Source organism: Phyllobates terribilis, unplaced genomic scaffold (genome assembly GCF_046119375.1).
Source record: "Phyllobates terribilis strain yellow unplaced genomic scaffold, ASM4611937v1 Scaffold_2__4_contigs__length_985480577, whole genome shotgun sequence".
Classification (NCBI taxonomy): domain Eukaryota; kingdom Metazoa; phylum Chordata; class Amphibia; order Anura; family Dendrobatidae; genus Phyllobates; species Phyllobates terribilis.
Window position 1 is genome coordinate 118,460,811 of NW_027362762.1, and position 144,179 is coordinate 118,604,989.

Consider the following 144,179-nt stretch of genomic DNA (forward strand, 5'->3'; position numbering starts at 1 on the left):
TAGCACAATTCCGAGAACAATGGGTGAGTTAGAAAGTATTTTTAAACTTCAGCAGAATTCCGAGAACAATGTGAGAGTTTCAAATGATTTTTAAATTTCAGCGGAATTGCGAGAACAATGGGAACGCTCCAAAGCATTTCTAAACTTTAGCAGAATTCCGAGCACAATGGTAGAGTTCCAAAACATTTTTAAACTTCAGCAGAATTCCGAGAACAATGGGAGAGTTCCATAGCATTTTTAATCTTCAGCAGAATTCCGAGAACAATGGGAGAGTTCCAATCCATTTTTAAACTTCAGCAGAATTCCGAGAACAATGTGAGAGTTCCAAAGCATTTTTAAACTTCAGCACAATTCTGAGAACAACGGGAAAGTTCTACAGACTTACTTAAAAAAAATAACATTCTGAGAACAATGGGAGAGTTCCAAAGCATTTTTAAACTTAAGCAGAATTCCGAGAACAATGGGAGAATTCCAAAACATTTTTAAACTTCAGAAGAATTCGAGAACAATGGGAAAGTACTACATACTTATTTAAAAGAACAATAACATTTCAAGAACAATGGGAGAGTTCCAAAGCATTTTTAAACTTCAGTAGAAATCCGAGAACAATGGGTGTGTTCCAAAGCATTTTTAAACTTCATAAGTATTCCGAGAACAATGGGAGAGTTCCAAAGCATTTTTAAACTTCAGCAGAATTCCGAGAACGATGGGAAAGTTCTACAGATTTATTTAAAAAAAATTTTTTTCCAAGATCAGTGGGAGAGTTCCAAAGCATTCTTAAACTTCAGAAGAATTCCGAGAACAACAGGAGAGTTCCAAAGCATTTTTAAAGTTCAGCAGAATTGCGAGAACAATGGGAGAGTTCTAAAGCATTTCTAAACTTCAGTAGAACTCCGTGAACAATGGGAAAGTTCTGCAGAGTTATTTAAAATAACAATAACATTCCGAGAACAATGGAAGAGTTGTAAAGCATTTTTAAACTTCAGCAGAATTCCGACAACAATGGGAAAGTTCTACAGAATTTTTAAAAGACAATAACATTCTAAGAACAATGGGAGGGTTCCAAAACATTTGTAAACTTCAGCAGAGTTCCGTGAACAATGGGAGAGTTCCAAAGCATTTTTAAACTACAGCAGAATTCCGAGAACAATGGGAGATTTCCAAATCATTTTTAAACTTCAACACAATTTGAAGAACAATGGGAGGGTTCCAAAGTATTTTTAAACTTCAGCAGAATTCTGAGAACACTGGGAGAGTTCCAAAGCATTTTTAAACTTTAGCACAATTCCGAGAACAATGGGTGAGTTAGAAAGTATATTTAAACTTCAGCAGAATTCCGAGAACAATGGGAGAGTTCCAAATCATTTCTAAACTTCAGCAAAATACCAAGGACATTGGGAAAGTCAGATAGACTTATTTATAAAAACTATAACATTCCGAGAACAATGGGAGAGTTCCAAAGCATTTTTAAACTTCAGAAGAATTTCGAGAACAGTGGCAGAGTTCCAAAGCACTTTTTAACTACAGCAGAATTGCGAGAACAATGGGAGAGTTCCAAAGGATTTTTAAACTTCAGCGGAATTGCGAGAACAATGGGAACATTCCAAAGCATTTCTAAACTTTAGCAGAATTCCGAGAACAATGGGAGAGTTCCAAAGCATTTTTGAACTTCATAAGTATTCCGAGAACAATGGAAGAGTTCCAAAGCATTTTTAAACTTCAGCAGAATTCCGAGAACGATGGGAAAGTTCTACAGATTTATTTAAAAAAACAACAATTTTCCAAAATCAATGGGAGAGTTACAAAGCATTCTTAAACTTCAGAAGAAGTCCGAGAACAACAGGAGAGTTCCAAAGCATTTTTAAACTTCAGCAGAATTCCGAGAAAAATGGGAGAGTTCCAATGCATTTTTAAACTTCAGCAGAATTGCGAGAACAATGGGAGAGTTCCAAAGCATTTCTAAACTTCAGTAGAATTCCAAGAACAATGGGAGAGTTCCAAAGCACTTTTAAACGTCAGCAGAATTCTGAGATCAATGAGAGCATTCCAAAACATTTTTAAACATCAGTAGAATTGCGAGAACAATGGGAAAGTTCTGCAGACTTATTTAAAAATACAATAACAATCCGATAACAATGGGAGAGTTCCAAAGCATTTTTCAACTTTAGGAGAATTCTGAGAACAATGGGAAAGTTCTACAGACTTATTTAAAAAAACAATGACATTCCAAGAACAAAGGGAGAGTTTCAAAACATTTTTAAACTTCAGCAGAATTGCAAGAACAATGGGAGAGTTTCAAAGCATTTTTTAACTTCAGCAGAATTGCGAGAACAATGGGGAAGTTCCAAAGCATTTTTAAACTTCATCAGAATTCTGAGAAAAATGGGAGAATTCCAAAGCATTTTAAAACTTCAGCAGTATTCCAAGAACAGTGGCAGCATTCCAACACATTTTTAAACTTCAGCAGAATTCCGAGAACAATGGGAAAGTTCTACAGACTTACTTAAAAAACAATAATAATCCTAGAACAATGGGAGAGTTTCAAAGCATTCTTATACTTCAAAAGAATACCGAGAACAATGGGAGAGTTCCAAAGTATTTTCAAACTTCAGCAGAATTCCGAGAACAATATGAGAGTTCCAAAACATTTTTAAACTTCAGCAGTATTCCGAGAACCATGGGAAAGTTCTACAGACTTATTTAAAAAACAATAATATTCCAAGAACAAAGGTAGAGTTCCAAAGCATTCTTATACTTCACAAGAATTCCAAGAACAATGGGAGAGTTCCAAAGCATTTTTAAACTTCACCAGAATTCCGAGAACAATGGGAGAGTTAGAAAACATTTTTAAACTTCAGTAGAACTCCGTGAACAATGGGAAAGTTCTGCAGACTTTTTTAAAATAACAATAACATTCCGAGAACAATGGGAGAGTTCTAAAGCATTTTTAAACTTCAGCAGAATTCCTACAACAATGGGAAAGTTCTACAGAATTTTTAAAAAGACAATAACATTTCAAGAACAATGGGAGGGTTCCAAAACAATTGTAAACTTCAGCAGAATTCCGTGAACAATGGGAGAGTTCCAAAGCATTTTTAAACTACAGCAGAATTCCGAGAACAATGGGAGATTTCCAAATCATTTTTAAACTTCAACACAATTCCAAGAACAATGGGAGGGTTCCAAAGTATTTTTAAACTTCAGCAGAATTCTGAGAACACTGGGAGAGTTCCAAAGCATTTTTAAACTTTAGCACAATTCCGAGAACAATGGGTGAGTTAGAAAGTATTTTTAAACTTCAGCAGAATTCCGAGAACAATGGGAGAGTTTCAAATGATTTTTAAATTTCAGCGGAATTGCGAGAACAATGGGAACGCTCCAAAGCATTTCTAAACTTTAGCAGAATTTTGAGCACAATGGTAGAGTTCCAAAGCATTTTTAAACTTCAGCAGAATTCCGAGAACAATGGGAGAGTTCCATAGCATTTTTAATCTTCAGCAGAATTCCGAGAACAATGGGAGAGTTCCAATCCATTTTTAAACTTCAACAGAAATCCGAGAACAATGTGAGAGTTCCAAAGCATTTTTAAACTTCAGCACAATTCTGAGAACAACGGGAAAGTTCTACAGACTTACTTAAAAAAAATAACATTCTGAGAACAATGGGAGAGTTCCAAAGCATTTTTAAACTTAAGCAGAATTCCGAGAACAATGGGAGAATTCCAAAACATTTTTAAACTTCAGAAGAATTCGAGAACAATGTTAAAGTACTACATACTTATTTAAAAGAACAATAACATTTCAAGAACAATGGGAGAGTTCAAAAGCATTTTTAAACTTCAGTAGAAATCTGAGAACAATGGGTGTGTTCCAAAGCATTTTTAAACTTCATAAGTATTCCGAGAACAATGGGAGAGTTCCAAAGCATTTTTTAACTTCAGCAGAATTCCGAGAACAATGGGAAAGTTCTACAGATTTATTTAAAAAAAATTTTTTTCCAAGATCAGTGGTAGAGTTCCAAAGCATTCTTAAACTTCTGAGGAATTCCGAGAACAACAGGAGAGTTCCAAAGCATTTTTAAACTTCAGCAGAATTTCGAGAAAAATGAGAGAATTCCAAAGCATTTTTAAACTTCAGCAGAATTGCGAGAACAATGGGAGAGTTGTAAAGCATTTCTAAACTTCAGCAGAATTCCAAGAACAATGGGAGAGTTCCAAAACATTTTTAAACTTCAGTAGAACTCCGTGAACAATGGGAAAGTTCTGCAGAGTTATTTAAAATAACAATAACATTCCGAGAACAATGGAAGAGTTGTAAAGCATTTTTAAACTTCAGCAGAAATCCGACAACAATGGGAAAGTTCTACAGAATTTTTAAAAAGACAATAACTTTCCAAGAACAATGGGAGGGTTCCAAAACATTTGTAAACTTCAGCAGAGTTCCGTGAACAATGGGAGAGTTCCAAAGCATTTTTAAACTACAGCAGAATTCCGAGAACAATGGGAGATTTCCAAATCATTTTTAAACTTCAACACAATTTCAAGAACAATGGGAGGGTTCCAAAGTATTTTTAAACTTCAGCAGAATTCTGAGAACACTGGGAGAGTTCCAAAGCATTTTTAAACTTTAGCACAATTCCGAGAACAATGGGTGAGTTAGAAAGTATATTTAAACTTCAGCAGAATTCCGAGAACAATGGGAGAGTTCCAAATCATTTTTAAACTTCAGCAAAATACCAAGGACATTGGGAAAGTCAGATAGACTTATTTATAAAAACTATAACATTCCGAGAACAATGGGAGAGTTCCAAAGCATTTTTAAACTGCAGCAGAATTCCGAGAACAATGGGAGCGTACCAAAGCATTTTTAAACTACAGCAGAATTGCGAGAACAATGGGAGAGTTCCAAAGCATTTTTAAACTTCAGAAGAATTTTGAGAACAGTGGCAGAGTTCCAAAGCACTTTTTAACTACAGCAGAATTGCGAGAACAATGGGAGAGTTCCAAAGGATTTTTAAACTTCAGCGGAATTGCGAGAACAATGGGAACATTCCAAAGCATTTCTAAACTTTAGCAGAATTCCGAGAACAATGGGAAAGTTCCAAAGCATTTTTAAACTTCAGCAGAATTCCGAGAACAATGGGAGAGTTCCAATGCTTTTTTAAACTTCAGCAGAATTCCGAGAATAATGGGAAAGTTCTACAGACTTATTTAAAAATACAATAATATTCCGAGAACAATGGGAGAGTTCCAAAGCATTTTTAATCTTCAGTAGAATTCCGAGAACCATGGGAGAATTCCAAAATATTTTTAAACTTCAGTAGAATTCCGAGAACAATGGGAAAGTTCTGCAGACTTATTTAAAAAACAATGACATTCCAAGAACAATGGGAGGGTTCCAAAACATTTGTAAACTTCAGCAGAATTCCAAGAACAATGGGAGAGTTCCAAAGCATTTTTAATCTTCAGCAGAGTTCTGAGAACAATGGGAGAGTTCCAAAGCATTTTTAATCTTCAGCAGAATTCCGAGAACAATGGGAGAGTTCCAAAGCATTTCTAAACTTCATGAGAATTCCGAGAACAATGGGAGAGTTCCAAAGCATTTTTAAACTTCAACACAATTCCGAGAACAATGAGAGGTTTCCAAGTATTTTTAAACTTCAGCAGAATTCCGAGAACAATGGGAGAGTTGCAAAACATTTTTAAACTTCAGCACATTCCGAGAACAAAGGGTGAGTTAGAAAGTATTTTTAAACTTCAGCAGAATTCCGAGAACAATGAGAGAGTTCCAAAGCGTTTTTAAACTTCAGCAAAATTCTGAGGACAATGGGAAAGTTAGATAGACTTATTTATAAAAACAATAACATTCCAAGAACAATGGGAGAGTTGCAAAGCATTTTTAAACTTCAGCAGAATTCCGAGAACAATCGGAGAGTAGCAAAGAATTTTTAAACTTCAGCAGAATTTCGAGAACAATGGGAGAGTTCCAAAGCATTTTTAAACTTCAGAAGAATTCCGAGAACAATGTCAGAGTTTCAAAGCATTTTTAAACTACAGCAGAATTGCGAGAACAATGGGAGAGTTCCAAAGGATTTTTAAATTTCAGCGGAATTTCGAGAACAATGGAAACGCTCCAAAACATTTGTAAACTTCAGCAGAATTCCGAGAACAATGTGAGAGTTCCAAAGCATTTTTAAACTTCAGCACAATTCTGAGAACAACGGGAAAGTTCTACAGACTTACTTAAAAAAAATAACATTCTGAGAACAATGGGAGAGTTCCAAAGCATTTTTAAACTTAAGCAGAATTCCGAGAACAATGGGAGAATTCCAAAACATTTTTAAACTTCAGAAGAATTCGAGAACAATGGGAAAGTACTACATACTTATTTAAAAGAACAATAACATTTCAAGAACAATGGGAGAGTTCAAAAGCATTTTTAAACTTCAGTAGAAATCCGAGAACAATGGGTGTGTTCCAAAGCATTTTTAAACTTCATAAGTATTCCGAGAACAATGGGAGAGTTCCAAAGCATTTTTAAACTTCAGCAGAATTCTGAGAACGATGGGAAAGTTCTACAGATTTATTTAAAAAAATTTTTTTTCCAAGATCAGTGGGAGAGTTCCAAAGCATTCTTAAACTTCAGAAGAATTCCGAGAACAACAGGAGAGTTCCAAAGCATTTTTAAACTTCAGCAGAATTTCAAGAAAAATGAGAGAATTCCAAAGCATTTTTAAAGTTCAGCAGAATTGCGAGAACAATGGGAGAGTTCTAAAGCATTTCTAAACTTCAGTAGAACTCCGTGAACAATGGGAAAGTTCTGCAGATTTATTTAAAATAACAATAACATTCCGAGAACAATGGAAGAGTTATAAAGCATTTTTAAACTTCAGCAGAATTCCGACAACAATGGGAAAGTTCTACAGAATTTTTAAAAGACAATAACATTCTAAGAACAATGGGAGGGTTCCAAAACATTTGTAAACTTCAGCAGAGTTCCGTGAACAATGGGAGAGTTCCAAAGCATTTTTAAACTACAGCAGAATTCCGAGAACAATGGGAGATTTCCAAATCATTTTTAAACTTCAACACAATTTGAAGAACAATGGGAGGGTTCCAAATTATTTTTAAACTTCAGCAGAATTCTGAGAACACTGGGAGAGTTCCAAAGCATTTTTAAACTTTAGCACAATTCCGAGAACAATGGGTGAGTTAGAAAGTATATTTAAACTTCAGCAGAATTCCGAGAACAATGGGAGAGTTCCAAATCATTTTTAAACTTCAGCAAAATACCAAGGACATTGGGAAAGTCAGATAGACTTATTTATAAAAACTATAACATTCCGAGAACAATGGGAGAGTTCCAAAGCATTTTTAAACTTCAGAAGAATTTCGAGAACAGTGGCAGAGTTCCAAAGCACTTTTTAACTACAGCAGAATTGCGAGAACAATGGGAGAGTTCCAAAGGATTTTTAAACTTCAGCGGAATTGCGAGAACAATGGGAACATTCCAAAGCATTTCTAAACTTTAGCAGAATTCCGAGAAAAATGGGAGAGTTCCAAAGCATTTTTGAACTTCATAAGTATTCCGAGAACAATGGAAGAGTTCCAAAGCATTTTTAAACTTCAGCAGAATTCCGAGAACGATGGGAAAGTTCTACAGATTTATTTAAAAAAACAACAATTTTCCAAAATCAATGGGAGAGTTACAAAGCATTCTTAAACTTCAGAAGAAGTCCGAGAACAACAGGAGAGTTCCAAAGCATTTTTAAACTTCAGCAGAATTCCGAGAAAAATGGGAGAGTTCCAATGCATTTTTAAACTTCAGCAGAATTGCGAGAACAATGGGAGAGTTCCAAAGCATTTCTAAACTTCAGTAGAATTCCAAGAACAATGGGAGAGTTCCAAAGCACTTTTAAACGTCAGCAGAATTTTGAGATCAATGAGAGCATTCCAAAACATTTTTAAACATCAGTAGAATTGCGAGAACAATGGGAAAGTTCTGCAGACTTATTTAAAAATACAATAACAATCCGATAACAATGGGAGAGTTCCAAAGCATTTTTCAACTTTAGGAGAATTCCGAGAACAATGGGAAAGTTCTACAGACTTATTTAAAAAAACAATGACATTCCAAGAACAAAGGGAGAGTTCCAAAGCATTTTTAAACTTCAGCAGAATTGCGAGAACAATGGGAGAGTTCCAAAGCATTTCTAAACTTCAGTAGAATTCCAAGAACAATGGGAGAGTTCCAAAGCACTTTTAAACGTCAGCAGAATTCTGAGATCAATGAGAGCATTCCAAAACATTTTTAAACATCAGTAGAATTGCGAGAACAATGGGAAAGTTCTGCAGACTTATTTAAAAATACAATAACAATCCAATAACAATGGGAGAGTTCCAAAGCATTTTTCAACTTTAGGAGAATTCCGAGAACAATGGGAAAGTTCTACAGACTTATTTAAAAAAACAATGACATTCCAAGAACAAAGGGAGAGTTCCAAAACATTTTTAAACTTCAGCAGAATTGCAAGAACAATGGGAGAGTTCCAAAGCATTTTTTAACTTCAGCAGAATTGCGAGAACAATGGGGAAGTTCCAAAGCATTTTTAAACTTCATCAGAATTCCGAGAAAAATGGGAGAGTTCCAAAGCATTTTAAAACTTCAGCAGTATTCCAAGAACAGTGGCAGCATTCCAACACATTTTTAAACTTCAGCAGAATTCCGAGAACAATGGGAAAGTTCTACAGACTTACTTAAAAAACAATAATAATCCTAGAACAATGGGAGAGTTTCAAAGCATTCTTATACTTCAAAAGAATACCGAGAACAATGGGAGAGTTCCAAAGTATTTTCAAACTTCAGCAGAATTCCGAGAACAATGTGAGAGTTCCAAAACATTTTTAAACTTCAGCAGTATTCCGAGAACCATGGGAAAGTTCTACAGACTTATTTAAAAAACAATAATATTCCAAGAACAAAGGGAGAGTTCCAAAGCATTCTTATACTTCACAAGAATTCCGAGAACAATGGGAGAGTTCCAAAGCATTTTTAAACTTCACCAGAATTCCGAGAACAATGGGAGAGTTACAAAACATTTTTAAACTTCAGTAGAACTCCGTGAACAATGGGAAAGTTCTGCAGACTTATTTAAAATAACAATAACATTCCGAGAACAATGGGAGAGTTCTAAAGCATTTTTAAACTTCAGCAGAATTCCTACAACAATGGGAAAGTTCTACAGAATTTTTAAAAAGACAATAACATTTCAAGAACAATGGGAGGGTTCCAAAACAATTGTAAACTTCAGCAGAATTCCGTGAACAATGGGAGAGTTCCAAAGCATTTTTAAACTACAGCAGAATTCCGAGAACAATGGGAGATTTCCAAATCATTTTTAAACTTCAACACAATTCCAAGAACAATGGGAGGGTTCCAAAGTATTTTTAAACTTCAGCAGAATTCTGAGAACACTGGGAGAGTTCCAAAGCATTTTTAAACTTTAGCACAATTCCGAGAACAATGGGTGAGTTAGAAAGTATTTTTAAACTTCAGCAGAATTCCGAGAACAATGGGAGAGTTTCAAATGATTTTTAAATTTCAGCGGAATTGCGAGAACAATGGGAACGCTCCAAAGCATTTCTAAACTGTAGCAGAATTTCGAGCACAATGGTAGCGTTCCAAAGCATTTTTAAACTTCAGCAGAATTCCGAGAACAATGGGAGAGTTCCATAGCATTTTTAATCTTCAGCAGAATTCCGAGAACAATGGGAGAGTTCCAATCCATTTTTAAACTTCAGCAGAAATCCGAGAACAATGTGAGAGTTCCAAAGCATTTTTAAACTTCAGCACAATTCTGAGAACAACGGGAAAGTTCTACAGACTTACTTAAAAAAAATAACATTCTGAGAACAATGGGAGAGTTCCAAAGCATTTTTAAACTTAAGCAGAATTCCGAGAACAATGGGAGAATTCCAAAACATTTTTAAACTTCAGAAGAATTCGAGAACAATGGGAAAGTACTACATAATTATTTAAAAGAACAATAACATTTCAAGAACAATGGGAGAGTTCAAAAGCATTTTTAAACTTCAGTAGAAATCCGAGAACAATGGGTGTGTTCCAAAGCATTTTTAAACTTCATAAGTATTCCGAGAACAATGGGAGAGTTCCAAAGCATTTTTAAACTTCAGCAGAATTCTGAGAACGATGGGAAAGTTCTACAGATTTATTTAAAAAAATTTTTTTTCCAAGATCAGTGGGAGAGTTCCAAAGCATTCTTAAACTTCAGAAGAATTCCGAGAACAACAGGAGAGTTCCAAAGCATTTTTAAACTTCAGCAGAATTTCAAGAAAAATGAGAGAATTCCAAAGCATTTTTAAAGTTCAGCAGAATTGCGAGAACAATGGGAGAGTTCTAAAGCATTTCTAAACTTCAGTAGAACTCCGTGAACAATGGGAAAGTTCTGCAGATTTATTTAAAATAACAATAACATTCCGAGAACAATGGAAGAGTTGTAAAGCATTTTTAAACTTCAGCAGAATTCCGACAACAATGGGAAAGTTCTACAGAATTTTTAAAAGACAATAACATTCTAAGAACAATGGGAGGGTTCCAAAACATTTGTAAACTTCAGCAGAGTTCCGTGAACAATGGGAGAGTTCCAAAGCATTTTTAAACTACAGCAGAATTCCGAGAACAATGGGAGATTTCCAAATCATTTTTAAACTTCAACACAATTTGAAGAACAATGGGAGGGTTCCAAATTATTTTTAAACTTCAGCAGAATTCTGAGAACACTGGGAGAGTTCCAAAGCATTTTTAAACTTTAGCACAATTCCGAGAACAATGGGTGAGTTAGAAAGTATATTTAAACTTCAGCAGAATTCCGAGAACAATGGGAGAGTTCCAAATCATTTTTAAACTTCAGCAAAATACCAAGGACATTGGGAAAGTCAGATAGACTTATTTATAAAAACTATAACATTCCGAGAACAATGGGAGAGTTCCAAAGCATTTTTAAACTTCAGAAGAATTTCGAGAACAGTGGCAGAGTTCCAAAGCACTTTTTAACTACAGCAGAATTGCGAGAACAATGGGAGAGTTCCAAAGGATTTTTAAACTTCAGCGGAATTGCGAGAACAATGGGAACATTCCAAAGCATTTCTAAACTTTAGCAGAATTCCGAGAACAATGGGAGAGTTCCAAAGCATTTTTGAACTTCATAAGTATTCCGAGAACAATGGAAGAGTTCCAAAGCATTTTTAAACTTCAGCAGAATTCCGAGAACGATGGGAAAGTTCTACAGATTTATTTAAAAAAACAACAATTTTCCAAAATCAATGGGAGAGTTACAAAGCATTCTTAAACTTCAGAAGAAGTCCGAGAACAACAGGAGAGTTCCAAAGCATTTTTAAACTTCAGCAGAATTCCGAGAAAAATGGGAGAGTTCCAATGCATTTTTAAACTTCAGCAGAATTGCGAGAACAATGGGAGAGTTCCAAAGCATTTCTAAACTTCAGTAGAATTCCAAGAACAATGGGAGAGTTCCAAAGCACTTTTAAACGTCAGCAGAATTTTGAGATCAATGAGAGCATTCCAAAACATTTTTAAACATCAGTAGAATTGCGAGAACAATGGGAAAGTTCTGCAGACTTATTTAAAAATACAATAACAATCCGATAACAATGGGAGAGTTCCAAAGCATTTTTCAACTTTAGGAGAATTCCGAGAACAATGGGAAAGTTCTACAGACTTATTTAAAAAAACAATGACATTCCAAGAACAAAGGGAGAGTTCCAAAGCATTTTTAAACTTCAGCAGAATTGCGAGAACAATGGGAGAGTTCCAAAGCATTTCTAAACTTCAGTAGAATTCCAAGAACAATGGGAGAGTTCCAAAGCACTTTTAAACGTCAGCAGAATTCTGAGATCAATGAGAGCATTCCAAAACATTTTTAAACATCAGTAGAATTGCGAGAACAATGGGAAAGTTCTGCAGACTTATTTAAAAATACAATAACAATCCAATAACAATGGGAGAGTTCCAAAGCATTTTTCAACTTTAGGAGAATTCCGAGAACAATGGGAAAGTTCTACAGACTTATTTAAAAAAACAATGACATTCCAAGAACAAAGGGAGAGTTCCAAAACATTTTTAAACTTCAGCAGAATTGCAAGAACAATGGGAGAGTTCCAAAGCATTTTTTAACTTCAGCAGAATTGCGAGAACAATGGGGAAGTTCCAAAGCATTTTTAAACTTCATCAGAATTCCGAGAAAAATGGGAGAGTTCCAAAGCATTTTAAAACTTCAGCAGTATTCCAAGAACAGTGGCAGCATTCCAACACATTTTTAAACTTCAGCAGAATTCCGAGAACAATGGGAAAGTTCTACAGACTTACTTAAAAAACAATAATAATCCTAGAACAATGGGAGAGTTTCAAAGCATTCTTATACTTCAAAAGAATACCGAGAACAATGGGAGAGTTCCAAAGTATTTTCAAACTTCAGCAGAATTCCGAGAACAATGTGAGAGTTCCAAAACATTTTTAAACTTCAGCAGTATTCCGAGAACCATGGGAAAGTTCTACAGACTTATTTAAAAAACAATAATATTCCAAGAACAAAGGGAGAGTTCCAAAGCATTCTTATACTTCACAAGAATTCCGAGAACAATGGGAGAGTTCCAAAGCATTTTTAAACTTCACCAGAATTCCGAGAACAATGGGAGAGTTACAAAACATTTTTAAACTTCAGTAGAACTCCGTGAACAATGGGAAAGTTCTGCAGACTTATTTAAAATAACAATAACATTCCGAGAACAATGGGAGAGTTCTAAAGCATTTTTAAACTTCAGCAGAATTCCTACAACAATGGGAAAGTTCTACAGAATTTTTAAAAAGACAATAACATTTCAAGAACAATGGGAGGGTTCCAAAACAATTGTAAACTTCAGCAGAATTCCGTGAACAATGGGAGAGTTCCAAAGCATTTTTAAACTACAGCAGAATTCCGAGAACAATGGGAGATTTCCAAATCATTTTTAAACTTCAACACAATTCCAAGAACAATGGGAGGGTTCCAAAGTATTTTTAAACTTCAGCAGAATTCTGAGAACACTGGGAGAGTTCCAAAGCATTTTTAAACTTTAGCACAATTCCGAGAACAATGGGTGAGTTAGAAAGTATTTTTAAACTTCAGCAGAATTCCGAGAACAATGGGAGAGTTTCAAATGGTTTTTAAATTTCAGCGGAATTGCGAGAACAATGGGAACGCTCCAAAGCATTTCTAAACTGTAGCAGAATTTCGAGCACAATGGTAGCGTTCCAAAGCATTTTTAAACTTCAGCAGAATTCCGAGAACAATGGGAGAGTTCCATAGCATTTTTAATCTTCAGCAGAATTCCGAGAACAATGGGAGAGTTCCAATCCATTTTTAAACTTCAGCAGAAATCCGAGAACAATGTGAGAGTTCCAAAGCATTTTTAAACTTCAGCACAATTCTGAGAACAACGGGAAAGTTCTACAGACTTACTTAAAAAAAATAACATTCTGAGAACAATGGGAGAGTTCCAAAGCATTTTTAAACTTAAGCAGAATTCCGAGAACAATGGGAGAATTCCAAAACATTTTTAAACTTCAGAAGAATTCGAGAACAATGGGAAAGTACTACATAATTATTTAAAAGAACAATAACATTTCAAGAACAATGGGAGAGTTCAAAAGCATTTTTAAACTTCAGTAGAAATCCGAGAACAATGGGTGTGTTCCAAAGCATTTTTAAACTTCATAAGTATTCCGAGAACAATGGGAGAGTTCCAAAGCATTTTTTAACTTCAGCAGAATTCCGAGAACAATGGGAAAGTTCTACAGATTTATTTAAAAAAAATTTTTTTCCAAGATCAGTGGGAGAGTTCCAAAGCATTCTTAAACTTCTGAGGAATTCCGAGAACAACAGGAGAGTTCCAAAGCATTTTTAAACTTCAGCAGAATTTCGAGAAAAATGAGAGAATTCCAAAGCATTTCTAAACTTCAGCAGAATTGCGAGAACAATGGGAGAGTTGTAAAGCATTTCTAAACTTCAGCAGAATTCCAAGAACAATGGGAGAGTTCCAAAACATTTTTAAACTTCAGTAGAACTCCGTGAACAATGGGAAAGTTCTGCAGAGTTATTTAAAATAACAATAACATTCCGAGAACAATGGAAGAGTTGTAAAGCATTTTTAAACTTCAGCAGATTTCCGACAACAATGGGAAAGTTCTACAGAATTTTTAAAAAGACAATAACTTTCCAAGAACAATGGGAGGGTTCCAAAACATTTGTAAACTTCAGCAGAGTTCCGTGAACAATGGGAGAGTTCCAAAGCATTTTTAAACTACAGCAGAATTCCGAGAACAATGGGAGATTTCCAAATCATTTTTAAACTTCAACACAATTTCAAGAACAATGGGAGGGTTCCAAAGTATTTTTAAACTTCAGCAGAATTCTGAGAACACTGGGAGAGTTCCAAAGCATTTTTAAACTTTAGCACAATTCCGAGAACAATGGGTGAGTTAGAAAGTATATTTAAACTTCAGCAGAATTCCGAGAACAATGGGAGAGTTCCAAATCATTTTTAAACTTCAGCAAAATACCAAGGACATTGGGAAAGTCAGATAGACTTATTTATAAAAACTATAACATTCCGAGAACAATGGGAGAGTTCCAAAGCATTTTAAACTGCAGCAGAATTCCGAGAACAATGGGAGAGTACCAAAGCATTTTTAAACTACAGCAGAATTGCGAGAACAATGGGAGAGTTCCAAAGCATTTTTAAACTTCAGAAGAATTTTGAGAACAGTGGCAGAGTTCCAAAGCACTTTTTAACTACAGCAGAATTGCGAGAACAATGGGAGAGTTCCAAAGGATTTTTAAACTTCAGCGGAATTGCGAGAACAATGGGAACATTCCAAAGCATTTCTAAACTTTAGCAGAATTCCGAGAACAATGGGAAAGTTCCAAAGCATTTTTAAACTTCAGCAGAATTCCGAGAACAATGGGAGAGTTCCAATGCTTTTTTAAACTTCAGCAGAATTCCGAGAATAATGGGAAAGTTCTACAGACTTATTTAAAAATACAATAATATTCCGAGAACAATGGGAGAGTTCCAAAGCATTTTTAATCTTCAGTAGAATTCCGAGAACCATGGGAGAATTCCAAAATATTTTTAAACTTCAGTAGAATTCCGAGAACAATGGGAAAGTTCTGCAGACTTATTTAAAAAACAATAACATTCCAAGAACAATGGGAGGGTTCCAAAACATTTGTAAACTTCAGCAGAATTCCAAGAACAATGGGAGAGTTCCAAAGCATTTTTAATCTTCAGCAGAGTTCTGAGAACAATGGGAGAGTTCCAAAGCATTTTTAATCTTCAGCAGAATTCCGAGAACAATGGGAGAGTTCCAAAGCATTTCTAAACTTCATGAGAATTCCGAGAACAAAGGGTGAGTTAGAAAGTATTTTTAAACTTCAGCAGAATTCCGAGAACAATGAGAGAGTTCCAAAGCGTTTTTAAACTTCAGCAAAATTCTGAGGACAATGGGAAAGTTAGATAGACTTATTTATAAAAACAATAACATTCCAAGAACAATGGGAGAGTTGCAAAGCATTTTTAAACTTCAGCAGAATTCCGAGAACAATCGGAGAGTAGCAAAGAATTTTTAAACTTCAGCAGAATTTCGAGAACAATGGGAGAGTTCCAAAGCATTTTTAAACTTCAGAAGAATTCCGAGAACAATGTCAGAGTTTCAAAGCATTTTTAAACTACAGCAGAATTGCGAGAACAATGGGAGAGTTCCAAAGGATTTTTAAATTTCAGCGGAATTTCGAGAACAATGGAAACGCTCCAAAACATTTGTAAACTTCAGCAGAATTCCGAGCACAATGGGAGAGTTCCAAAGCATTTTTAAACTTCAGCAGAATTCCGAGAACAATGGGAGAGTTCCAAAGCATTTTTAATCTTCAGCAGAATTCCGAGGACAATGGGAGAGTTCCAAAGCATTTTTAAACTTCAGAAGTATTCCGAGACCAATGGTAGAGTTCCAAAGCATTTTTAAACTTCAACAGAATTCCGGGAACGATGGGAAAGTTCTACAGACATATTTAAAAAAACAATAGTATTCCAAGAACAATGGGAAAGTTCCAAAGCATTCTTAACCTTCAGAAGAATTCTGAGTACAAAGCGAGAGTTCCAAAGCATTTTTAAACTTCAGCAGAATTCCGAGAAAAATGGGAGAGTTTCAAAGCATTTTTAAACATCAGCAGAATTGCGAGAACAATGGAAGTGTTCCAAAGCATTTTTAAACTTCAGCAGAATTCCAAGAACAATGGGAGAGTTCCAAAGCACTTTTAAACTACAGCAGAATTCCGAGATCAATGGGAGAGCACCAAAACATTTTTAAACTTCATTAGAATTACGAGAACAATGGGAAAGTTCTGCAGACTTATTTAAAAATACAATAAAAATCCGATAACAATGGGAGAGTTCTAAAGCATTTTTAAACTTCAGCAGAATTCCGAGAACAAAGGGAGAGTTCCAAAGCATTTTTAATCTTCAGTAGAATTCTGAGAACAATGCGAGAATTCCAAAACATTTTTAAACTTCAGTAGAATTCCCAGAACAATGGGAAAGTTCTGCAGACTTATTTAAAACAATAATATTCCGAAAACAATGGGAGAGTTCCAAAGCATTTCTAAACTTCATGAGAATTCCGAGAACAATGGGAGAGTTGCAAAACATTTTTAAACTTCAGCACAATTCCGAGAACAAAGGGTGAGTTAGAAAGTATTTTTAAACTTCAGCAGAATTCCGAGAACAATGAGAGAGTTCCAAAGCGTTTTTAAACGTCAGCAAAATTCTGAGGACAATGGGAAAGTTAGATAGACTTATTTATAAAAACAATAACATTCCAAGAACAATGGGAGAGTTCCAAAGCATTTTTAAACTTCAGCAGAATTCCGTGAACAATGGGAGAGTAGCAAAGAATTTTTAAACTTCAGCAGAATTGCGAGAACAATGGGAGAGTTCCAAAGCATTTTTAAACTTCAGAAGAATTCCGAGAACAATGTCAGAGTTCCAAAGCATTTTTAAACTACAGCAGAATTGCGAGAACAATGGGAGAGTTCCAAAGGATTTTTAAATTTCAGCGGAATTTCGAGAACAATGGAAACGCTCCAAAGCATTTGTAAACTTCAGCAGAATTCCAAGAACAATGGGAGAGTTGCAAAGCATTTTTAAACTTTAGCAGAATTCTGAGAACAATGGGAGAGTTCCAAAGCATTTTTAATCTTCAGCTGAATTCCGCGAACAATGGGAGAGTTTCAAAGCATTTTTAAACTTCAGCAGAATTCCGAGAACAATGGGAGAGTTCCAAAGCATTTTTAAACTTCAGCAGAATTCCGAGAACAATGGGAAAGTTCTACTCTCTTGCTTAAAAAAACAATAACATTCCGAGAAAGATGGGAGATTTCCAAAGCATGTTTAAACTTCAGCAGAATTCCTAGAACAATGGGACAGTTCCATAGCATTTTAAATCTTCAGTAGAATTCCGAGAACAATGGGAGAATTCCAAAACATTTTTAAACTTCAGACGATTTCCGAGAACAATGGGAAAGTTCTACAGACTTATTTAAAAAAACAATAACTTTCCAAGAACAATTGAAGAGATCAAAAGCATTTTTAAACTTCAACAGAATTCCGAGGAAAATTGGAGAGTTCCAAAGCATTTTTAAACTTCAGAAGTATTCCGAGACGAATGGTAGAGTTCCAAAGCATTTTTAAGCTTCAGCAGAATTCCGAGAACGATGGGAAAGTTCTACAGACATATTTAAAAAAACAATAGTATTCCAAGAACAATGGGAAAGATCCAAAGCATTCTTAACCTTCAGAAGAATTTTGAGTACAACGCGAGAGTTCCAAAGCATTTTTAAACTTCAGCAGAATTCCGAGAACAATGGGAGAGTTTCAAAGCATTTTTAAACATCAGCAGAATTGCGAGAACAATGGAAGAGTTCCAAATCATTTTTAACCTTCAGCAGAATTCCAAGAACAATGGGAGAGTTCCAAAGCACTTTTAAACTACAGCAGAATTCCGAGATCAATGGGAGAGCTCCAAAACATTTTTAAACTTCAGTAGAATTACAAGAACAATGGGAAAGTTCTGCAGAATTATTTAAAAATACAATAAAAATCCGATAACAATGGGAGAGTTCTAAAGCATTTTTAAACTTCAGCAGAATTCCGAGAACAAAGGGAGAGTTCCAAAGCATTTTTAATATTCAGTAGAATTCCGAGAAAAATGGGAGAATTCCAAAACATTTTTAAACTTCAGTAGAATTCCGAGAACAATGGGAAAGTTCTGCAGACTTATTTAAAACAATAATATTCCGAAAACAATGGGAGAGTTCCAAAGCATTTTTAAACTTTAGCAGAATTCCGAGAACAATGGGAAAGTTCTACTGACTTATTTAAAAAACAATAACATTCCAAGAACAATGGGAGGGTTCCAAAACATTTGTAAACTTCAGCAGAATTCCAAGAACAATGGGAGAGTTCCAAAGCATTTTTAAACTTCAGCAGAGTTCCGAGAACAATGGGAGAGCTCCAAAGCATTTTTAATCTTCAGCAGAATTCCGAGAACAATGGGAGAGTTCCAAAGCATTTCTAAACTTCATGAGAATTCCGAGAACAATGGGAGAGTTCCAAAGGATTTTTAAATTTCAGTGGAATTGCGAGAACAATGGGAACGCTCCAAAGCATTTCTAAACTTTAGCAGAATTACGAGCACAATGGGAGAGTTCCAAAGCATTTTTAAACTTCAGCAGAATTCCGAGAACAATTGGGAGAGTTTCAAAGGATTTTAAATCTTCAGTAGAATTCCGAGAACAATGGGAGAATTCCAAAACATTTTTAAACTTCAGACGATTTCAGAGAACAATGGGAAAGTTCTACAGACTTATTTAAAAAAACTATAACTTTCCAAGAACAATTGAAGAGATCAAAAGCATTTTTAAACTTCAGCAGAATTCCGAGGACAATGGGAGAGTTCCAAAGCATTTTTAAACTTCAGAAGTATTCCGAGACCAATGGTAGAGTTCCAAAGCATTTTTAAACTTCAGCAGAATTCCGAGAATGATGGGAAAGTTCTACAGACTTATTTAAAAAAACAATAGTATTCCAAGAACAATGGGAAAGTTCCAAAGCATTCTTAACCTTCAGAAGAATTCTGAGTACAACGCGAGAGTTCCAAAGCATTTTTAAACTTCAGCAGAATTCCGAGAAAAATGGGAGAGTTTCAAAGCATTTTTAAACATCAGCAGAATTGCAAGAACAATGGAAGAGTTCCAAAGCATTTTTAAACTGTATCAGAATTCCGAGAACAATGGGAGAGTTCCAAAGCAATTTTAAACTTCAGCAGTATTCCAAGAACAGTGGGAGCATTCCAAAACATTTTTAAACTTCAGCAGAACTCCGAGAACAATGGGAAAGTTCTGCAGACTTATTTAAAATTACAATAACATTCCGAGAACAATGGGAGAGTTCTAAAGCATTTTTAAACTTTAGCAGAATTCTGAGAACAATGGGAAAGTTCTACAGACTTACTTAAAAAACAAAAACAATCCTAGAACAATGGCAGAGTTTCAAAGCATTCTTGTACTTCACAAGAATTCTGAGAACAATGGGAGAGTTCCAAAGCATTTTTAAACTTCACCAGAATTCCGAGAACAATGGGAGAGTTCTAAAGCATTTTTAAACTTCAGCAGAATTCCGAGAACAATGGGAAAGTTCTACAGACTTACTTAAAAAACAAAAACAATCCTAGAACAATGGGAGAGTTTCAAAGCATTCTTATACTTCACAAGAATTCTGAGAACAATGGAGAGTTCCAAAGCATTTTTAAACTTCACCAGAATTCCGAGAACAATGGAGAGTTCCAAAACATTTTTAAACTTCAGTAGAACTCTGAGAACAATGGGAAAGTTCTGCAGACTTATTTAAAATTACAATAACATTCCGAGAACAATGGGAGAGTTCTAAAGCATTTTTAAACTTTAGCAGAATTCTGAGAACAATGGGAAAGTTCTACAGACTTTTTTAAAAAGAGAATAACATTCCAAGAACAATGGGAGTGTTCCAAAACATTTGTAAACTTCAGCAGAATTCCGAGAACAATGGGAGAGTTCCAAAGCATTTTTAAACTTCAGCAGAATTCCAAGAACAATGGGAGAGTTCCAAAGCACTTTTAAACTTCAGCAGAATTCCGAGATAAATGGGAGAGGACCAAAACATTTTTAAACTTCAGTAGAAATACGAGAACAATGGGAAAGTTCTGCAGACTTATTTAAAAATACAAGAACAATCCGATGACAATGGGAGAGTTCTAAAGCATTTTTAAACTTTAGCAGAATTCCGAGAACAATGGGAAAGTTGTATAGACTTATTTAAATAAACAGTAACATTTCAAGAACAAAGGGAGGGTTCCCAAACATTTTATACTTAAGCAGAATTCCGGGAACAATGGGAGAGTTGCAAAGCATTTTTAACTTCAGCAGAATTGCGAGAACAATGGGAGAGTTCCAAAGCATTTTTAAACTTCAGCAGAATTGCGAGAACAATGGGAGAGTTCCAAAGCAATTTTAAACTTCAGCAGAATTGTGAGAACAATGGGAGAGTTCCAAAGCATTTATAAACTACAGGAGAATTTCAAGAACAATGGGAGAGTTCCAAAGCCTTTTTAAACTTCAGCAGAATTCCGAGAACAATGGGAGAGTTCCAAATTATTTTTAATCTTTAGCAGAATTCCTAGAACAATGGGGGAGTTCCAAAGCATTTTTAAACTTCATCAGAATTCCGAGAACAATGGGAGAGTTCCAAAGAAATTTTAAACTTCAGCAGTATTCCAAGAACAGTGGGAGCATTCCAAAACATTTTTAAACTTCAGCAGAATTCCGAGTACAATGGGAAAGTTCTACAGACTTACTTAAAAAACAATAACAATCCTAGAACAATGGGAGAGTTTCAATGCATTCTTATACTTCACAACTATTCCGAGAACAATGGGAAGGTACTACATGCTTATTTAAAAGAACAATAACATTCCAAGAACAATGGTAGAGTTCAAAAGCATTTTTAAACTTCAGCAGAATTCCGTGAAAAATGGGAAAGTTCTACAGACTTACTTAAAAAAACAGTAAAATTCCGAGAACAATGGGAGAGTTCCAAAGCATTCTTAAACTTCAGAAGAATTCCGAGAACAATGGGAGAGTGCCAAAACATTTTTAAACTTCAGCAGAATTCCGAAAACGATGGGAAAGTTCTACAGACTTATATAAAAAAACAATAACATTCTAAGAACAATGGGAGGGTTCCAAAACATTTTTAAACTTCAGCAGAATTCCAGGAACATTGGGAGAGTTGCAAACCATTTTTAAACTTCAGCAGAATTGCGAGAACAATGGGAGAGTTCCAAAGCATTTTTAAACTTCAGCAGAATTGCGAGAACAATGGGAGAGTTCCATAACATTTTTAAACTTCAGCAGAATTGTGAGAACAATGGGAGAGTTCCAAATCATTTTTAAACTTCAGCAGAATTCCAAGAGCAATGGGGGAGTTCCAAAGCATTTTTAAACTTCAGCAGAATTCCAAGAACAATGGGAGAGTTCCAAAGCATTTTTAAACTTCAGCAGAATTCTGAGTACAATGGGAAAGTTCTACAGACTTACTTAAAAAACAGTAACATTACAAGAACAATGGGAGAGTTCCAAAGCATTGTTAAACTTCAGCAGAATTCCGAGAACAATGGGAGAGTTCCAAAGCATTTTTAAACTTCAGCAGAATTCCGAGAACAATGGGAGAGTTCCAAAGCATTTTTAATCTTCAGCAGAATTCCTAGAACAATGGGGGAGTTCCAAAGCATTTTTAAACTTCATCAGAATTCCGAGAACAATGGGAGAGTTCCAAAGAAATTTTAAACTTCAGCAGTATACCAAGAACAGTGGGAGCATTTCAAAACATTTTTAAACTTCAGCAGAATTCCGAGAACAATGGGAAAGTTCTACAGACTTACTTAAAAAACAATAAAAATCCTAGAACAATCGGAAAGTTTCAAAGAATTCTTATACTTCACAAGAATTCCGAGAACAATGGGAGAGGTACAAAGCATTTTTAAACTTCAGCAGAATTCCAAGAACAATGGGAGAGTTCCAAAGCACTTTTAAACTTCAACAGAATTCCGAGATAAATGGGAGAGCACCAAAACATTTTTAAACTTCAGTAGAATTATGAGAACAATGGGAAAGTTCTGCAGACTTATTTAAAAATACAATAACAATCCGATAACAATGGGAGAGTTCTAAAGCATTTTTAAACTTTAGCAGAATACCGAGAACAATGGGAAAGTTCTACAGACTTATTTAAAAAAACGATAACATTCCAAGAACAAAGGGAGGGTTCCCAAACGTTTTTAAACCTCAGCAGAATTCCGGGAACAATGGGAGAGTTCCAAAGCAATTTTAAACTTCAGCAGAATTGTGAGAACAATGGGAGAGTTCCAAAGCATTTTTAAACTACAGGAGAATTTCAAGAACAATGGGAGAGTTCCAAAGCCTTTTTAAACTTCAGCAGAATTCCGAGAACAATGGGAGAGTTCCAAAGCATTTTTAATCTTTAGCAGAATTCCTAGAACAATGGGGGAGTTCCAAAGCATTTTTAAACTTCATCAGAATTCCGAGAACAATGGGAGAGTTCCAAAGAAATTTTAAACTTCAGCAGTATTCCAAGAACAGTGGGAGCATTCCAAAACATTTTTAAACTTCAGCAGAATTCCGAGAACAATGGGAAATTTCTACAGACTTACTTAAAAAACAATAACAATCCTAGAACAGTGGGAGAGTTTCAAAGCATTCTTATACTTCACAAGTATTCCGAGAACAATGGGAAAGTACTACATGCTTATTTAAAAGAACAATAACATTCCAAGAACAATGGGAGAGTTCAAAAGCATTTTTAAACTTCAGCAGAATTCCGTGAAAAATGGGAAATTTCTACAGACTTACTTAAAAAACAGTAAAATTCCGAGAACAATGGGAGAGTTCCAAAGCATTCTTAAACTTCAGAAGAATTCCGAGAACAATGGGAGAGTGCCAAAACATTTTTAAACTTCATCAGAATTCCGAAAAAGATGGGAAAGTTCTACAGACTTATATAAAAAAACAATAACATTCTAAGAACAATGGGAGGGTTCCAAAACATTTTTAAACTTCAGCAGAATTCTGAAAACGATGGGAAAGTTCTACAGACTTATATAAAAAAACAATAACATTCTAAGAACAATGGGAGGGTTCCAAAACATTTTTAAACTTCAGCAGAATTCCAGGAACATTGGGAGAGTTGCAAACCATTTTTAAACTTCAGCAGAATTGCGAGAACAATGGGAGAGTTCCAAAGCATTTTTAAACTTCAGCAGAATTGCGAGAACAATGGGAGAGTTCCATAACATTTTTAAACTTCAGCAGAATTGTGAGAACAATGGGAGAGTTCCAAATCATTTTTAAACTTCAGCAGAATTCCAAGAACAATGGGAGAGTTCCAAAGCATTTTTAAACTTCAGCAGAATTCCAAGAACAATGGGAGAGTTCCAAAGCATTTTTAATCTTCAGCAGATTTCTGAGAACAATTGGGGAGTTCCAAAGCATTTTAAAACTTCAGCAGAATTCAGAGAACAATGGGAGAGTTCCAAAGCATTTTTAAACTTCAGCTGAATTCGAAGAACAGTGGGAGCGTTCCAACACATTTTTAATCTTCATCAAAATTCCGAGAACAATGGGAAAGTTCTACAGACTTACTTATAAAACAATAACATTCCTAGAACAATGGGAGAATTTCAAAGCATTCTTATAGTTCACAAGAATTCCGAGAACAATGGGAGAGTTCCAAAGCATTTTTAAACTTCAGCAGAATTCTGAGAACAATGGGAGAGTTCCAAAACATTTTTACACTTCAGCAGAATTCCGAGAACAATTGGAAAGTTCTACAGACTAATTTAAAAAAACAATAACATTCCGAGAACAATGGGAGAGTTCCAAAGCATTTTTAAACTTCAGCAGAAATCCGAGAACAATGGGAGAGTTCCAAAGCATTTTTTAACTTCAGCAGAATTCCGAGAACAATGGGAGAGTTCCAAAGCATTTTTAAACTTCAGCACAATTCCGAGAACAATGGAAGAGTTCCAAAGTATTTTTAAACTTCAGCAGAATTCCGAGAACAATGGGAGAGTTCCAAAGCATTTTTAAACTTCAGCACAATTCCGAGAACAATGGGAGAGTTCCAAAGTATTTTTAAACTTCAGCAGAATTCCGAGAACAATGGGAGAGATCCAAAGCATTGCTAAAATTCAGCAGAATTCCGAGGACAATGGGAAAATTTGATAGACTTATTTAAAAAACAATAACATTCCGAGAACAATGGGAGAGTTCCAAAGCATTTTTAAACTACAGCAGAATTACGAAAACAATGGGAGAGTTCCAAAGGATTTTTAAACTTCAGCAGAATTGCGAGAACAATGGGAACGTTCCAAAGCATTTCTAAACTGTAGCAGAATTCCAAGAGCAATGGGAGAGTTCCAAAGCATTTTTAAACTTCAGCAAAATTCCTAGAACAATGGGAGTGTTCCAAAGCATTTTTAATCTTCAGCAGAATTCCGAGAATAATGGGAGAGCTCCAAAGCATTTTTAATCTTCAGATGAATTCCGAGAACAACGGGAGAGTGCCAAAATATTTTTAAACTTCAGCAGAATTCCGAGAACGATGGTAAAGTTGTACAGACTTATTTAAGAAAACAATAAAATCCAAGAACAATGGGAGAGTTAAAAAAGCATTCTTATACTTCACAAGATTTCCAAGAACAATGGCAGAGTTCCAAAGCATTTTTAAACTTCAGCAGAATTCCGAGAACAATGGGAGAGTTCCAAAACATTTTTAAACTTCAGTAGAATTCTGAGAACAATGGGAAAGTTCTGCAGACTTATTTAAAAATACAATAACATTCCAAGAACAATGGTAGGGTTCCAAAACATTTGTAAACTTCAGCAGAATTCCGAGAACAATGGGAGTGTTCCAAAGCATTTTTAAACTTCAGCAGAGTTCCAAAAACAATAGTAGAGTTCCAAAGCATTTTTAAACTTCAGCAGAATTCCGAGAACAATGGGAGAGTTCCAAAGCAATTTTAAACATCAACACAATTCCATGAACAAAGGAAGTGTTCCAAAGTATTTTTAATCTTCAGCAGAATTCCGAGAACAATGGGAAAGTTCTACAGACTTATTTAAAAAGAAAAACATTTGTAGAACAATGGGAGGGTTTCAAAGCATTTTTAAACTTCAGCAGAATTCCGAGAACAATGGGAACGTTCTCCAGACTTATTTAAAATAACAATAATATTCCAAGAACAATGGGAAAGTTCCAAAGCATATTTAAACTTCAGTAGAAATCTGAGAACAATGGGAGGGTTCCAGCGCACTTTTAAACTTCATAAGTATTCCGAGAACAATGGGAGAGTTCCAAAGCATTTTTAAACTTCAGCAGAATTACGAGAACAATGGGAGAGTTCCAAAGCAATTTTAAACATCAACACAATTCCATGAACAAAGGAAGTGTTCCAAAGTATTTTTTATCTTCAGCAGAATTCCGAGAACAATGGGAGAGTTTCAAAGCATTTTTAAACTTCAGCAGATTTCCGAGAACAATGGGAGAGTTCCAAAGCATTTTTAAACTTCAGCAGAATTCCGAGAACAATGGGAGAGTTCCAAAGCGTTTTTAATCTTCAGCAGAATTCCTAGAACAATGGGGGAGTTCCAAAGCATTTTTAAACTTCATCAGAATTCCGAGAACAATGGGAGAGTTCCAAAGAAATTTTAAACTTCAGCAGTATACCAAGAACAGTGGGAGCATTTCAAAACATTTTTAAACTTCAGCAGAATTCCGAGAACAATGGGAAAGTTCTACAGACTTACTTAAAAAACAATAACAATCCTAGAACAGTGGGAGAGTTTCAAAGCATTCTTATACTTCACAAGTATTCCGAGAACAATGGGAAAGTACTACATGCTTATTTAAAAGAACAATAACATTCCAAGAACAATGGGAGAGTTCAAAAGCATTTTTAAACTTCAGCAGAATTCCGTGAAAAATGGGAAAGTTCTACAGACTTACTTAAAAAACAATAAAAATCCTAGAACAATCGGAGAGTTTCAAAGCATTCTTATACTTCACAAGAATTCCGAGAACAATGGGAGAGGTACAAAGCATTTTTAAACTTCAGCAGAATTCCAAGAACAATGGGAGAGTTCCAAAGCACTTTTAAACTTCAACAGAATTCTGAGATAAATGGGAGAGCACCAAAACATTTTTAAACTTCAGTAGAATTATGAGAACAATGGGAAAGTTCTGCAGACTTATTTAAAAATACAATAACAATCCGATAACAATGGGAGAGTTCTAAAGCATTTTTAAACTTTAGCAGAATACCGAGAACAATGGGAAAGTTCTACAGACTTATTTAAAAGAACGATAACATTCCAAGAACAAAGGGAGGGTTCCCAAACGTTTTTAAACCTCAGCAGAATTCCGGGAACAATGGGAGAGTTCCAAAGCAATTTTAAACTTCAGCAGAATTGTGAGAACAATGGGAGAGTTCCAAAGCATTTTTAAACTACAGGAGAATTTCAAGAACAATGGGAGAGTTCCAAAGCCTTTTTAAACTTCAGCAGAATTCCGAGAACAATGGGAGAGTTCCAAAGCATTTTTAATCTTTAGCAGCATTCCTAGAACAATGGGGGAGTTCCAAAGCATTTTTAAACTTCATCATAATTCCGAGAACAATGGGAGAGTTCCAAAGAAATTTTAAACTTCAGCAGTATTCCAAGAACAGTGGGAGCATTCCAAAACATTTTTAAACTTCAGCAGAATTCCGAGAACAATGGGAAAGTTCTACAGACTTACTTAAAAAACAATAACAATCCTAGAACAATGGGAGAGTTTCAAAGCATTCTTATACTTCACAAGTATTCCGAGGACAATGGGAAAGTACTACATGCTTATTTAAAAGAACAATAACATTCCAAGAACAATGGGAGAGTTCAAAAGCATTTTTAAACTTCAGCAGAATTCCGTGAAAAATGGGAAATTTCTACAGACTTACTTAAAAAAACAGTAAAATTCCGAGAACAATGGGAGAGTTCCAAAGCATTCTTAAACTTCAGAAGAATTCCGAGAACAATGGGAGAGTGCCAAAACATTTTTAAACTTCATCAGAATTCCGAAAACGATGGGAAAGTTCTACAGACTTATATAAAAAAACAATAACATTCTAAGAACAATGGGAGGGTTCCAAAACATTTTTAAACTTCAGCAGAATTCTGAAAACGATGGGAAAGTTCTACAGACCTTTATAAAAAAACTATAACATTCTAAGAACAATGGGAGGGTTCCAAAACATTTTTAAACTTCAGCAGAATTCCAGGAACATTGGGAGAGTTGCAAACCATTTTTAAACTTCAGCAGAATTGCGAGAACAATGGGAGAGTTCCATAACATTTTTAAACTTCAGCAGAATTGTGAGAACAATGGGAGAGTTCCAAATCATTTTTAAACTTCAGCAGAATTCCAAGAACAATGGGAGAGTTCCAAAGCATTTTTAAACTTCAGCAGAATTCCAAGAACAATGGGAGAGTTCCAAAGCATTTTTAATCTTCAGCAGATTTCTGAGAACAATTGGGGAGTTCCAAAGCATTTTAAAACTTCAGCAGAATTCAGAGAACAATGGGAGAGTTCCAAAGCATTTTTAAACTTCAGCTGAATTCGAAGAACAGTGGGAGCGTTCCAACACATTTTTAATCTTCATCAAAATTCCGAGAACAATGGGAGAGTTCTACAGACTTACTTATAAAACAATAACATTCCTAGAACAATGGGAGAATTTCAAAGCATTCTTATAGTTCACAAGAATTCCGAGAACAATGGGAGAGTTCCAAAGCATTTTTAATCTTCAGCAGAATTCTGAGAACAATGGGAGAGTTCCAAAACATTTTTACACTTCAGCAGAATTCCGAGAACAATTGGAAAGTTCTACAGACTAATTTAAAAAAACAATAATATTCCGAGAACAATGGGAGAGTTCCAAAGCATTTTTAAACTTCAGCAGAAATCCGAGAACAATGGGAGAGTTCCAAAGCATTTTTTAACTTCAGCAGAATTCCGAGAACAATGGGAGAGTTCCAAAGCATTTTTAAACTTCAGCACAATTCCGAGAACAATGGAAGAGTTCCAAAGTATTTTTAAACTTCAGCAGAATTCCGAGAACAATGGGAGAGTTCCAAAGCATTTTTAAACTTCAGCACAATTCCGAGAACAATGGGAGAGTTCCAAAGTATTTTTAAACTTCAGCAGAATTCCGAGAACAATGGGAGAGATCCAAAGCATTGCTAAACTTCAGCAGAATTCCGAGGACAATGGGAAAATTAGATAGACTTATTTAAAAAACAATAACATTCCGAGAACAATGGGAGAGTTCCAAAGCATTTTTAAACTACAGCAGAATTACGAGAACAATGGGAGAGTTCCAAAGGATTTTTAAACTTCAGCAGAATTGCGAGAACAATGGGAACGTTCCAAAGCATTTCTAAACTGTAGCAGAATTCCGAGAACAATGGGAGAGTTCCAAAGCATTTTTCAACTTCAGCAGAATTCCGAGAACAATGGGGGATTTCCAAAGCATTTTTAATCTTCAGCAGAATTCCGAGAACAATGGGAGAGTTCTAATCCATTTTTAAACTTCAGCAGAATTCTGAGAACAATGGGAGAGTTCCAAAGTATTTTTAAACTTCAGCAGAATTCCGAGAACAACGGGAAAGTTCTACAGACTTACTTAAAAAAACAATAACATTCTGAGAACAATGGGAGAGTTCCAAAGCATTTTTAAAATTCAGCAGAATCCGAGAACAATGGGAGAGTTCCAAAGCATTTTTAATCTTCAGTAGAATTCCGAGAAAAATGGGAGAATTCCAAAACATTTTTAAACTTCAGCAAAATTCCGAGAACAATGGGAACATTCTCCAAACTTATTTAAAATAACAATAATATTCCGAGAACAATGGGAAAGTTCCAAAGCATATTTAAACTTCAGTAGAAATCCGAGAACAATGGGAGTGTTCCAACGCATTTTTAAACTTCATAAGTATTCCGAGAACAATGGGAGAGTTCTAAAGCATTTTTAAACTTCAGCAGAATTCCGAGAACAATTTTAAAGTTCTGCAGACTTACTTAAAAAAACAGTAACATTCCGAGAACAATGGGAGAGTTCCAAAGCATATTTAAACTTCAGCAGAAATCCGAGAACAATGTGAGGGTTCCAAAGCATTTTTAAACTTCAGCAGAATTCCGAGAACAATGGGAGAGTTCCAAAGCATTTTTAAACTTCAGCACAATTCCGAGAACAATGCAAGAGTTCCAAAGTATTTTTAAACTTCAGCAGAATTCCGAGAACAATGGGAGAGTTCCAAAGCATTTTTAAACTTCAGCACAATTCCGAGAACAATGGGAGAGTTCCAAAGTATTTTTAAACTTCAGCAGAATTCCGAGAACAATGGGAGAGATCCAAAGCATTGCTAAACTTCAGCAGAATTCCGAGGACAATGGGAAAATTAGATAGACTTATTTAAAAAACAATAACATTCCGAGAACAATGGGAGAGTTCCAAAGCATTTTTAAACTACAGCAGAATGACGAGAACAATGGGAGAGTTCCAAAGGATTTTTAAACTTCAGCAGAATTGCGAGAACAATGGGAACGTTCCAAAGCATTTCTAAACTGTAGCAGAATTCCAAGAGCAATGGGAGAGTTCCAAAGCATTTTTAAACTTCAGCAAAATTCCGAGAACAATGGGAGTGTTCCAAAGCATTTTTAATCTTCAGCAGAATTCCGAGAACAATGGGAGAGCTCCAAAGCATTTTTAATCTTCAGATGAATTCCGAGAACAACGGGAGAGTGCCAAAATATTTTTAAACTTCAGCAGAATTCCGAGAACGATGGTAAAGTTCTACAGACTTATTTAAGAAAACAATAAAATCCAAGAACAATGGGAGAGTTAAAAAAGCATTCTTATACTTCACAAGATTTCCGAGAACAATGGCAGAGTTCCAATGCATTTTTAAACTTCAGCAGAATTCCGAGAACAATGGGAGAGTTCCAAAACATTTTTAAACTTCAGTAGAATTCTGAGAACAATGGGAAAGTTCTGCAGACTTATTTAAAAATACAATAACATTCCAAGAACAATGGTAGGGTTCAAAAACATTTGTAAACTTCAGCAGAATTCCGAGAACAATGGGAGAGTTCCAAAGCATTTTTAAACTTAAGCAGAGTTCCAAAAACAATAGTAGAGTTCCAAAGCATTTTTAATCTTCAGCAGAATTCCGAAAACAATGGGAGAGTTCCAAAGCATTTTTAAACTTCAGCAGAATTCCGAGAACAATGGGAGAGTTCCAAAGCAATTTTAAAAATCAACACAATTCCATGAACAAAGGAAGTGTTCCAAAGTATTTTTAATCTTCAGCAGAATTCCGAGAACAATGGGAAAGTTCTACAGACTTATTTAAAAAGAAAAACATTTGTAGAACAATGGAAGGGTTTCAAAGCATTTTTAAACTTCAGCAGAATTCCGAGAACAATGGGAACGTTCTCCAGACTTATTTAAAATAACAATAATATTCCAAGAACAATGGGAAAGTTCCAAAGCATATTTAAACTTCTGTAGAAATCCGAGAACAATGGGAGTGTTCCAGCGCATTTTTAAACTTTATAAGTATTCCGAGAACAATGGGAGAGTTCCAAAGCATTTTTAAACTTCAGCAGAATTACGAGAACAATGGGAGAGTTCCAAAGCAATTTTAAACATCAACACAATTCCATGAACAAAGGAAGTGTTCCAAAGTATTTTTTATCTTCAGCAGAATTCTGAGAACAATGGGAGAGCTCCAAAGTATTTTTAAACTTCAGCAGAATTCCGAGAACAATGAGAGAGTTCCAAATCATTTTTAAACTTCAGCACAATTCCGAGAACAATGGGAGAGTTCCAAAGTATTTTTAAAATTCAGCAGAATTCTGAGAACAATGGGAGATTTCCAAAGCATTGCTAAACTTCAGCAGAATTTCGAGGACAATTGGAAAGCTAGATAGACTTATTTAAAAAACAATAACATTCCACGAACAATGGGACAGTTCCAAAGCATTTTTAATCTACAGCAGAAATGCGAGAACAATGGGAGAGTTCCAAAGGATTTTTAAACTTTAGCAGAATTTCGAGAACAATGGGAACGTTCCAAAGCATTTCTAAACTGTAGCAGAATTCCGAGAAGAATGGGAGAGTTCCAAAGCATTTTTAAACTTCAGCAGAATTCCGAGAACAATGGGAGAGTTCCAAAGCATTTTTAATCTTCAGCAGAATTCCGAGAACAATGGGAGAGTTCTAATCCATTTTTAAACTTCAGCAGAATTCTGAGAACAATGGGAGAGTTCCAAAGCCTTTTTAAACTTCAGCAGAATTCCGAGAACAACGGGAAAGTTCTACAGACTTACTTAAAAAAACAATAACATTCTGAGAACAATGGGAGAGTTCCAAAGCATTTTTAAACTTCAGCAGAATCCGAGAACAATGGGAGAGTTCCAAAGCATTTTTAATCTTCAGTAGAATTCCGAGAAAAATGGGAGAATTCCAAAACATTTTTAAACTTCAGCAAAATTCCGAGAACAATGGGAACATTCTCCAGACTTATTTAAAATAACAATAATATTCCGAGAACAATGGGAAAGTTCCAAAGCATATTTAAACTTCAGTAGAAATCTGAGAACAATGGGAGTGTTCCAACGCATTTTTAAACTTCATAAGTATTCCGAGAACAATGGAAGAGTTCTAAAGCATTTTTAAACTTCAGCAGATTTCCGAGAACAATGGTAAAGTTCTGCAGACTTACTTAAAAAAACAGTAACATTCCGAGAACAATGGGAGAGTTCCAAAGCATTTTTAAACTTCAGCAGATTTCCATGAACAATGTTAAAATACTACAGACTTATTTAAAATAACAATAACATTCCGAGAACAATGGGAGAGTTTGAAAGCACATTTATACTTCAGCAGAATTCCGAGAACAATGGGAATGTTCTAAAGCATTTTTAAACTTCAGCAGAATTCTGAGAACAATGGGAGAGTTCCAAAGCATTTTTAATCTTCAGCAGAATTCCGAGAACAATTGGGAAGTTCCAAAGCATTTTCAAACTTCAGCACAATTCCGAGAACAAAGGGAGAGTTCCAAAGCATTTTTAAACATCAGCAGAATTCCGAGAACAATGGGAGAGTTCCAAAGCAATTTTAAACATCAACGAAATTCCGAGAACAATGGAAGTGTTCCAAAGTATTTTTAAACTTCAGCAGAATTCCGAGAACAATGAGAGAGTTCCAAAGCATTTTTAAACTTCAGCACAATTCCGATAACAATGAGAGAGTTCCAAAGTATTTTTAAACTTCAGCAGAATTCCGAGAACAATGGGAGAGTTCCAAAGCATTGCTAAACTTCAGCAGAATTCCGAGGACAATGGGAAAGTAAGATAGACTTATTTAAAAAACAATAACATTCCGAGAACAATGGGAGAGTTCCAAAGGATTTTTAAGCTTCAGCAGAATTGTGAGAACAATGGGAACGTTCCAAAGCATTTCTAAACTGTAGCAGAATTCCGAAAACAATGGGAGAGTTCCAAAGCATTTTTAAACTTCAACAGAATTCCGAGAACAATGGGAGAGTTCCAAAGCCTTTTTAAACTTCAGCAGTATTCCGAGAACAACGGAAAGTTCTACAGACTTACTTAGAAAAACAATAACATCCTGAGAACAATGGGAGAGTTCCAAAGCATTTTTAAACTTCAGCAGAATTCCGAGAACAATGGGAGAGTTCCAAAGCATTTTTAAACTTCAACAGATTTCCGAGAACAATGGGAGAGTGCCAAAACATTTTTAAACTTCAGCAGAATTCTGAGAACGATGGTAAAGTTCTACAGACTTATTTAATAAAACAATAAAATTCCAAGAACAATGGGAGAGTTCCAAAGCATTCTTATACTTCACAAGAATTCCGAGAACAATGGCAGAGTTCCAAAGCATTTTTAAACTTCAGCAGAATTCCGAAAACAATGGGAGCATTCCAAAACATTTTTAAACTTCAGTAGAATTCTGACAACAATGGGAAAGTTCTGCAGACTTATTTAAAAATACAATAACATTCCAAGAACAATGGTAGGGTTCCAAAACATTTGTAAACTTCAGCAGAATTCCGAGAACAATGGGAGAGTTCCAAAGCATTTTTAAACTTCAGCAGAGTTCCAAAAACAATAGTAGAGTTCCAAAGCATTTTTAATCTTCAGCAGAATTCCAAAGACAATGGGAGAGTTCCAAAGCATTTTTAAACTTCAGCAGAATTCCGAGAACAAAGGGAGAGTTCCAAATCAATTTTAAACATCAACACAATTCCGAGAACAATGGAGGTGTTCTAAAGTATTTTTAAACTTCAGCAGAATTCCGAGAACAATGAGAGAGTTCCAAAGCATTTTTAAACTTCAGCACAATTCCGAGAACAATGGGAGAGTTCCAAAGTATTTTTAAACTTCAGCAGAATTCCGAGAACAATGAGAGAGTTCCAAAGCATTGCTAAACTTTAGCATAATTCTGAGGACAATGGGAAAGTTAGATAGCCTTATTTAAAAAACAGTAACATTCCGAGAACAATGGGAGAGTTCCAAAGCATTTTTAAACTACAGCAGAATTGCGAGAACAATGGGAGAGTTCCAAAGGATTTTTAACTTCAGCAGAATTGCGAGAACAATGGGAGAGTTCCAAAGCATTTTTAAACTTCAGCAGAATTCCGAGAACAATGGGAGAGTTCCAAAGCATTTTTAATCTTCAGCAGAATTCCGAGAACAATGGGAGAGTTCTAATCCATTTTTAAACTTCAGCAGAATTCTGAGAACAATGGGAGAGTTCCACAGATTTTTTAAACTTCAGCAGAATTCCGAGAACAACGGGAAAGTTCTACAGAATTACTTAAAAAACAATAACATTCTGAGAAAAATGGGAGAGTTCCAAAGCATTTTTAAACTTCAGCAGAATTCCGAGAACAATGGGAGAGTTCCAAAGCATTTTTAATCTTCAGTAGAATTCCGAGAAAAATGGGAGAATTCCAAAACATTTTTAAACTTCAGAAAATTCCGACAACAATGGGAAAGTACTACATACTTATTTAAAAGAACAATAACATTCCAAGAACAATGTGAGAGTTCAAAAGGATTTTTAAACTTCAGCAGAATTCCAAGAACAATGGGAGAGTTCCAAAGCATTTCTAAACTTTAGCAGAATACCGAGAACAATGGGAGAGTTCCAATGCATTTTTAAACTTCAGCGGAATTCAGAGAAGAATGGGAAAGTTCCAAAGTATTTTTAAACTTCAGCAGAGTTCCAAAAAAATAGTAGAGTTCCAAAGCATTTTTAATCTTCAGCAGAATTCCGAAAACAATGGGAGAGTTCCAAAGCATTTTTAAATTTCAGGAGAATTCCGAGAACAATGGGAGAGTTCCAAAGCAATTTTAAACATCAACACAATTCCATGAACAAAGGAAGTGTTCCAAAGTATTTTTAATCTTCAGCAGAATTCCGAGAACAATGGGAAAGTTCTACAGACTTATTTAAAAAGAAAAACATTTGTAGAACAATGGGAGGGTTTCAAAGCATTTTTAAACTTCAGCAGAATTCCGAGAACAATGGGAACGTTCTCCAGACTTATTTAAAATAACAATAATATTCCAAGAACAATGGGAAAGTTCCAAAGCATATTTAAACTTCAGTAGAAATCTGAGAACAATGGGAGTGTTCCAGCGCACTTTTAAACTTCATAAGTATTCCGAGAACAATGGGAGAGTTCCAAAGCATTTTTAAACTTCAGCAGAATTACGAGAACAATGGGAGAGTTCCAAAGCAATTTTAAACATCAACACAATTCCATGAACAAAGGAAGTGTTCCAAAGTATTTTTTATCTTCAGCAGAATTCCGAGAACAATGGGAGAGCTCCAAAGTATTTTTAAACTTCAGCAGAATTCCGAGAACAATGAGAGAGTTCCAAATAATTTTTAAACTTCAGCACAATTCCGAGAACAATGGGAGAGTTCCAAAGTATTTTTAAAATTCAGCAGAATTCTGAGAAGAATGGGAGATTTCCAAAGCATTGCTAAACTTCAGCAGAATTTTGAGGACAATTGGAAAGCTAGATAGACTTATTTAAAAACCAATAACATTCCACGAACAATGGGAGAGTTCCAAAGCATTTTTAATCTTCAGCAGAATTCCGAGAACAATGGGAGAGTTCTAATCCATTTTTAAACTTCAGCAGAATTCTGAGAACAATGGGAGAGTTCCAAAGCCTTTTTAAACTTCAGCAGAATTCCGAGAACAACGGGAAAGTTCTACAGACTTACTTAAAAAAACAATAACATTCTGAGAACAATGGGAGAGTTCCAAAGCATTTTTAAACTTCAGCAGAATCCGAGAACAATGGGAGAGTTCCAAAGCATTTTTAATCTTCAGTAGAATTCCGAGAAAAATGGGAAAATTCCAAAACATTTTTAAACTTCAGCAAAATTCCGAGAACAATGGGAATATTCTCCAGACTTATTTAAAATAACAATAATATTCTGAGAACAATGGGAAAGTTCCAAAGCATATTTAAACTTCAGTAGAAATCCGAGAACAATGGGAGTGTTCCAACGCATTTTTAAACTTCATAAGTATTCCGAGAACAATGGGAGAGTTCTTAAGCATTTTTAAATTTCAGCAGAATTCCGAGAACAATGGTAAAGTTCTGCAGACTTACTTAAAAAAACAGTAACATTCCGAGAACAATGGGAGAGTTCCAAAGCATTTTTAAACTTCAGCAGAATTCCGAGAACAATGGGAGAGTTCCAAAGCATTTTTAAACTTCAGCACAATTCCGAGAACAATGCAAGAGTTCCAAAGTATTTTTAAACTTCAGCAGAAATCCGAGAACAATGTGAGGGTTCCAAAGCATTTTTAAACTTCAGCAGAATTCCGAGAACAATGGGAGAGTTCCAAAGCATTTTTAAACTTCAGCACAATTCCGAGAACAATGCAAGAGTTCCAAAGTATTTTTAAACTTCAGCAGAATTCCGAGAACAATGGGAGAGTTCCAAAGCATTTTTAAACTTCAGCACAATTCCGAGAACAATGGGAAAGTTCCAAAGTATTTTTAAACTTCAGCAGAATTCCGAGAACAATGGGAGAGATCCAAAGCATTGCTAAACTTCAGCAGAATTCCGAGGACAATGGGAAAATTAGATAGACTTATTTAAAAAACAATAACATTCCGAGAACAATGGGAGAGTTCCAAAGCATTTTTAAACTACAGCAGAATTACGAGAACAATGGGAGAGTTCCAAAGGATTTTTAAACTTCAGCAGAATTGCGAGAACAATGGGAACGTTCCAAAGCATTTCTAAACTGTAGCAGAATTCCAAGAGCAAAGGGAGAGTTCCAAAGCATTTTTAAACTTCAGCAAAATTCCAAGAACAATGGGAGTGTTCCAAAGCATTTTTAATCTTCAGCAGAATTCCGAGAACAATGGGAGAGCTCCAAAGCATTTTTAATCTTCAGATGAATTCCGAGAACAACGGGAGAGTGCCAAAATATTTTTAAACTTCAGCAGAATTCCGAGAATGATGGTAAAGTTCTACAGACTTATTTAAGAAAACAATAAAATCCAAGAACAATGGGAGAGTTAAAAAAGCATTCTTATACTTCACAAGATTTCCGAGAACAATGGCAGAGTTCCAATGCATTTTTAAACTTCAGCAGAATTCCGAGAACAATGGGAGAGTTCCAAAACATTTTTAAACTTCAGTAGAATTCTGAGAACAATGGGAAAGTTCTGCAGACTTATTTAAAAATACAATAACATTCCAAGAACAATGGTAGGGTTCAAAAACATTTGTAAACTTCAGCAGAATTCCGAGAACAATGGGAGAGTTCCAAAGCATTTTTAAACTTAAGCAGAGTTCCAAAAACAATAGTAGAGTTCCAAAGCATTTTTAATCTTCAGCAGAATTCCGAAAACATTTGGAGAGTTCCAAAGCATTTTTAAACTTCAGCAGAATTCCGAGAACAATGGGAGAGTTCCAAAGCAATTTTAAACATCAACACAATTCCATGAACAAAGGAAGTGTTCCAAAGTATTTTTAATCTTCAGCAGAATTCCGAGAACAATGGGAAAGTTCTACAGACTTATTTAAAAAGAAAAACATTTGTAGAACAATGGAAGGGTTTCAAAGCATTTTTAAACTTCAGCAGAATTCTGAGAACAATGGGAACGTTCTCCAGACTTATTTAAAATAACAATAATATTCCAAGAACAATGGGAAAGTTCCAAAGCATATTTAAACTTCTGTAGAAATCCGAGAACAATGGGAGTGTTCCAGCGCATTTTTAAACTTCATAAGTATTCCGAGAACAATGGGAGAGTTCCAAAGCATTTTTAAACTTCAGCAGAAATACGAGAACAATGGGAGAGTTCCAAAGCAATTTTAAACATCAACACAATTCCATGAACAAAGGAAGTGTTCCAAAGTATTTTTTATCTTCAGCAGAATTCTGAGAACAATGGGAGAGCTCCAAAGTATTTTAAACTTCAGCAGAATTCCGAGAACAATGAGAGAGTTCCAAATCATTTTTAAACTTCAGCACAATTCCGAGAACAATGGGAGAGTTCCAAAGTATTTTTAAAATTCAGCAGAATTCTGAGAACAATGGGAGATTTCCAAAGCATTGCTAAACTTCAGCAGAATTTCGAGGACAATTGGAAAGCTAGATAGACTTATTTAAAAAAAAATAACATTCCACGAACAATGGGAGAGTTCCAAAGCATTTTTAATCTACAGCAGAATTGCGAGAACAATGGGAGAGTTCCAAAGATTTTTAAACTTTAGCAGAATTTCGAGAACAATGGGAACGTTCCAAAGCATTTCTAAACTGTAGCAGAATTCCGAGAACAATGGGAGAGTTCCAAAGCATTTTTCAACTTCAGCAGAATTCCGAGAACAATGGGGGATTTCCAAAGCATTTTTAATCTTCAGCAGAATTCCGAGAACAATGGGAGAGTTCTAATCCATTTTTAAACTTCAGCAGAATTCTGAGAACAATGGGAGAGTTCCAAAGCATTTTTAAACTTCAGCAGAATTCCGAGAACAACGGGAAAGTTCTACAGACTTACTTAAAAAAACAATAACATTCTGAGAACAATGGGAGAGTTCCAAAGCATTTTTAAACTTCAGCAGAATCCGAGAACAATGGGAGAGTTCCAAAGCATTTTTAATCTTCAGTACAATTCCGAGAAAAATGGGAGAATTCCAAAACATTTTTAAACTTCAGCAAAATTCCGAGAACAATGGTAACATTCTCCAAACTTATTTAAAATAACAATAATATTCCGAGAACAATGGGAAAGTTCCAAAGCATATTTAAACTTCAGTAGAAATCCGAGAACAATGGGAGTGTTCCAACGCATTTTTAAACTTCATAAGTATTCCGAGAACAATGGGAGAGTTCTAAAGCATTTTTAAACTTCAGCAGAATTCCGAGAACAATTTTAAAGTTCTGCAGACTTACTTAAAAAAACAGTAACATTCCGAGAACAATGGGAGAGTTCCAAACCATATTTAAACTTCAGCAGAAATCCGAGAACAATGTGAGGGTTCCAAAGCATTTTTAAACTTCAGCAGAATTCCGAGAACAATGGGAGAGTTCCAAAGCATTTTTAAACTTCAGCACAATTCCGAGAACAATGCAAGAGTTCCAAAGTATTTTTAAACTTCAGCAGAATTCCGAGAACAATGGGAGAGTTCCAAAGCATTTTTAAACTTCAGCACAATTCCGAGAACAATGGGAGAGTTCCAAAGTATTTTTAAACTTCAGCAGAATTCCGAGAACAATGGGAGAGATCCAATGCATTGCTAAACTTCAGCAGAATTCCGAGGACAATGGGAAAATTAGATAGACTTATTTAAAAAACAATAACATTCCGAGAACAATGGGAGAGTTCCAAAGCATTTTTAAACTACAGCAGAATGACGAGAACAATGGGAGAGTTCCAAAGGATTTTTAAACTTCAGCAGAATTGCGAGAACAATGGGAACGTTCCAAAGCATTTCTAAACTGTAGCAGAATTCCAAGAGCAATGGGAGAGTTCCAAAGCATTTTTAAACTTCAGCAAAATTCCGAGAACAATGGGAGTGTTCCAAAGCATTTTTAATCTTCAGCAGAATTCCGAGAACAATGGGAGAGCTCCAAAGCATTTTTAATCTTCAGATGAATTCCGAGAACAACGGGAGAGTGCCAAAATATTTTTAAACTTCAGCAGAATTCCGAGAACGATGGTAAAGTTCTACAGACTTATTTAAGAAAACAATAAAATCCAAGAACAATGGGAGAGTTAAAAAAGCATTCTTATACTTCACAAGATTTCCGAGAACAATGGCAGAGTTCCAATGCATTTTTAAACTTCAGCAGAATTCCGAGAACAATGGGAGAGTTCCAAAACATTTTTAAACTTCAGTAGAATTCTGAGAACAATGGGAAAGTTCTGCAGACTTATTTAAAAATACAATAACATTCCAAGAACAATGGTAGGGTTCAAAAACATTTGTAAACTTCAGCAGAATTCCGAGAACAATGGGAGAGTTCCAAAGCATTTTTAAACTTAAGCAGAGTTCCAAAAACAATTGTAGAGTTCCAAAGCATTTTTAATCTTCAGCAGAATTCCGAAAACAATGGGAGAGTTCCAAAGCATTTTTAAACTTCAGCAGAATTCCGAGAACAATGGGAGAGTTCCAAAGCAATTTTAAAAATCAACACAATTCCATGAACAAAGGAAGTGTTCCAAAGTATTTTTAATCTTCAGCAGAATTCCGAGAACAATGGGAAAGTTCTACAGACTTATTTAAAAAGAAAAACATTTGTAGAACAATGGAAGGGTTTCAAAGCATTTTTAAACTTCAGCAGAATTCCGAGAACAATGGGAACGTTCTCCAGACTTATTTAAAATAACAATAATATTCCAAGAACAATGGGAAAGTTCCAAAGCATATTTAAACTTCTGTAGAAATCCGAGAACAATGGGAGTGTTCCAGCGCATTTTTAAACTTCATAAGTATTCCGAGAACAATGGGAGAGTTCCAAAGCATTTTTAAACTTCAGCAGAATTACGAGAACAATGGGAGAGTTCCAAAGCAATTTTAAACATCAACACAATTCCATGAACAAAGGAAGTGTTCCAAAGTATTTTTTATCTTCAGCAGAATTCTGAGAACAATGGGAGAGCTCCAAAGTATTTTTAAACTTCAGCAGAATTCCGAGAACAATGAGAGAGTTCCAAATCATTTTTAAACTTCAGCACAATTCCGAGAACAATGGGAGAGTTCCAAAGTATTTTTAAAATTCAGCAGAATTCTGAGAACAATGGGAGATTTCCAAAGCATTGCTAAACTTCAGCAGAATTTCGAGGACAATTGGAAAGCTAGATAGACTTATTTAAAAAACAATAACATTCCACGAACAATGGGACAGTTCCAAAGCATTTTTAATCTACAGCAGAAATGCGAGAACAATGGGAGAGTTCCAAAGGATTTTTAAACTTTAGCAGAATTTCGAGAACAATGGGAACGTTCCAAAGCATTTCTAAACTGTAGCAGAATTCCGAGAAGAATGGGAGAGTTCCAAAGCATTTTTAAACTTCAGCAGAATTCCGAGAACAATGGGAGAGTTCCAAAGCATTTTTAATCTTCAGCAGAATTCCGAGAACAATGGGAGAGTTCTAATCCATTTTTAAACTTCAGCAGAATTCTGAGAACAATGGGAGAGTTCCAAAGCATTTTTAAACTTCAGCAGAATTCCGAGAACAACGGGAAAGTTCTACAGACTTACTTAAAAAAACAATAACATTCTGAGAACAATGGGAGAGTTCCAAAGCATTTTTAAACTTCAGCAGAATCCGAGAACAATGGGAGAGTTCCAAAGCATTTTTAATCTTCAGTAGAATTCCGAGAAAAATGGGAGAATTCCAAAACATTTTTAAACTTCAGCAAAATTCCGAGAACAATGGGAACATTCTCCAGACTTATTTAAAATAACAATAATATTCCGAGAACAATGGGAAAGTTCCAAAGCATATTTAAACTTCAGTAGAAATCTGAGAACAATGGGAGTGTTCCAACGCATTTTTAAACTTCATAAGTATTCCGAGAACAATGGAAGAGTTCTAAAGCATTTTTAAACTTCAGCAGATTTCCGAGAACAATGGTAAAGTTCTGCAGACTTACTTAAAAAAACAGTAACATTCCGAGAACAATGGGAGAGTTCCAAAGCATATTTAAACTTCAGCAGAAATCCGAGAACAATGTGAGGGTTCCAAAGCATTTTTAAACTTCAGCAGAATTCCGAGAACAATGGGAGAGTTCCAAAGCATTTTTAAACTTCAGCAGATTTCCATGAACAATGTTAAAATACTACAGACTTATTTAAAATAACAATAACATTCCGAGAACAATGGGAGAGTTTGAAAGCACATTTATACTTCAGCAGAATTCCGAGAACAATGGGAATGTTCTAAAGCATTTTTAAACTTCAGCAGAATTTTGAGAACAATGGGAGAGTTCCAAAGGATTTTTAATCTTCAGCAGAATTCCGAGAACAATTGGGAAGTTCCAAAGCATTTTCAAACTTCAGCACAATTCCGAGAACAAAGGGAGAGTTCCAAAGCATTTTTAAACATCAGCAGAATTCCGAGAACAATGGGAGAGTTCCAAAGCAATTTTAAACATCAACGAAATTCCGAGAACAATGGAAGTGTTCCAAAGTATTTTTAAACTTCAGCAGAATTCCGAGAACAATGAGAGATTTCCAAAGCATTTTTAAACTTCAGCACAATTCCGATAACAATGAGAGAGTTCCAAAGTATTTTTAAACTTCAGCAGAATTCCGAGAACAATGGGAGAGTTCCAAAGCATTGCTAAACTTCAGCAGAATTCCGAGGACAATGGGAAAGTAAGATAGACTTATTTAAAAAACAATAACATTCCGAGAACAATGGGAGAGTTCCAAAGGATTTTTAAGCTTCAGCAGAATTGTGAGAACAATGGGAACGTTCCAAAGCATTTCTAAACTGTAGCAGAATTCCGAAAACAATGGGAGAGTTCCAAAGCATTTTTAAACTTCAACAGAATTCCGAGAACAATGGGAGAGTTCCAAAGCCTTTTTAAACTTCAGCAGTATTCCGAGAACAACGGAAAGTTCTACAGACTTACTTAGAAAAACAATAACATCCTGAGAACAATGGGAGAGTTCCAAAGCATTTTTAAACTTCAGGAGAATTCCGAGAACAATGGGAGAGTTCCAAAGCATTTTTAAACTTCAACAGATTTCCGAGAACAATGGGAGAGTGCCAAAACATTTTTAAACTTCAGCAGAATTCTGAGAACGATGGTAAAGTTCTACAGACTTATTTAATAAAACAATAAAATTCCAAGAACAATGGGAGAGTTCCAAAGCATTCTTATACTTCACAAGAATTCCGAGAACAATGGCAGAGTTCCAAAGCATTTTTAAACTTCAGCAGAATTCCGAAAACAATGGGAGCATTCCAAAACATTTTTAAACTTCAGTAGAATTCTGACAACAATGGGAAAGTTCTGCAGACTTATTTAAAAATACAATAACATTCCAAGAACAATGGTAGGGTTTCAAAACATTTGTAAACTTCAGCAGAATTCCGAGAACAATGGGAGAGTTCCAAAGCATTTTTAAACTTCAGCAGAGTTCCAAAAACAATAGTAGAGTTCCAAAGCATTTTTAATCTTCAGCAGAATTCCAAAGACAATGGGAGAGTTCCAAAGCATTTTTAAACTTCAGCAGAATTCCGAGAACAAAGGGAGAGTTCCAAATCAATTTTAAACATCAACACAATTCCGAGAACAATGGAGGTGTTCTAAAGTATTTTTAAACTTCAGCAGAATTCCGAGAACAATGAGAGAGTTCCAAAGCATTTTTAAACTTCAGCACAATTCCGAGAACAATGGGAGAGTTCCAAAGTATTTTTAAACTTCAGCAGAATTCCGAGAAAATGAGAGAGTTCCAAAGCATTGCTAAACTTTAGCATAATTCTGAGGACAATGGGAAAGTTAGATAGCCTTATTTAAAAAACAGTAACATTCCGAGAACAATGGGAGAGTTCCAAAGCATTTTTAAACTACAGCAGAATTGCGAGAACAATGGGAGAGTTCCAAAGGATTTTTAACTTCAGCAGAATTGCGAGAACAATGGGAGAGTTCCAAAGCATTTTTAAACTTCAGCAGAATTCCGAGAACAATGGGAGAGTTCCAAAGCATTTTTAATCTTCAGCAGAATTCCGAGAACAATGGGAGAGTTCTAATCCATTTTTAAACTTCAGCAGAATTCTGAGAACAATGGGAGAGTTCCACAGATTTTTTAAACTTCAGCAGAATTCCGAGAACAACGGGAAAGTTCTACAGAATTACTTAAAAAACAATAACATTCTGAGAAAAATGGGAGAGTTCCAAAGCATTTTTAAACTTCAGCAGAATTCCGAGAACAATGGGAGAGTTCCAAAGCATTTTTAATCTTCAGTAGAATTCCGAGAAAAATGGGAGAATTCCAAAACATTTTTAAACTTCAGAAAATTCCGACAACAATGGGAAAGTACTACATACTTATTTAAAAGAACAATAACATTCCAAGAACAATGTGAGAGTTCAAAAGGATTTTTAAACTTCAGCAGAATTCCAAGAACAATGGGAGAGTTCCAAAGCATTTCTAAACTTTAGCAGAATACCGAGAACAATGGGAGAGTTCCAATGCATTTTTAAACTTCAGCGGAATTCAGAGAAGAATGGGAAAGTTCCAAAGTATTTTTAATCTTCAGCAGAATTCCAAGAATATTGGGAGAATTCCAAAGCATTTTTAAACTTCAGCAGAATTCCGAGAACATTGGGAGAGTTCCAAAGCATTTTTAAACTTTAGCAGAATTCCGAGAACAACAGGAAGGTTCTACAGACTTACTTAAAAAAACAATAACATTCTGAGAACAATGGGAGAGTTCCAAAGAATTATAAATCTTCAGTAGAATTTTGAGAACAATGGGAGAATTCCAAAACATTTTTAAACTTCAGAAGAATTCCAAGAACAATGGGAAAGTTCTACATACTTATTTAAAAGAACAATAACATTCCAAGAACAATGGGAGAGTTAAAAAGCATTTTTAAACTTCAGCAGAATTCCAAGAACAATGGTAGAGTTACAAAGCATTTTTAAACTTCAGAAGAATTCTGAGAACAATGGGAGAGTTCCAAAGCATTTTTAAACTTCAGCAGAATTCCAAGAACAATGGGAGCATTCCAACACATTTTTAAACTTCAGCAGAATTCCGAGAACAATGGGAAAGTTCTACAGACTTACTTAAAAAATAATAACATTACTAGGAAAACGGGAGAGTTTCAAAGCATTTTTAAACTTCAGCAGAATTCTGAGAACAATGGGAGAGCTCCAAAGCATTTTTAATCTTCAGATGAATTCCGAGAACAATGGGAGAGTGCCAAAACATTTTTAAACTTCAGCAGAATTCCGAGAACGATGGTAAAGTTCTACAGACTTATTTAAAAAAACAATAAAATTCCAAGAACAATGGAAGAGTTCCAAAGCATTCTTATACTTCACAAGAATTCCGAGAACAATGGCAGAGTTCCAAACATTTTTAAACTTCAGCAGAATTCCGAAAACAATGGGAGCATTCCAAAACATTTTTAAACTTCAGTAGAATTCTGAGAACAAAGGAAAAGTTCTGCAGACTTATTTAAAAATACAATAACATTCCAAGAACAATGGTAGGGTTCCAAAACATTTGTAAACTTCAGCAGAATTCCGAGAACAATGGGAGAGTTCCAAAGCATTTTTAAACTTCAGCAGAGTTCCAAAAACAATAGTAGAGTTCCAAAGCATTTTTAATCTTCAGCAGAATTCCAAAGACAATGGGAGAGTTCCAAAGCATTTTTAAACTTCAGCAGAATTCCGAGAACAAAGGGAGAGTTCCAAAGCAATTTTAAACATCAACACAATTCCGAGAACAATGGAGGTGTTCTAAAGTATTTTTAAACTTCAGCAGAATTCCGAGAACAGTGAGAGAGTTCCAAAGCATTTTTAAACTTCAGCACAATTCCGAGAACAATGGGAGAGTTCCAAAGTATTTTTAAACTTCAGCAGAATTCCGAGAACAATGAGAGAGTTCCAAAGCATTGCTAAACTTCAGCAGAATTCTGAGGACAATGGGAAAGTTAGATAGCCTTATTTAAAAAACAATAACATTCCGAGAACAATGGGAGAGTTCCAAAGGATTTTTAAACTTCAGCAGAATTGCGAGAACAATGGGAGAGTTCCAAAGCATTTTTAAACTTCAGCAGAATTCCGAGAACAATGGGAGAGTTCCAAAGCATTTTTAATCTTCAGCAGAATTCCGAGAACAATGGGAGAGTTCTAATCCATTTTTAAACTTCAGCAGAATTCTGAGAACAATGAGAGAGTTCCACAGATTTTTTAAACTTCAGCAGAATTTCGAGAACAACGGGAAAGTTCTACAGAATTACTTAAAAAACAATAACATTCTGAGAAAAATGGGAGAGTTCCAAAGCATTTTTAAACTTCAGCAGAATTCCGAGAACAATGGGAGAGTTCCGAAGCATTTTTAATCTTCAGTAGAATTCCGAGAAAAATGGGAGAATTCCAAAACATTTTTAAACTTCAGAAAATTCCGACAACAATGGGAAAGTACTACATACATATTTAAAAGAACAATAACATTCCAAGAACAATGTGAGAGTTCAAAAGGATTTTTAAACTTCAGCAGAATTCCAAGAACAATGGGAGAGTTCTAAAGCATTTTTAAACTTTAGCAGAATTCCGAGAACAACAGGAAAGTTCTACAGACTTACTTAAAAAAACAATAACATTCTGAGAACAATGGGAGAGTTCCAAAGCATTTTAAATCTTCAGTAGAATTTCGAGAACAATGGGAGAATTCCAAAACATTTTTAAACTTCAGAAGAATTCCAAGAACAATGGGAAAGTTCTACATACTTATTTAAAAGAACAATAACATTCCAAGAACAATGGGAGAGTTCAAAAGCATTTTTATACTTCAGCAGAATTCCAAGAACAATGGGAGAGTTCCAAAGCATTTTTAAACTTCAGAAGAATTCTGAGAACAATGGGAGAGTTCCAAAGCATTTTTAAACTTCAGTAGAATTCCGAGAATGATGGGAAAGTTCTACAGACTTATTTAAAAAAACAATAATATTCCAAGAAAAATGGGAGCGTTCCAAAGCATTCTTAAACTTCAGAAGAATTCCGAGAACAATGGCAGAGTTCCAAAGCATTTTTAAACTTCAGCAGAATTCTTAGAAAAATGGGAGAGTTCCAAAGCATTTTTAGACTTCAGCAGTATTGCGAGAACAATGGGAGAGTTCCAAACACTTTTAAATTTCAGCAGAATTCCGAGATCAATGGGAGAGTTGCAAGACATTTTTAAACTTCAGTAGAATTCTGAGAACAATGGGAAAGTTCTGCAGACTTATTTAAAAATACAATAATAATACGATGACAATGGGAGAGTTACAAAGCATTTTTAAACTTTAGGAGAATACTGAGAACAATCTGAAAGTTCTACAGACTTATTTAAAAAAACAATTACATTCCAAGAAAAATGGGAGGGTTCCAAAACATTTTTAAACTTCATCAGAATTCCAGGAACAATGGGAGAGTTCCAAAGCTTTTTTAAACTTCAGCAGAATTGCGAGAACAATGGGAGAGTTAAAAAGCATTTTTAAACTTCAGCAGTATTGCGAAAACAATGGGAGAGTTCCAAAGCAATTTTAAACTTCAGCAGAATTCTGAGAACAATGGGAGATATCCAAAGCATTTTTAGTCTTCAGCAGAATTCCTAGAACAATGGGGGAGATCGAAAGCATTTTTAAACTTCATCAGAATTCCGAGAACAATGGGAGAGTTCCAAATAATTTTTAAACTTCAGCAGTATTCCAAGAAGAGTGGGAGCATTCCAACACATTTTTAAACTTCAGCAGAATTCCGAGAACAATGGGAAAGTTCTACAGACTTGCTTAAAAACAATAAGAATCCTAAAGCAATGGGAGAGTTTCAAAGCATTCTTATACTTCACAAGAATTCAGAGAACAATGGGAGAGTTTCAAAGCATTTTTAAACTTCAGTAGAATTCCGAGAACAATGGGAGAGTTCCAAAACTTTTTTAAACTTCAGCAGAATTCCGAGAACGATGGGACAGTTCTACAGACTTACTTAAAAAAACTATAACATTCCAAGAACAATGGGAGAGTTCAAAAGCATTTTTAAACTTCAGAAGAATTCTGAGGACAATGGGAGATGTCCAAAGCATTTTTAATCTTCAGCAGAATTCAGAGAACAAAGGGAGAGTTCCAAAGCATTTTTAATCTTCAGTTTATACCGAGAACAATGGGAGAAATCCAAAACATTTTTAAACTACAGTAGAACTCCTAGAACAATGGGAAAGTTCTGCAGACTTATTTAAAAATACAATAACATTCCAAGAACAATGGGAGGGTTCCAAAACATTTTTAAACTTTAGCAGAATTCCGAGAACAATGGGAGAGTTCCAAAGCATTTTTAAACTTCAGCAGAGTTCCGAGAACAATGGGAGATTTCCCAAGCATTTTTAATCTTCAGCAGAATTCCGAGAACAATGGGAGAGTTCCAAAGCATTTTTAAACTTCATGAGAATTCCGAGAACAATGGGCGAGTTCCAAAGCATTTTTAAACTTCAACACAATTCCGAGAACAACGGGAGGTTTCCAAAGTATTTTTAAACTTCAGCAGAATTCCGAGGACAATGGGAGAGTTGCAAAGCATTTTTAAAGTACAGTACAATTCTAAGAACAATGGTGAGTTAGAAAGTATTTTTAAGCTTCAACAGAATTCCGAGAACAATGGGAGAGTCCCAAAGCACTTTTAAACTTCACCAAAATACCGAGGACAATGGGAAAGTTAGATAGACTTATTTATAAAAACAATAACATTCTGAGAACCATGGGAGAGTTCCAAAGCATTTTTAAACTTCAGCAGAATTCCACGAACAATCGGAGAGTACCAAAGCATTTTTAATCTTCAGCAGAATTCCGAGAACAATGGGGGAGTTCCAAAGCATTTTTAAACTTCAGAAGAATTCCAAGAACAATGGGAGAGTTCCAAAGCATTTTTAAACTACAGCAGAATTGCGAGAACAATGGGAGAGTTCCAAAGGATTTTTAAATTTCAGCGGAATTGCGAGAACATTGGGAACGTTCCAAAGCATTTCTAAACTTTAGCCGAATTCCGAGAACAATGGGAGAGTTCCAAAGCATTTTTAAACTTCAGCAGAATTCCGAGAACAATGGGAAAGTTCCAAAGCAATTTTAAACTTCAGCAGAATTCCGAGAGCAATGGGAGAGTTCCAAAGCATTTTTAAACTTCAACAGAATTCCGAGAACAATGGGAAAGTTCTACAGACTTACTTAAAAAAACAATAGCATTCCGAGAGCAATGTGACATTTCCAAAGCATTTTTAAACTTCAGCAGAATTCCGAGAACAATGAGAGAGTTCTAAAGCGTTTCTAATCTTCAGTAGAATTCCGATAACAATGGGAGAATTCCAAAACATTTTTAAACCTCAGAGGAATTCTGAGAACAGTGGGAAAGCTCTACAGACATATTTAAAAAAAACTATAACATTCCAAGATCAATGGGAGAGTTCAAAAGCATTTTTAAACTTCCGCAGAATTCCAAGGACAATGGGAGAGTTCCAAAGCATTTTTAATCTTCAGCAGAATTCCGAGAATAATGAGAGAGTGCCAAAACATTTTTAAACTTCAGCAGAATTCCGAGAACAATGGGAAAGTTCTACAGACTTATTTAAAATAACAATAACATTCCGAGAACAATGGGAGAGTACCAAAGAATATATAAACTTCAGCAGAATTCCGAGAACAATGGGAGTGTTCCAAAGCATTTTTATACTTCAGCAGAATTCCGAGAACAATGAGAGAGTTCCAAAGCATTTTTAAACTTCAGCAGAATTCCGAGAACAATGGGAGGGATTGAAAGCATTTTTAATCTTCAGAAGAATTCTGAGAACAATGGGAGAGTGCCAAGGCATTTTTAAGCTTCAGTAGAATTCCGAGAACGATGGGAAAGTTCTACAGACTCATTTAAAAAAATAAAAGTATTCCAATAACAATGGGAGAGTTCCAAAGCATTGGTAAACTTCAGAAGAAATCCGAGAACAATGGGAGAACAATTGCGAGAACAATGGGAGAGTTCCAAAGCATTTTTAAACTTCATGAGAATTCCGAGAACAATGGGAGAGTTCCAAAGCATTTTTATACTTCAACACAATTCCGAGAACAATGTGAGGTTTCCAAAGAATTTTTAAACTTCAGCAGAATTCCGAGGAAAATGGGAGAGTTGCAAAGCATTTTTAAACTACAGTTCAATTCAGAGAACAATGGGTGAGTTAGAAAGTATTTTTAAACTTCAGCAGAATTCCGAGAACAATGGGAGAGTTGCAAAGCACTTTTAAACTTCAGCAAAATACCGAGGACAATGGGAAAGTTAGATAGACTTATTTATAAAAACAATAACATTCTGAGAACCATGGGAGAGTTCCAAAGCATTTTTAAACTTCAGCAGAATTCCAAGAACAATCGGAGAGTACCAAAGCATTTTTAATCTTCAGCAGAATTCCAAGAACAATGGGGGAGTTCCAAAGCATTTTTAAACTTCAGAATAATTCCAAGAACAATGGGAGAGTTCCAAAGCATTTCTAAACTACAGCAGAATTGCGAGAACAATGGGAGAGTTCCAAAGGATTTTTAAATGTCAGCGGAATTGCGAGAACATTGTGAACGTTCCAAAGCATTTCTAAACTTTATCCGAATTCCCAGAGCAATGGGAGAGTTCCAAAGCATTTTTAAACTTCAGCAGAATTCCGAGAACAATGGGAGAGTTCCAAAGCATTTTTAAACTTCAGCAGAATTCCGAGAACAATGGGAGAGTAACAAAGTATTTTTAAACTACAGCAGAATTGCGAGAACAATGGGAGAGTTCCAAAGCATTTTTAAACTACAGCAGAATTGCGAGAACAATGGGAGAGTTCCAAAGCATTTTTAAACTACAGCAGAATTGCGAGAACCATGGGAGAGTTCCAAAGCATTTTTAAACTTCAGCAGAATTGCGAGAACAATGGGAACAGTCTAAAGCAATTCTTAACTTTAGCAGAATACCGAGAACAATGGGAGAGTTCCAAAGCATTTTCAAAATCCAGCAGATTACTGAGAACAATGGGAGAGGTCCAAAGCATTTTTAATCTTCATCAGAATTCCGAGAACAATTGGAGAGTTCCAAAGCATTTTTAAACTTCAGCAGAATTCCGAGAACAATGGGAGAGTTCCAAAGCATTTTTAAACTTCAGCAGAATTCCAAGAACAATGGGAAAGATCTACAGACTAATTTAAAAAAACAATAACATTCCGAGAACAATGGGAGATATCCAGAGCATTTTTAATCTTCAGCAGAATTACGAGAACAATGAGAGAGTGCCAAAACATTTTTAAACTTCAGCAGAATTCCGAGAACAATTGAAAGTTCTACAGACTTATTTAAAATAACAATAACATTCTGAGAACAAAGGGATTGCTCCAAAGCATATTTAAACTTCAGCAGAATTCTGAGAACAAAGGTAGTGTTCCAAAGCATTTTTAAACTTTAGTAGAATTCCAAGAACAATGGGACAGTTCCAAAGCATTTTTAAGCTTCAGCAGAATTCCAAGAACAATGGGAGGATTCTAAACATTTTTATATTTCAGCAGAATTCCGAGAACAATGGGAAAGTTCTACAGACTTATTTAAAAAGAAAAACATTTCTAGAACAATGGGATTGTTCCAAAGCATATTTAAACTTCAGCAGAATTCTGAGAACAATGGTAGAGCTCCAAAGCATTTTTAATCTTCAGAAGAATTCCGAGAACAATGGGAGAGTGCCAAAACATTTTTAAACTTCAGCACAATTCCGAGAACGATGGGAAAATTCTACAGACTTATTTAAAAAAATAATAATATTCCAATAACAATTGTAGAGTTCCAAAGCATTCTTAAACTTCAGCAGAATTCCGAAAACAATGGGAGAGTTCGAAAGCATTTTTAATCTTCAGCAGAATTCCGAGAACAATGGGAGAGATCCAATGCATTTTTAAACTTCAGAAGAATTCCGAGAACAATGGGAGGTTTCCAAAGTATTTTTAAACTTCAGCTGAATTCTGATAACAATGAGAGAGTTGCAAAGCATTTTTAAACTACAGCACAATTCCGAGAACAATGGGTGAGTTAGAAATTATTTTTGAACTTCAGTAGAATTCCGAGAACAATGGGAAAGTTCTACAGACTTATTTAAAAAGAAAAACATTTCTAGAACAATGGAAGGGTTTCAAAGCATTTTTAAACTTCAGCAGAATTCCAAGAACAATGGGAGGATTCCAAACATTTTTATATTTCAGCAGAATTCCGAGAACAATGGGAAAGTTCTACAGACTTATTTAAAAAGAAAAACATTTGTAGAACAATGGGAGCGTTTCAAAGCATTTTTAAACTTCAGCAGAATTCCGAGAACATTAGTAGAACTCCAAAGCATTTTTAATCATCAGAAGAATTCCGAGTACAATGGGAGAGTGCCAAAACATTTTTAAACTTCAGCAGAATTCCGAGAATGATGGAAAAATTCTACAGACTTATTTAAAAAAATAATAATATTCCAATAACAATGGGAGAGTTCAAAAGCATTCTTAAACTTCAGCAGAATTCCGAAATCAATGGGAGCGTTCGAAAGCATTTTTAATCTTCAGCAGAATTCCGAGTACAATGGGAGAGATCCAAAGCATTTTTAAACTTCATGAGAATTCCGAGAACAATGGGAGAGTTCCAAAGCATTTTTAAACTTCAGCAGAATTCCGAGAACAATGGGAGAGTTCCAAAGCATTTTTAAACTTCAGCAGAATTCCAAGAACAATGGGAAAGATCTACAGACTAATTTAAAAAAACAATAACATTCCGAGAACAATGGGAGATATCCAGAGCATTTTTAATCTTCAGCAGAATTACGAGAACAATGAGAGAGTGCCAAAACATTTTTAAACTTCAGCAGAATTCCGAGAACAATTGGAAAGTTCTACAGACTTATTTAAAATAACAATAACATTCCGAGAACAATGGGATTGCTCCAAAGCATATTTAAACTTCAGCAGAATTCTGAGAACAATGGTAGTGTTCCAAAGCATTTTTAAACTTTAGTAGAATTCCAAGAACAATGGGAATGTTTCAAAGCATTTTTAAACTTCAGCAGAATTCCAAGAACAATGGGAGGATTCCAAACATTTTTATATTTCAGCAGAATTCCGAGAACAATGGGAAAGTTCTACAGACTTATTTAAAAAGAAAAACATTTGTAGAACAATGGGAGCGTTTCAAAGCATTTTTAAACTTCAGCAGAATTCCGAGAACATTGGTAGAGCTCCAAAGCACTTTTAATCTTCAGAAGAATTCCGAGAACAATGGGAGAGTGCCAAAACATTTTTAAACTTCAGCAGAATTCTGAGAACGATGGAAAAATTCTACAGACTTATTTAAAAAAATAATAATATTCCAATAACAATGGGAGAGTTCCAAAGCATTCTTAAACTTCAGCAGAATTCCGAAAACAATGGGAGAGTTCGAAAGCATTTTTAAACTTCATGAGAATTACGAGAACAATGGGAGAGTTTCAAAGCATTTTTAAACTTCAACACAATTCCGAGAACAATGGGAGGTTTCCAAAGTATTTTTAAACTTCAGCTGAATTCTGATAACAATGAGAGAGGTGCAAAGCATTTTTAAACTACAGCACAATTCCGAGAACAATGGGTGAGTTAGAAATTATTTTTGAACTTCAGTAGAATTCTGAGAACAATGGGAGAGTTCCAAAGCATTTTTAAATTTCAGCAAAATACCGAGGACAATGGGAAAGTTAGATAGACTTATTTATAAAAACAATAACTTTCCGAGAACAATGGGAGAGTTACAAAGCATTTTTAAACTTCAGCAGAATTCTGAGAACAATGGGAGAGTAACAAAGCATTTTTATACTTCAACACAATTCCGAGAACAATGTGAGGTTTCCAAAGAATTTTTAAACTTCAGCAGAATTCCGAGGAAAATGGGAGAGTTGCAAAGCATTTTTAAACTACAGTTCAATTCAGAGAACAATGGGTGAGTTAGAAAGTATTTTTAAACTTCAGCAGAATTCCGAGAACAATGGGAGAGTTGCAAAGCACTTTTAAACTTCAGCAAAATACCGAGGACAATGGGAAAGTTAGATAGACTTATTTATAAAAACAATAACATTCTGAGAACCATGGGAGAGTTCCAAAGCATTTTTAAACTTCAGCAGAATTCCAAGAACAATCGGAGAGTACCAAAGCATTTTTAATCTTCAGCAGAATTCCAAGAACAATGGGGGAGTTCCAAAGCATTTTTAAACTTCAGAATAATTCCAAGAACAATGGGAGAGTTCCAAAGCATTTCTAAACTACAGCAGAATTGCGAGAACAATGGGAGAGTTCCAAAGGATTTTTAAATGTCAGCGGAATTGCGAGAACATTGTGAACGTTCCAAAGCATTTCTAAACTTTATCCGAATTCCCAGAGCAATGGGAGAGTTCCAAAGCATTTTTAAACTTCAGCAGAATTCCGAGAACAATGGGAGAGTTCCAAAGCATTTTTAAACTTCAGCAGAATTCCGAGAACAATGGGAGAGTAACAAAGTATTTTTAAACTACAGCAGAATTGCGAGAACAATGGGAGAGTTCCAAAGCATTTTTAAACTACAGCAGAATTGCGAGAACAATGGGAGAGTTCCAAAGCATTTTTAAACTACAGCAGAATTGCGAGAACCATGGGAGAGTTCCAAAGCATTTTTAAACTTCAGCAGAATTGCGAGAACAATGGGAACAGTCTAAAGCAATTCTTAACTTTAGCAGAATACCGAGAACAATGGGAGAGTTCCAAAGCATTTTCAAAATCCAGCAGATTACTGAGAACAATGGGAGAGGTCCAAAGCATTTTTAATCTTCATCAGAATTCCGAGAACAATTGGAGAGTTCCAAAGCATTTTTAAACTTCAGCAGAATTCCGAGAACAATGGGAGAGTTCCAAAGCATTTTTAAACTTCAGCAGAATTCCAAGAACAATGGGAAAGATCTACAGACTAATTTAAAAAAACAATAACATTCCGAGAACAATGGGAGATATCCAGAGCATTTTTAATCTTCAGCAGAATTACGAGAACAATGAGAGAGTGCCAAAACATTTTTAAACTTCAGCAGAATTCCGAGAACAATTGAAAGTTCTACAGACTTATTTAAAATAACAATAACATTCTGAGAACAAAGGGATTGCTCCAAAGCATATTTAAACTTCAGCAGAATTCTGAGAACAAAGGTAGTGTTCCAAAGCATTTTTAAACTTTAGTAGAATTCCAAGAACAATGGGACAGTTCCAAAGCATTTTTAAGCTTCAGCAGAATTCCAAGAACAATGGGAGGATTCTAAACATTTTTATATTTCAGCAGAATTCCGAGAACAATGGGAAAGTTCTACAGACTTATTTAAAAAGAAAAACATTTCTAGAACAATGGGATTGTTCCAAAGCATATTTAAACTTCAGCAGAATTCTGAGAACAATGGTAGAGCTCCAAAGCATTTTTAATCTTCAGAAGAATTCCGAGAACAATGGGAGAGTGCCAAAACATTTTTAAACTTCAGCACAATTCCGAGAACGATGGGAAAATTCTACAGACTTATTTAAAAAAATAATAATATTCCAATAACAATGGTAGAGTTCCAAAGCATTCTTAAACTTCAGCAGAATTCCGAAAACAATGGGAGAGTTCGAAAGCATTTTTAATCTTCAGCAGAATTCCGAGAACAATGGGAGAGATCCAATGCATTTTTAAACTTCAGAAGAATTCCGAGAACAATGGGAGAGTTCCAAAGCATTTTTAAACTTCAACACAATTCCGAGAACAATGGGAGGTTTCCAAAGTATTTTTAAACTTCAGCTGAATTCTGATAACAATGAGAGAGTTGCAAAGCATTTTTAAACTACAGCACAATTCCGAGAACAATGGGTGAGTTAGAAATTATTTTTGAACTTCAGTAGAATTCCGAGAACAATGGGAAAGTTCTACAGACTTATTTAAAAAGAAAAACATTTCTAGAACAATGGAAGGGTTTCAAAGCATTTTTAAACTTCAGCAGAATTCCAAGAACAATGGGAGGATTCCAAACATTTTTATATTTCAGCAGAATTCCGAGAACAATGGGAAAGTTCTACAGACTTATTTAAAAAGAAAAACATTTGTAGAACAATGGGAGCGTTTCAAAGCATTTTTAAACTTCAGCAGAATTCCGAGAACATTAGTAGAACTCCAAAGCATTTTTAATCATCAGAAGAATTCCGAGTACAATGGGAGAGTGCCAAAACATTTTTAAACTTCAGCAGAATTCCGAGAATGATGGAAAAATTCTACAGACTTATTTAAAAAAATAATAATATTCCAATAACAATGGGAGAGTTCAAAAGCATTCTTAAACTTCAGCAGAATTCCGAAATCAATGGGAGCGTTCGAAAGCATTTTTAATCTTCAGCAGAATTCCGAGTACAATGGGAGAGATCCAAAGCATTTTTAAACTTCATGAGAATTCCGAGAACAATGGGAGAGTTCCAAAGCATTTTTAAACTTCAGCAGAATTCCGAGAACAATGGGAGAGTTCCAAAGCATTTTTAAACTTCAGCAGAATTCCAAGAACAATGGGAAAGATCTACAGACTAATTTAAAAAAACAATAACATTCCGAGAACAATGGGAGATATCCAGAGCATTTTTAATCTTCAGCAGAATTACGAGAACAATGAGAGAGTGCCAAAACATTTTTAAACTTCAGCAGAATTCCGAGAACAATTGGAAAGTTCTACAGACTTATTTAAAATAACAATAACATTCCGAGAACAATGGGATTGCTCCAAAGCATATTTAAACTTCAGCAGAATTCTGAGAACAATGGTAGTGTTCCAAAGCATTTTTAAACTTTAGTAGAATTCCAAGAACAATGGGAATGTTTCAAAGCATTTTTAAACTTCAGCAGAATTCCAAGAACAATGGGAGGATTCCAAACATTTTTATATTTCAGCAGAATTCCGAGAACAATGGGAAAGTTCTACAGACTTATTTAAAAAGAAAAACATTTGTAGAACAATGGGAGCGTTTCAAAGCATTTTTAAACTTCAGCAGAATTCCGAGAACATTGGTAGAGCTCCAAAGCACTTTTAATCTTCAGAAGAATTCCGAGAACAATGGGAGAGTGCCAAAACATTTTTAAACTTCAGCAGAATTCTGAGAACGATGGAAAAATTCTACAGACTTATTTAAAAAAATAATAATATTCCAATAACAATGGGAGAGTTCCAAAGCATTCTTAAACTTCAGCAGAATTCCGAAAACAATGGGAGAGTTCGAAAGCATTTTTAAACTTCATGAGAATTACGAGAACAATGGGAGAGTTTCAAAGCATTTTTAAACTTCAACACAATTCCGAGAACAATGGGAGGTTTCCAAAGTATTTTTAAACTTCAGCTGAATTCTGATAACAATGAGAGAGGTGCAAAGCATTTTTAAACTACAGCACAATTCCGAGAACAATGGGTGAGTTAGAAATTATTTTTGAACTTCAGTAGAATTCTGAGAACAATGGGAGAGTTCCAAAGCATTTTTAAATTTCAGCAAAATACCGAGGACAATGGGAAAGTTAGATAGACTTATTTATAAAAACAATAACTTTCCGAGAACAATGGGAGAGTTCCAAAGCATTTTTAAACTTCAGCAGAATTCTGAGAACAATGGGAGAGTAACAAAGCATTTTTAAACTTCAGCAGAATTCCGAAAACAATGGGAGAGTTCCAAAGCATTTTTAAACTTCAGAAGAATTCTGAGAACAATGGGAGAGTTCCAAAACATTTTTAAACTACAGCAGAATTGGGAGAACAATGGGAGTGCCCCAAAGGATTTTTAAATTTCAGCGGAATTGCGAGAACATTGGGAACGTTCCAAAGCAATTCTAAGCTTTAGCAGAATTCCGAGAACAATGGGAGAGTTCCAAAGCATTTTAAACTTCAGCAGAATTCCGAGAACAATGGGAGAGTTCCAAAGCATTTTTAAACTTCAGCAGAATTGCTAGAGCAATGCGAGCGTTCCAAAGCATTTTTAAACTTCAGCAGAATTCCGAGAACAATGGGACAGTTCCAAAGCATTTTTAAACTTCCGCAGAATTCCGATAACAATGGGAGAGTTCCATAGCATTTTTACACTTCAGTAGAATTCCGAGAACAATGGGAGAGATCCAAAGGATTTTTAAACTTCAGCAGAATTCCAAGAACAATGGGAGCATTCCAAAGCATTTTTAAACTTCAGTAGAGTTCCGAAAACAATGGGAAAGTTCTACAGACTTATTTAAAAAACAAAAACATTTCTAGAACAATGGGAGGGTTTCAAAGCATTTTTTGACTTCAGCAGAATTCCCAGGACAATGGTAGAGCTCCAAAGCATTTTTAATCTTCGGAAGAATTCCGAGAACAATGGGAGAGTGCCAAAACATTTTTAAACTTCACCAGAATTCCGAGAACGATACGAAAGTTCTACAGACTTATTTAAAAAACAATGATATTCCAATAATAATTGGAGAGTTCCAAAGCATTTTTAAACTTCAGAAGAATTCCGAGAACAATGGTAGAGTTCCAAAGCATTTTTAAACTTTAGCAGAATTCCGAGAAAAATGGGAGAGTTCCAAAGCATTTTTAAACTTCAGCAGAATTGCGAGAACAATGGGAGAGTTCCAAAGCATTTTTAAACTTCAGCAGAATTCCAAAAACTAAAGGAGAGTTCCAAAGCATTTTTAAACTTCAGCAGAATTCCGAGAACAATGGGAGAGTTCCAAAACATTTTTCAACTTTAGCAGAATTCCGAGAAAAATGGAAAAGTTCTACAGACTTATTTAAAAATAACATAAACATTCCAAGAAGAATGGGAGGGTTCCAAAACATATTTAAACTTCAACAGAATTCCGGGAACAATGGGAGAGTTCCAAAGCATTTTTAAACTTCAGCAGAATTGCGAGAACAATGGGAGAGTTCCAAAGCATTTTTTAACCTCAGCAGGATTGTGAGAACAATGGGAGAGTTCCAAAGCATTTTTAAACTTCAGGAGAATTCCAAGAACAATGGGAGAGTTCCAAAGCAATTTTAAACTTCAGCAGAATTCCGAGAAAAATTGGAGAGTTCCAACACATTTTTAAACTTGATTAGAATTCCGAGAACAATGGTAAAGTTCTGCAGACTTATTTAAAAATACAATAAGATTCTGAGAACAATGGGAGAGTTCCAAAGCATTTTTAAACTTCAGCAGAATTGCGAGAACAATGGGAAGGTTCCAAAGCATTTTTAAACTTCAGTAGAATTCCGAGAACAAAGGGAGAGTTCCAAAGGATTTTAAAAACTTCAGTAGAGTTCCAAGAACAATGGGAGAGTTCCAAAGCATTTTTAAACTTTAGCAGAATTCAGAGAACAATGTGAGAGTTTCAAAGCATTTTTAAACTTCAGCAGAATTTCGAAAGCAATGAGAAAGTTCCAAAGTACTTTTAAACTACAGCAGAATTCCTAGAACAATGGGAGAGTTCCAAAGCATTTTTAAACTTCAGCAGAATTCCAAGAACAATGGTAGAGTTCCAAAGCATTTTTAAACTACAGCAGAATTGCAAGAACAATGGGAGAGTTCCAAAGCATTTTTAAACTTCAGCAGAATTCTGAGAACAATGGGAGAGTTCCAAAGCATTTTTAATCTTCAGCAGAATTCCGAGAACAATGGGAGAGTACCAAAGCATTTTTAAACTTCAGCAGAATTCCGAGAACAATGGAAGAGTTCCAAAGCATTTTTAAACTTCAGCAGAATTCCGAGAACAATGGGAAAGTTCCAAAGCATTTTTAAACTTCAGTAGAATTCCGAGAGTAATGGTAGAGTTCCAAAGTATTTTTACAATTCAAAAGAATTCCGAGAACAATGGGAAAGATCTACAGACTAATTTAAAAAAACAATAACATTTCGAGAACAATGGGAGAGATCCAAAGCATTTTTAGTCTACAGCAGAATTCCGAGAACAATGGGAAATTTCTACAGACTTATTTAAAATAACAATAACATTCAAAGAACAATGGGATTGTTCCAAAGCATATTTAAACTTCATCAGAATTCCGAGAACAATGGGACTGCTCCAAAGCATTTTTAAACGTCTGCAGAATTCCGAGAACAATGGGAGAGTTCCAAAGCATTTTTAAACTTCAGTAGAATTCCGAGAACAATGGGAGAGTTTCAAAGTATTTTTAAACTTCAGCAGAATTCCAAGAACAATGGGAGCATTCCAATGCATTTTTCAATGTCAGCAGAATTCCGAGAACAATGGGAAAGTTCTACAGACTTATTTAAAAAACAAAAACAATTCTAGAACAATGGGAAGGTTTCAAAATATTTTTAAACTTTAGCAGAATTCCGAGAACAATGGAAAAGTTCTACAGACTTATTTAAAAACAACATAAACATTCCAAGAAGAATGGGAGGGTTCCAAAACACATTTAAACTTCAGCAGAATTCCGGGAACAATGGGAGAGTTCCAAAGCATTTTTAAACTTCAGCAGAATTGCGAGAACAATGGGAGAGATCCAAAGCATTTTTTAACCTCAGCAGGATTGTGAGAACAATGGGAGAGTTCCAAAGCATTTTTAAACTTCAGCAGAATTCCAAGAACAATGGGAGAGTTCCAAAGCAATTTTAAACTTCAGCAGAATTCCGAGAACAATTGGAGAGTTCCAAAACATTTTTAAACTTGATTAGAATTCCGAGAACAATGGTAAAGTTCTGCAGACTTTTTTAAAAATACAATAAGATTCCGAGAACAATGGGAGAGTTCCAAAGCATTTTTAAACTTCAGCAGAATTGCGAGAACATTGGGAAAGTTCCAAAGCATTTTTAAACTTCAGCAGAATTCCGTGAACAAAGGGAGAGTTCCAAAGGATGTTTAATACTTCAGTAGAGTACCCCGAACAATGGGAGAGTTCCAAAGCATTTTTAATCTTCAGCAGAATTCCGAGAACAATGGGAGAGTTCCAAAGCATTTTTAAACTTCAGCAGAATTCCGAGAACAATGGGACAGTTCCAAATCATTTTTAAACTTCAACACAATTCCGACAACAATGGGAGAGTTCCAAAGTATTTTTAAACTTTATCAGAATTCAGAGAACAATGGGAGAGTTCCAAAGCATTTTTATACTTCAGCAGAATTCCGAGAACAATGGGAGAGTTCCAAGGCATTTTTAAACTTCAGCTGAATTCCTAGAGCAATGGGAGCGTTCCAAAGCATTTTTAAACTTCAGCAGAATTCCGAGAATAATGGGACAGTTCCAAAGCATTTTTAAACTTCCGCAGAATTCCGATAACAATGGGAGAGTTCCATAGCATTTTTACACTTCAGTAGAATTCCGAGAACAATGGGAGAGTTTCAAAGTATTTTTAAACTTCAGCAGAAATCCAAGAACAATGGAAGCATTCCAAAGCATTTTTCAATGTCAGCAGAATTCCAAGAACAATGGGAAAGTTCTACAGACTTATTTAAAAAACAAAAACATTTCTAGAACAATGGGAAGGTTTCAAAGCATTTTTAAATTTCAGCAAAATTCCGAGAACAATGGTAGAGCTCCAAAGCATTTTTAATCTTCAGAAGAATTCCGAGAATAATGGGAGCGTTCCAAAGCATTTTTAAACTTCAGCAGAATTCCGAGAACAATGGGAAAGTTCCAAAGCATTTTTAAACTTCAGTAGAATTCCGAGAGTAATGGTAGAGTTCCAAAGTATTTTTACAATTCAAAAGAATTCCGAGAACAATGGGAAAGATCTACAGACTAATTTAAAAAAACAATAACATTTCGAGAACAATGGGAGAGATCCAAAGCATTTTTAGTCTTCAGCAGAATTACGAGAACATTGAGAGAGTGCCAAAACTTTTTTAAACTTCAGCAGAATTCCGAGAACAATGGGAAAGTTCTACAGACTTATTTAAAATAACAATAACATTCCAAGAACAATGGGATAGTTCCAAAGCATATTTAAACTTCATCAGAATTCCGAGAACAATGGGACTGATCCAAAGCGTTTTTAAACGTCTGCAGAATTCCGAGAAAAATGGGAGAGTTCCAAAGCATTTTTAAACTTCAGTAGAATTCCGAGAACAATGGGAGAGTTTCAAAGTATTTTTAAACTTCAGCAGAAATCCAAGAACAATGGGAGCATTCCAAAGCATTTTTCAATGTCAGCAGAATTCCAAGAACAATGGGAAAGTTCTACAGAATTATTTAAAAAACAAAAACATTTCTAGAACAATGGGAAGGTTTCAAAGCATTTTTAAATTTCAGCAAAATTCCGAGAACAATGGTAGAGCTCCAAAGCATTTTTAATCTTCAGAAGAATTCCGAGAATAATGGGAGAGTGCCAAAACATTTTTAAACTTCAGCAGAATTCTGAGAACGATGGAAAAATTCTACAGACTTATTTAAAAAAATAATAATATTCCAATAACAATGGGAGAGTTCCAAAGCATTCTTAAACTTCAGCAGAATTCCGAAAACAATGGGAGAGTTCGAAAGCATTTTTAAACTTCATGAGAATTACGAGAACAATGGGAGAGTTTCAAAGCATTTTTAAACTTCAACACAATTCCGAGAACAATGGGAGGTTTCCAAAGTATTTTTAAACTTCAGCTGAATTCTGATAACAATGAGAGAGGTGCAAAGCATTTTTAAACTACAGCACAATTCCGAGAACAATGGGTGAGTTAGAAATTATTTTTGAACTTCAGTAGAATTCTGAGAACAATGGGAGAGTTCCAAAGCATTTTTAAATTTCAGCAAAATACCGAGGACAATGGGAAAGTTAGATAGACTTATTTATAAAAACAATAACTTTCCGAGAACAATGGGAGAGTTACAAAGCATTTTTAAACTTCAGCAGAATTCTGAGAACAATGGGAGAGTAACAAAGCATTTTTATACTTCAACACAATTCCGAGAACAATGTGAGGTTTCCAAAGAATTTTTAAACTTCAGCAGAATTCCGAGGAAAATGGGAGAGTTGCAAAGCATTTTTAAACTACAGTTCAATTCAGAGAACAATGGGTGAGTTAGAAAGTATTTTTAAACTTCAGCAGAATTCCGAGAACAATGGGAGAGTTGCAAAGCACTTTTAAACTTCAGCAAAATACCGAGGACAATGGGAAAGTTAGATAGACTTATTTATAAAAACAATAACATTCTGAGAACCATGGGAGAGTTCCAAAGCATTTTTAAACTTCAGCAGAATTCCAAGAACAATCGGAGAGTACCAAAGCATTTTTAATCTTCAGCAGAATTCCAAGAACAATGGGGGAGTTCCAAAGCATTTTTAAACTTCAGAATAATTCCAAGAACAATGGGAGAGTTCCAAAGCATTTCTAAACTACAGCAGAATTGCGAGAACAATGGGAGAGTTCCAAAGGATTTTTAAATGTCAGCGGAATTGCGAGAACATTGTGAACGTTCCAAAGCATTTCTAAACTTTATCCGAATTCCCAGAGCAATGGGAGAGTTCCAAAGCATTTTTAAACTTCAGCAGAATTCCGAGAACAATGGGAGAGTTCCAAAGCATTTTTAAACTTCAGCAGAATTCCGAGAACAATGCGAGAGTAACAAAGTATTTTTAAACTACAGCAGAATTGCGAGAACAATGGGAGAGTTCCAAAGCATTTTTAAACTACAGCAGAATTGCGAGAACAATGGGAGAGTTCCAAAGCATTTTTAAACTACAGCAGAATTGCGAGAACCATGGGAGAGTTCCAAAGCATTTTTAAACTTCAGCAGAATTGCGAGAACAATGGGAACAGTCTAAAGCAATTCTTAACTTTAGCAGAATACCGAGAACAATGGGAGAGTTCCAAAGCATTTTCAAAATCCAGCAGATTACTGAGAACAATGGGAGAGGTCCAAAGCATTTTTAATCTTCATCAGAATTCCGAGAACAATTGGAGAGTTCCAAAGCATTTTTAAACTTCAGCAGAATTCCGAGAACAATGGGAGAGTTCCAAAGCATTTTTAAACTTCAGCAGAATTCCAAGAACAATGGGAAAGATCTACAGACTAATTTAAAAAAACAATAACATTCCGAGAACAATGGGAGATATCCAGAGCATTTTTAATCTTCAGCAGAATTACGAGAACAATGAGAGAGTGCCAAAACATTTTTAAACTTCAGCAGAATTCCGAGAACAATTGAAAGTTCTACAGACTTATTTAAAATAACAATAACATTCTGAGAACAAAGGGATTGCTCCAAAGCATATTTAAACTTCAGCAGAATTCTGAGAACAAAGGTAGTGTTCCAAAGCATTTTTAAACTTTAGTAGAATTCCAAGAACAATGGGACAGTTCCAAAGCATTTTTAAGCTTCAGCAGAATTCCAAGAACAATGGGAGGATTCTAAACATTTTTATATTTCAGCAGAATTCCGAGAACAATGGGAAAGTTCTACAGACTTATTTAAAAAGAAAAACATTTCTAGAACAATGGGATTGTTCCAAAGCATATTTAAACTTCAGCAGAATTCTGAGAACAATGGTAGAGCTCCAAAGCATTTTTAATCTTCAGAAGAATTCCGAGAACAATGGGAGAGTGCCAAAACATTTTTAAACTTCAGCACAATTCCGAGAACGATGGGAAAATTCTACAGACTTATTTAAAAAAATAATAATATTCCAATAACAATGGTAGAGTTCCAAAGCATTCTTAAACTTCAGCAGAATTCCGAAAACAATGGGAGAGTTCGAAAGCATTTTTAATCTTCAGCAGAATTCCGAGAACAATGGGAGAGATCCAATGCATTTTTAAACTTCAGAAGAATTCCGAGAACAATGGGAGAGTTCCAAAGCATTTTTAAACTTCAACACAATTCCGAGAACAATGGGAGGTTTCCAAAGTATTTTTAAACTTCAGCTGAATTCTGATAACAATGAGAGAGTTGCAAAGCATTTTTAAACTACAGCACAATTCCGAGAACAATGGGTGAGTTAGAAATTATTTTTGAACTTCAGTAGAATTCCGAGAACAATGGGAAAGTTCTACAGACTTATTTAAAAAGAAAAACATTTCTAGAACAATGGAAGGGTTTCAAAGCATTTTTAAACTTCAGCAGAATTCCAAGAACAATGGGAGGATTCCAAACATTTTTATATTTCAGCAGAATTCCGAGAACAATGGGAAAGTTCTACAGACTTATTTAAAAAGAAAAACATTTGTAGAACAATGGGAGCGTTTCAAAGCATTTTTAAACTTCAGCAGAATTCCGAGAACATTAGTAGAACTCCAAAGCATTTTTAATCATCAGAAGAATTCCGAGTACAATGGGAGAGTGCCAAAACATTTTTAAACTTCAGCAGAATTCCGAGAATGATGGAAAAATTCTACAGACTTATTTAAAAAAATAATAATATTCCAATAACAATGGGAGAGTTCAAAAGCATTCTTAAACTTCAGCAGAATTCCGAAATCAATGGGAGCGTTCGAAAGCATTTTTAATCTTCAGCAGAATTCCGAGTACAATGGGAGAGATCCAAAGCATTTTTAAACTTCATGAGAATTCCGAGAACAATGGGAGAGTTCCAAAGCATTTTTAAACTTCAGCAGAATTCCGAGAACAATGGGAGAGTTCCAAAGCATTTTTAAACTTCAGCAGAATTCCAAGAACAATGGGAAAGATCTACAGACTAATTTAAAAAAACAATAACATTCCGAGAACAATGGGAGATATCCAGAGCATTTTTAATCTTCAGCAGAATTACGAGAACAATGAGAGAGTGCCAAAACATTTTTAAACTTCAGCAGAATTCCGAGAACAATTGGAAAGTTCTACAGACTTATTTAAAATAACAATAACATTCCGAGAACAATGGGATTGCTCCAAAGCATATTTAAACTTCAGCAGAATTCTGAGAACAATGGTAGTGTTCCAAAGCATTTTTAAACTTTAGTAGAATTCCAAGAACAATGGGAATGTTTCAAAGCATTTTTAAACTTCAGCAGAATTCCAAGAACAATGGGAGGATTCCAAACATTTTTATATTTCAGCAGAATTCCGAGAACAATGGGAAAGTTCTACAGACTTATTTAAAAAGAAAAACATTTGTAGAACAATGGGAGCGTTTCAAAGCATTTTTAAACTTCAGCAGAATTCCGAGAACATTGGTAGAGCTCCAAAGCACTTTTAATCTTCAGAAGAATTCCGAGAACAATGGGAGAGTGCCAAAACATTTTTAAACTTCAGCAGAATTCTGAGAACGATGGAAAAATTCTACAGACTTATTTAAAAAAATAATAATATTCCAATAACAATGGGAGAGTTCCAAAGCATTCTTAAACTTCAGCAGAATTCCGAAAACAATGGGAGAGTTCGAAAGCATTTTTAAACTTCATGAGAATTACGAGAACAATGGGAGAGTTTCAAAGCATTTTTAAACTTCAACACAATTCCGAGAACAATGGGAGGTTTCCAAAGTATTTTTAAACTTCAGCTGAATTCTGATAACAATGAGAGAGGTGCAAAGCATTTTTAAACTACAGCACAATTCCGAGAACAATGGGTGAGTTAGAAATTATTTTTGAACTTCAGTAGAATTCTGAGAACAATGGGAGAGTTCCAAAGCATTTTTAAATTTCAGCAAAATACCGAGGACAATGGGAAAGTTAGATAGACTTATTTATAAAAACAATAACTTTCCGAGAACAATGGGAGAGTTCCAAAGCATTTTTAAACTTCAGCAGAATTCTGAGAACAATGGGAGAGTAACAAAGCATTTTTAAACTTCAGCAGAATTCCGAAAACAATGGGAGAGTTCCAAAGCATTTTTAAACTTCAGAAGAATTCTGAGAACAATGGGAGAGTTCCAAAACATTTTTAAACTAAAGCAGAATTGGGAGAACAATGGGAGTGCCCCAAAGGATTTTTAAATTTCAGCGGAATTGCGAGAACATTGGGAACGTTCCAAAGCAATTCTAAGCTTTAGCAGAATTCCGAGAACAATGGGAGAGTTCCAAAGCATTTTAAACTTCAGCAGAATTCCGAGAACAATGGGAGAGTTCCAAAGCATTTTTAAACTTCAGCAGAATTGCTAGAGCAATGCGAGCGTTCCAAAGCATTTTTAAACTTCAGCAGAATTCCGAGAACAATGGGACAGTTCCAAAGCATTTTTAAACTTCCGCAGAATTCCGATAACAATGGGAGAGTTCCATAGCATTTTTACACTTCAGTAGAATTCCGAGAACAATGGGAGAGATCCAAAGGATTTTTAAACTTCAGCAGAATTCCAAGAACAATGGGAGCATTCCAAAGCATTTTTAAACTTCAGTAGAGTTCCGAAAACAATGGGAAAGTTCTACAGACTTATTTAAAAAACAAAAACATTTCTAGAACAATGGGAGGGTTTCAAAGCATTTTTTGACTTCAGCAGAATTCCCAGGACAATGGTAGAGCTCCAAAGCATTTTTAATCTTCGGAAGAATTCCGAGAACAATGGGAGAGTGCCAAAACATTTTTAAACTTCACCAGAATTCCGAGAACGATACGAAAGTTCTACAGACTTATTTAAAAAACAATGATATTCCAATAATAATTGGAGAGTTCCAAAGCATTTTTAAACTTCAGAAGAATTCCGAGAACAATGGTAGAGTTCCAAAGCATTTTTAAACTTTAGCAGAATTCCGAGAAAAATGGGAGAGTTCCAAAGCATTTTTAAACTTCAGCAGAATTGCGAGAACAATGGGAGAGTTCCAAAGCATTTTTAAACTTCAGCAGAATTCCAAAAACTAAAGGAGAGTTCCAAAGCATTTTTAAACTTCAGCAGAATTCCGAGAACAATGGGAGAGTTCCAAAACATTTTTCAACTTTAGCAGAATTCCGAGAAAAATGGAAAAGTTCTACAGACTTATTTAAAAATAACATAAACATTCCAAGAAGAATGGGAGGGTTCCAAAACATATTTAAACTTCAACAGAATTCCGGGAACAATGGGAGAGTTCCAAAGCATTTTTAAACTTCAGCAGAATTGCGAGAACAATGGGAGAGTTCCAAAGCATTTTTTAACCTCAGCAGGATTGTGAGAACAATGGGAGAGTTCCAAAGCATTTTTAAACTTCAGGAGAATTCCAAGAACAATGGGAGAGTTCCAAAGCAATTTTAAACTTCAGCAGAATTCCGAGAAAAATTGGAGAGTTCCAACACATTTTTAAACTTGATTAGAATTCCGAGAACAATGGTAAAGTTCTGCAGACTTATTTAAAAATACAATAAGATTCTGAGAACAATGGGAGAGTTCCAAAGCATTTTTAAACTTCAGCAGAATTGCGAGAACAATGGGAAGGTTCCAAAGCATTTTTAAACTTCAGTAGAATTCCGAGAACAAAGGGAGAGTTCCAAAGGATTTTAAAAACTTCAGTAGAGTTCCAAGAACAATGGGAGAGTTCCAAAGCATTTTTAAACTTTAGCAGAATTCAGAGAACAATGTGAGAGTTTCAAAGCATTTTTAAACTTCAGCAGAATTTCGAAAGCAATGAGAAAGTTCCAAAGTACTTTTAAACTACAGCAGAATTCCTAGAACAATGGGAGAGTTCCAAAGCATTTTTAAACTTCAGCAGAATTCCAAGAACAATGGTAGAGTTCCAAAGCATTTTTAAACTACAGAAGAATTGCAAGAACAATGGGAGAGTTCCAAAGCATTTTTAAACTTCAGCAGAATTCTGAGAACAATGGGAGAGTTCCAAAGCATTTTTAATCTTCAGCAGAATTCCGAGAACAATGGGAGAGTACCAAAGCATTTTTAAACTTCAGCAGAATTCCGAGAACAATGGAAGAGTTCCAAAGCATTTTTAAACTTCAGCAGAATTCCGAGAACAATGGGAAAGTTCCAAAGCATTTTTAAACTTCAGTAGAATTCCGAGAGTAATGGTAGAGTTCCAAAGTATTTTTACAATTCAAAAGAATTCCGAGAACAATGGGAAAGATCTACAGACTAATTTAAAAAAACAATAACATTTCGAGAACAATGGGAGAGATCCAAAGCATTTTTAGTCTACAGCAGAATTCCGAGAACAATGGGAAATTTCTACAGACTTATTTAAAATAACAATAACATTCAAAGAACAATGGGATTGTTCCAAAGCATATTTAAACTTCATCAGAATTCCGAGAACAATGGGACTGCTCCAAAGCATTTTTAAACGTCTGCAGAATTCCGAGAACAATGGGAGAGTTCCAAAGCATTTTTAAACTTCAGTAGAATTCCGAGAACAATGGGAGAGTTTCAAAGTATTTTTAAACTTCAGCAGAATTCCAAGAACAATGGGAGCATTCCAATGCATTTTTCAATGTCAGCAGAATTCCGAGAACAATGGGAAAGTTCTACAGACTTATTTAAAAAACAAAAACAATTCTAGAACAATGGGAAGGTTTCAAAATATTTTTAAACTTTAGCAGAATTCCGAGAACAATGGAAAAGTTCTACAGACTTATTTAAAAACAACATAAACATTCCAAGAAGAATGGGAGGGTTCCAAAACACATTTAAACTTCAGCAGAATTCCGGGAACAATGGGAGAGTTCCAAAGCATTTTTAAACTTCAGCAGAATTGCGAGAACAATGGGAGAGATCCAAAGCATTTTTTAACCTCAGCAGGATTGTGAGAACAATGGGAGAGTTCCAAAGCATTTTTAAACTTCAGCAGAATTCCAAGAACAATGGGAGAGTTCCAAAGCAATTTTAAACTTCAGCAGAATTCCGAGAACAATTGGAGAGTTCCAAAACATTTTTAAACTTGATTAGAATTCCGAGAACAATGGTAAAGTTCTGCAGACTTTTTTAAAAATACAATAAGATTCCGAGAACAATGGGAGAGTTCCAAAGCATTTTTAAACTTCAGCAGAATTGCGAGAACATTGGGAAAGTTCCAAAGCATTTTTAAACTTCAGCAGAATTCCGTGAACAAAGGGAGAGTTCCAAAGGATGTTTAATACTTCAGTAGAGTACCCCGAACAATGGGAGAGTTCCAAAGCATTTTTAATCTTCAGCAGAATTCCGAGAACAATGGGAGAGTTCCAAAGCATTTTTAAACTTCAGCAGAATTCCGAGAACAATGGGACAGTTCCAAATCATTTTTAAACTTCAACACAATTCCGACAACAATGGGAGAGTTCCAAAGTATTTTTAAACTTTATCAGAATTCAGAGAACAATGGGAGAGTTCCAAAGCATTTTTATACTTCAGCAGAATTCCGAGAACAATGGGAGAGTTCCAAGGCATTTTTAAACTTCAGCTGAATTCCTAGAGCAATGGGAGCGTTCCAAAGCATTTTTAAACTTCAGCAGAATTCCGAGAATAATGGGACAGTTCCAAAGCATTTTTAAACTTCCGCAGAATTCCGATAACAATGGGAGAGTTCCATAGCATTTTTACACTTCAGTAGAATTCCGAGAACAATGGGAGAGTTTCAAAGTATTTTTAAACTTCAGCAGAAATCCAAGAACAATGGAAGCATTCCAAAGCATTTTTCAATGTCAGCAGAATTCCAAGAACAATGGGAAAGTTCTACAGACTTATTTAAAAAACAAAAACATTTCTAGAACAATGGGAAGGTTTCAAAGCATTTTTAAATTTCAGCAAAATTCCGAGAACAATGGTAGAGCTCAAAAGCATTTTTAATCTTCAGAAGAATTCCGAGAATAATGGGAGAGTGCCAAAACATTTTTAAACTTCAGCAGAATTCCGAGAACAATGGGAGCGTTCCAAAGCATTTTTAATCTTCAGCAGAATTCCGAGAACAATGGGAGAGTACCAAAGCATTTTTAAACTTCAGCAGAATTCCGAGAACAATGGAAGAGTTCCAAAGCATTTTTAAACTTCAGCAGAATTCCGAGAACAATGGGAAAGTTCCAAAGCATTTTTAAACTTCAGTAGAATTCCGAGAGTAATGGTAGAGTTCCAAAGTATTTTTACAATTCAAAAGAATTCCGAGAACAATGGGAAAGATCTACAGACTAATTTAAAAAAACAATAACATTTCGAGAATAATGGGAGAGATCCAAAGCATTTTTAGTCTTCAGCAGAATTACGAGAACATTGAGAGAGTGCCAAAACTTTTTTAAACTTCAGCAGAATTCCGAGAACAATGGGAAAGTTCTACAGACTTATTTAAAATAACAATAACATTCCAAGAACAATGGGATAGTTCCAAAGCATATTTAAACTTCATCAGAATTCCGAGAACAATGGGACTGATCCAAAGCGTTTTTAAACGTCTGCAGAATTCCGAGAAAAATGGGAGAGTTCCAAAGCATTTTTAAACTTCAGTAGAATTCCGAGAACAATGGGAGAGTTTCAAAGTATTTTTAAACTTCAGCAGAAATCCAAGAATAATGGGAGCATTCCAAAGCATTTTTCAATGTCAGCAGAATTCCAAGAACAATGGGAAAGTTCTACAGAATTATTTAAAAAACAAAAACATTTCTAGAACAATGGGAAGGTTTCAAAGCATTTTTAAATTTCAGCAAAATTCCGAGAACAATGGTAGAGCTCCAAAGCATTTTTAATCTTCAGAAGAATTCCGAGAATAATGGGAGAGTGCCAAAACATTTTTAAACTTCAGCAGAATTCCGAGAACAATGGGAGAGTTGCAAAACATTTTTAAACTTTAGCAGAATTCCGAGAACAATGGAAAAGTTCTACAGACTTATTTAAAAATAACATAAACATTCCAAGAAGAATGGGAGGGTTCCAAAACATATTTAACCTTCAGCAGAATTCCGGGAACAATGGGAGAGTTCCAAAGCATTTTTAAACTTCAGCAGAATTGCGAGAACAATGGGAGAGATCCAAAGCATTTTTTAACCTCAGCAGGATTGTGAGAACAATGGGAGAGTTCCAAAGCATTTTTAAACTTCAGCAGAATTCCAAGAACAATGGGAGAGTTCCAAAGCAATTTTAAACTTCAGCAGAATTCCGAGAACAATTGGAGAGTTCCAAAACATTTTTAAACTTGATTAGAATTCCGAGAACAATGGTAAAGTTCTGCAGACTTATTTAAAAATACAATAAGATTCCGAGAACAATGGGAGAGTTCCAAAGCATTTTTAAACTTCAGCAGAATTGCGAGAACAATGGGAAAGTTACAAAGCATTTTTAAACTTCAGCAGAATTCCGAGAACAAAGGGAGAGTTCCAAAGGATGTTTAAAACTTCAGTAGAGTACCACGAACAATGGGAGAGTTCCAAAGCATTTTTAATCTTCAGCAGAATTCCGAGAACAATGGGAGAGTTCCAAAGCATTTTTAAACTTCAACACAATTCCGAGAACAATGGGAGAGTTCCAAAGCATTTTTAAACCTTATCAGAATTCAGAGAACAATGGGAGAGTTCCAAAGCATTTTTAAACTTCAGCAGAATTCCGAGAACAATGGGATAGTTCCAAGGCATTTTTAAACTTCAGCAGAATTCCTAGAGCAATGGGAGTGTTCCAAAGCATTTTTAAACTTCAGCAGAATTCCGAGAATAATGGGACAGTTCCAAAGCATTTTTAAACTTCCGCAGAATTCCGATAACAATAGGAGAGTTCCATAGCATTTTTACACTTCAGTAGAATTCCGAGAACAATGGGAGAGATCCAAAGCATTTTTAAACTTCAGCAGAATTCCAAGAACAATGGGAGCATTCCAAAGCATTTTTACACTTCAGCAGAATTCCGAGAACAATTGGAAAGTTCTACAGACTTATTTAAAATAACAATAACATTCCGAGAACAATGGGATTGCTCCAAAGCATATTTAAACTTCAGCAGAATTCTGAGAACAATGGTAGTGTTCCAAAGCATTTTTAAACTTTATTAGAATTCCAAGAACAATGGGAGAGTTCCAAAGCATTTTTAAACTTCAGCAGAATTCCAAGAACAATGGGAGGATTCCAAACATTTTTATATTTCAGCAGAATTCCGAGAACAATGGGAAAGTTCTACAGACTTATTTAAAAAGAAAAACATTTCTAGAACAATGGGAGGGTTTCAAAGCATTTTTAAACTTCAGCAGAATTCCAAGAACAATGGGAGGATTCCAAACATTTTTATATTTCAGCAGAATTCCGGGAACAATTGGAAAGTTCTACAGACTTATTTAAAATAACAAAAACATTCCGAGAACAACTGGATTGTTCCAAAGCATATTTAAACTTCAGCAGAATTCTGAGAACAATGGTAGAGCTCCAAAGCATTTTTAATCTTCAGAAGAATTCCGAGAACAATGGGAGAGTGCCAAAACATTTTTAAACTTCAGCAGAATTCCGAGAACGATGGGAAAATTCTACAGACTTATTTAAAAAAATAATAATATTCCAATAACAATGGTAGAGTTCCAAAGCATTCTTAAACTTCAGCAGAATTCCGAAAACAATGGGAGAGTTCGAAAGCATTTTTAATCTTCAGCAGAATTCCGAGAACAATGGGAGATATCCAATGCATTTTTAAACTTCAGAAGAATTCCGAGAACAATGGGAGAGTTCCAAAGCATTTTTAAACTTCAACACAATTCCGAGAACAATGGGAAGTTTCCAAAGTATTTTTAAACTTCAGCTGAATTCTGATAACAATGAGAGAGTTGCAAAGCATTTTTAAACTACAGCACAATTCCAAGAACAATGGGTGAGTTAGAAATTATTTTTGAACTTCAGTAGAATTCCGAGAACAATGGGAGAGTTCCAAAGCATTTTTAAAATTCAGCAAAATACCGAGGACAATGGGAAAGTTAGATAGACTTATTTATAAAAACAACAACATTCCGAGAACAATGGGAGAGTTCCAAAGCATTTTTAAACTGCAGCAGAATTCTGAGAACAATGGGAGAGTACCAAAGCATTTTTAAACTTCAGCAGAATTCCGAAAACAATGGGAGAGTTCCAAAGCATTTTTAAACTTCAGAAGAAATCTGAGAACAATGGGAGAGTTCCAAACATTTTTAAACTACAGCAGAATTGGGAGAACAATGGGAGAGTTCCAAAGGATTTTTAAATTTTAGCGGAATTGCGAGGACATTGGGAATGTTCCAAAGGATTTCTAAACTTTAGCAGAATTCCGAGAACAATGGGAGAGTTCCAAAGCATTTTTAATCTTCAGCAGAATTCCGAGAACAATGGGAGAGTTCCAAAGCATTTTTAAGCTTCAGCAGAATTGCAAGAACAATGGGAAAGTTCCCAAGCATTTTTAATCTTCAGCAGAATTCCGAGAACAAAGGTAGAGTTCCAAAGCATTTTTAAACTTCAGCAGAATTCCGAGAACAATGAGAGAGTTCTAAAGCATTTTTAAACTTCAACACAATTCCGAGAACAAAGGGAGTGTTCCAAATTATTTTTAAACTTCAGCAGAATTAAAAGAACAATGCGAAAGTTCAAAAGCATTTTTAGACTTCAGCAGAATTGGGAGAACAATGGGAGAGTTCCAAAGTATTTTTAAACTACAGCAGAATTCCTAGAACAATGTGAGAGTTCCAAAGCATTTTTAAACTTCAGCAGAATGCCGAGAACAATGAGAGAGTTCCAAAGCATTTTTAAACTTCAGCAGAATTGCGAGAACAATGGGATAGTTCCAAAACATTTTTAAACTTCAAAAGAATTCAGAGAACAATGGGAGAGTTCCAAAGCATTTTTAAACTACAGCAGAATTGCGAGAACAATGGGAGAGTTCCAAAGCATTTTTAAACTTCAGCAGAATTGCGAGAACAATGGGAACGGTCTAAAGCAATTCTTAACTTTAGCAGAATTCCGAGAACAATGGGAGAGTTCCAAAGCATTTTTAAAATTCAGCAGATTTCTGAGAACAATGGGAGAGGTCCAAAGCATTTTTAATCTTCAGCAGAATTCCGAGTACAATTGGAGAATTCCAAAGCATTTTTAAACTTCAGAAGAATTCCGAGAACAACGGGAGAGTTCCAAAGCATTTTTAAACTTCAGCAGAATTCCAAGAACAATGGGAAAGATCTACAGACTAATTTAAAAAAACAATAACATTCCGAGAACAATGGGAGATATCCAGAGCATTTTTAATCTTTATCAGAATTACGAGAACAATGAGAGAGTGGCAAAACGTTTTTAAACTTCAGCAGAATTCCGAGAACAATTGGAAAGTTCTACAGGCTTATTTAAAATAACAATAACATTCCGAGAACAATGGGATTGTTCCAAAGCATATTTAAACTTCAGCAGAATTCTGAGAACATTGGTAGTGTTCTACAGCATTTTTAAACTTTAGTAGAATTGCAAGAACAATGGGAGAGTTCCAAAGCAATTTTAAACTTCAGCAGAATTCCAAGAACAATGGGAGGATTCCAAACATTTTTATATTTCAGCAGAATTCCGAGAACAATGGGAAAGTTCTACAGACTTATTTAAAAAGAAAAACGTTTGTAGAACAATGGGAGGGTTTCAAAGCATTTTTAAACTTCAGCAGAATTCCGAGAACATTGGTAGAGCTCCAATGCATTTTTAATCTTCAGAAGAATTCCGAGAACAATGGGAGAGTGCCAAAACATTTTTAAACTTCAGCAGAATTCCGAGAACGATGGAAAAATTCTACAGACTTATTTAAAAAATAATAATATTCCAATAACAATGGGAGAGTTCCAAAGCATTCTTAAACTTCAGCAGAATTCCGAAAACAATGGGAGAGTTCGAAAGCATTTTTAATCTTCAGCAGAATTCCGAGTACAATGGGAGAGATCCAAAGCATTTTTAAACTTCATGAGAATTCCGAGAACAATGGGAGAGTTCCAAAGCATTTTTAAACTTCAACACAATTCTGAGAACAATGGGAGGTTTCCAAAGTATTTTTAAACTTCAGCTGAATTCTGATAACAATGAGAGAGTTGCAAAGTATTTTTAAACTACAGCACAATTCCAAGAACAATGGGTGAGTTAGAAGTTATTTTTGAACTTCAGTAGAATTCCGAGAACAATGGGAGAGTTCCAAAGCATTTTTAAACTTCAGCAAAATACCGACGACAATGGGAAAGTTAGATAGACTTATTTATAAAAACAATAACATTCCGAGAACAATGGGAGAGTTCCAAAGCATTTTTAAACTTCAGCAGAATTCCGAGAACAATGGGAGAGTTCCAAAGCATTTTTAAGCTTCAGCAGAATTCCGAGTACAATGGGAGAGATCCAAAGCATTTTTAAACTTCATGAGAATTCCGAGAACAATGGGAGAGTTCCAAAGCATTTTTAAACTTCAACACAATTCCGAGAACAATGGGAGGTTTCCAAAGTATTTTTAAACTTCAGCTGAATTCTGATAACAATGAGAGAGTTGCAAAGGATTTTTAAACTATAGCACAATTCCGAGAACAATGGGTGAGTTAGAAACTATTTTTGAACTTCAGTAGAATTCCGAGAACAATGGGAGAGTTCCAAAGCGTTTTTAAAGTTCAGCAAAATACCGAGGACAATGGGAAAGTTAGATAAACTTATTTATAAAAACAATAACATTCCGAGAACAATGGGAGAGTTTCAAAGCATTTTTAAACTTCAGCAGATTTCTGAGTACAATGGGAGAGTACCAAAGCATTTTTAAACTTCAGCAGAATTCCGAAAACAATGGGAGAGTTCCAAAGCATTATTAAACTTCAGAAGAATTCTGAGAACAATGGGAGAGTTCCAAAACATTTTTAAACTACAGCAGAATTGGGAGAACAATGGGAGTGCCCTAAAGTATTTTTAAATTTCAGCGGAATTGCGAGAACATTGGGAACGTTCCAAAGCAATTCTAAACTTTAGCAGAATTCCGAGAACAATGGGAGAGTTCCAAAGCATTTTTAAACTTCAGCAGAATTCTGAGAACAATGGGAGAGTTCCAAAGCATTTTTAAACTTCAGCAGAATTGCTAGAGCAATGGGAATGTTCCAAAGCATTTTTAAACTTCAGCAGAATTCCGAGAACAATGGGACAGTTCCAAAGCATTTTTAAACTTCCGCAGAATTTCGATAACAATGGGAGAGTTCCGTAGCATTTTTACACTTCAGTAGAATTCCGAGAACAATGGGAGAGATCCAAAGCATTTTTAAACTTCAGCAGAATTCCAAGAACAAAGGGAGCATTCCAAAGCATTTTTAAACTTCAGTAGATATCCGAAAACAATGGGAAAGTTCTACAGACTTATTTAAAAAACAAAAACATTTCTAGAACAATGGGAGAGTTTCAAAGCATTTTTTGACTTCAGCAGAATTCCCAGGACAATGGTAGATCTCGAAAGCATTTTTAATCTTTGGAAGAATACCGAGAACAATGGGAGAGTGCCATAACATTTTTAAACTTCACCAGAATTCCGAGAACGATGGGAAAGTTCTACAGACTTATTTAAAAAACAATGATATTCCAATAACAATTGGAGAGTTCCAAAGCATTTTTAAACTTCAGAAGAATTCCGAGAACAATGGGAGAGTTCCAAAGCATTTTTAAACTTCAGCAGAATTGCGAGAACAATGGGAGAGTTCCAAAGCATTTTTAAACTTCAGCAGAATTCCAAGAACTAAAGGAGAGTTCCAAAGCATTTTAAAACTTCAGCAGAATTCCGAGAACAATGGGAGAGTTCCAAAACATTTTTAAACTTTAGCAGAATTCCGAGAAAAATGGAAAAGTTCTACAGACTTATTTAAAAATAACATAAACATTCCAAGAAGAATGGGAGGGTTCCAAAACATATCTAAACTTCAGCAGAATTCCGGGAACAATGGGAGAGTTCCAAAGCATTTTTAAACTTCAGCAGAATTGCGAGAACAATGGGAGAGTTCCAAAGCAATTTTAAACTTCACCAGAATTCCGAGAACGATGGGAAAGTTCTACAGACTTATTTAAAAAACAATGATAATCCAATAACAATTGGAGAGTTCCAAAGCATTTTTAAACGTCAGAAGAATTCCGAGAACAATGGTAGAGTTCCAAAGCATTTTTAAACTTTAGCAGAATTCCAAGAAAAATGGGAGAGTTCCAAAGCATTTTTAAACTTCAGCAGAATTGCGAGAACAATGGGAGAGTTCCAAAGCATTTTTAAACTTCAGCAGAATTCCAAGAATAATAGGAGAGTTCCAAAGCATTTTTAAACGTCAGCAGAATTCCGAGAACAATGAGAGAGTTCCAAAACATTTTTAAACTTTAGCAGAATTCCGAGAACAATGGAAAAGTTCTACAGACTTATTTAAAAATAACATAAACATTCCAGGAAGAATGGGAGGGTTCCAAAACATATTTAAACTTCAGCAGAATTCCGGGAACAATGGGAGAGTTCCAAAGCATTTTTAAACTTCAGCAGAATTGCGAGAACAATGGGAGAGTTCCAAAGCATTTTTTAACCTCAGCAGGATTGTGAGAACAATGGGAGAGTTCCAAAGCATTTTTAAACTTCAGCAGAATTCCAAGAACAATGGGAGAGTTCCAAAGCAATTTTAAACTTCAGCAGAATTCCGAGAACAATTGGAGAGTTCCAAAACATTTTAAACTTGATTAGAATTCCGAGAACAATGGTAAAGTTCTGCAGACTTATTTAAAAATACAATAAGATTCCGAGAACAATGGGAGATATCCAGAGCATTTTTAATCTTTATCAGAATTACGAGAACAATGAGAGAGTGGCAAAACGTTTTTAAACTTCAGCAGAATTCCGAGAACAATTGGAAAGTTCTACAGGCTTATTTAAAATAACAATAACATTCCGAGAACAATGGGATTGTTCCAAAGCATATTTAAACTTCAGCAGAATTCTGAGAACATTGGTAGTGTTCTAAAGCATTTTTAAACTTTAGTAGAATTGCAAGAACAATGGGAGAGTTCCAAAGCAATTTTAAACTTCAGCAGAATTCCAAGAACAATGGGAGGATTCCAAACATTTTTATATTTCAGCAGAATTCCGAGAACAATGGGAAAGTTCTACAGACTTATTTAAAAAGAAAAACATTTGTAGAACAATGGGAGGGTTTCAAAGCATTTTTAAACTTCAGCAGAATTCCGAGAACATTGGTAGAGCTCCAAAGCATTTTTAATCTTCAGAAGAATTCCGAGAGCAATGGGAGAGTGCCAAAACATTTTTAAACTTCAGCAGAATTCCGAGAACGATGGAAAAATTCTACAGACTTATTTAAAAAAATAATAATATTCCAATAACAATGGGAGAGTTCCAAAGCATTCTTAAACTTCAGCAGAATTCCGAAAACAATGGGAGAGTTCGAAAGCATTTTTAATCTTCAGCAGAATTCCGAGTGCAATGGGAGAGATCCAAAGCATTTTTAAACTTCATGAGAATTCCGAGAACAATGGGAGAGTTCCAAAGCATTTTTAAACTTCAACACAATTCCGAGAACAATGGGAGGTTTCCAAAGTATTTTTAAACTTCAGCTGAATTCTGATAACAATGAGAGAGTTGCAAAGGATTTTTAAACTATAGCACAATTCCGAGAACAATGGGTGAGTTAGAAACTATTTTTGAACTTCAGTAGAATTCCGAGAACAATGGGAGAGTTCCAAAGCGTTTTTAAAGTTCAGCAAAATACCGAGGACAATGGGAAAGTTAGATAAACTTATTTATAAAAACAATAACATTCCGAGAACAATGGGAGAGTTTCAAAGCATTTTTAAACTTCAGCAGATTTCTGAGTACAATGGGAGAGTACCAAAGCATTTTTAAACTTCAGCAGAATTCCGAAAACAATGGGAGAGTTCCAAAGCATTATTAAACTTCAGAAGAATTCTGAGAACAATGGGAGAGTTCCAAAACATTTTTAAACTACAGCAGAATTGGGAGAACAATGGGAGTGCCCCAAAGTATTTTTAAATTTCAGCGGAATTGCGAGAACATTGGGAACGTTCCAAAGCAATTCTAAACTTTAGCAGAATTCCGAGAACAATGGGAGAGTTCCAAAGCATTTTTAAACTTCAGCAGAATTCTGAGAACAATGGGAGAGTTCCAAAGCATTTTTAAACTTCAGCAGAATTGCTAGAGCAATGGGAATGTTCCAAAGCATTTTTAAACTTCAGCAGAATTCCGAGAACAATGGGACAGTTCCAAAGCATTTTTAAACTTCCGCAGAATTCCAATAACAATGGGAGAGTTCCATAGCATTTTTACACTTCAGTAGAATTCCGAGAACAATGGGAGAGATCCAAAGCATTTTTAAACTTCAGCAGAATTCCAAGAACAAAGGGAGCATTCCAAAGCATTTTTAAACTTCAGTAGAAATCCGAAAACAATGGAAAAGTTCTACAGACTTATTTAAAAAACAAAAACATTTCTAGAACAATGGGAGAGTTTCAAAGCATTTTTTGACTTCAGCAGAATTCCCAGGACAATGGTAGATCTCGAAAGCATTTTTAATCTTTGGAAGAATACCGAGAACAATGGGAGAGTGCCATAACATTTTTAAACTTCACCAGAATTCCGAGAACGATGGGAAAGTTCTACAGACTTATTTAAAAAACAATGATATTCCAATAACAATTGGAGAGTTCCAAAGCATTTTTAAACTTCAGAAGAATTCCGAGAACAATGGGAGAGTTCCAAAGCATTTTTAAACTTCAGCAGAATTGCGAGAACAATGGGAGAGTTCCAAAGCATTTTTAAACTTCAGCAGAATTCCAAGAACTAAAGGAGAGTTCCAAAGCATTTTAAACCTTCAGCAGAATTCCGAGAACAATGGGAGAGTTCCAAAACATTTTTAAACTTTAGCAGAATTCCGAGAAAAATGGAAAAGTTCTACAGACTTATTTAAAAATAACATAAACATTCCAAGAAGAATGGGAGGGTTCCAAAACATATCTAAACTTCAGCAGAATTCCGGGAACAATGGGAGAGTTCCAAAGCATTTTTAAACTTCAGCAGAATTGCGAGAACAATGGGAGAGTTCCAAAGCATTTTTAAACTTCAGCAGAATTCCAAGAACTAAAGGAGAGTTCCAAAGCATTTTAAAACTTCAGCAGAATTCCGAGAACAATGGGAGAGTTCCAAAACATTTTTAAACTTTAGCAGAATTCCGAGAAAAATGGAAAAGTTCTACAGACTTATTTAAAAATAACATAAACATTCCAAGAAGAATGGGAGGGTTCCAAAACATATCTAAACTTCAGCAGAATTCCGGGAACAATGGGAGAGTTCCAAAGCATTTTTAAACTTCAGCAGAATTGCGAGAACAATGGGAGAGTTCCAAAGCAATTTTAAACTTCACCAGAATTCCGAGAACGATGGGAAAGTTCTACAGACTTATTTAAAAAACAATGATAATCCAATAACAATTGGAGAGTTCCAAAGCATTTTTAAACTTCAGAAGAATTCCGAGAACAATGGTAGAGTTCCAAAGCATTTTTAAACTTTAGCAGAATTCCAAGAAAAATGGGAGAGTTCCAAAGCATTTTTAAACTTCAGCAGAATTGCGAGAACAATGGGAGAGTTCCAAAGCATTTTTAAACTTCAGCAGAATTCCAAGAATAATAGGAGAGTTCCAAAGCATTTTTAAACTTCAGCAGAATTCCGAGAACAATGAGAGAGTTCCAAAACATTTTTAAACTTTAGCAGAATTCCGAGAACAATGGAAAAGTTCTACAGACTTATTTAAAAATAACATAAACATTCCAGGAAGAATGGGAGGGTTCCAAAACATATTTAAACTTCAGCAGAATTCCGGGAACAATGGGAGAGTTCCAAAGCATTTTTAAACTTCAGCAGAATTGCGAGAACAATGGGAGAGTTCCAAAGCATTTTTAAACTTCAGCAGAATTCCAAGAACAATGGGAGAGTTCCAAAGCAATTTTAAACTTCAGCAGAATTCCGAGAACAATTGGAGAGTTCCAAAACATTTTAAACTTGATTAGAATTCCGAGAACAATGGTAAAGTTCTGCAGACTTATTTAAAAATACAATAAGATTCCGAGAACAATGGGAGAGTTCCAAAGCATTTTTAAACTTCAGCAGAATTGCGAGAACAATGGGAAAGTTCCAAAGCATTTTTAAACTTCAGCAGAATTCCGAGAACAAAGGGAGAGTTCCAAAGGATTTTTAAAACTTCAGTAGAGTTCCACGGACAATGGGAGAGTTCCAAAGCATTTTCAATCTTCAGCAAAATTCCGAGAACAATGGGACAGTTCCAAATCATTTTTAAACTTCAACACAATTCCGAGAACAATGGGAGAGTTCCAAAGTATTTTTAAACTTTAGCAGAATTCAGAGAACAATGGGAGAGTTCCAAAGCATTTTTAAACTTCAGCAGACTTCCGAGAACAATGGGAAAGTTCCAAAGTACTTTTAAACTACAGCAGAATTCCTAGAACAATGGGAGAGTTCCAAAGCATTTTTAAACTACAGCAGAATTGCGAGAACAATGGGAGAGTTCCAAAGCATTTTTAAACTTCAGCAGAATTGCAAGAACAATGGGAACGGACTAAAGCATTTCTTAACTTTAGCAGAATTTCTAGAACAATGGCAGAGTTCCAAAGCATTTTTATACTTCAGCAGAATTCTGAGAACAATGGGAGAGTTCCAAAGCATTTTTAATCTTCAGCAGAATTCCAAGAACAATGGGAGAGTTCTAAAGCATTTTTAAACTTCAGCAGAACACCGAGAACAATAGGAGAGTTCCAAAGCATTTTTAAACTTCAGCAGAATTCCGAGAACAATGGGAAAGTTCCAAAGCATTTTTAAACTTCAGTAGAATTCCGAGAGTAATGGTAGAGTTCCAAAGTATTTTTAAAATTCAAAAGAATTCCGAGAACAATGGGAAAGATCTACAGACTAATTTAAAAAAACAAAAACATTTCGAGAACAATGGGAGAGATCCAAAGCATTTTTAGTCTTCAGCAGAATTACAAGAACATTGAGAGAGTGCCAAAACTTTTTTAAACTTCAGCAGAATTCTGAGAACAATGGGAAAGTTCTACAGACGTATTTAAAATAACAATAACATTCCAAGAACAATGGGATAGTTCCAAAGCATATTTAAACTTCAGCAGAATTCCAAGAACAATGGGACTGCTCCAAAGCGTTTTTAAACGTCTTCAGAATTCCGAGAACAATGGGAGAGTTCCAAAGCATTTTTAAACTTCAGCAGAATTCCGAGAACAACGGGACAGTTCCAAATCATTTTTAAACTTCAACACAATTCCGAGAACAATGGGAGAGTTCCAAAGTATTTTTAAACTTTATCAGAATTCAGAGAACAATGGGAGAGTTCCAAAGCATTTTTAAACTTCAGCAGAATTCCGAGAATAATGGGACAGTTCCAAAGCATTTTTAAACTTCCGCAGAATTCCGAGAACAATGGGAGAGTTCCATAGCATTTTTACACTTCAGTAGAATTCCGAGAACAATGGGAGAGATCCAAAGCATTTTTAAACTTCAGCAGAATTCCAAGAACAATGGGAGCATTCCAAAGCATTTTTACACTTCAGCAGAATTCCGAGAACAATTGGAAAGTTCTACAGACTTATTTAAAATAACAATAACATTCCGAGAACAATGGGATTGCTCCAAAGCATATTTAAACTTCAGCAGAATTCTGAGAACAATGGTAGTGTTCCAAAGCATTTTTAAACTTTAGTAGAATTCCAAGAACAATGGGAGAGTTCCAAAGCATTTTTAAACATCAGCAGAATTCCAAGAACAATGGGAGGATTCCAAACATTTTTATATTTCAGCAGAATTCCGAGAACAATGGGAAAGTTCTACAGACTTATTTAAAAAGAAAAACATTTCTAGAATAATGGGAGGGTTTCAAAGCATTTTTAAACTTCAGCAGAATACCAAAAACAATGGGAGGATTCCAAACATTTTTATATTTCAGCAGAATTCCGAGAACAATTGGAAAGTTCTACAGACTTATTTAAAATAACAATAACATTCCGAGAACAATGGGATTATTCCAAAGCATATTTAAACTTCAGCAGAATTCTGAGAACAATGGTAGAGCTCCAAAGCATTTTTAATCTTCAGAAGAATTCCGAGAACAATGGGAGAGTGCCAAAACATTTTTAAACTTCAGCACAATTTCGAGAACGATGGGAAAATTCTACAGACTTATTTAAAAAAATAATAATATTCCAATAACAATGGTAGAGTTCCAAAGCATTCTTAAACTTCAGCAGAATTCCGAGAACAATTGGAGAGATCCAATGCATTTTTAAACTTCAGAAGAATTCCGAGAACAATGGGAGAGTTCCAAAGCATTTTTAAACTTCAACACAATTCCGAGAACAATGGGAGGTTTCCAAAGTATTTTTAAACTTCAGCTGAATTCTGATAACAATGAGAGAGTTGCAAAGCATTTTTAAACTACAGCACAATTCCGAGAACAATGGGTGAGTTAGAAATTATTTTTGAACTTCAGTAGAATTCCGAGAACAATGGGAGAGTTCCAAAGCGTTTTTAAACTTCAGCAAAATACCGAGGACAATGGGAAAGTTAGATAGACTTATTTATAAAAACAATAACATTCCGAGAACAATGGGAGAGTTCCAAAGCATTTTTAAACTTCAGCAGAATTCTGAGAACAATGGGAAAGTACCAAAGCATTTTAAAACTTCAGCAGAATTCCGAAAACAATGGGAGAGTTCCAAAGCATTTTTAAGCTTCAGCAGAATTGCAAGAACAATGGGAAAGTTCCCAAGCATTTTTAATCTTCAGCAGAATTCCGAGAACAAAGGTAGAGTTCCAAAGCATTTTTAAACTTCAGCAGAATTCCGAGAACAATGAGAGAGTTCTAAAGCATTTTTAAACTACAACACAATTCCGAGAACAATGGGAGTGTTCCAAAGTATTTTTAAACTTCAGCAGAATTCAAAGAACAATGCGAAAGTTCCAAAGCATTTTTAGACTTCAGCAGAATTACGAGAACAATGGGAGAGTTCCAAAGTATTTTTAAACTACAGCAGAATTCCTAGAACGATGTGAGAGTTCCAAAGCATTTTTAAACTTCAGCAGAATGCCGAGAACAATGAGAGAGTTCCAAAGCAGTTTTAAACTTCAGCAGAATTCCGAGAACAATGGGATAGTTCCAAAACATTTTTAAACTTCAGAAGAATTCAGAGAACAATGGGAGAGTTTCAAAGCATTTTTAAACTACAGCAGAATTGCGAGAACAATGGGAGAGTTCCAAAGCATTTTTAAACTTCAGCAGAATTGCGAGAACAATGGGAACGGTCTAAAGCAATTCTTAACTTTAGCAGAATTCCGAGAACAATGGGAGAGTTCCAAAGCATTTTTAAAATTCAGCAGATTTCTGAGAACAATGGGAGAGGTCCAAAGCATTTTTAATCTTCAGCAGAATTCCGAGTACAATTGGAGAATTCCAAAGCATTTTTAAACTTCAGCAGAATTCCGAGAACAATGGGAGAGTTCCAAAGCATTTTTAAACTTCAGCAGAATTCCAAGAACAATGGGAAAGATCTACAGACTAATTTAAAAAAACAATAACATTCCGAGAACAATGGGAGATATCCAGAGCATTTTTAATCTTCATCAGAATTACGAGAACAATGAGAGAATGCCAAAACGTTTTTAAACTTCAGCAGAATTCCGAGAACAATTGGAAAGTTCTACAGGCTTATTTAAAATAACAATAACATTCCGAGAACAATGGGATTGTTCCAAAGCATATTTAAACTTCAGCAGAATTCTGAGAACATTGGTAGTGTTCCAAAGCATTTTTAAACTTTAGTAGAATTGCAAGAACAATGGGAGAGTTCCAAAGCAATTTTAAACTTCAGCAGAATTCCAAGAACAATGGGAGGATTCCAAACATTTTTATATTTCAGCAGAATTCCGAGAACAATGGGAAAGTTCTACAGACTTATTTAAAAAGAAAAACATTTGTAGAACAATGGGAGGGTTTCAAAGCATTTTTAATCTTCAGAAGAATTCCGAGAACAATGGGAGAGTGCCAAAACATTTTTAAACTTCAGCAGAATTCCGAGAACGATGGAAAAATTCTACAGACTTATTTAAAAAAATAATAATATTCCAATAACAATGGGAGAGTTCCAAAGCATTCTTAAACTTCAGCAGAATTCCAAAAACAATGGGAGAGTTCGAAAGCATTTTTAATCTTCAGCAAAATTCCGAGTACAATGGGAGAGATCCAAAGCATTTTTAAACTTCATGAGAATTCTGAGAACAATGGGAGAGTTCCAAAGCATTTTTAAACTTCAGCTGAATTCTGATAACAATGAGAGAGTTGCAAAGCATTTTTAAACTACAGAACAATTCCAAGAACAATGGGTGAGTTAGAAATTATTTTTGAACTTCAGTAGAATTCCGAGAACAATGGAAGAGTTCCAAAGCGTTTTTAAATTTCAGCAAAATACGGAGGACAATGGGAAAGTTAGATAGACTTATTTATAAAAACAATAACATTCCGAGAACAATGGGAGAGTTCCAAAGCATTTTTAAACTTCAGCAGAATTCTGAGAACAATGGGAGACTACCAAAGCATTTTTAAACTTCAGCAGAATTCCAAGAACAATAGGAGAGTTCCAAAGCATTTTTAAATTTCAGCAGAATTCCGAGAACAATGAGAGTTCCAAAACATTTTTAAACTTTAGCAGAATTCCGAGAACAATGGAAAAGTTCTACAGACTTATTTAAAAATAACATAAACATTCCAAGAAGAATGGGAGGGTTCCAAAACATATTTAAACTTCAGCAGAATTCCGGGAACAATGGGAGAGTTCCAAAGCATTTTTAAACTTCAGCAGAATTGCGAGAACAATGGGAGAGTTCCAAAGCATTTTTTAACCTCAGCAGGATTGTGAGAACAATGGGAGAGATCCAAAGCATTTTTAAACTTCAGCAGAAATCAAAGAACAATGGGAGAGTTCCAAAGCAATTTTAAACTTCAGCAGAATTCCGAGAACAATTGGAGAGTTCCAAAACATTTTTAAACTTGATTAGAATTCCGAGAACAATGGTAAAGTTCTGCAGACTTATTTAAAAATACAATAAGATTCCGAGAACAATGGGAGAGTTCCAAAGCATTTTTAAACTTCAGCAGAATTGCGAGAACAATGGGAAAGTTCCAAAGCATTTTTAAACTTCAGCAGAATTCCGAGAACAAAGGGAGAGCTCCAAAGGATTTTTAAAACTTCAGTAGATTTCCACGAACAATGGGAGAGTTCCAAAGCATTTTTAATCTTCATCAGAATTCCGAGAACAATGGGACAGTTCCAAATCATTTTTAAACTTCAACACAATTCCGAGAACAATGGGAGAGTTCCAAAGTATTTTTAAACTTTAGCAGAATTCAGAGAACAATGGGAGAGTTCCAAAGCATTTTTAAACTTCAGCAGAATTCCGAGAACAATGGGAAAGTTCCAAAGTACCTTTAAACTACAGCAGAATTCCTAGAACAATGGGAGAGTTCCAAAGCATTTTTAAACTACAGCAGAATTGCGAGAACAATGGGAGACATCCAAAGCTTTTTTAAACTTCAGCAGAATTGCGAGAACAATGGCTACGGACTAAAGCATTTCTTAACTTTAGCAGAATTTCTAGAACAATGGGAGAGTTCCAAAGCATTTTTATACTTCAGCAGAATTCTGAGAACAATGGGAGAGTTCCAAAGCATTTTTAATATTCAGCAGAATTCCGAGAACAATGGTAGAGTTAAAAAGCATTTTTAAACTTTAGCAGAATTCCAAGAAAAATGGGAGAGTTCCAAAGGATTTTTAAACTTCAGCAGAATTCCGAGAACAATGGGAGAGTTTCAAAGCATTTTTAAACTTCAGCAGAATTCCAAGAACAATGGGAGAGTTCCAAAGCAATTTTAAACTTCAGCAGAATTCCAAGAACAATTGGAGAGTTCCAAAACATTTTTAAACTTGATTAGAATTCCGAGAACAATGGTAAAGTTCTGCAGACTTATTTAAAAATACAATAAGATTCCGAGAACAATGGGAGAGTTCCAAAGCATTTTTAAACTTCAGCAGAATTGCGAGAACAATGGGAAAGTTCCAAAGCATTTTTAAACTACAGCAGAATTCCGAGAACAAAGGGAGAGTTCCAAAGGATTTTTAAAACTTCAGTAGAGTTCCATAAACAATGGGAGAGTTCCAAAGCATTTTTAATCTTCATCAGAATTCCGAGAACAATGGGACAGTTCCAAATCATTTTTAAACTTCAACACAATTCCGAGAACAATGGGAGAGTTCCAAAGTATTTTTAAACTTTAGCAGAATTCAGAGAACAATGCGAGAGTTCCAAAGCATTTTTAAGCTTCAGCAGAATTACGAGAACAATGGGAAAGTTCCAAAGTAGTTTTAAACTACAGCAGAATTCCTAGAACAATGGGAGAGTTCCAAAGCATTTTTAAACTACAGCAGAATTGCGAGAACAATGGGAGAGTTCCAAAGCATTTTTAAACTTCAGCAGAATTGTGAGAACAATGGGAACGGACTAAAGCATTTCTTAACTTTAGCAGAATTTCTAGAACAATGGGAGAGTTCCAAAGCATTTTTATACTTGAGCAGAATTCTGAGAACAATGGGAGAGTTCCAAAGCATTTTTAATCTTCAGCAGAATTCCGAGAACAATGGGAGAGTTCCAAAGCAATTTAAACTTCAGCAGAATTCCGAGAACAATGGGAGAGTTCCAAAGCATTTTTAAACTTCAGCAGAATTGCGAGAACAATGGGAAAGTTCCAAAGCATTTTTAAACTTCAGTACAATTCCGAGAGTAATGGGAGAGTTCCAAAGTATTTTTAAAATTCAAAAGAATTCCGAGAACAATGGGAAAGATCTACAGACTAATTTAAAAAAACAATAACATTTCGAGAACAATGGGAGAGATCCAAAGCATTTTTAGTCTTCAGCAGAATTACGAGAACATTGAGAGAGTGCCAAAACTTTTTTAAACTTCAGCAGAATTCTGAGAACAATGTGAAAGTTCTACAGACTTATTTAAAATAACAATAACATTCCAAGAACAATGGGATAGTTCCAAAGCATATTTAAACTTCAGCAGAATTCCGAGAACAATGGGACTGCTCCAAAGCGTTTTTAAACGTCTGCAGAATTCCGAGAACATTGGAAGAGATCCAAAGCATTTTTAAACTTCAGTATAATTCCGAGAACAATGGGAGAGTTTCAAAGTATTTTTAAACTTCAGCAGAATTCCAAGAACAATGGGAGAGTTCCAAAGCAATTTTCAATGTCAGCAGAATTCCGAGAACAATGGGAAAGTTCTACAGACTTATTTAAAAAGCAAAAACATTTCTAGAACAATGGGAAGGTTTCAAAGCATTTTTAAATTTCAGCAAAATTCCGAGAACAATGGTAGAGCTCCAAAGCATTTTTAATCTTCAGAAGAATTCCGAGAATAATGGGAGAGTGCCAAAACATTTTTAAACTTCAGCAGAATTCCGAGAACAATGGGAGAGTTCCAAAACATTTTTAAACTTTAGCAGAATTCCGAGAACAATGGAAAAGTTCTACAGACTTTTTTAAAAATAACATAAGCATTCCAAGAAGAATGGGAAGGTTCCAAAACATATTTAAACTTCAGCAGATTTCCGGGAACAATGAGAGAGTTCCAAAGCATTTTTAAACTTCAGCAGAATTGCGAGAACAATGGGAGAGATCCAGAGCATTTTTTAACCTCAGCAGGATTGTGAGAACAATAGGAGAGTTCCAAAGCATTTTTAAACTTCAGCAGAATTCCAAGAACAATGGGAAAGTTCCAAAGCAATTTTAAACTTCAGCAGAATTCCGAGAACAATTGGAGAGTTCCAAAACATTTTTAAACTTGATTAGAATTCCGAGAACAATGGTAAAGTTCTGCAGACTTATTTAAAAATACAATAAGATTCCGAGAACAATGGGAGAGTTCCAAAGCATTTTTAAACTTCAGCAGTGTTGCGAGAACAATGGGAAAGTTCCAAAGCATTTTTAAACTTCAGCAGAATTCCGAGAACAAATGGAGAGTTCCAAAGGATTTTTAAAACTTCAGTAGAGTTCCACGAACAATGGGAGAGTTCCAAAGCATTTTTAATCTTCAGCAGAATTCCGAGAACAATGGGAGAGTTCCAAAGCATTTTTAATCTTCAGCAGAATTCCGAGAACAATGGGACAGTTCCAAATCATTTTTAAACTTCAACACAATTCCGAGAACAATGGGAGAGTTCCAAAGTATTTTTAAGCTTTATCTGAATTCAGAGAACAATGGGAGAGTTCCAAAGCATTTTTATACTTCAGCAAAATTCCGAGAACAATGGAAAAGTTCCAAAGTACTTTTAAACTACAGCAGAATTCCTAGAACAATGGGAGAGTTCCAAAGCATTTTTAAACTTCAGCAGAATTCCAAGAACAATGGTAGAGTTCCAAATCATTTTTAAACTACAGCAGAATTGCGAGAACAATGGGAGAGTTCCAAAGCATTTTTAAACTTCAGCAGAATTGCGAGAACAATGGGAACGGACAAAAGCATTTCTTAACTTTAGCAGAATTTCTAGAACAATGGGAGAGTTCCAAAGCATTTTTAAACTTCAGCAGAATTCTGAGAACAATGGTAGAGCTCCAAAGCATTTTTAATCTTCAGAAGAATTCCGAGAATAATGGGAGAGTGCCAAAACATTTTTAAACTTCAGCAGAATTCCTAGAACGATGGGAGGGTTCCAAAACATTTTTAATCTTTAGCAGAATTCCGAGAACAATGGAAAAGTTCTACAGACTTATTTAAAAATAACATAAACATTCCAAGAAGAATGGGAGGGTTCCAAAACATATTTAAACTTCAGCAGAATTCCAAGAACAATGGGAAACTTCCAAAGCATTTTTAAACTTCAGTAGAATTCCGGGAACAATGGGAGAGTTCCAAAGCATTTTTAAACTTCAGCAGAATTGCGAGAACAATGGGAGAGATCCAAAACATTTTTAAACTTGATTAGAATTCCGAGAACAGTGGTAAAGTTCTGCAGACTTATTTAAAAATACAATAAGATTCGGAGAACAATGGGAGAGTTCCAAAGCATTTTTAAACTTCAGCAGAATTGCGAGAACAATGGGAATGTTCCAAAGCATTTTTAAACTTCAGCAGAATTCCGAGAACAAAGGGAGAGTTCCAAAGGATTTTTAAAACTTCACTAGAGTTCCACGAACAATGGGAGAGTTTCAAAGCATTTTTAATCTTCAGCAGAATTTCGAGAACAATGGGAGAGTTCCAAAGCATTTTTAAACTTCTGCAGAATTCCGAGAACAATGGGACAGTTCCAAAGCATTTTTAAACTTCAGTAGAATTCCGAGAACAATGGGAAATTTCTACAGACTTATTTAAAAATACAATAACAATCCGAGAACAATGGGAGAGTCCCAACGCATTTTTAAACTTTAGCAGAATTGTGAGATCAATGGGAAAGTTCTACAGACTTATTTAAAAAAACAATAACATTCCAAGAACAATGCGAGGGTTTCAAAACATTTTTAAACTTCAGCAGAATTCCGGGAACAATGGGAGAGTTCCAAAGCATTTTTAAACTTCAGCAGAATTCCGAGAACAATGGGAGAGTTCCAAAGAATTTTTTAACTTCAGAAGAATTGTGAGAACAATGGGAGAGTTCCAAAGCATTTTTAAACTTCAGCAGAATACCAAGAACAATGGGAGAGTTCCAAAGCATTTTAAAACTTCAGCAGAATTCCGAGAACAATGGGAGAGTTCCAAAACATTTTTAAACATCAATAGAATTCTGAGAACAATGGGAAAGTTGTGCAGACTTATTTAAATATACAATAACATTCCGAGAACAATGGGAGAGTTCCAAAGCATTTTTAAACTTTAGCAGAATTCCGAGAACAATGCGAAAATTCTACAGACTTGTTTAAAAAAACAATAACATTCCAAGAAAAATGGGAGGGTTCCAAAAATTTTTAATCTTCACCAGAATTCCGAGAACAATGGGAGAGTTCCAAAGCATTTTTAAATTTCAGCAGAATTGCGAGAACAATGGTAAAGTTCCAAAGCATTTTTAAACTTCAGCAGAATTCCGAGAATATTGGGAGAGTTCCAAAGGATTTTTAAACTTCTGCAGAGTTCCGAGAACAATGGGAGAGTTCCAAAGCATTTTGAAGCTTCAACACTATTCCGAGAACAATGGGAGAGTTCCAAAGTATTTTTAAACTTCAGCAGAATTCAAAGAACAATGGGTGAGTTCCAAAGCATTTTTAAACTTCAGCACAATTCCGAGAACAATGGGAAAGTTCTACAGACTTATCTAAAATAACAATAACATTCCGAGAACAATGGGATAGTTTCAAAGCATATTTAAACTTTAGCAGAATTCCGAGAACAATGGAACTGTTCCAAAGCGTTTTTAAACGTCTGCAGAATTCCGAGAACAATGGGAGAGTTCCAAAGCATTTTTAAACTTCAGTATAATTCCGAGAACAATGGGAGAGTTTCAAAGTATTTTTAAACTTCAGCAAAATTCCAAGAACAATGGGAGCATTCCAAAGCATTTTTCAATTTCAGCAGAATTCCGAGAACAATGGGAAAGTTCTACAGACTTATTTAAAAAACAAAAACATTTCTAGAACAATGGGAAGGTTTCGAAGCATTTTTAAATTTCAGCAAAATTCCAAGAACAATGGTAGAGCTCCAAAGCATTTTTAATTTTCAGAAGAATTCAGATAATAATGGGAGAGTGCCAAAACATTTTTAAACTTCAGAAGAATTCCGAGAACGATGAGAAAATTCTACAGACTTATTTAAAATAACAATAATATTCCAACAACAATGGGAGAGTTCCAAAGCATTCTTAAATTTCATCAGAATTCCGAGAACAATGGGAGAGTTCCAAAGCATTTTTAAACTTCAGTAGAATTCCGAGAACAATGGGAAATTTCTACAGACTTATTTAAAAATACAATAACAATCCGAGAACAATGGGAGAGTTCCAAAGCATTTTTAAAGTTCAGCAGAATTCCGAGAATATTGGGAGAGTTCCAAAGGATTTTTAAACTTCAGTAGAGTTCCGAGAACAATGGGAGAGTTCCAAAGCATTTTTAATCTTCAGCAGAATTCCGAGAACAATAGGAGAGATACAAAGCATTTATAAACTTCAGCAGAATTCCGAGAACAATGGAAGAGTTCCAAAGCATTTTGAAGCTTCAACACTATTCCGAGAACAATGGGAGAGTTCCAAAGTATTTTTAAACTTCAGCAGAATTCAGAGAACAATGGGTGAGTTCCAAAGCATTTTTAAACTTCAGCACAATTCCGAGAACAATGGGAAAGTTCTACAGACTTATCTAAAATAACAATAACATTCCGAGAACAATGGGATAGTTCCAAAGCATATTTAAACTTTAGCAGAATTCCGAGAACAATGGGACTGTTCCAAAACGTTTTTAAACGTCTGCAGGATTCCGAGAACAATGGGAGAGTTCCAAAGCATTTTTAAACTTCAGTAGAATTCCGAGAACAATGGGAGAGTTTCAAAGTATTTTTAAACTTCAGCAAAATTCCAAGAACAATGGGAGCATTCCAAAGCATTTTTCAATGTCAGCAGAATTCCGAGAACAATGGGAAAGTTCTACAGACTTATTTAAAAAACAAAAACATTTCTAGAACAATGGGAAGGTTTCAAAGCATTTTTCAATTTCAGCAGAATTCCGAGAACAATGGGAAAGTTCTACAGACTCATTTAAAAAACAAAAACATTTCTAGAACAATGGGAAGGTTTCGAAGCATTTTTAAATTTCAGCAAAATTCCAAGAACAATGGTAGAGCTCCAAAGCATTTTTAATTTTCAGAAGAATTCAGATAATAATGGGAGAGTGCCAAAACATTTTTAAACTTCAGAAGAATTCCGAGAACGATGAGAAAATTCTACAGACTTATTTAAAAAAACAATAATATTCCAACAACAATGGGAGAGTTCCAAAGCATTCTTAAATTTCATCAGAATTCCGAGAACAATGGGAGAGTTCCAAAGCATTTTTAAACTTCAGTAGAATTCCGAGAACAATGGGAAATTTCTACAGACTTATTTAAAAATACAATAACAATCCGAGAACAATGGGAGAGTTCCAAAGCATTTTTAAACTTTAGCAGAATTGTGAGATCAATGGGAAAGTTCTACAGACTTATTTAAAAAAACAATAACATTCCAAGAACAATGCGAGGGTTTGAAAACATTTTTAAACTTCAGCAGAATTCCGGGAACAATGGGAGAGTTCCAAAGCATTTTTAAACTTCAGCAGAATTCCGAGAACAATGGGAGAGTTCCAAAGAATTTTTTAACTTCAGAAGAATTGTGAGAACAATGGGAGAGTTCCAAAGCATTTTTAAACTTCAGCAGAATGCCAGGAACAATGGGAGAGTTCCAAAGCATTTTAAAACTTCAGCAGAATTCCGAGAACAATGGGAAAGTTCTGCAGACTTATTTAAATATACAATAACATTCCGAGAACAATGGGAGAGTTCCAAAGCATTTTTAAACTTTAGCAGAATTCCGAGAACAATGGGAAAATTCTACAGACTTGTTTAAAAAAACAATAACATTCCAAGAAAAATCGGAGGGTTCCAAAACATTTTTAAACTTCAGCAGAATTCCGAGAACAATGGGAGAGTTCCAAAGCATTTTTAAAATTCAGCAGAGTTCCGAGAACAATGGGAAAGTTCCAAAGCATTTTTAATCTTCAGCAGAATTCCGAGAACAATAGGAGAGATACAAAGCATTTATAAACTTCAGCAGAATTCCGAGAACAAAGGGAGAGTTCCAAAGCATTTTGAAGCTTCAACACAATTCCGAGAACAATGGGAGAGTTCCAAAGTATTTTTAAACTTCAGCAGAAGTCAGAGAACAATGGGTGAGTTATAAAGCATTTTTAAACTTCAGCACAATTCCGAGAACAATGGGAAAGTTCTACAGACTTATTTAAAATAACAATAACATTCCGAGAACAATGGGATAGTTCCAAAGCATATTTAAACTTTAGCAGAATTCCGAGAACAATGGGACTGTTCCAAAGCGTTTTTAAACGTCTGCAGAATTCCGAGAACAATGGGAGAGTTCCAAAGCATTTTTAAACTGCAGTAGAATACCGAGAACAATGGGAGAGTTTCAAAGTATTTTTAAACTTCAGCAAAATTCCAAGAACAATGGGAGGATTCCAAAGCATTTTTCAATTTCAGCAGAATTCCAAGAACAATGGGAAAGTTCCACAGACTTATTTAAAAAACAAAAACATTTCTAGAACAATGGGAAGGTTTCAAAGCATTTTTAAATTTCAGCAAAATTCCGAGAACAATGGTAGAGCTCCAAAGCATTTTTAATTTTCAGAAGAATTCAGAGAATGATGGGAGAGTGCCAAAACATTTTTAAACTTCAGAAGAATTCCGAGAACGATGGGAAAATTCTACAGACTTATTTAAAAAAACAATAATATTCCAACAACAATGGGAGAGTTCCAAAGCATTCTTAAATTTCATCAGAATTCCGAGAACAATGGGAGAGTTCCAAAGCATTTTTAAACTTTAGTAGAATTCCGAGAACAATGGGAAATTTCTACAGACTTATTTAAAAATACAATAACAATCCGAGAACAATGGGAGAGTTCGAAAGCATTTTTAAACTTTAGCAGAATTGCGAGATCAATGGGAAAGTTCTACAGACTTATTTAAAAAAACAATAACATTCCAAGAACAATGCGAGGGTTTCAAAACATTTTTAAACTTCAGCAGAATTCCGGGAACAATGGGAGAGTTCCAAAGCATTTTTAAACTTCAGCAGAATTCCGAGAACAATGGGAGAGTTCCAAAGAATTTTTTAACTTCAGAAGAATTGTGAGAACAATGGGAGAGTTCCAAAGCATTTTTAAACTTCAGCAGAATACCAAGAACAATGGGAGAGTTCCAAAGCATTTTAAAACTTCAGCAGAATTCCGAGAACAATGGGAGAGTTCCAAAACATTTTTAAACATCAATAGAGTTCTGAGAACAATGGGAAAGTTCTGCAGACTTATTTAAATATACAATAACATTCCGAGAACAATGGGAGAGTTCCAAAGCATTTTTGAACTTCAGCAGAATTCCGAGAAAAATGGGAGAGTTCCAAAATATTTTTAAACTTCAGAAGAATTCCAAGAACAATGGGAACGTTCCAAAGCATTTCTAAACTTTAGCAGAATTTCGAGAACAATGGGAGAGTTCCAAAGCATTTTTAAACTTTAGCAGAATTCAGAGAACAATGGGAGAGTTCGAAAGCACTTTTAAACTTCAGCAGAATTCCGAGAACAATGGGAAAGTTCCAAAGTACTTTTAAACTACAGCAGAATTCCTAGAAAAATGGGAGAGTTCCAAAGCATTTTTAAACTTCAGCAGAATTCCAAGAAGAATGGGAGAGTTCCAAAGCATTTTTTAACTTCAGCAGAATTCCGAGAACAATGGGATATTTCCAAAACATTTTTAAACTTCAAAAGGATTCCGGGAACAATGGGAGAGTTCCAAAGCATTTTTAAACTACAGCAGAATTGCGAGAACAATGGGAGAGTTCCAAAGCATTTTTAAACTTCAGCAGAATTCTGAGAACAATGGGAGAGTTCCAAAGCAATTTTAATCTTCAGCAGAATTCCGAGAACAATGGGAGAGTTACAAAGCATTTTTAAACTTCAGCAGAATTCCGAGAACAATAGGAGAGTTCCAAAGCATTTTTAAACTTCAGCAGAATTCCAAGAACAATGGGAAAGTTCCAAAGCATTTTTAAACTTCAGTAGAATTCCGAGAGCAATGGGAGAGTTCCAAAGTATTTTTAAACTTCAGCAGAATTCAGAGAACAATGGGTGAGTTCCAAAGCATTTTTAAACTTCAGCACAATTCCGAGAACAATGGGAGAGTTCCAAATTATTTTCAAACTAAAGCAGAATACCAAGAACAAGGGGAGAGTTCCAAACCATTTTTAAACTTCAGCAGAATTCCGAGAACAATGGGAGAGTTCCAAAGCAATTTTGAACTTCAGCAGATTTCCGAGAATAATGGGAGAGTTCCAAAACATTTTTAAACTTCAGAAGAATTCCGATAACAATGGGAGAGTTCCAAAGCATTTTTAAACTACAGCAGAATTGCGAGAACAATGGTAGAGTTCCAAACATTTTTAAACTTCGGCAAAATTGCGAGAACAATGGGAATGGTCTATATCTTTTCTTAACTTTATCAGAATTCCGAGAACAATGGGAGAGTTCCAAAGTATTTTTAAGCTACAGAAGAATTCCGAGAACAATGGGAGAGTTCCAAAGCATTTTTAATCTTCCTCAGAAATCCGAGAACAATGGGAGAATTCCAAAGCATTTTTAAACTTCAGCAGAATTCCAAGAACAATGGGAGAGTTCCAAAACATTTTTAAACTTCAGCAGAATTCCGAGAACAATGGGAAAGTTCCAAAGCATTTTTAAACTTCACAAGAAATCTGAAAGCAATGGGAGAGTTCCACAGCATTTTTAAAATTCAGAAGAATTCCAAGAACAACGGGAATGGTCTACAGACTCATTTATAAAAACAAAAATATTCCGATAAAAATGGGAGAGTTCCAAAGCATTTTTAAACTACAGCAGAATTCCGAGAATAATGGGAGAGTTCCAAAACATTTTTAAACTTCAGAAGAATTCCGAGAACAATGGGAGAGTTCCAAATCATTTTTAAATTACAGCAGAATTGCAAGAACAATGGGAGAGTTCCAAAGCATTTTAATACTTCAGCAGAATTCCAAGAACAATGGGAACGTTCCAAAGCATTTCTAAACTTTAGCAGAATTTTGAGAACAATGGGAGAGTTCCAAAGTATTTTTAAACTTCAGCAGAATTCCGAGAACAATGGGAGAGTTCCAAAGCATTTTTAAACTTCAGCAGAATTCCGAGAACAATGGGAAAATTCTACAGACTTGTTTAAAAAAACAATAACATTCCAAGAAAAATGGGAGGGTTCCAAAACATTTTTAAACTTCAGCAGAATTCCGAGAACAATAGGAGTGTTCCAAAGCATTTTTAAATTTCAGCAGAATTGCGAGAACAATGGGAAAGTTCCAAAGCATTTTTAAACTTCAGCAGAATTCCGAGAATATTGGGAGAGTTCCAAAGGATTTTTAAACTTCAGCAGAGTTCTGAGAACAATGGGAGAGTTCCAAAGCATTTTTAATCTTCAGCAGAATTCCGAGAACAATAGGAGAGATACAAAGCATTTATAAACTTCAGCAGAATTCCGAGAACAATGGGAGAGTTCCAAAGCATTTTGAAGCTTCAACACAATACTGAGAACATTGGGAAAGTTCCAAAGTATTTCTAAGCTTCAGCAGAATTCAGAGAACAATGGGTGAGTTCCAAAGCATTTTTAAACTTCAGCACAATTCCGAGAACAATGGGAGAGTTCCAAAGTATTTTCAAACTAAAGCAGAATACCAATAACAAGGGGAGAGTTGCAAACCATTTTTAAACTTCAGCAGAATTCCGAGAACAATGGGAGAGTTCCAAAGCATTTTTGAACTTCAGCAGAATTCCGAGAAAAATGGGAGAGTTCCAAAATATTTTTAAACTTCAGAAGAATTCCAAGAACAATGGGAACATTCCAAAGCATTTCTAAACTTTAGCAGAATTTCGAGAACAATGGGAGAGTTCCAAAGCATTTTTAAACTTCAGCAGAATTCCGAGAGCAATGACAGAAATCCAAATCATTTTTAAAATTCAGAAGAATTCCGAGAACAATGGGAAAGATCTACAGACTAATTTAAAAAAACAATAACATTCCGAGAACAATGGGAGAGTTCCAAAGCATTTTTAAACTTTAGCAGATATCTGAGAACAATGGGAGAGTTCCAAATCATTTTTAAACTTCAGCAGAATTCCAAGAACAATGGGAGAGTTCCAAAGCATTTTTAAGCTTCAGCTGAATTCTGAGAGCTTTGGGAGAGTTCCAAAGCATTTCTAAACTTCAGAAGAATTCCGAGAACAATGGGAAAGCTCTACAGACTTATTTAAAAAAACAATAACTTTCTGAGAACAATGAGAGATTTCCAAAGCATTTTTAAACTTCATCAGAGTTCCGAGAACAATGGGAGAGTACCAAAACATTTTTAAACTTTATTAAAACCCCAAGAACAATGGGGAAGTTCTGCAGCCTTATTTAAAAATATAATAACATTCTGAGAACAATGGGAGAGTTCCAAAGCCATTTTAAACTTTAGCAGGATTCCGAGAACAAAGGGAAAGTTCTACAGACTTATTTTAAAAAAAAATAGCTTTCCAAGAACAATGGGTGGGTTCCAAAACATTTGTAAACTTCAGCAGAATTCCTATAACAATGGGAGAGTTCCAAAGCATTTTTAATCTTCAGCAGATTTCCGAGAACAATAGCAGAGTTCCAAAGCATTTTTAAACTTCAACACAATTCCGAGAACAATGGGAGAGTTCCAAAGTACATTTAAACTTCACCAGAATTCCGAGGACAATGGGAAAGTTAGATAGACTTATTTTAAAAAAATAACATTCCGAGAATAATGGGAGAGTTCCAAAGCATTTTTAAACTTCAGCAGAATTCCGAGAACAATGGGAGAATTCTAAAGCATTTTTAAACTACAGCAGAATTCCGAGAACAACGGGAGAGTTCCAAAGTATTTTTAAACTTCAGAAGAATTCCGAGAACAATGGGAGTGTTCCAAAGCATTTTTAATCTACAGCAGAATAGCGAGAACAATGGGAGAGTTCCAATGGATTTTTAAACTACAGCAGAATTGCGAAAACAATGGGAACGTTCCAAAGCATTTCTAAACTTCAGCAGAATTCCGAGAACAATGGGAGAGTTCCAAAGCAATTTTAAACTTCAGCAGAATTCCGAGAACAATGGGAGAGTTCCAAAGCAATTTTAAACTTCAGCAGAATTCCGAGAACAATGGGAGAGTTCCAAAGCATTTTTAAACTTCAGCAGAATTCCGAGAACAATGGGAGATTTCCAAAGCATTTTTAAACTTCAGCAGAATTCCGAGAACAATGGGAAAGTTCTACAGACTTAATTAAAAAAACAATAACATTCCGAGAACAATGGGAGAGTTCCAAAGCATTTTTAAACTTCAGCAGTATACCAAGAACAATGTGAGTGTTCCAAAGCATTTTATATCTTCAGTAGAATTCCAAGAACAATGGGAGAATTCCAAAACATTTTTAAACTTCAGATGGATTCCGAGAACAATGGGAGAGTTCCAAAGCATTTTTAAACTACAGCAGAATTGCGAGAACAATGGGAGAGTTCCAAAGCATTTTTAAACTTCAGCAGAATTCCGAGAACAATGGGAGAGTTCCAAAGCATTTTTAATCTTCAGCAGAATTCCGAGAACATTGGGAGAGTTCCAAAGCATTTTTAAACTTCAGCAGAATTCCGAGAACAATGGGAAAGTTCCAAAGCATTTTTAAACTTTAGCAGAAATCCGACAGCAATGGGAGAGTTCCAAAGCATTTTTAAGTTTCAGAACAATTCCAAGAACAATGGGAAAGTTCTACAGACTAATTTATAAAAACAAAAACATTCCGAGAACAATGGGAGAGTTCCAAAGCATTTTTAAACTTCAGCAGAATTCCGAGAACAATGGGAGAGTTCCAAACCATTTTTAAACTTCAGCAGAATTCCGAGAACAATGGGAAAGTTCCAAAACATTTTTGAACTTCAGAAGAATTCCCAGAACAATGGGAGAGTTCCAAAACATTTTTAAACTACAGCAGAATTGCATGAACAATTGGAGAGTTCCAAAGCATTTTTAAACTTCAGCAGAATTGCGAGAACAATGGGAAAGGTATAAAGCTTTTCTTAACTTTAGCAGAATTCCGAGAACAATGGGAGAGTTTCAAAGCTTTTTTAAACTTCAGCAGAATTCCAATAACAATGGGAGAGTTCCAAAGCATTTTTAATCTTCAGCAGAATTCCGAGAACAATGGCAGATTTCCAAAGCATTTTTAAACTTCAGCGGAATTCTGAGAACAATGTGAAAGTTCCAAAGCATTTTTAAACTTCAGCAGAAATCCCAGAGCAATGGGAGAGTTCCAAAGCATTTTTAAAATTCAGAAGAATTCCAAGAACAATGGGAAAGATCTACAGACTAATTTATAAAAACAATAACATTCCAAGAACAATGGGAGAGTTCCAATGTTTTTTTAAACTTCAGCAGAATTCCGAGAATAATGGGAGAGTTCAAAAACATTTTTAAACTTCAGAATAATTTGGAGATCTATGGGAGAGTTCCAAAGCATTTTTAAACTTCAGCTGAATTCCGAGAGCATTGGGAGAGTTCAAATTCATTTTTAATATTCAGCGGAATTCCGAGAACAATAGGAGAGTTCCAAAGCATTTTTAAACTTCAGCAGAATTCCGAGAGCATTGGGAGAGTTCAAAAGCATTTTTAAACTTCAGCAGAATTCCGAGAACAATGTTAGAGTTCCAAAGCATTTTTAAACTACAGCTGAATTCCAAGAAGAGTGGGAGTGTTCCAACACATTTTTAAGCTTCAGCAGATTTCTGATAACAAAGGGAAAGTTATACAGACTTACTTAAAAATCAATAACATTCCACGAACAATGGGAGAGTTTCAAAGCATTCTTAAATTTCACAAGAATTCCTCGAACAATGGGAGAGTTCCAAAGCATTTTTAAACTTCAGCAGAATTCCGAGAACCATGGGAGAGTTCCAAAACATTTTTCAACTTCAGTAGTACTCCAAGAACAATGTGGAAGTTCTGCAGACTTATTTAAAAATGCAATAACATTCCGAGAACAATGGGAGAGTTCCAAAGCATTTTTAAACTTCAGCGGAATTCCGAGAACAATGGGAGAGTTCCAAAGCGTTTTTAAACTTCAGCAGAGTCCCGAGAACAATAGGAGAGTTCCAAAGCATTTTTAGTCTTCAGCAGAATTCCAAGAACAATGGGAGAGTTCCAAAGCATTTTTAAACTTCAGCAGATTTCCGCGAACAATGGGAAAGTTCTACACACTTATTTAAAAAAACAATAACATTCCAAGAACAAGGGGAAAGTTCCAAAGCATTTTTAAACTTCAGCAGAATTCCGAGAACAATGGGAGAGTTCCAAAACATTTTTAAACTTCATCAGAAATCCGAGAACAATGGAAAAGTTCTACAGACTTATTTAAAAAAACAATAACATTCCGAGAACAATGAGACAGTTCCAAAGCATTTTTAAACTTCAGCAGAATTTCTAGAACAATGGGAGAGCTACAAAGCATTTTTACACTTCAGCCGAATTACGAGAACAATAGGAGAGTTCCAAAGCATTTTTAATCTTCAGCAGAATTCCGAGAACAATGGGGAGTTCCAAAGCATTTTTAAACTTCAGCAGAATTCCAAGAGCAATGGGAGAGTTACAAAGCATTTTTAAACTTCAGTATAATTCCAAGAACAATGAGAGAGTTCCAAAGCATTTTTACTCTTCAGCCGAATTACGAGAACAATAGGAGACTTCCAAAGCATTTTTAAACTTCAGCAGAATTCCGAGAACAATAGGAGAGTTCCAAAGCATTTCTAAACTTCAGCGGAATTCCGAGAACAATAGGATGGTTCCAAAGCATTTTTAAACTTCAGCAGAATTCCTAGAACAATGGGACAGTTACAAAGCATTTTTAAACTTCAGGAGAATTCCAAGAAAAATGGAAGAGTTCCAAAGCAATTTTAAACTTCAGTAAAATTCCGAGAACAATGATAGAGTTCCAAAGCATTTTTAAACTTAGGCAGAATTCCGAGAACAATGGGATAGTTCTACAGACTTATTTAAAGAAGCAATAACATTCTGAGAAAAATGGGAGAGTTCCAAGTATTTTTATACTTCAACAGAATACTGAGGAAAATGGGAAAGTTCTACAGACTTTTTAAAAAAAACAATAACATTCCGAGAAATATGGGAGAGTTCCAAATCATCTTTAGACTTCAGCAGAATTCCGAGAGCAATGGGAGAGTTCCAAAACATTTTTAAACTTCATCAGAAATCCGAGAACAATGGAAAAGTTCTACAGACTTATTTATAAAAAAAATAACACTCAGAGAACAATGGGACAGTCCCAAAGAATTTTTAAACTTCAGCAGAATTTCTAGAACAATGGGAGAGCTACAAAGCATTTTTACACTTCAGCCGAACTATGAGAACAATAGGAGACTTCCAAAGCATTTTTAAACTTCAGCAGAATTCTGAGAACAATAGGAGAGTTCCAAAGCATTTCTAAACTTCAGCAGAATTCCGAGAACAATAGGATAGTTCCAAAGCATTTTTAAACTTCAGCAGAATTCCTAGAACAATGGGACAGGTCTACCCACTTATTTAAAAAAACAATAGCATTCCGAGAACAATGGGACAGTTCCAAAGCATTTTTAAACTTCAGCAGAATTCCTAGAACAATGGGAGAGCTACAAAGCATTTTTACATTTCAGCCGAATTACGAGAACAAGATGAGAGTTCCAAAGCATTTTTAATCTTCAGCAGAATTCCAAGAACAATGGGGGAGTTCCAAAGCATTTTTAAAATGTCAGCAGAATTCCGAGAACAATGGGAGAGTTTCAAAGCATTTTTAAACTTCAGCTGAATTCCAAGAACAATGGGAGAGTTACAAAGCATTTTTAAACTTCAGTAGAATTCCAAGAAAAATGGGAGAGTTCCAAAGCAATTAAAAACTTCAGTAGAATTCCGAGAGCAATGGGAGAGTTCCAAAGCATTTTTCAAGTTCAGCAGAATTCCGAGAACAATTTGAGAGCTACAAAGCATTTTTATACTTCAGCCGAATTACGAGAACAATAGGAGAGTTCCAAAGCATTTTTAAACTTCAGCAGAATTCCAAGAACAATGGGATAGCTCTACAGACTTATTTAGAAAAAAAAATAACATTGAAAGAACAATGGAAGAGTTACAAAGCTTTTTTATACTTAAGCAGATTCCGAGAGCAATGTGAAAGTTCTATAGACTTATTTAAAAAAACAATAACATTCCAAGAACCAGGGGAAAATTCCATACCATTTTTAAACTTCAGCTGAATTCCAAGAACAATGGGATAGTTCTACAGACTTATTTAAAAAAAACAATAACATTCCGAGAACAAGGGGAGAGTTCCAAAGCATTTTTAAACTTCAGCAAAATTCCGAGAACAATAAGAAAGTTCTACAGACTTATTTAAAAAAACAATAACATTCCAAGAACCAGGGGAAAATTCCATACCATTTTTAAACTTCAGCTGAATTCCAAGAACAATGGGATAGTTCTACAGACTTATTTAAAAAAAACAATAACATTCCGAGAACAATGGGAGAGTTCCAAAGAATTTTTAAACTTCAGCAGAATTCTGAGAAAAATGAGAATATTCTACAGGCTTTTTAGAAAAACAATAACATTCCAAGAAATATGGGAGAGTTCCAATGCACTTTTACACTTCATCAGAATTCCGAGAACAATGACAGAATTCCAAAGCATTTTTAAACTTCAGCAGTATTCCGAGTACAATGGGAAAGTTCCAAAGCATTTTTAAACTATAGCCGAATTCGGAGAACAATGGGAGAGTTCCAATGCACTTTTACACTTCATCAGAATTCCGAGAACAATGACAGAGTTCCAAAGCATTTTTAAACTTCAGCAGTATTCCGAGTACAATGGGAAAGTTCTAAAGCATTTTTAAACTATAGCCGAATTCCGAGAACAATAGGAGAGTTCCAAAGCATTTTTAAACTTCAGAAGAATTCTGAGAACAATAGGAGAGTTCCAAAGCATTTTTAAACTTCAGCAGCATTCTGAGAATAATGCGAGAGTTCCAAAGCATTTATAAACTTCAGTGAAATTCGGAAAAGAATGGGAGAGTTCCAAAGCATTTTTAATCTTCAGAAGAATTCCGAGAACAAGGAGAGAGTGCCAATAGATTTTTAAGCTTCAGCAGAATTCCGACAGCAATGGAAGAGTTCCAAAGCATTTTTAAACTTCAGCAGAATTCTGAGAACAATGGGAAAGTTCTACAGACTTAATTAAAAAAACTATAACATTCTGAGAACAATGGGAGAGTTGCAAAGCATTTTTAAACTTCAGCAGCAGTCCGAGAACAATGGTAGAGCTACAAAGCATTTTAACACTTCAGCCGAATTCAGAGAACAATAGGAGAGTTCCAAACCATTTTTAAACTTCAGCAGAATTCCAAGAACAATGGGAGAGTTCCAAAGCATTTTTAAAACTTCAGCAGAATTCCGAGAACAATGGGAGAGTTTCAAAGCATTTTTAAACTTCAGCAGAATTACAAGAACCATGGGAGAGTTACAAAGCATTTTTAAACTTCAGTAGAATTTTGAGAACAATGGGAGAGTTCCAAAGCAATTTTAAAACTTAAGCAGAATTCCGAGAACAATGGAAGAGTTCCGAAGCATTTTTAAACTTCAGCAGAATTCCAAGAACAATGGTAGTTCCAAAACATTTTTAAACTTCTGCAGAATTCCGAGAACAATGGAAGAGTTCCAAAGCATTTTTAAACTTCAGCAGCATTCCGAGAACAATGGAAGAGTTCCAAAGCATTTTTAAACTTCAGCAGTATTCCAAGAATAATGGGAGAGTTCCAAAGCATTTTTAAACTTCAGCAGAATTCCGAGAATAATGGGAGAGTACCAAAGCATTTTTAAACTTCATCAGAATTCCGAGAACAATGGGAAAGTTCTACAGACTTATTTAAAAAAAACTATAACATTCCGAGAACAATGGGAAAGTTCCAAAGCATTTTTAAACTTCAGCAGAATTCTGAGAACAATGGGAGAGTTCCAAAGCATTTTTAAACTTCAGCAGAATTCTGAGAACAATGGGAGAGTTCCAAAGCATTTTTAAACTTCAGCAGAATCCTGAGAACAATGGGAAAGTTCTACAGGCTTATTTAAAGAAAAACTATAACATTCCGAGAACAATGGGAAAGTTCCAAAGCATTTTTTAACTTTAGCAGAATTCCGAGAACAATGGGAGAGTTACAAAGCATTTTTAAACTTCAGCTGAATTCCAAGAACAATGGGAGAGTTACAAAGCATTTTTAAACTTCAGTAGAATTCCAAGAACAATGGGAAAGTTCCAAAGCAATTATAAACTTCAGTAGAATTCCGAGAACAATGGGAGAGTTCCAAAGCATTTTTAAACTTCAGCAGAATTCCGAGAGCAATGGGAGAGCTACAAAGCATTTTTATACTTCAGCCAAATTACGAGAACAATAGGAGAGTTCCAAAGCATTTTTAAACTTCACCAGAATTCCAAGAACAATGGGATAGTTCTACAGACTTATTTTAAAAAAACAATAACATTCAAAGAACAATGGAAGAGTTACCAAGCTTTTTTATACTTCAGCATATTCCGAGAGCAATGTGAAAGTTCTGTAGACTTATTTAAAAAAACAATAACATTCCAAGAACCAGGGGAAAATTCCATACCATTTTTAAACTTCAGCTGAATTCCTATAACAATGGGATAGTTCTACAGACTTATTTAAAAAAAACAATAACATTCCGAGAACAAGGGGAGAGTTCCAAAGCATTTTTAAACTTCAGCAAAATTCCGCGAACAATAAGAAAGTTCTACAGACTTATTTAAAAAAACAATCTCATTCCGAGAACAAGGGGAGAGTTCCAAATCATTTTAAAACTTCAGCAGAATTCTGAGAACAATGGTAAAGTTCTACAGACATTTGAAAAAAAAACAATAACATTCCGAGATCTATGGGAGAGTTCCAAAGCATTTTTACACTTCATCAGAATTCCAAGAACAATGGGAGAGTTCCAAAAGATTTTTAAACTTCAGCAGAATTCCGAGAACAATGGGAGACTTAAAAAAGCAATTTTCAAACTTCAGCAGAATTCCGAGAAGAATGGGAGAGTTCCAAAGCATTTTTAAACTTCAGCAGAATGCCGAGAAAAATGGGAATATTCTACAGACTTTTTAGAAAAACAATAACATTGCGAGAAATATGGGAGAGTTCCAATGCACTTTTACACTTCATCAGAATTCCAAGAACAATGGGAGAGTTCCAAAGCATTTTTAAACTTCAGCAGTATTCCAAGTACAATGGGAAAGTTCTAAAGCATTTTTAAACTATAGTCGAATTCCGAGAACAATAGGAGAGTTCCAAACCTTTTTTAAACTTCAGCAGAATTCCAAGAACAATGGGAGAGTTCCAAAGCAATTTTAAAACTTAAGCAGAATTCCGAGAACAATGGGAGAGTTCCAAAGCATTTTTAAACTTCAGCAGAATTCCGAGAACAATGGGAGAGTTCCAAAGCATTTTTAAACTTCAGGAGACTTCCGAGAGCAATGAGAGAGTTCCAAAGCATTTTTAAACTTCAGCAGAATTCCGAGAAGAATGGTAGAGTTCCAAAACATTTTTAAACTTCAGCAGAATTCCGAGTTAAATGGGAAAGTACTACAGGCTTATTTAAAAAAACAATAACATTCCGAGAACAATGGGAGAGTTCCAAAGCATTTTTAAACTTCAGCAGAATTCCGAGAACAAGGAAAGAGTTCCAAAGCATCTTTAAACTTCAGCAGTATTCCGAGAATAATGGGAGAGTTCCAAAGCATTTTTAAACTTCAGCAGAATTCTGAGAACAATGGGAGAGTACCAAAGCATTTTTAAAACTTCAGCAGAATTCCGAGAACAATGGGAGAGTTTCAAAGCATTTTTAAACTTCAGCAGAATTACAAGAACCATGGGAGAGTTACAAAGCATTTTTAAACTTCAGTAGAATTTCGAGAACAATGGGAGAGCTCCAAAGCAATTTTAAAACTTAAGCAGAATTCCGACAACAATGGAAGAGTTCCGAAGCATTTTTAAACTTCAGCAGAATTCTGAGAACAATGGTAGTTCCAAAACATTTTTAAACTTCAGCAGAATTCCGAGTTAAATGGGAAAGTACTACAGGCTTATTTAAAAAAACAATAACATTCCGAGAACAATGGGAGAGATGTAAAGCATTTTTAAACTTCAGCAGAATTCCGAGAACAATGGAAGAGTTCCAAAGCATTTTTAAACTTCAGCAGTATTCCGAGAATAATGGGAGAGTTCCAAAGAATTTTTAAACTTCAGCAGAATTCCGAGAACAATGGGAGAGTACCAAAGCATTTTTAAACTTCATCAGAATTCCGAGAACAATGGGAAAGTTCTACAGACTTATTTAAAAAAAACTATAACATTCCGAGAACAATGGGAGAGTTCCAAAGCATGTCTAAACTTCAGCAGAATTTCGAGAACAATGGGAAAGTTCTACAGATTATTTAAAAAACAATAACATTCCGAGAACAATGGGAAAGTTCGAAAGCATTTTTAAACTTCAGCAGAATTCTGAGAACAATGGGAGAGTTCCAAAGCATTTTTAAACTTCATCAGAATTATGAGAACAATGAGGGAGTTCCAAAGCATTTTTAAACTTCAGCAGAATCCTGAGAACAATGGGAAAGTTCTACAGGCTTATTTAAAGAAAAACTATAACATTCCGAGAACAATGGGAGAGTTACAAAGCATTTTTAAACTTCAGCTGAATTCCAAGAACAATGTGAGAGTTACAAAGCATTTTTAAACTTCAGTAGAATTCCAAGAACAATGGGAAAGTTCCAAAGCAATTATAAACTTCAGTAGAATTCCGAGAACAATGGGAGAGTTCCAAAGCATTTTTAAACTTCAGCAGAATTCCGAGAGCAATGGGAGAGCTACAAAGCATTTTTATACTTCAGCCGAATTACGAGAACAATAGGAGAGTTCCAAAGCATTTTTAAACTTCAGCAGAATTCCAAGAACAATGGGATAGTTCTACAGAGTTATTTTAAAAAAACAATAACATTCAAAGAACAATGGAAGAGTTACAAAGCTTTTTTATACTTCAGCATATTCCGAGAGCAATGTGAAAGTTCTATAGACTTATTTAAAAAAACAATAACATTCCAAGAACCAGGGGAAAATTCCATACCATTTTTAAACTTCAGCTGAATTCCGATAACAATGGGATAGTTCTACAGACTTATTTAAAAAAAACAATAAAATTCCGAGAACAAGGGGCGAGTTCCAAAGCATTTTTAAACTTCAGCAAAATTCCTCAAACAATAAGAAAGTTCTACAGACTTATTTAAAAATACAATCTCAATCCGAGAACAAGGGGAGAGTTCCAAAACATTTTTACACTTCATCAGAATTCCAAGAACAATGGGAGAGTTCCAAAAGATTTTTCAACTTCAGCAGAATTCTGAGAACAATGGGAGACTTAAAAAAGCAATCTTCAAACTTCAGCAGAATTCCGAGAACAATGGGAGAGTTCCAAAGCATTTTTAAACTTCAGCAGAATGCCGAGAAAAATGGGAATATTCTACAGACTTTTTAGAAAAACAATAACATTCCGAGAAATATGGGAGAGTTCCAATGCACTTTTACACTTCATCAGAATTCCAAGAACAATGGGAGAGTTCCAAAGCATTTTTAAACTTCAGCAGTATTCCAAGTACAATGGGAAAGTACGAAAGCATTTTTAAACTATAGTCGAATTCGGAGAACAATGGGAGAATTCCAAAGCATTTTTAAACTTCATCAGTATTCTGCGAACAATGGGAAAATTCTACAGATTTATTTAAAAAAAACAATAGCATTGCTAGAACAATGGGAGAGTTCCAAAGCATTTTTAAACTTCAGCAGAATTCCGAGAACAATGGGAGAGTTCCAAAGCATTTTTAAACTTCAGCAAAATTCTGAGAACAATGCGACAGTTCCAAAGAATTTATAAACTTCAGGAAAATTCAGAGAAGAATGGTAGAGTTCCAAAGCATTTTTAATCTTCAGAAGAATTCCGAGAACAATGAGAGAGTGCCAAAACATTTTTAAACTTCAGCAGAATTCAGACAGCAATGGAAGAGTTCCAAAGCATTTTTAAACTTCAGCAGAATTCCGAGAACAATGGGAGAGTTCCAAAGCATTTTTAAACTTCAGCAGAATTCCAAGAACAATGGGAAAGTTCTACAGACTTAAATAAAAAAACAATAACATTCCAAGAACAATGGGAGAGTTGCAAAGCATTTTTAAACTTCAGCAGAATTCCAAGAACAATGGGAGAGCTACAAAGGATTTTAACACTTCAGCCGAATTCCGAGAACAATAGGAGAGTTCCAAACCTTTTTTAAACTTCAGCAGAATTCCAAGAACAATGGGAGAGTTCCATAGCAATTTTAAAACTTAAGCAGAATTCCGAGAACAATGGGAGAGTTCCAAAGCATTTTTAAACTTCAGCAGAATTCCGAGAACAATGGGAGAGTTCCAAAGCATTTTTAAACTTCAGCAGAATTCTGAGAGCAATGCGAGAGTTCCAAAGCATTTTTAAACTTCAGCAGAATTCCGAGAACAATGGTAGAGTTCCAAAACATTTTTAAACTTCAGCAGAATTCCGAGTTAAATGGGAAAGTACTACAGGCTTATTTAAAAAAAAATAACATTCCGAGAACAATGGGAGAGTTCCAAAGCATTTTTAAACTTCAGCAGAATTCCGAGAACAATGAAAGAGTTCCAAAGTATTTTTAAACTTCATCAGAATTCCGAGAACAATGGGAAAGTTCTACACACTTATTTAAAAAAAACTATAACATTCTGAGAACATTGGGAGAGTTCCAAAGCATTTTTAAACTTCAACAGAATTCCGAGAACAATGGGAAAGTTTTACAGATTATTTAAAAAACAATAACATTCCGAGAACAATGGGAAAGTTCCAAAGCATTTTTAAACTTCAGCAGAATTCCGAGAGCAATGGGAGAGTTCCATAGCATTTTTAAACTTCAGTAGAATTCTGAGAACAATGGGAAAGGTTTACAGGCTTATTTGAAAAAAACAATAACATTCCGAGAACAATGGGAGAGTTCCAAGTATTTTTATACTTCAACAGAATACCGACAAAAATGGGAAAGTTCTACTGCCTTTTTTAAAAAAAAACAATAACATTCCAAGATATATGGGAGAATTCCAAAGCATTTATACATTTCATCAGAATTCTGAGAATACTGGGAGAGTTCCAAAGCATTTTTAAACTTAAGCAGAGATCCGAGAGCAATAGGAGTATAGCAAATCATTTTTAATCTTCAGAAGAATTCCGAGAACAATGAGAGAGTGCCAAAACATTTTTAAACTTCACAGGAATTCCGAGAACAATGGGAAAGTTCTACAGACTTATTTAAAAAAAAAATAACATTCCGAGAACAAAGTGAGATTTCCAAAGCATTTTTAAACTTAAGCAGAATTCCTAGAACAATGGGAGAGCTTCAAAGCATCTTTACACTTCAGCCGAATTAAGAGAACAGTAGGAGAGTTCCAAAGGAATTTTAAACTTCAGCAGAATTCCGAGAACAATGGGAGAGTTCCAAAGCATTTTTAAATCTTCAGCAGAATTCCGAGAACAATGGGAGAGGTTCAAAGCAATTTTAAGCTTCAGCAGAATTCCAAGAACAATAGGAGACTTACAAAGCATTTTTAAACTTCAGTAGAATTCCAAGAACAATGGGAGAGTTCCAAAGCATTTTTAAACTTCAGCAGAATTCCGAGAACAATGGGAGAGTTCCAAAGCATTTTTAAACTTCAGCAGAATTCCAAGAGCAATGAGAGAGTTCCAAAGCATTTTTAAACTTCAGCAGAATTCCGAGAACAATGGTAGAGTTCCAAAACATTTTTAAACTTCAGCAGAATTCCGAGTTAAATGGGAAAGTACTACAGGCTTATTTAAAAAAAAATAACATTCCGAGAACAATGGGAGAGTTCCAAAGCATTTTTAAACTTCAGCAGAATTCCGAGAACAATGAAAGAGTTCCAAAGCATTTTTAAACTTCATCAGAATTCCGAGAACAATGGGAAAGTTCTACAGACTTATTTAAAAAAAAACTATAACATTCTGAGAACAATGGGAGAGTTCCAAAGCATTTTTAAACTTCAACAGAATTCCGAGAACAATGGGAAAGTTTTACAGATTATTTAAAAAACAATAACATTCCGAGAACACTGGGAAAGTTCCAAAGCATTTTTAAACTTCAGCAGAATTCCGAGAGCAATGGGAGAGTTCCATAGCATTTGTAAACTTCAGTAGAATTCTGAGAACAATGGGAAAGGTTTACAGGCTTATTTGAAAAAAACAATAACATTCCGAGAACAATGGGAGAGTTCCAAGTATTTTTATACTTCAACAGAATACCGAGAAAAATGGGAAAGTTCTACTGACTTTTTTAAAAAAAAAACAATAACATTCCAAGGTATATGGGAGAATTCCAAAGCATTTATACATTTCATCAGAATTCTGAGAATAGTGGGAGAGTTCCAAAGCATTTTTAAACTTAAGCAGAGATCCGAGAGCAATAGGAGTGTACCAAATCATTTTTAATCGTCAGAAGAATTCCGAGAACAATGAGAGAGTGCCAAAACATTTTTAAACTTCACAGGAATTCCAAGAACAATGGGAAAGTTCTACAGACTTATTTAAAAAAAAAATAACATTCCGAGAACAAAGGGAGATTTCCAAAGCATTTTTAAACTTAAGCAGAATTCCTAGAACAATGGGAGAGCTTCAAAGCATCTTTACACTTCAGCCGAATTAAGAGAACAGTAGGAGAGTTCCAAAGGAATTTTAAACTTCAGCAGAATTCCAAGAACAATGGGAGAGTTCCAAAGCATTTTTAAAACTTCAGCAGAATTCCGAGAACAATGGGAGAGGTTCAAAGCAATTTTAAGCTTCAGCAGAATTCCAAGAACAATAGGAGAGTTACAAAGCATTTTTAAACTTCAGTAGAATTCCAAGAACAATGGGAGAGTTCCAAAGCAATTTTAAAACTTCAGTAGAATTCAGAGAACAATGGGAGAGTTCCAAACCATTTTTAAACTTAGGCAGATTTCCGAGAACAATGGGATAGTTCTGCAGACTTACTTAAAAAAACAATAACATTCCGAGAACAATGGGACAGTTCCAAAGCATTTTTAAACTTCAGCAGAATTCCTAGAACAATGGGAGAGCTACAAAGCATTTTTACACTTCAGCCTAATTACGAGAACAATAGGAGAGTTCCAAAGCATTTTTAATCTTCAGCAGAATTCCAAGAACAATGGGGGAGTTCCAAAGCATTTTTAAAACGTCAGCAGAATTCCGAGAACAATGGGAGAGTTTCAAAGCATTTTTAAACATCAGCTGAATTCCAAGAACAATGAGAGAGTTACAAAGCATTTTTAAAATTCAATAGAATTCCAAGAACAATGGGAGAGTTCCAAAGCAATTATAAACTTCAGTAGAATTCCGAGAACAATGGGAGAGTTCCAAAGCATTTTTAAACTTCAGCAGAATTCCGAGAACAATGGGAGAGCTACAAAGCATTTTTATACTTCAGCCGAATTACGAGAAAAATAGGAGAGTTCCAAAGCATTTTTAAACTTCAGCAGAATTCCGAGAACAATGGGAGAGTTCCAAAGCATTTTTAAACTTCAGCAGAATTCCAAGAACAATGGGAAAGTTCTACAGACTTAAATAAAAAAACAATAACATTCCAAGAACAATGGGAGAGTTGCAAAGCATTTTTAAACTTCAGCAGAATTCCAAGAACAATGGGAGAGCTACAAAGGATTTTAACACTTCAGCCGAATTCCGAGAACAATAGGAGAGTTCCAAACCTTTTTTAAACTTCAGCAGAATTCCAAGAACAATGGGAGAGTTCCATAGCAGTTTTAAAACTTAAGCAGAATTCCGAGAACAATGGGAGAGTTCCAAAGCATTTTTAAACTTCAGCAGAATTCCGAGAACAATGGGAGAGTTCCAAAGCATTTTTAAACTTCAGCAGAATTCTGAGAGCAATGCGAGAGTTCCAAAGCATTTTTAAACTTCAGCAGAATTCCGAGAACAATGGTAGAGTTCCAAAACATTTTTAAACTTCAGCAGAATTCCGAGTTAAATGGGAAAGTACTACAGGCTTATTTAAAAAAAAATAACATTCCGAGAACAATGGGAGAGTTCCAAAGCATTTTTAAACTTCAGCAGAATTCCGAGAACAATGAAAGAGTTCCAAAGCATTTTTAAACTTCATCAGAATTCCGAGAACAATGGGAAAGTTCTACACACTTATTTAAAAAAAACTATAACATTCTGAGAACAATGTTAGAGTTCCAAAGCATTTTTAAACTTCAACAGAATTCCGAGAACAATGGGAAAGTTTTACAGATTATTTAAAAAACAATAACATTCCGAGAACAATGGGAAAGTTCCAAAGCATTTTTAAACTTCAGCAGAATTCCGAGAGCAATGGGAAAGTTCTACACACTTATTTAAAAAAAACTATAACATTCTGAGAACAATGTTAGAGTTCCAAAGCATTTTTAAACTTCAACAGAATTCCGAGAACAATGGGAAAGTTTTACAGATTATTTAAAAAACAATAACATTCCGAGAACAATGGGAAAGTTCCAAAGCATTTTTAAACTTCAGCAGAATTCCGAGAGCAATGGGAGAGTTCCATAGCATTTTTAAACTTCAGTAGAATTCTGAGAACAATGGGAAAGGTTTACAGGCTTATTTGAAAAAAACAATAACATTCCGAGAACAATGGGAGAGTTCCAAGTATTTTTATACTTCAACAGAATACCGACAAAAATGGGAAAGTTCTACTGACTTTTTAAAAAAACAAACAATAACATTCCAAGATATATGGGAGAATTCCAAAGCATTTATACATTTCATCAGAATTCTGAGAATAGTGGGAGAGTTCCAAAGCATTTTTAAACTTAAGCAGAGATCCGAGAGCAATAGGAGTGTACCAAATCATTTTTAATCTTCAGAAGAATTCCGAGAACAATGAGAGAGTGCCAAAACATTTTTAAACTTCACAGGAATTCCGAGAACAATGGGAAAGTTCTACAGACTTATTTAAAAAAAAATAACATTCCGAGAACAAAGTGAGATTTCCAAAGCATTTTTAAACTTAAGCAGAATTCCTAGAACAATGGGAGAGCTTCAAAGCATCTTTACACTTCAGCCGAATTAAGAGAACAGTAGGAGAGTTCCAAAGGAATTTTAAACTTCAGCAGAATTCCGAGAACAATGGGAGAGTTCCAAAGCATTTTTAAAACTTCAGCAGAATTCCGAGAACAATGGGAGAGGTTCAAAGCAATTTTAAGCTTCAGCAGAATTCCAAGAACAATAGGAGACTTACAAAGCATTTTTAAACTTCAGTAGAATTCCAAGAACAATGGGAGAGTTCCAAAGCATTTTTAAACTTCAGCAGAATTCCGAGAACAATGGGAGAGTTCCAAAGCATTTTTAAACTTCAGCAGAATTCCGAGAGCAATGAGAGAGTTCCAAAGCATTTTTAAACTTCAGCAGAATTCCGAGAACAATGGTAGAGTTCCAAAACATTTTTAAACTTCAGCAGAATTCCGAGTTAAATGGGAAAGTACTACAGGCTTATTTAAAAAAAAATAGCATTCCGAGAACAATGGGAGAGTTCCAAAGCATTTTTAAACTTCAGCAGAATTCCGAGAACAATGAAAGAGTTCCAAAGTATTTTTAAACTTCATCAGAATTCCGAGAACAATGGGAAAGTTCTACAGACTTATTTAAAAAAAAACTATAACATTCTGAGAACAATGGGAGAGTTCCAAAGCATTTTTAAACTTCAACAGAATTCCGAGAACAATGGGAAAGTTTTACAGATTATTTAAAAAACAATAACATTCCGAGAACAATGGGAAAGTTCCAAAGCATTTTTAAACTTCAGCAGAATTCCGAGAGCAATGGGAGAGTTCCATAGCATTTTTAAACTTCAGTAGAATTCTGAGAACAATGGGAAAGGTTTACAGGCTTATTTGAAAAAAACAATAACATTCCGAGAACAATGGGAGAGTTCCAAGTATTTTTATACTTCAACAGAATACCGAGAAAAATGGGAAAGTTCTTCTGACTTTTTAAAAAAAAAAACAATAACATTCCAAGGTATATGGGAGAATTCCAAAGCATTTATACATTTCATCAGAATTCTGAGAATAGTGGGAGAGTTCCAAAGCATTTTTAAACTTAAGCAGAGATCCGAGAGCAATAGGAGTGTACCAAATCATTTTTAATCTTCAGAAGAATTCCGAGAACAATGAGAGAGTGCCAAAACATTTTTAAACTTCACAGGAATTCCAAGAACAATGGGAAAGTTCTACAGACTTATTTAAAAAAAAAATAACATTCCGAGAACAAAGGGAGATTTCCAAAGCATTTTTAAACTTAAGCAGAATTCCTAGAACAATGGGAGAGCTTCAAAGCATCTTTACACTTCAGCCGAATTAAGAGAACAGTAGGAGAGTTCCAAAGGAATTTTAAACTTCAGCAGAATTCCGAGAACAATGGGAGAGTTCTAAAGCATTTTTAAAACTTCAGCAGAATTCCGAGAACAATGGGAGAGGTTCAAAGCAATTTTAAGCTTCAGCAGAATTCCAAGAACAATAGGAGAGTTACAAAGCATTTATAAACTTCAGTAGAATTCCAAGAACAATGGGAGAGTTCCAAAGCAATTTTAAAACTTCAGTAGAATTCAGAGAACAATGGGAGAGTTCCAAACCATTTTTAAACTTAGGCAGATTTCCGAGAACAATGGGATAGTTCTGCAGACTTACTTAAAAAAACAATAACATTCCGAGAACAATGGGACAGTTCCAAAGCATTTTTAAACTTCAGCAGAATTCCTAGAACAATGGGAGAGCTACAAAGCATTTTTACACTTCAATAGAATTCCAAGAACAATGGGAGAGTTCCAAAGCAATTATAAACTTCAGTAGAATTCCGAGAACAATGGGAGAGTTCCAAAGCATTTTTAAACTTCAGCAGAATTCCAAGAACAATGGGGGAGTTCCAAAGCATTTTTAAAACGTCAGCAGAATTCCGAGAACAATGGGAGAGTTTCAAAGCATTTTTAAACATCAGCTGAATTCCAAGAACAATGAGAGAGTTACAAAGCATTTTTAAACTTCAATAGAATTCCAAGAACAATGGGAGAGCTACAAAGGATTTTAACACTTCAGCCGAATTCCGAGAACAATAGGAGAGTTCCAAACCTTTTTTAAACTTCAGCAGAATTCCAAGAACAATGGGAGAGTTCCATAGCAATTTTAAAACTTAAGCAGAATTCCGAGAACAATGGGAGAGTTCCAAAGCATTTTTAAACTTCAGCAGAATTCCGAGAACAATGGGAGAGTTCCAAAGCATTTTTAAACTTCAGCAGAATTCTGAGAGCAATGCGAGAGTTCCAAAGCATTTTTAAACTTCAGCAGAATTCCGAGAACAATGGTAGAGTTCCAAAACATTTTTAAACTTCAGCAGAATTCCGAGTTAAATGGGAAAGTACTACAGGCTTATTTAAAAAAAAATAACATTCCGAGAACAATGGGAGAGTTCCAAAGCATTTTTAAACTTCAGCAGAATTCCGAGAACAATGAAAGAGTTCCAAAGTATTTTTAAACTTCATCAGAATTCCGAGAACAATGGGAAAGTTCTACACACTTATTTAAAAAAAACTATAACATTCTGAGAACATTGGGAGAGTTCCAAAGCATTTTTAAACTTCAACAGAATTCCGAGAACAATGGGAAAGTTTTACAGATTATTTAAAAAACAATAACATTCCGAGAACAATGGGAAAGTTCCAAAGCATTTTTAAACTTCAGCAGAATTCCGAGAGCAATGGGAGAGTTCCATAGCATTTTTAAACTTCAGTAGAATTCTGAGAACAATGGGAAAGGTTTACAGGCTTATTTGAAAAAAACAATAACATTCCGAGAACAATGGGAGAGTTCCAAGTATTTTTATACTTCAACAGAATACCGACAAAAATGGGAAAGTTCTACTGCCTTTTTTAAAAAAAAACAATAACATTCCAAGATATATGGGAGAATTCCAAAGCATTTATACATTTCATCAGAATTCTGAGAATACTGGGAGAGTTCCAAAGCATTTTTAAACTTAAGCAGAGATCCGAGAGCAATAGGAGTATAGCAAATCATTTTTAATCTTCAGAAGAATTCCGAGAACAATGAGAGAGTGCCAAAACATTTTTAAACTTCACAGGAATTCCGAGAACAATGGGAAAGTTCTACAGACTTATTTAAAAAAAAAATAACATTCCGAGAACAAAGTGAGATTTCCAAAGCATTTTTAAACTTAAGCAGAATTCCTAGAACAATGGGAGAGCTTCAAAGCATCTTTACACTTCAGCCGAATTAAGAGAACAGTAGGAGAGTTCCAAAGGAATTTTAAACTTCAGCAGAATTCCGAGAACAATGGGAGAGTTCCAAAGCATTTTTAAAACTTCAGCAGAATTCCGAGAACAATGGGAGAGGTTCAAAGCAATTTTAAGCTTCAGCAGAATTCCAAGAACAATAGGAGACTTACAAAGCATTTTTAAACTTCAGTAGAATTCCAAGAACAATGGGAGAGTTCCAAAGCATTTTTAAACTTCAGCAGAATTCCGAGAACAATGGGAGAGTTCCAAAGCATTTTTAAACTTCAGCAGAATTCCGAGAGCAATGAGAGAGTTCCAAAGCATTTTTAAACTTCAGCAGAATTCCGAGAACAATGGTAGAGTTCCAAAACATTTTTAAACTTCAGCAGAATTCCGAGTTAAATGGGAAAGTACTACAGGCTTATTTAAAAAAAAATAACATTCCGAGAACAATGGGAGAGTTCCAAAGCATTTTTAAACTTCAGCAGAATTCCGAGAACAATGAAAGAGTTCCAAAGCATTTTTAAACTTCATCAGAATTCCGAGAACAATGGGAAAGTTCTACAGACTTATTTAAAAAAAAACTATAACATTCTGAGAACAATGGGAGAGTTCCAAAGCATTTTTAAACTTCAACAGAATTTCGAGAACAATGGGAAAGTTTTACAGATTATTTAAAAAACAATAACATTCCGAGAACACTGGGAAAGTTCCAAAGCATTTTTAAACTTCAGCAGAATTCCGAGAGCAATGGGAGAGTTCCATAGCATTTGTAAACTTCAGTAGAATTCTGAGAACAATGGGAAAGGTTTACAGGCTTATTTGAAAAAAACAATAACATTCCGAGAACAATGGGAGAGTTCCAAGTATTTTTATACTTCAACAGAATACCGAGAAAAATGGGAAAGTTCTACTGACTTTTTTTAAAAAAAAACAATAACATTCCAAGGTATATGGGAGAATTCCAAAGCATTTATACATTTCATCAGAATTCTGAGAATAGTGGGAGAGTTCCAAAGCATTTTTAAACTTAAGCAGAGATCCGAGAGCAATAGGAGTGTACCAAATCATTTTTAATCGTCAGAAGAATTCCGAGAACAATGAGAGAGTGCCAAAACATTTTTAAACTTCACAGGAATTCCAAGAACAATGGGAAAGTTCTACAGACTTATTTAAAAAAAAAATAACATTCCGAGAACAAAGGGAGATTTCCAAAGCATTTTTAAACTTAAGCAGAATTCCTAGAACAATGGGAGAGCTTCAAAGCATCTTTACACTTCAGCCGAATTAAGAGAACAGTAGGAGAGTTCCAAAGGAATTTTAAACTTCAGCAGAATTCCAAGAACAATGGGAGAGTTCCAAAGCATTTTTAAAACTTCAGCAGAATTCCGAGAACAATGGGAGAGGTTCAAAGCAATTTTAAGCTTCAGCAGAATTCCAAGAACAATAGGAGAGTTACAAAGCATTTTTAAACTTCAGTAGAATTCCAAGAACAATGGGAGAGTTCCAAAGCAATTTTAAAACTTCAGTAGAATTCAGAGAACAATGGGAGAGTTCCAAACCATTTTTAAACTTAGGCAGATTTCCGAGAACAATGGGATAGTTCTGCAGACTTACTTAAAAAAACAATAACATTCCGAGAACAATGGGACAGTTCCAAAGCATTTTTAAACTTCAGCAGAATTCCTAGAACAATGGGAGAGCTACAAAGCATTTTTACACTTCAGCCTAATTACGAGAACAATAGGAGAGTTCCAAAGCATTTTTAATCTTCAGCAGAATTCCAAGAACAATGGGGGAGTTCCAAAGCATTTTTAAAACGTCAGCAGAATTCCGAGAACAATGGGAGAGTTTCAAAGCATTTTTAAACATCAGCTGAATTCCAAGAACAATGAGAGAGTTACAAAGCATTTTTAAAATTCAATAGAATTCCAAGAACAATGGGAGAGTTCCAAAGCAATTATAAACTTCAGTAGAATTCCGAGAACAATGGGAGAGTTCCAAAGCATTTTTAAACTTCAGCAGAATTCCGAGAACAATGGGAGAGCTACAAAGCATTTTTATACTTCAGCCGAATTACGAGAAAAATAGGAGAGTTCCAAAGCATTTTTAAACTTCAGCAGAATTCCGAGAACAATGGGAGAGTTCCAAAGCATTTTTAAACTTCAGCAGAATTCCAAGAACAATGGGAAAGTTCTACAGACTTAAATAAAAAAACAATAACATTCCAAGAACAATGGGAGAGTTGCAAAGCATTTTTAAACTTCAGCAGAATTCCAAGAACAATGGGAGAGCTACAAAGGATTTTAACACTTCAGCCGAATTCCGAGAACAATAGGAGAGTTCCAAACCTTTTTTAAACTTCAGCAGAATTCCAAGAACAATGGGAGAGTTCCATAGCAATTTTAAAACTTAAGCAGAATTCCGAGAACAATGGGAGAGTTCCAAAGCATTTTTAAACTTCAGCAGAATTCCGAGAACAATGGGAGAGTTCCAAAGCATTTTTAAACTTCAGCAGAATTCTGAGAGCAATGCGAGAGTTCCAAAGCATTTTTAAACTTCAGAAGAATTCTGAGAACAATGGTAGAGTTCCAAAACATTTTTAAACTTCAGCAGAATTCCGAGTTAAATGGGAAAGTACTACAGGCTTATTTAAAAAAAAATAACATTCCGAGAACAATGGGAGAGTTCCAAAGCATTTTTAAACTTCAGCAGAATTCCGAGAACAATGAAAGAGTTCCAAAGCATTTTTAAACTTCATCAGAATTCCGAGAACAATGGGAAAGTTCTACACACTTATTTAAAAAAAACTATAACATTCTGAGAACAATGGGAGAGTTCCAAAGCATTTTTAAACTTCAACAGAATTCCGAGAACAATGGGAAAGTTTTACAGATTATTTAAAAAACAATAACATTCCGAGAACAATGGGAAAGTTCCAAAGCATTTTTAAACTTCAGCAGAATTCCGAGAGCAATGGGAGAGTTCCATAGCATTTTTAAACTTCAGTAGAATTCTGAGAACAATGGGAAAGGTTTACAGGCTTATTTGAAAAAAACAATAACATTCCGAGAACAATGGGAGAGTTCCAAGTATTTTTATACTTCAACAGAATACCGACAAAAATGGGAAAGTTCTACTGACTTTTTAAAAAAACAAACAATAACATTCCAAGATATATGGGAGAATTCCAAAGCATTTATACATTTCATCAGAATTCTGAGAATAGTGGGAGAGTTCCAAAGCATTTTTAAACTTAAGCAGAGATCCGAGAGCAATAGGAGTGTACCAAATCATTTTTAATCTTCAGAAGAATTCCGAGAACAATGAGAGAGTGCCAAAACATTTTTAAACTTCACAGGAATTCCGAGAACAATGGGAAAGTTCTACAGACTTATTTAAAAAAAAATAACATTCCGAGAACAAAGTGAGATTTCCAAAGCATTTTTAAACTTAAGCAGAATTCCTAGAACAATGGGAGAGCTTCAAAGCATCTTTACACTTCAGCCGAATTAAGAGAACAGTAGGAGAGTTCCAAAGGAATTTTAAACTTCAGCAGAATTCCGAGAACAATGGGAGAGTTCCAAAGCATTTTTAAAACTTCAGCAGAATTCCGAGAACAATGGGAGAGGTTCAAAGCAATTTTAAGCTTCAGCAGAATTCCAAGAACAATAGGAGACTTACAAAGCATTTTTAAACTTCAGTAGAATTCCAAGAACAATGGGAGAGTTCCAAAGCATTTTTAAACTTCAGCAGAATTCCGAGAACAATGGGAGAGTTCCAAAGCATTTTTAAACTTCAGCAGAATTCCGAGAGCAATGAGAGAGTTCCAAAGCATTTTTAAACTTCAGCAGAATTCCGAGAACAATGGTAGAGTTCCAAAACATTTTTAAACTTCAGCAGAATTCCGAGTTAAATGGGAAAGTACTACAGGCTTATTTAAAAAAAAATAACATTCCGAGAACAATGGGAGAGTTCCAAAGCATTTTTAAACTTCAGCAGAATTCCGAGAACAATGAAAGAGTTCCAAAGTATTTTTAAACTTCATCAGAATTCCGAGAACAATGGGAAAGTTCTACAGACTTATATAAAAAAAAACTATAACATTCTGAGAACAATGGGAGAGTTCCAAAGCATTTTTAAACTTCAACAGAATTCCGAGAACAATGGGAAAGTTTTACAGATTATTTAAAAAACAATAACATTCCGAGAACAATGGGAAAGTTCCAAAGCATTTTTAAACTTCAGCAGAATTCCGAGAGCAATGGGAGAGTTCCATAGCATTTTTAAACTTCAGTAGAATTCTGAGAACAATGGGAAAGGTTTACAGGCTTATTTGAAAAAGCAATAACATTCCGAGAACAATGGGAGAGTTCCAAGTATTTTTATACTTCAACAGAATACCGAGAAAAATGGGAAAGTTCTTCTGACTTTTTAAAAAAAAAAACAATAACATTCCAAGGTATATGGGAGAATTCCAAAGCATTTATACATTTCATCAGAATTCTGAGAATAGTGGGAGAGTTCCAAAGCATTTTTAAACTTAAGCAGAGATCCGAGAGCAATAGGAGTGTACCAAATCATTTTTAATCTTCAGAAGAATTCCGAGAACAATGAGAGAGTGCCAAAACATTTTTAAACTTCACAGGAATTCCAAGAACAATGGGAAAGTTCTACAGACTTATTTAAAAAAAAAATAACATTCCGAGAACAAAGGGAGATTTCCAAAGCATTTTTAAACTTAAGCAGAATTCCTAGAACAATGGGAGAGCTTCAAAGCATCTTTACACTTCAGCCGAATTAAGAGAACAGTAGGAGAGTTCCAAAGGAATTTTAAACTTCAGCAGAATTCCGAGAACAATGGGAGAGTTCCAAAGCATTTTTAAAACTTCAGCAGAATTCCGAGAACAATGGGAGAGGTTCAAAGCAATTTTAAGCTTCAGCAGAATTCCAAGAACAATAGGAGAGTTACAAAGCATTTATAAACTTCAGTAGAATTCCAAGAACAATGGGAGAGTTCCAAAGCAATTTTAAAACTTCAGTAGAATTCAGAGAACAATGGGAGAGTTCCAAACCATTTTTAAACTTAGGCAGATTTCCGAGAACAATGGGATAGTTCTGCAGACTTACTTAAAAAAACAATAACATTCCGAGAACAATGGGACAGTTCCAAAGCATTTTTAAACTTCAGCAGAATTCCTAGAACAATGGGAGAGCTACAAAGCATTTTTACACTTCAATAGAATTCCAAGAACAATGGGAGAGTTCCAAAGCAATTATAAACTTCAGTAGAATTCCGAGAACAATGGGAGAGTTCCAAAGCATTTTTAAACTTCAGCAGAATTCCAAGAACAATGGGGGAGTTCCAAAGCATTTTTAAAACGTCAGCAGAATTCCGAGAACAATGGGAGAGTTTCAAAGCATTTTTAAACATCAGCTGAATTCCAAGAACAATGAGAGAGTTACAAAGCATTTTTAAACTTCAATAGAATTCCAAGAACAATGGGAGAGTTCCAAAGCAATTATAAACTTCAGTAGAATTCCGAGAACAATGGGAGAGTTCCAAAGCATTTTTAAACTTCAGCAGAATTCCGAGAACAATGGGAGAGCTACAAAGCATTTTTATACTTCAGCCGAATTACGAGAAAAATAGGAGAGTTCCAAAGCATTTTTAAACTTCAGCAGAATTCCAAGAACAATGGGATAGTTCCACAGACCTATTTTAAAAAAACAATAACATTCAAAGAACAATGGAAGAGTTACAAAGCTTTTTTATACTTCAGCAGATTCCGAGAGCAATGTGAAAGTTCTATAGACTTATTTAAAAAAGCAACAACATTCCAAGAACCAGGGGAAAATTCCGTACCATTATTAAACTTCAGCTGAATTCCGATAACAATGGGATAGTTATACAGACTTATTTAAAAAAAACAATAACATTCCGAGAACAAGGGGAGAGTTCCAAAGCATTTTTAAACTTCAGCAAAATTCCGATAACAATAAGAAAGTTCTACAGACTTATTTAAAAAAACAATCTCATTCCGAGAACAAGGGGAGAGTTCCAAATCGTTTTAAAACTTCAGCAGAATTCTGAGAACAATGGGAAAGTTCTACAGACTTTTGAAAAAAAACAATAACATTCCGAGATCTATGGGAGAGTTCCAAAGCATTTTTACACTTCATCAGAATTCCAAGAACAATGGGAGAGTTCCAAAGCATTTTTAAACTTCAGCAGAATTCCGAGAACAATGGGAGACTTAAAACAGCAATTTTAAAACTTCAGCAGAATTCCGAGAACAATGGGAGTGTTCCAAAGCATTTTTAAACTTCATCAGTATTCCGAGAACAATGGGAAAATTCTACAGACTTATTTAAAAAAACAATAACATTCCGAGAACAATGGGAGAGCTCCAAAGCATTTTTAAACTTCACTAGAATTCCGAGAACAATGGGGGAGTTCCAAAGCAATTTTAAACTTCAGCAGGATTCTGAGAACAATGCGAGAGTTCCAAAGAATTTATAACCTTCAGCAAAATTCGGAGAAGAATGGGAGAGTTCCAAAGCATTTTTAATCTTCAGAAGAATTCCGAGAACAATGAGAGAGTGCCAAAACATTTTTAAACTTCAGCAGATTTCCGACAGCAATGGAAGAGTTCCAAAGCATTTTTAAACATCAGCAGAATTCCGAGAACAATGGGAGAGTTCCAAAGCATTTTTAAACTTCAGCAGAATTTCAAGAACAATGGGAAAGTTCTACAGACTTAATTAAAAAAACAATAACATTCCGAAAACAATGGGAGGGCTACAAAGCATTTTAACACTTCAGCCGAATTCCAAGAACAATAGGACAGTTTCGAACCATTTTTAAACTTCAGCAGAATTCCAAGAACAATGGGAGAGTTACAAAGCATTTTTAAAACTTCAGAAGAATTCCGAGAACAATGGGAGAGTTTCATAGCATTTTTACACTTCAGCAGAATTCCAAGAACCATGGGAGAGTTACAAAGCATTTTTAAACTTCAGTAGAATTCCGAGAACAATGGGAGAGTTCCAAAGCAATTTTAAAACTTAAGCAGAATTCCGAGAACAATGGTAGAGTTCCGAAGCATTTTTAAACTTCAGCAGAATTCCGAGAGCAATGGTTGAGATCCAAAGAATTTTTAAACTTCAGCAGAATTCCGAGAACAATGCTAGAGTTCCAAAACATTTTTAAACTTCAGCAGAATTTCGATTTAAATGTGAAAGTACTACAGGCTTATTTAAAAAAACAATAACATTCCGAGAACAATGGGAGAATTCCAAAGCATTTTTAAACTTCAGCAGAATTCCGAGAACAATGGAAGAGTTCCAAAGCATTTTTAAACTTCAGCAGTATTCCGAGAATAATGGGAGAGTTCCAAAGCATTTTTAAACTTCAGCAGAATTCCGAGAACAATGGGAGAGTACCAAATCATTTTTAAACTTCATCAGAATTCCGAGTACAATGGGAAAGTTCTACAGACTTATTTACAAAAAACTATAACATTCTGAGAACAATGGGAGAGTTCCAAAGCATGTTTAAACTTCAGCAGAATTCCTAGAACAATGGGAGAGCTTCAAAGCATCTTTACACTTCAGCCGAATTAAGAGAACAATAGGAGAGTTCCAAAGGAATTTTAAACTTCAGCAGAATTCCGAGAACAATGGGAGAGTTCCAAAGCATTTTTAAAACTTCAGCAAAATTCCGAGAACAATGGGAGAGGTTCAAAGCAGTTTTAAGCTTCAGCAGAATTCCAAGGACAATAGGAGAGTTACAAAGCATTTTTAAACTTCAGTAGAATTCCAAGAACAATGGGAGAGTTCCAAAGCAATTTTAAAACTTCACTAGAATTCAGAGAACAATGGGAGAGTTCCAAACCATTTTTAAACTTAGGCAGATTTCCGAGAACAATGGGATAGTTCTGCAGACTTACTTAAAAAAACAATAACATTCCGAGAACAATGGGACAGTTCCAAAGCATTTTTAAACTTCAGCAGAATTCCTAGAACAATGGGAGAGCTACAAAGCATTTTTACACTTCAGCCAAATTACGAGAACAATAGGAGAGTTCCAAAGCATTTTTAATCTTCAGCAGAATTCCGAGAACAATGGGAGAGTTTCAAAGCATTTTTAAACTTCAGCTGATTTCCAAGAACAATGAGAGAGTTACAACGCATTTTTAAACGTCAGTAGAATTCCAAGAACAATGGAAGAGTTCCAAAGCAATTATAAACTTCAGTAGAATTCTGAGAACAATGGGAGAGTTCCAAAGCATTTTTAAACTTCAGCAGAATTCCGAGAACAATGGGAGAGCTACAAAGCATTTTTATACTTCAGCCGAATTACGAGAACAATAGGAGAGTTCCAAAGCATTTTTAAACTTCAGCAGAATTCCAAGAACAATGGGATAGTTCTACAGACTTATTTTAAAAAAACAATAGCATTCAAAGAACAATGGAAGAGTTACAAAGCCTTTTTATACTTCAGCAGATTCCGAGAGCAATGTGAAAGTTCTATAGACTTATTTAAAAAAGCAACAACATTCCAAGAACCAGGGGAAAATTCCGAACCATTATTAAACTTCAGCTGAATTCTGATAACAATGGGATAGTTATACAGACTTATTTAAAAAAAACAATAACATTCCGAGAACAAGGGGAGAGTTCCAAATCATTTTAAAACTTCAGCAGAATTCTGAGAACAATGGGAAAGTTCTACAGACTTTTGAAAAAAAACAATAACATTCCAAGATCTATGGGAGAGTTCCAAAACTTTTTTACACTTCATCAAAATTCCAAGAACAATGGGAGAGTTGCAAAGCATTTTTAAACTTCAGCAGAATTCCGAGAACAATGGGAGACTTAAAAAAGCTATTTTAAAACTTCAGCAGAATTCCGAGAACAATGGGAGAGTTCCAAAGCATTTTTAAACTTCAGCAACATTCCGAGAACAATAAGAATGTTCTACAGACTTATTTAAAAAAACAATCTCATTCCGAGAACAAGGGGAGAGTTCCAAATCATTTTAAAACTTCAGCAGAATTCTGAGAACAATGGGAAAGTTCTACAGACTTTTGAAAAAAAACAATAACATTCCGAGATCTATGGGAGAGTTCCAAAGCATTTTTACACTTCATCAGAATTCCAAGAACAATGGGAGAGTTCCAAAGCATTTTTAAACTTCAGCAGAATTCCGAGAAAAATGGGAGACTTAAAAAAGCAATTTTAAAACTTCAGCAGAATTCCGAGAACAATGGGAGAGTTCCAATGCATTTTTAAACTTCATCAGTATTCCGAGAACAATGGGAAAATTCTACAGACTTATTTAAAAAAAACAATAACATTACGAGAACAATGGGAGAGTTCCAAAGCATTTTTAAACTTCAGTAGAATTTCGAGAACAATGGGGGAGTTCCAAAGCAATTTTAAACTTCAGCAAAATTCCGAGAACAATGGGAGAGTTCCAAAGCATTTTTAAACTTCAGCAGAATTCCGAGAACAATGGAAGAGCTACAAAGCATTTTTATACTTCAGCCGAATTACGAGAAAAATAGGAGAGTTCCAAAGCATTTTTAAACTTCAGCAGAATTCCAAGAACAATGGGATAGTTCTACAGACTTATTTTAAAAAAACAATAACATTCAAAGAACAATGGAAGAGTTACAAAGCTTTTTTATACTTCAGCAGATTCCGAGAGCAATGTGAAGGTTCTATAGACTTATTTAAAAAAGCAACAACATTCCAAGAACCAGGGGAAAATTCCGTACCATTATTAAACTTCAGCTGAATTCCGATAACAATGGGATAGTTATACAGACATATTTAAAAAAAACAATAACATTCCGAGAACAAGGGGAGAGTTCCAAAGCATTTTTAAACTTCAGCAAAATTCCGATAACAATAAGAAAGTTCTACAGACTTATTTAAAAAAACAATCTCATTCCGAGAACAAGGGGAGAGTTCCAAATCGTTTTAAAACTTCAGCAGAATTCTGAGAACAATGGGAAAGTTCTACAGACTTTTGAAAAAAAACAATAACATTCCGAGATCTATGGGAGAGTTCCAAAGCATTTTTACACTTTATCAGAATTCCAAGAACAATGGGAGAGTTCTAAAGCATTTTTAAACTTCAGCAGAATTCCAAGAACAATGGGAGACTTAAAACAGCAATTTTAAAACTTCAGCAGAATTCCGAGAACAATGGGAGAGTTCCAAAGCATTTTTAAACTTCATCAGTATTCCGAGAACAATGGGAAAATTCTACAGACTTATTTACAAAAAACAATAACATTCCGAGAACAATGGGAGAGCTCCAAAGCATTTTTAAACTTCAGTAGAATTCCGAGAACATTGGGGGAGTTCCAAAGCAATTTTAAACTTCAGCAAGATTCTGAGAACAATGCGAGAGTTGCAAAGCATTTATAACCTTCAGCAAAATTCGGAGAAGAATGGGAGAGTTCCAAAGCATTTTTAATCTTCAGAAGAAATCCGAGAACAATGAGAGAGTGCCAAAAGATTTTTAAACTTCAGCAGATTTCCGACAGCAATGGAAGAGTTCCAAAGCATTTTTAAACTTCAGCAGAATTCCGAGAACAATGGGAGAGTTCCAAAGCATTTTTAAACTTCAGCAGAATTTCGAGAACAATGGGAAAGTTCTACAGACTTAATTAAAAAAACAATAACATTCCGAGAACAATGGGAGAGCTACAAAGCATTTTAACACTTCCGCCGAATTCCAAGAACAATAGGAGAGTTTCGAACCATTTTTAAACTTCAGCAGAATTCCAAGAACAATGGGAGAGTTACAAAGCATTTTTAAAACTTCAGCAGAATTCCGAGAACAATGGAAGAGTTTCATAGCATTTTTACACTTCAGCAGAATTCCAAGAACCATGGGAGAGTTACAAAGCATTTTTAAACTTCAGTAGAATTCCGAGAACAATGGGAGAGTTCCAAAGCAATTTTAAAACTTAAGCAGAATTCCGAGAACAATGGTAGAGTTCCGAAGCATTTTTAAACTTCAGCAGAATTCCGAGAGCAATGGTTGAGATCCAAAGAATTTTTAAACTTCAGCAGAATTCCGAGATCAATGCTAGAGTTCCAAAACATTTTTAAACTTCAGCAGAATTTCGATTTAAATGTGAAAGTACTACAGGCTTATTTAAAAAAACAATAACATTCCGAGAACAATGGGAGAATTCCAAAGCATTTTTAAACTTCAGCAGAATTCCGAGAACAATGGAAGAGTTCCAAAGCATTTTTAAACTTCAGCAGTATTGCGAGAATAATGGGAGAGTTCCAAAGCATTTTTAAACTTCAGCAGAATTCCGAGAACAATGGGAGAGTACCAAATCATTTTTAAACTTCATCAGAATTCCGAGTACAATGGGAAAGTTCTACAGACTTATTTACAAAAAACTATAACATTCCAAGAACAATGGGAGAGTTCCAAAGCATGTTTAAACTTCAGCAGAATTCCTAGAACAATGGGAGAGCTTCAAAGCATCTTTACACTTCAGCCGAATTAAGAGAACAATAGGAGAGTTCCAAAGGAATTTTAAACTTCAGCAGAATTCCGAGAACAATGGGAGAGTTCCAAAGCATTTTTAAAACTTCAGCAAAATTCCGAGAACAATGGGAGAGGTTCAAAGCAGTTTTAAGCTTCAGCAGAATTCCAAGGACAATAGGAGAGTTACAAAGCATTTTTAAACTTCAGTAGAATTCCAAGAACAATGGGAGAGTTCCAAAGCAATTTTAAAACTTCACTAGAATTCAGAGAACAATGGGAGAGTTCCAAACCATTTTTAAACTTAGGCAGATTTCCGAGAACAATGGGATAGTTCTGCAGACTTACTTAAAAAAACAATAACATTCCGAGAACAATGGGACAGTTCCAAAGCATTTTTAAACTTCAGCAGAATTCCTAGAACAATGGGAGAGCTACAAAGCATTTTTACACTTCAGCCAAATTACGAGAACAATAGGAGAGTTCCAAAGCATTTTTAATCTTCAGAAGAATTCCGAGAACAATGGGAGAGTTTCAAAGCATTTTTAAACTTCAGCTGATTTCCAAGAACAATGAGAGAGTTACAACGCATTTTTAAACTTCAGTAGAATTCCAAGAACAATGGAAGAGTTCCAAAGCAATTATAAACTTCAGTAGAATTCTGAGAACAATGGGAGAGTTCCAAAGCATTTTTAAACTTCAGCAGAATTCCGAGAACAATGGGAGAGCTACAAAGCATTTTTATACTTCAGCCGAATTACGAGAACAATAGGAGAGTTCCAAAGCATTTTTAAACTTCAGCAGAATTCCAAGAACAATGGGATAGTTCTACAGACTTATTTTAAAAAAACAATAGCATTCAAAGAACAATGGAAGAGTTACAAAGCCTTTTTATACTTCAGCAGACTCCGAGAGCAATGTGAAAGTTCTATAGACTTATTTAAAAAAGCAACAACATTCCAACAACCAGGGGAAAATTCCGAACCATTATTAAACTTCAGCTGAATTCTGATAACAATGGGATAGTTATACAGACTTATTTAAAAAAAACAATAACATTCCGAGAACAAGGGGAGAGTTCCAAATCATTTTAAAACTTCAGCAGAATTCTGAGAACAATGGGAAAGTTCTACAGACTTTTGAAAAAAAACAATAACATTCCAAGATCTATGGGAGAGTTCCAAAACTTTTTTACACTTCATCAAAATTCCAAGAACAATGGGAGAGTTCCAAAGCATTTTTAAACTTCAGCAGAATTCCGAGAACAATGGGAGACTTAAAAAAGCTATTTTAAAACTTCAGCAGAATTCCGAGAACAATGGGAGAGTTCCAAAGCATTTTTAAACTTCAGCAACATTCCGAGAACAATAAGAATGTTCTACAGACTTATTTAAAAAAACAATCTCATTCCGAGAACAAGGGGAGAGTTCCAAATCATTTTAAAACTTCAGCAGAATTCTGAGAACAATGGGAAAGTTCTACAGACTTTTGAAAAAAAACAATAACATTCCGAGATCTATGGGAGAGTTCCAAAGCATTTTTACACTTCATCAGAATTCCAAGAACAATGGGAGAGTTCCAAAGCATTTTTAAACTTCAGCAGAATTCCGAGAAAAATGGGAGACTTAAAAAAGCAATTTTAAAACTTCAGCAGAATTCCGAGAACAATGGGAGAGTTCCAAAGCATTTTTAAACTTCATCAGTATTCCGAGAACAATGGGAAAATTCTACAGACTTATTTAAAAAAAACAATAACATTACGAGAACAATGGGAGAGTTCCAAAGCATTTTTAAACTTCAGTAGAATTTCGAGAACAATGGGGGAGTTCCAAAGCAATTTTAAACTTCAGCAAAATTCCGAGAACAATGGGAGAGTTCCAAAGCATTTTTAAACTTCAGCAGAATTCCGAGAACAATGGAAGAGCTACAAAGCATTTTTATACTTCAGCCGAATTACGAGAAAAATAGGAGAGTTCCAAAGCATTTTTAAACTTCAGCAGAATTCCAAGAACAATGGGATAGTTCTACAGACTTATTTTAAAAAAACAATAACATTCAAAGAACAATGGAAGAGTTACAAAGCTTTTTTATACTTCAGCAGATTCCGAGAGCAATGTGAAGGTTCTATAGACTTATTTAAAAAAGCAACAACATTCCAAGAACCAGGGGAAAATTCCGTACCATTATTAAACTTCAGCTGAATTCCGATAACAATGGGATAGATATACAGACATATTTAAAAAAACAATAACATTCCGAGAACAAGGGGAGAGTTCCAAAGCATTTTTAAACTTCAGCAAAATTCCGATAACAATAAGAAAGTTCTACAGACTTGTTTAAAAAAACAATCTCATTCCGAGAACAAGGGGAGAGTTCCAAATCATTTTAAAACTTCAGCAGAATTCTGAGAACAATGGGAAAGTTCTACAGACTTTTGAAAAAAAACAATAACATTCCGAGATCTATGGGAGAGTTCCAAAGCATTTTTACACTTCATCAGAATTCCAAGAACAATGGGAGAGTTCTAAAGCATTTTTAAACTTCAGCAGAATTCCAAGAACAATGGGAGACTTAAAACAGCAATTTTAAAACTTCAGCAGAATTCCGAGAACAATGGGAGAGTTCCAAAGCATTTTTAAACTTCATCAGTATTCCGAGAACAATGGGAAAATTCTACAGACTTATTTACAAAAAACAATAACATTCCGAGAACAATGGGAGAGCTCCAAAGCATTTTTAAACTTCAGTAGAATTCCGAGAACATTGGGGGAGTTCCAAAGCAATTTTAAACTTCAGCAAGATTCTGAGAACAATGCGAGAGTTGCAAAGCATTTATAACCTTCAGCAAAATTCGGAGAAGAATGGGAGAGTTCCAAAGCATTTTTAATCTTCAGAAGAAATCCGAGAACAATGAGAGAGTGCCAAAAGATTTTTAAACTTCAGCAGATTTCCGACAGCAATGGAAGAGTTCCAAAGCATTTTTAAACTTCAGCAGAATTCCGAGAACAATGGGAGAGTTCCAAAGCATTTTTAAACTTCAGCAGAATTTCGAGAACAATGGGAAAGTTCTACAGACTTAATTAAAAAAACAATAACATTCCGAGAACAATGGGAGAGCTACAAAGCATTTTAACACTTCCGCCGAATTCCAAGAACAATAGGAGAGTTTCGAACCATTTTTAAACTTCAGCAGAATTCCAAGAACAATGGGAGAGTTACAAAGCATTTTTAAAACTTCAGCAGAATTCCGAGAACAATGGAAGAGTTTCATAGCATTTTTACACTTCAGCAGAATTCCAAGAACCATGGGAGAGTTACAAAGCATTTTAAAACTTCAGTAGAATTCCGAGAACAATGGGAGAGTTCCAAAGCAATTTTAAAACTTATGCAGAATTCCGAGAACAATGGTAGAGTTCCGAAGCATTTTTAAACTTCAGCAGAATTCCGAGAACAATGGGAGAGTTCCAAAGCATTTTTAAACTTCAGCAGAATTCCGAGAGCAATGGTTGAGATCCAAAGCATTTTTAAACTTCAGCAGAATTCTGAGAACAATGCTAGAGTTCCAAAACATTTTTAAACTTCAGCAGAATTTCGATTTAAATGTGAAAGTACTACAGGCTTATTTAAAAAAACAATAACATTCCGAGAACAATGGGAGAATTCCAAAGCATTTTTAAACTTCAGCAGAATTCCGAGAACAATGGAAGAGTTCCAAAGCATTTTTAAACTTCAGCAGTATTCCGAGAATAATGGGAGAGTTCCAAAGCATTTTTAAACTTCAGCAGAATTCCGAGAACAATGGGAGAGTACCAAATCATTTTTAAACTTCATCAGAATTCCGAGTACAATGGGAAAGTTCTACAGACTTATTTAAAAAAAACTATAACATTCTGAGAACAATGGGAGAATTCCAAAGCATGTTTAAACTTCAGCAGAATTCCTAGAACAATGGGAGAGCTTCAAAGCATCTTTACACTTCAGCCGAATTAAGAGAACAATAGGAGAGTTCCAAAGGAATTTTAAACTTCAGCAGAATTCCGAGAACAATGGGAGAGTTCCAAAGCATTTTTAAAACTTCAGCAAAATTCCGAGAACAATGGGAGAGGTTCAAAGCAATTTTAAGCTTCAGCAGAATTCCAAGGACAATAGGAGAGTTACAAAGCATTTTTAAATTTCAGTAGAATTCCAAGAACAGTGGGAGAGTTCCAAAGCAATTTTAAAACTTCACTAGAATTCAGAGAACAATGGGAGAGTTCCAAACAATTTTTAAACTTAGGCAGATTTCCGAGAACAATGGGATAGTTCTGCAGACTTACTTAAAAAAACAATAACATTCCGAGAACAATGGGACAGTTCCAAAGCATTTTTAAACTTCAGCAGAATTCCTAGAACAATGGGAGAGCTACAAAGCATTTTTACACTTCAGCCAAATTACGAGAACAATAGGAGAGTTCCAAAGCATTTTTAATCTTCAGCAGAATTCCAAGAACAATTGGGGAGTTCCAAAGCATTTTTAAAACAACAGCAGAATTCCGAGAACAATGGGAGAGTTTCAAAGCATTTTTAAACTTCAGCTGAATTCCAAGAACAATGAGAGAGTTACAAAGCATTTTTAAACTTCAGTAGAATTCCAAGAACAATGGAAGAGTTCCAAAGCAATTACAAACTTCAGTAGAATTCTGAGAACAATGGGAGAGTTCCAAAGCATTTTTAAACTTCAGCAGAATTCCGAGAACAATGGGAGAGCTACAAAGCATTTTTATACTTCAGCCGAATTACGAGAACAATAGGAGAGTTCCAAAGCATTTTTAAACTTCAGCAGAATTCCAAGAACAATGGGATAGTTCTACAGACTTATTTTAAAAAAACAATAGCATTCAAAGAACAATGGAAGAGTTACAAAGCCTTTTTATACTTCAGCAGATTCCGAGAGCAATGTGAAAGTTCTATAGACTTATTTAAAAAAGCAACAACATTCCAAGAACCAGGGGAAAATTCCGTACCATTATTAAACTTCAGCTGAATTCCGATAACAATGGGATAGTTATACAGACTTATTTAAAAAAAACAATAACATTCTGAGAACAAGGGGAGAGGTCCAAATCATTTTAAAACTTCAGCAGAATTCTGAGAACAATGGGAAAGTTCTACAGACTTTTGAAAAAAAACAATAACATTCCAAGATCTATGGGAGAGTTCCAAAGCTTTTTTACACTTCATAAAAATTCCAAGAACAATGGGAGAGTTCCAAAGCATTTTTAAACTTCAGCAGAATTCCGAGAACAATGGGAGACTTAAAAAAGCAATTTTAAAACTTCAGCAGATTTCCGAGAACAATGGGAGAGTTCCAAAGCATTTTTAAGCTTCAGCAACATTCCGAGAACAATAAGAATGTTCTACAGACTTATTTAAAAAAACAATCTCATTCCGAGAACAAGGGGAGAGTTCCAAATCATTTTAAAACTTCAGCAGAATTCTGAGAACAATGGGAAAGTTCTACAGACTTTTGAAAAAAAACAATAACATTCCGAGATCTATGGGAGAGTTCCAAAGCATTTTTACACTTCATCAGAATTCCAAGAACAATGGGAGAGTTCCAAAGCATTTTTAAACTTCAGCAGAATTCCGAGAACAATGGGAGACTTAAAAAAGCAATTTTAAAACTTCAGCAGAATTCCGAGAACAATGGGAGAGTTCCAAAGCATTTTTAAACTTCATCAGTATTCCGAGAACAATGGGAAAATTCTACAGACTTATTTAAAAAAAAAAAAAAACATTACGAGAACAATGGGAGAGTTCCAAAGCATTTTTAAACTTCAGTAGAATTCCGAGAACAATGGGAGAGTTTCAAAGCATTTTTAAACTTCAGCAGAATTCTGAGAACAATGTGAGAGTTCCAAAGAATTTATAAACTTCAGGAAAATTCAGAGAAGAATGGGAGAGTTCCAAAGCATTTTTAATCTTCAGAAGAATTCCGAGAACAATGAGAGAGTGCCAAAACATTTTTAAACTTCAGCAGAATTCCGACAGCAATGGAAGAGTTCCAAAGCATTTTTAAACTTCAGCAGAATTCCAAGAACAATGGGAGAGTTCCAAAGCATTTTTAAACTTCAGCAGAATTCCAAGAACAATGGGAAAGTTCTACAGACTTAAATAAAAAAACAATAACATTCCAAGAACAATGGGAGAGTTGCAAAGCATTTTTAAACTTCAGCAGAATTCCGAGAACAATGGGAGGGCTACAAAGGATTTTAACACTTCAGCCGAATTCCGAGAACAATAGGAGAGTTCCAAACCTTTTTTAAACTACAGCAGAATTCCAAGAACAATGGGAGAGTTCCAAAGCAATTTTAAAACTTAAGCAGAATTCCGAGAACAATGGGAGAGTTCCAAAGCATTTTTAAACTTTAGCAGAATTCCGAGAACAATGGGAGTGTTCCAAAGCATTTTTAAACTTCAGCAGAATTCCAAGAGCAATGAGAGAGTTCCAAAGCATTTTTAAACTTCAGCAGAATTCCTAGAACAATGGTAGAGTTCCAAAACATTTTTAAACTTCAGCAGAATTCCGAGTTAAATGGGAAAGTACTACAGGCTTATTTAAAAAAACAATAACATTCCGAGAACAATGGGAGAGTTCCAAAGCATTTTTAAACTTCAGCAGAATTCCGAGAGCAATGAAAGAGTTCCAAAGCATTTTTAAACTTCAGCAGTATTCCGAGAATAATGGGAGAGTTCCAAAGCATTTTTAAACTTCAGCAGAATTCTGAGAACAATGGGAGAGTACCAAAGAATTTTTAAACTTCATCAGAATTCTGAGAACAATGGGAAAGTTCTACAGACTTATTTAAAAAAAACTATAACATTCCGAGAACAATGGGTTAGTTCCAAAGCATGTTTAAACTTCAGCAGAATTCCGAGAACAATGGGAAAGTTCTCCAGATTATTTAATAAACAATAACATTCCGAGAACAATGGGAAAGTTCCAAAGCATTTTTAAACTTCAGCAGAATTCTGAGAACGATGGGAGAGTTCCAAAGCAATTTTAAAATTCAGCAGAATTCTGAGAACAATGGGAAAGTTCTACAGGCTTATTTAAAAAAAACTATAACATTCCGAGAACATTGGGAAAGTTCCAAAGCATTTTTAAACTTCAGCAGAATTCCGTGAAAAATGGGAGAGTACCAAAGCATATTTAAACTGCATCAGAATTACGAGAACAATGGGAAAGTTTTACAGATTATTTAAAAAACAATAACATTCCGAGAACAATGGGAAAGTTCCAAAGCATTTTTAAACTTCAGCAGAATTCCGAGAGCAATGGGAGAGTTCCATAGCATTTTTAAACTTCAGTAGAATTCTGAGAACAATTGGAAAGTTTTACAGGCTTATTTAAAAAAAACAATAACAATCCGAGAACAATGGGAGAGTTCCAAGTATTTTTATACTTCAACAGAATACCGAGAAAAATGGGAAAGTTCTACTGACTTTTTAAAAAAAAAAACAATAACATTCCAAGATATATGGGAGAATTCCAAAGCATTTATACATTTCATCAGAATTCTGAGAATAGTGGGAGAGTTCCAAAGCATTTTTAAACTTAAGCAGAGATCCGAGAGAAATAGGAGTGTACCAAATCATTTTTAATCTTCAGAAGAATTCCAAAAACAATGAGAGAGTGCCAAAACATTTTTAAAATTCACAGGAATTCCGAGAACAATGGGAAAGTTCTACAGACTTATTTAAAAAAAAAATAACATTCCGAGAACAAAGGGAGATTTCAAAAGCATTTTTAAACTTTAGCAGAATTCCTAGAACAATGGGAGAGCTTCAAAGCATCTTTACACTTCAGCCGAATTAAGAGAACAGTAGGAGAGTTCCAAAGGAATTTTAAACTTCAGAAGAATTCCGAGAACAATGGGAGAGTTCCAAAGCATTTTTAAAACTTCAGCAGAATTCCGAGAACAATGGGAGAGGTTCAAAGCAATTTTAAGCTTCAGCAGAATTCCAAGAACAATAGGAGAGTTACAAAGCATTTTTAAACTTCAGTAGAATTCCAAGAACAATGGGAGAGTTCCAAAGCAATTTTAAAACTTCAGTAGAATTCAGAGAACAATGGGAGAGTTCCAAACCATTTTTAAACTTAGGCAGATTTCCGAGAACAATGGGATAGTTCTGCAGACTTACTTAAAAAAACAATAACATTCCGAGAACAATGGGACAGTTCCAAAGCATTTTTAAACTTCAGCAGAATTCCTAGAACAATGGGAGAGCTACAAAGCATTTTTACACTTCAGCCGAATTACGAGAACAATAGGAGAGTTCCAAAGCATTTTTAATCTTCAGCAGAAATCCAAGAACAATGGGGGAGTTCCAAAGCATTTTTAAAACGTCAGCAGAATTTCGAGAACAATGGGAGAGTTTCAAAGCATTTTTAAACTTCAGCTGAATTCCAAGAACAATGAGAGAGTTACAAAGCAATTTTAAACTTCAGCAGGATTCTGAGAACAATGCGAGAGTTCCAAAGCATTTATAACCTTCAGCAAAATTCGGAGAAGTATGGGAGAGTTCCAAAGCCATTTTTAATCTTCAGAAGAATTCCGAGAATAATGAGAGAGTGCCAAAACATTTTTAAACTTCAGCAGATTTCCGACAGCAATGGAAGAGTTCCAAAGCATTTTTAAACTTCAGCAGAATTCCGAGAACAATGGGAGAGTTCCAAAGCATTTTTAAACTTCAGCAGAATTTCGAGAACAATGGGAAAGTTCTACAGACTTAATTAAAAAAACAATAACATTCCGAGAAAAATGGGAGAGCTACAAAGCATTTTAACACTTCAGCCGAATTCCAAGAAAAATAGGAGAGTTCCGAACCATTTTTAAACTTCAGCAGAATTCCAAGAACAATGGGAGAGTTCCAAAGCAATTTTAAAACTTAAGCAGAATTCCGAGAACAATGGTAGAGTTCCGAAGCATTTTTAAACTTCAGCAGAATTCCGAGAACAATGGGAGAGTTCCAAATCATTTTTAAACTTCAGCAGAATTCCGAGAGCAATGGGAGAGATCCAAAGCATTTTTAAACTTCAGCAAAATTCCGAGAACAATGCTAGAGTTACAAAACATTTTTAAACTTCAGCAGAATTTCAATTTAAATGTGAAAGTACTACAGGCTTATTTAAAAAAACAATAACATTCCGAGAACAATGGGAGAATTCCAAAGCATTTTTAAACTTCAGCAGAATTCCGAGAACAATGGAAGAGTTCCAAAGCATTTTTAAACTTCAGCAGTATTCCGAGTACAATGGGAAAGTTCTACAGACTTATATAAAAAAAACTATAGCATTCTGAGAACAATGGGAGAGTTCCAAAGCATGTTTAAACTTCAGCAGAATTCCTAGAACAATGGGAGAGCTTCAAAGCATCTTTACACTTCAGCCGAATTTAGAGAACAATAGGAGAGTTCCAAAGGAATTTTAAACTTCAGCAGAATTCCGAGAACAATGGGAGAGTTCCAAAGCATTTTTAAAACTTCAGCAAAATTCCGAGAACAATGGGAGAGGTTCAAAGCAATTTTAAGCTTCAGCAGAATTCCAAGAACAATAGGAGAGTTACAAAGCATTTTTAAACTTCAGTAGAATTCCAAGAACAATGGGAGAGTTCCAAAGCAATTTTAAAACTTCAGTAGAATTCAGAGAACAATGGGAGAGTTCCAAACCATTTTTAAACTTAGGCAGATTTCCGAGATCAATGGGATCGTTCTGCAGACTTACTTAAAAAAACAATAACATTCCGAGAACAATGGGACAGTTACAAAGCATTTTTAAACTTCAGCAGAATTCCTAGAACAATGGGAGAGCTACAAAGCATTTTTACACTTCAGCCAAATTACGAGAACAATAGGAGAGTTCCAAAGCATTTTTAATCTTCAGCAGAATTCCAAGAACAATGGGGGAGTTCCAAAGCATTTTTAAAACATCAGCAGAATTCCGAGAACAATGGGAGAATTTCAAGGCATTTTTAAACTTCAGCTGAATTCCAAGAACAATGAGAGTGTTACAAAGCATTTTTAAACTTCAGTAGAATTCCAAGAACAATGGGAGAGTTCCAAAGCAATTATAAACTTCAGTAGAATTCTGAGAACAATGGGAGAGTTCCAAAGCATTTTTAAACTTCAGCAGAATTCCGAGAACAATGGGAGAGCTACAAAGCATTTTTATACTTCAGCCGAATTACGAGAACAATAGGAGAGTTCCAAAGCATTTTTAAACTTCAGCAGAATTCCAAGAACAATGGGATAGTTCTACAGACTTATTTTAAAAAAACAATAACATTCAAAGAACAATGGAAGAGTTACAAAGCTTTTTTATACTTCAGCAGATTCCGAGAGCAATGTGAAAGTTCTATAGACTTATTTAAAAAAGCAACAACATTCCAAGAACCAGGGGAAAATTCCGTACCATTATTAAACTTCAGCTGAATTCCGATAACAATGGGATAGTTATACAGACTTATTTAAAAAAACAATAATATTCCGAGAACAAGGGGAGAGTTCCAAATCATTTTAAAACTTCAGCAGAATTCTGAGAACAATGGGAAAGTTCTACAGACTTTTGAAAAAAAAAACAATAACATTCCGATATCTATGGGAGAGTTCCAAAGCATTTTTACACTTCATCAGAATTCCAAGAACAATGGGAGAGTTCCAAAGCATTTTTAAACTTCAGCAGAATTCCGAGAACAATGGGAGACTTAAAAAAGCAATTTTAAAACTTCAGCAGAATTCCGAGAACAATGGGAGAGTTCCAAAGCATTTTTAAACTTCAGCAACAATCCGAGAACAATAAGAATGTTCTAAAGACTTATTTAAAAAAACAATCTCATTCCGAGAAAAAGGGGAGTGTTCCAAATCATTTTAAAACTTCAGCAGAATTCTGAGAACAATGGGAAAGTTCTACAGACTTTTGAAAAAAAAGAATAACATTCCGATATCTATGGGAGAGTTCCAAAGCATTTTTACACTTCATCAGAATTCCAAGAACAATGGGAGAGTTCCAAAGCATTTTTAAACTTCATCAGAATTCCGAGAACAATGGGAGACTTAAAAAAAGCAATTTTAAAACTTCAGCAGAATTCCGAGAACAATGGGAGAGTTCCAAAGCATTTTAAACTTCAGCTGAATTCCAAGAACAATGAGAGAGTTACAAAGCAATTTTAAACTTCAGCAGGATTCTGAGAACAATGCGAGAGTTCCAAAGCATTTATAACCTTCAGCAAAATTAGGAGAAGAATGGGAGAGTTCCAAAGCCATTTTTCATCTTCAGAAGAATTCTGAGAATAATGAGAGAGTGCCAAAACATTTTTAAACTTCAGCAGATTTCCGACAGCAATGGAAGAGTTCCAAAGCATTTTTAAACTTCAGCAGAATTCCGAGAACAATGGGAGAGTTCCAAAGCATTTTTAAACTTCAGCAGAATTTCGAGAACAATGGGAAAGTTCTACAGACTTAATTAAAAAAACAATAACATTCCGAGAAAAATGGGAGAGCTACAAAGCATTTTAACACTTCAGCCGAATTCCAAGAAAAATAGGAGAGTTCCGAACCATTTTTAAACTTCAGCAGAATTCCAAGAACAATGGGAGAGTTCCAAAGCAATTTTAAAACTTAAGCAGAATTCCGAGAACAATGGTAGAGTTCCGAAGCATTTTTAAACTTCAGCAGAATTCCGAGAACAATGGGAGAGTTCCAAATCATTTTTAAACTTCAGCAGAATTCCGAGAGCAATGGGAGATATCCAAAGCATTTTTAAACTTCAGCAAAATTCCGAGAACAATGCTAGAGTTACAAAACATTTTTAAACTTCAGCAGAATTTCGATTTAAATGTGAAAGTACTACAGGCTTATTTAAAAAAACAATAACATTCCGAGAACAATGGGAGAATTCCAAAGCATTTTTAAACTTCAGCAGAATTCCGAGAACAATGGAAGAGTTCCAAAGCATTTTTAAACTTCAGCAGTATTCCGAGAATAATGGGAGAGTTCCAAAGCATTTTTAAACTTGAGCAGAATTCCGAGAACAATGGGAGAGTACCAAATCATTTTTAAACTTCATCAGAATTCCGAGTACAATGGGAAAGTTCTACAGACTTATTTAAAAAAAACTATAACATTCCGAGAACAATGGGAGAGTTCCAAAGCATGTTTAAACTTCAGCAGAATTCCTAGAACAATGGGAGAGCTTCAAAGCATCTTTACACTTCAGCCGAATTAAGAGAACAATAGGAGAGTTCCAAAGGAATTTTAAACTTCAGCAGAATTCCGAGAACAATGGGAGAGTTCCAAAGCATTTTTAAAACTTCAGCAAAATTCCGAGAACAATGGGAGAGGTTCAAAGCAATTTTAAGCTTCAGCAGAATTCCAAGAACAATAGGAGTGTTACAAAGTATTTTTAAACTTCAGTAGAATTCCAAGAACAATGGGAGAGTTCCAAAGCAATTTTAAAACTTCAGTAGAATTCAGAGAACAATGGGAGAGTTCCAAACCATTTTTAAACTTAGGCAGATTTCCGAGAACAATGGGATAGTTCTGCAGACTTACTTAAAAAAACAATAACATTCCGAGAACAATGGGAGAGTTCCAAATCATTTTTAAACTTCAGCAGAATTCCGAGAGCAATGGGAGATATCCAAAGCATTTTTAAACTTCAGCAAAATTCCGAGAACAATGCTAGAGTTACAAAACATTTTTAAACTTCAGCAGAATTTCGATTTAAATGTGAAAGTACTACAGGCTTATTTAAAAAAACAATAACATTCCGAGAACAATGGGAGAATTCCAAAGCATTTTTAAACTTCAGCAGAATTCCGAGAACAATGGAAGAGTTCCAAAGCATTTTTAAACTTCAGCAGTATTCCGAGAATAATGGGAGAGTTCCAAAGCATTTTTAAACTTGAGCAGAATTCCGAGAACAATGGGAGAGTACCAAATCATTTTTAAACTTCATCAGAATTCCGAGTACAATGGGAAAGTTCTACAGACTTATTTAAAAAAAACTATAACATTCCGAGAACAATGGGAGAGTTCCAAAGCATGTTTAAACTTCAGCAGAATTCCTAGAACAATGGGAGAGCTTCAAAGCATCTTTACACTTCAGCCGAATTAAGAGAACAATAGGAGAGTTCCAAAGGAATTTTAAACTTCAGCAGAATTCCGAGAACAATGGGAGAGTTCCAAAGCATTTTTAAAACTTCAGCAAAATTCCGAGAACAATGGGAGAGGTTCAAAGCAATTTTAAGCTTCAGCAGAATTCCAAGAACAATAGGAGTGTTACAAAGTATTTTTAAACTTCAGTAGAATTCCAAGAACAATGGGAGAGTTCCAAAGCAATTTTAAAACTTCAGTAGAATTCAGAGAACAATGGGAGAGTTCCAAACCATTTTTAAACTTAGGCAGATTTCCGAGAACAATGGGATAGTTCTGCAGACTTACTTAAAAAAACAATAACATTCCGAGAACAATAGGACAGTTCCAAAGCATTTTTAAACTTCAGCAGAATTCCTAGAACAATGGGAGAGCTACAAAGCATTTTTACACTTCAGCCAAATTACGAGAACAATAGGAGAGTTCCAAAGCATTTTTAATCTTCAGCAGAATTCCAAGAACAATGGGGGATTTCCAAAGCATTTTTAAAACATCAGCAGAATTCCGAGAACAATGGGAGAATTTCAAAGCATTTTTAAACTTCAGCTGAATTCCAAGAACAATGAGAGAGTTACAAAGCATTTTTAAACTTCAGTAGAATTCCAAGAACAATGGGAGAGTTCCAAAGCAATTATAAACTTCAGTAGAATTCTGAGAACAGTGGGAGAGTTCCAAAGCATTTTTAAACTTCAGCAGAATTCCGAGAACAATGGGAGAGCTACAAAGCATTTTTATACTTCAGCCGAATTACGAGAACAATAGGAGAGTTCCAAAGCATTTTTAAACTTCAGCAGCATTCCAAGAACAATGGGATAGTTCTACAGACTTATTTTAAAAAAACAATAACATTCAAAGAACAATGGAAGAGTTTCAAAGCTTTTTTATACTTCAGCAGATTCCGAGAGCAATGTGAAAGTTCTATAGACTTATTTAAAAAAGCAACAACATTCCAAGAACCAGGGGAAAATTCCGTACCATTATTAAACTTCAGCTGAATTCCGATAACAATGGGATAGTTATACAGACTTATTTAAAAAAACAATAACATTCCGAGAACAAGGGGAGAGTTCCAAATCATTTTAAAACTTCAGCAGAATTCCGAGAACAATGGGAGAGTTCCAAAGCATTTTTAAACTTCAGCAACAATCCGAGAACAATAAGAATGTTCTAAAGACTTATTTAAAAAAACAATCTCATTCCGAGAAAAAGGGGAGAGTTCCAAATCATTTTAAAACTTCAGCAGAATTCTGAGAACAATGGGAAAGTTCTACAGACTTTTGAAAAAAAAGAATAACATTCCGATATCTATGGGAGAGTTCCAAAGCATTTTTACACTTCATCAGAATTCCAAGAACAATGGGAGAGTTCCAAAGCATTTTTAAACTTCAGCAGAATTCCGAGAACAATGGGAGACTTAAAAAAGCAATTTTAAAACTTCAGCAGAATTCCGAGAACAATGGGAGAGTTCCAAAGCATTTTTAAACTTCAGCAACAATCCGAGAACAATAAGAATGTTCTAAAGACTTATTTAAAAAAACAATCTCATTCCGAGAAAAAGGGGAGTGTGCCAAATCATTTTAAAACTTCAGCAGAATTCTGAGAACAATGGGAAAGTTCTACAGACTTTTGAAAAAAAAGAATAACATTCCGATATCTATGGGA